Source organism: Acomys minous, assembly GCF_964271855.1.
Source record: "Acomys minous genome assembly, chromosome: 3".
Lineage (NCBI taxonomy): Eukaryota > Metazoa > Chordata > Mammalia > Rodentia > Muridae > Acomys > Acomys minous.
The window spans coordinates 145,127,322-145,271,500 of record NC_140485.1 but is presented as its reverse complement, the minus strand read 5'-3'; the positions used below and the strand labels follow the sequence as shown (position 1 = coordinate 145,271,500).

At 42.4% G+C, this 144,179-nt stretch overlaps 2 protein-coding genes, 1 long non-coding RNA gene and 1 pseudogene across 6 annotated transcripts in view; 1 reads left to right on the top strand and 3 right to left on the bottom strand.

Annotated features, from left to right (window-relative positions):
• The window catches only part of RGMB (repulsive guidance molecule BMP co-receptor b), a 25,749-nt gene extending 24,060 nt beyond the window's left edge, over positions 1-1,689 (top strand). For both annotated transcript variants that reach the window (XM_084774522.1, XM_084774523.1), the window contains one exon: positions 1-1,689. This exon is cut by the window's left edge and continues 1,449 nt beyond it. The gene's annotated coding sequence lies outside the window, so the exon portion shown is untranslated.
• Positions 1,690-27,138: 25,449 nt separating this feature from the next.
• On the bottom strand, positions 27,139-33,814 carry LOC311595256 (U6 snRNA-associated Sm-like protein LSm1; annotated as a pseudogene). Its single transcript, XR_014783614.1, has 3 exons — positions 33,792-33,814; positions 28,784-28,870; positions 27,139-28,089 (listed from the first exon to the last, which is right to left on the bottom strand). The product of XR_014783614.1 is annotated as a U6 snRNA-associated Sm-like protein LSm1 (transcript).
• A 3,757-nt stretch (positions 33,815-37,571) lies between these two features.
• CHD1 (chromodomain helicase DNA binding protein 1) lies at positions 37,572-136,829 on the bottom strand. Of its 2 annotated transcripts, none has more exons than XM_084777807.1 (36): positions 136,642-136,829; positions 105,520-105,717; positions 86,152-86,350; positions 85,265-85,354; positions 84,214-84,275; positions 81,439-81,588; positions 81,028-81,296; positions 80,193-80,418; positions 79,624-79,724; positions 78,551-78,729; positions 77,131-77,258; positions 75,418-75,634; positions 73,943-74,032; positions 72,296-72,486; positions 71,150-71,338; positions 68,516-68,678; positions 67,412-67,564; positions 65,620-65,691; positions 64,888-65,037; positions 63,273-63,421; positions 62,888-62,984; positions 62,707-62,802; positions 60,081-60,257; positions 57,107-57,267; positions 55,362-55,403; positions 54,347-54,477; positions 53,728-53,866; positions 53,430-53,580; positions 52,453-52,575; positions 51,504-51,632; positions 50,552-50,692; positions 46,597-46,775; positions 42,627-42,723; positions 41,735-41,792; positions 40,512-40,722; positions 37,572-39,071 (listed from the first exon to the last, which is right to left on the bottom strand). In XM_084777807.1, exons 2-36 carry the CDS (start codon positions 105,570-105,572, stop codon positions 38,744-38,746), a joined length of 5,091 nt encoding a protein of 1,696 aa, XP_084633933.1. In that variant the 5' UTR covers positions 105,573-105,717; positions 136,642-136,829; the 3' UTR covers positions 37,572-38,743. The 2 variants fall into 2 exon arrangements, with proteins under 2 accessions (XP_084633933.1, XP_084633934.1); XM_084777808.1 differs by lacking the exon at positions 136,642-136,829 and adding an exon at positions 107,395-107,705 and having other exon boundaries at positions 86,152-86,329.
• Positions 82,920-84,207, bottom strand: LOC311595257. Its single transcript, XR_014778380.1, has 2 exons — positions 83,277-84,207; positions 82,920-83,070 (listed from the first exon to the last, which is right to left on the bottom strand). It is a non-coding gene; the product is annotated as an uncharacterized lncRNA (long non-coding RNA).
• Positions 136,830-144,179: the final 7,350 nt, after the last annotated feature.

Genomic DNA, 144,179 nt, shown 5'->3' with positions numbered 1-144,179 from the left:
GTCATTTATCCCTATTTAAATTGTAGTTTTCCCCCCTCCTTTAACTGGTTAAGCAAAACAAAATCATTAGCTTAACAGAGGTCATGCCTTGCCCCTCCCTTTTTGTAGTTTGTAAAAATCACATTCTTACCTGTCTCCTCCTTGGCTGCTCAGAAACAGTGCTCCCTGGCTCTGCCCCAGCATCTCCTCAAACTCCCAGGATTCCAAATGTTGGTTCTTAATGGGTCTCTGATACTGAGGTCCAGGAGTAGGGCCTAAAGAACAGAAGGTCGTCCTTGGTTTATGTTAGCACGCATTTGCCCATGGATGCATTGGGCATCGTGCTGCCCAAGTAGTGTCTGTCTTTTCAGCTCTTTGCCATCTTAACACCTGTAGTTGAACATTAGGCAGTTGTACCTGTCTCTTAGTGAAATTCCCATAAAGTAAGATCTTGCCTCTTCCATCCCATTGCTGGGACCAACGATAAGAGAAACATAACAAAGGCAGTGAGACTAGCAAAGTTAACTCCTAAATAGGTAGTTGTGTACTGTTTATATAAATGTGAGTGTTTGGTTCCAAGAAGTGATACAATTTGTTTTAATATTTAAGGTTTATGTTAATGCAAGCAAAAGATACAAACCTTAAATACTGTAGTTATTTAGGCTAATAATAATAGGACATTTACCATGTCCTATTGGCCAGTGGCACCGACAGACTCAGGCTGGCAGCGGGAAGTGTACGGTATTGTTTTGTGAAGTTGTATTTCTTAGAGAACTGATTATGAAAAGGAGGGGTTGTGTGTTTATCTAGGGTGGCAAACTCACCTTGGGACAATTATGAAGGCACCCTACTTCTTAAAGGTTGAACTCCAGAGAGGTGGAATCCAGCCCTGTAAAAGAGTGTACTTTTAATAATGCTGGATTAGGACTGACCAATCCTGAGCTCTGAAGCATGGCCACTTTGTTCACCTACAGAGCCATGTGCCCAGTGCAGGAGCTACCAATAGCTAGTAACTTGCAACTGAGTAGAATGGGCGAAAAGTGTTGAGCACTTAACAACCACTATTTTTGTACAAATAGTATGAAAGTAAAAACAATAGAAGTTGCTTCAGCGTCTGACTTTATAATGTGTGTTGATAACCACCTTTATCCTTCTAAGGAGCCAAAACCACCATGTCTACTCACAGTTTGGAGAAGGAAGTTTGCTTGTTTAGCTGTACCAGTTAGCTGGCCAAGGGTGTCCGTGAGTGTCCTGCAGCAGTCTGGGTAGAATATAGTAATAGTGTGAGGGGTGGTCCTCCCTCATAAGCAGTGTCCTATATGTCCTTTACAGGCCCCCACAGATAACTTAGAAAAGGGCTGGGTTTTCTTTGGGGTTTCTAAGGAAATTCTGACTTCTTAGCCAGAAGAATTTCAGACCATACCGGGATATGAATAGGCTATAACTCTGCGCAGGTCTCCCGGGAGAGCTTAAAACTTGGGGCAAAACACTTGATTCTCTCAGATCTCTACATGGCTCTTTTAGAAAAAGACTCAAAAAAACACTTGCCCTCTTCACTGTGCGTGGAAACCCCCACACTGTGCCGAGTCTTTGCAGAAAAACCTGTAGATGTAGTTCATAGGTAATTGAGTAAGTATCTGTGTAAAAACAGTGAGTGTGCAGTATGTAAATACTTTAAGTTATGCCAGAAAAATAAAGTTATAGACCATGCTGTTTTGTTTGTTCTGTGATAATAGTGACACCTACTGGGAAAGCTGAGAAACCTCTGCAGAAGAAAAGGAGCAAGGAATTCAATCCTAATAGTTCTTGACAAGATATACTACAATTTGCTCAACCACCACCCCCGTTCATTTGACTGCTACTGTAGTTTTTCCTTTATAACCTTTAAGCAATTACAAATAAAGCAGTGCCTGTGACACTGGCACTACTCCTGGAGATTTGTCTTTAATGAGTAGCTTTGCCCCTTAAGGACACGGCACTCTGATCTCTTGCAGGCCGCCTGGAGTGCAGCAACTTGCCTTGATAGAAAGATGTAGGAGGTAGGATTTTTGTTTTGTCTTTGAAGACTTACAAGCCCTCATTTCCTGGGTATTTTAAAAGGAGGTGTGTAGAAGAGTTTGGAAAAGAATGGCTTGGGAAAGCAATTGCTGTTGCCAGCTGGGATGTAAATGGGGTAGGGGGGGCTCATAATTCTTAAATAGCTCAGTGTGTGTAGTAGTTCACAGCACATAAATGGGGAATTTTATGTCAGATGTGAGCTACAGAAATCCAAGGTACAGTTCTAGTACTGAGTGGCTACACGTCTAGCAAAGGAGTCTACACATTCACATTCAACATCAGACCTCTAGCTTTCCAGAGACCAAAGCTAGAGAAACTCTAAATAGAGACTTTGATTTTCTTAAACAGCAAGTGAACTTGAGTTTTCTTAAACTCAAAACCTAAGAACCTTTTTAGTTGCTCGATTTATTTCATTTTTTAAAAAATACATACTGGTAAAACAGCCTTGGTTCGCTACAGATACCCTGTATTCCCAAATATCTTTCTGTGTGAATCAAGGAACACTTCCCACCCCCGCAAGAAGGTAAAAACTAGTTCAAAATTCTGTTTCTCAGAAGAGATCCAAGATGGCAGCGCCAATCACACTCTGCTTCTGATCAGCAGGGCAACCAGGACTGCACAGCAAGCTAAAGACCAAACAGATCTACAAAACACCAGTGCTGCTGATTCCCAGGTGAAAGGGATCCACACTGTGGAGCATGGGTGTGTCCGACCCCTGGCCACCCAGATAACCCACAGAAAAATCCCGAGGGACAACCCACATTAACCGCTATCTCGAGAAAGACTGAGACATCTGGGCAGCGTAGGGCTCTCACCGCCCAACTGCTGCTTACCTGATCTAAGACACAGAGCAGACAGGCAGAGCTGAGTCCCGGCACTGGCCACAGTCCACATTAGCTGCCATCCCAAGAAAGAGTACAGGGCAACCAAGCACCCTTAGGCTCTGATTTCAGCTCCCTGCTCCCCTGCCCCTAAGCTGCTGAAGGGCGTAGTTCAGCTGGGTCACAGAGCAGATAGGCAGAGCCCTGCCATTTCAAAAAGGCCTGTGGAGCATCCAAGCAGCTTTAGGCTCCCATAGTCTTCTAGCCACTTACCAGCCTGGACCATCAGTGACACAGAGCAGACAAGGCAGAGCTGAATCCAGGCACCAGCCACAATCCGCATTAGCTGCCATCCTGTGAGCAGCTTCTGGCCTGGGCCTGTCTCTGCCAGCCCACCTTAAGCATGCTGCTCTGACTCAGCTAGGACACAGAGCAGACAGGCTGAGCAGAGACCCGTGCAGGCCACACTCCACATTAGCTGGCATTCCATGAGCAGCTTTGGCCTGTGATCTCTCACCTCCAGCCAGCAGCTTACTGTCCTAGCTCAACTAGGACACAGAGCAGATAAGCAGAGCCATGTCATCTCAAGGTCTGTGGAACACCCCAGCAGCTTTGGGCTCTGGTTCCCAGCCCACCCCAGCTGCTGACCAGCCTGGTCCATCTGGGATACGGAGCAGATAGGCATCTCAAAAAGAACTGTAGTGCACATGAGCAGCTTTGGGCTTGGAAACCTATCAGCCCACACCTCTCCTGCCTGACCCAAGTAGGATACAGTCAGGGAACCCAGCTGAGCTGAGCTGGGTAGAGGCTCTAACACCCACTGTCCAACAACCTGAGGAGGCCTCTGGGGAGCCCTAGCAAACAACCTTGGGCTTGGAGCTCTCTTTACTTGCTCCCAACCTGCCCGACCCACATGGAACACAGACAGTGACCTGATTGGAGGAACCTCTAGGCCTGCTAACACCAGAAGACAGCCAGATGTCTCGAGGCCAATGCAAGAAGAGTAGCAACAAAACTCAGACCACATAACACCAGTGGAAACCAGTGATCCCACCACACCAAACCCTGGAGATGTGAACACCCACAAAGTACAAGGAGAAGACTTTAAGTCTGAGGTGATGAAAATAGTAGAAGCCTTGAAAGAGGAAAATAAATCATACAAAGACACACAGGAAAATACTTTAAACAGATGAAGGAATTGAATAAATCCTATAAAGAATTACAGGAAAATTCAATCAAACAGGAGAAAAAGAGGAACGAGACTATTCAAGACGTAAAGAGGGAATTAGAAGGAACAAATAAAACATAAACTGAGGCAAACACTAGGCTACTGCACCCAGCAAAACTTTCAATTACCATAGATGGAGAAAACAACAGATTCCATGACAAAACCAAGTTTAATCAGTACCTCACCACAAATCCAGCCCCACAGAAGGTACTAGAAGGAAACCTCCAACTCAAGGAGGCTAACTATAACCAGGAAAACACAGGAAATAAATAGTTCCACATCCACAAATCCAAAAGAAAAGAAAAACACACACTACCACCACCAACATCAAAATAAAAGGAACTAACAGAAACTTGTCATTAATGTCTCTTAACATCAATGGCCTCAACTCCCCAGTAAAAAGACACAGGCTGACAGAATGGGTGTGAAAACAGGACCCATCACTCTGCTGCATACAAGAAACACACCTCAGCAACAAAGACAGACACTGTCTCAGAGTAAAGGGCTGGAAAACTGTATTCAAAGCAAATGAACCAAAAAAGCAAGCTGGAGTAGCCATTCTAGTGTCTAATAAAATGGTCTGGAGAGATGGCTCATCAGTTAGGAGCACTGGCTGCTCTTCCAGAGGTCTTGAGTTCAGTTCCCAGCACCCATGTGGCAGCTCACAACTGTCTGTAACTCCAGTTCCAGCGAAGCTGACACCCTTTCACAGACGTACATGTGGGCAAACACCAATGCAAATAAAATAAGTTATTTTTAAAAAACAATAAAATAAAATAGAGTTTCAACAAAAACTAATCAAAAAAGATGGGAAAGGTCACTTCATCCTCATCAAAGGAAAAATACACCAAAATTATATCTCAATTCTGAACACTTATGCCCCAAATGCAGGAGCACCCACACTCATAAAAGAAAAATTACTAAAGCTTAAATCACACATTGAACCTGACACATTAATAGTGAGAGACTTCAACACCCTTCTCTCTCCAATAGACAAATCATCAAGACAGAAACTAAGAAACAAGGAAACTAAGACATCATGAAACAAATGGACCTAACTGATCTCTACAGAACATTTCACCCAAACACAAAAGAATACACCTTCTTTTCAGCACCTCATGGAACCTTCTCCAAAACTGACCACATACTTGGTCACAAAGCAAACCTCAACAGATACAAGAAAATTGAAATAATCCCTTGCATCTTATCAGGCCACCATGAATTAAAACTAGAACTCAACAACAAAACAACCAACCAAAAGCCTACAAACTCATGGAAGCTGAACAATCTCCTACTCAATGACATCTGGGTAAGGGACAAAATAAAAAGAGAAACTAAATAATTCCTAAAATTTAATGAAACTAAAGGCACAACATACCCAAAACGTATGGGACACAATGAAAGCAGTGCTAACAGAAAAGTTCATAACACTAAGCGCCTTTATAAAGAACCTGGAGAGATCACATACCACATACTAGCTACTTAACAGCACACCTGAAAGCTCTAGAACAAAAAGAAGCAGACACACCCAAGAGGAGTAGACTGCTGGTAATCATCAAACTCAGGGCAGAAATCAATAAATAGGAAACAAAGAAAACAATATAAAGAATTAACAAAACCAAGAGCTGGTTCTTTGAGAAAATCAACAAGATTGACAAACCTTTAGCCAAACTAACTAAAAGACAGAGGGAGAGTATTCAAATCAACAAAATCAGAAATGAAAAAGTAGACATAATGACAGACACTTGAAGAAATCCAAAGAATCATCAGGTCTTACTTCAAAAGCCTATATGCCACAAAATTTGAAAACCTAAATGAAATGGACAATTTTCTTGATAGCTACCAACTACCAAAACTGAATCCAAATCAGGTAAACAAACTGAATAGTCCTATCATACCAAAGGAAATAGAGGCAGTCATCAAAATCTCCCAACAACAACAAATAAAAGCCCAGGACCAGCTGGATTGAGCACAGAATTCCACCAGACCTTCAGAGAAGAGCTAATAGCAATTCTCTTCAAACTATTCTGCAAAATAGAATCACAAGGAATATTACCAAACTCATTCTATGAGTCTACAGTCACCTTCATACCTAAACTCAACAAAGAAAGGGAATTTCAGACCAATTTCTTTTATGAACATTGATGCAAAAATACTCAATAAAATACTTGCAAACCGAATTCAAGAACACATCAAAACTATCACTCACCATGACAAAGGTGGCTTCATTCTAGGCAGGCAAGGGTAGTTCAAAATATGGAAATCCATCAATGTAATTCATCATATCAACAAACTGAAAGAAAAAAAAACCACACGATCATCTCCTTAGATGCTGAAAAGCATTTGACAAAATCTAACATCCATTCATGTTAAAAGTCCTGGAGAGAGCAGGGATACAAGGCACATACCTAAGCATAATAAAGGCAATATACAGCAAGCCTACAGCCAACATCAAGCTAAAAGGAAACTTAAATCAATTCCACTGAATTGAGGGACAAAACAAGGCTGCCCACTCTCTTTGCATTTCTTCAATGCAGTACTTGAAGTCTTAAGGTAGAGCAATAACACAACTAAAGGAGATCAAGGGGATACAAATTGGAAAGGAGGAAAGCAAATTATCAGTATTCGTGGATGATATGATAGTATATGTAAGTGACTCCCAAAATTCTAAAAAGGAACTCCTACAGATGATAAACACCTTCAGCAAAGTAGCTGGATATAAAATCAACTCAAAAAAATCAGTAGCCCTCCTTTATACAAATAACAAACAGGCTGAGAAAGAAGTTAGGGAAACTACACCTTTCACAATAGCCACAAACAATATAAAGTATCTTGGTGTAACTCTAACCAATAAAGTGAAAGGCATGTATGAAAAAAAAACTTCAAATGTCTGAAGAAAGAATTAGAAGAAGATTTCAGAAGATGGAAAGATCTCCCATGCTCATGGATCAGGAGCCATCGTACCAAAAGCAATCTACAGATTCAAGGCAATTCCCATCAAAATACCCACACAATTCTTTACTGACCTTGAAAGATCAATTCTCAACTTCATATGGAAAAACAAAAAACCCAGAACAGCTAAAAACATTCCTGAAAAATAAAAGATCTTCTGGAAGAATCTCCATATCTGATCTAAAGCTGTACTATAGAGCAACAGTAATAAAAACAGCATGGTACTGGCATAGAAATAGGCTGGCTGATCAATGGAATCGAATATAAAAACCAGAAAAAAAAAAAAAAAACCACACACTTATGGAGACTTGACTTTTGACAAAGAAGCCAAATCCATACAATGGGGGAAAAAAAGACAGCATCTTCAACAAATGGTGCTGGTCTAACTGGATGTCTACATGAAGGAAAATGCAAATAGATCAATATCTATCACCCTGCACAAAACTGAAGTCCAAATGGATTAAAGACCTCAACATAAAACCAGACACACTAAATCTGTTAGAAAAGAAAGTGGGGAAGAGTCTTATTGCCGCAGGAGACAAATTCCTGAACACCAACAGCTCAGGCCTTAATATCAACCATTAATAAATGGGACCTTATGAAACTGAAAAGCTTCTGCAAGGCAAACGAGACTGTCAACAGAACAAAATGACAGCCTACAGACTGGGAAAATATCTTCACCAACCCGACATTGGACAAAGGGCTAATATCAAAAATATATAAAGAACTCAAGAGATTAAACACCACCAAACTATATAACCCAATTAAAAGTGGGGTATAGAGCTAGACAGAGAATTCTCAACAGAGGAATATTGAATGGCTGAGACACACTTAAAGAAATGCTCAACGTCCTTAGACATCATGGAAATGCAAATCAAAATGACTCTGAGATTCCATTTTACATCTATCCGAATGGCTAAGATCAAAAACTCAGGTGACTGTGGAATACTACTCAGCTATTAAAAACAAGGAAGTCCCAAAATTTGTTGACAAATGGATAGGACTAGAAATGATCATACTGGGTGAGTTAACCCAGAAGCAGAAAGACTCACATGGTATGTATGCACTTATAATTGGACACGAGCCCAAAAGGCACGTCCCACGAAAGTCTTCACTTACTAGGAGACTAGGATAGATGTGAGGACATCCTACTGGGACTCTTGGTAAGAGAAATATAGGAGATGGGGACATAGAAGGATCCAGAGGGTCCTAGAAACCTCCAAAAAGAACATCATGACGGGTGGATCAGGGCCCAGGGGGCTCTGCTCAAACTATTACACTAACCACAGACAATACAAGTAGTAAACATCAAACCCCTACTCTGATCTAGCTAATGAACAGGACATTCTCCACAGTTGTGTGGAGAACAGGGACTGACTCTGACATGAACTCTGATGCCCCATATTTAACCACTTCCCCTTGGTGGGGAGGCCTGATGGGGCCTTGATGAGACTTGATAGCCTATGACCATATAGTGCGGGAAGAGGTCCCCTCGGTCATAGACCTAGGAGAGGGGAATAAGGTAAAAGAATGAGGGAGAGAGGAATACAAGTGATGGGAGAACAATTGAGTTGTAATCTGAATCAATTAAATAAAATTAAATATTAAAAAAAAAACTCAGGTGACAGCACATGCTGGGAAGGATGTGGAGAAAGAGGAACACTCCTTCATTGTTAGTGGGAGTGCAAACTTGTACAACCACTTTGGAAATCAATCTGGTGCTTTCTCAGGAAATTAGGAATAATTCTACCTCAAGACCCAGCCATACCACTCCTGGGCATATACCTGAAAGATGCTCCACCATACAACAAGGACATTTGGTCAAATATGTTCCATAGCAGCTTTATTCATAATAACTAGAATCTGGAAACAATCTAGATGTCCCTCAACTGAAGAATGGGTAAAGAAACTTTGGTACATTTATACAATAGAATACTATTCAGCTATTAAAAACAAGGAAATCTTGAAATTTGCAGGCAAATGGGTGGAACTAGAAATGACCATCCTGAGTGAGGTAACCCAGACTCAGAAAGACACGCATGGTATATACTCACTTATAAGCGGATATTAACCAAATAACACCAGATAACTACACTACAGTACAGAGACTGATACATCAACCACGGACCAGATGTGGTAGCACAGTCTCCTTGTGGGTCTCACAATGTGGAGAGTAGGGACTACTTCAGCCATGGACTTTGCCAGCGAACTTTGATCACTTCTCCTTGGCAGGGCAGCCTTGCTAGGTTACAGAGGAAGAGGTTACAGGTAGTACAGATGAGACTTGATAGGCTGAGGTCAGATGTTAGGGAAGGAGGGCTCTTCTTTCTGAGGACTAAGGAAGGAAGAGGGGATGACGGAGAGAGGGAGGATCAGGAGGGATGAGGAAGGGGGACACAATCGGGATGTGAGGAATTTAAACTGCAGAACACTCAGGTAACTTATAGTGTTAATCCCACTATATGGGAACAGCTCTGAGACTGGCTGAGACACGAATGTCTAAATGCTTCTTGTTGGCTGCAGAACCATTAGATGCCACTCTTTATATGGCATGAATGAAGATTTGCAGATGTCTTTTTTTTTTTTCTTGCTCATACAAAGAGCAGAGAACCAGCCTTAATTGTTCTGTGCATCATGCACACCTTATACACTTATAACCTTGGGACTGTATAATGCTTGGGAGAAATTATATGTTTTCAGAACAAAAGAACTGGACACTGACATTGGATCAGACCTGACGGGATTCATTCCTCTCAGCATGCTGGACACTGACATCCTGCATCTTTCGTGTTCCAGCACCAGTGCTTCAGTGGCTGTTCTTCATCCAAACAGGACAGCTCCCAGCAGACCTTCAAAGACAGCTTCCAATCCCAATTGGTCCACCATATCAGACTGTCCCACACACTCTATTTAAGCCTGGAATTTCTCAACATTTAGAAACTGGACCACAGATGATAATCCTAGCTTGTTTAACCATTTCCCCAATTTTATTTGGGCCCAAACAAAAGTATTATTTGTCCCAAATCAGTTGGAAGAACCCTTAAGAGAATGATGCCCCATTTCCTTTAAGGGGGGTCAGGTAGGTTTTTGGTTGCTTTCTTGGGCTATAGAGGGTTGTTTTCGATGGGAATTGGTTATAGGTTATTATTGGTCTTACTTAGAGAGAAAGCAAGGTTGCACTCAGGGATGTCTCTCTTTTCCTTTATCTTCCATTCTTAGGTTTGGAGATAGGGGTTGAAAAGAAAGAAGGGGGAATACAGAAATATATAGGGAAGATAGAACAAAAGGTAGATTAGTGAATCTACTCCTCAACTTAATACCTTAATTGTGACTCACAAGGTTATTTTTAATTCACTGGTATAGAATTTTGTATATAGATGCAAAATAAGTTTAATTTTAGAATCAGTGGTCTATAATTCAAATGTAAGATTATTCTTCACACACATTATATATATATATATATATATATATATATATATATATATATATATATATTTCTACTCCAATATGTGGTATTGTACCCATATAACTCAATTATAATACAAGGTTTACTTCCAATACTTAGAAAGTGCTATTGCAGGCTGTTTAGGATAAGAAAGTTATGTAAGTTGGTTAATTGTTAGTTGATCAAATCATGGTCATATCAATTACTAGTCTATTTTTATCACAAGATTGTACATCTTAGGTGTAACAGATAGATATCATTCTATAAAAAGCTAAGGTAAAATAGTGACATAAGGTCTTCAAAAACCTCAGAGACCTACATAATATGGCATTTTAAAATGTTTTTATTATTTTTAAAGATTCATTGACAATGAGACAAGTTAACTCCTGGCAGCACCCAGCCTACCTCAAAGAAGATGATGATCATCAAAGACCCTCCTTATAGAAATGGCTTCAAATGTGGCAAACAAGCCACTGGGCAAAATATCCTTGTTTCTACCACAGACAGAATTCTGCCTAAAAAAGGGCAAGCTTGGAAGCAGGCAGAGTCAACAGCCAAACTCTGCCAAGACAGGGTAAGCAAGTCCTCAATAGTTCCTGCCTCACAAATATGTCTGTCAGATATATTGGACCAGAAGGCTGAAGATGATGCTCCAAAGTTATAGAGAGTTTTGGGTGACTCTTCAGGTAGCAAACTGTCTCTGTCATCTTCTCATTTGGGAAGCTGCTAACCTGCACCCCCTGTATACTCAGGTAATTAATTTTATTACTTCTCAAGTCTCTCATGGGGTTGAAGACCAGATAGTTTAGTTTTACAATTAATCTTAGTTGTTCAGGGATTAAGATGGTTTTAGGTCTAGTTAGATGTTTTAAGCTGATAATGATGAGATATGATATTGATTTACATTCAGAATTTTAGATGCACCAACATAGGAAAGATTATTTTCTTCAAGGCTGCCAAATACAAATAGCCAAAACACTAAGAATGTAACATTTATATAATTCCTGATTGTTTCATGATTCTTCTTGCTGTAGGTAGTTCACTATATCTATGTGTATAATAATATAAATGTATATGTAAAAAACAAAAATATTTAATTTAAAAAATTTTAAGATATACAAAACTGTAAAAAAAATATTCTATTTCTACTTCCATTTTCTGTATGTCTTCTAAAGGGAAGTCAATTCAATTTTTTTAAAATTCACTCCCAGAGAACCTCTAGTAAGAAATTCTACACTGTCCACTAGATAACATAGTGGCCGCAACCAGGGCCAGAAGGACACACTGCACACAGCCAGATCTCACTTTACTTTCATTGGAATGATGTCAAATTAACTGAGCAAGTTGGTTCTGTTAACTAGAACTTATTGAGGTAGTTCTACCAAACTCCCATCAGAAGAAAACACAAGTAGGGCAGGGTTTCCTAATTGAAGGTTCTTTCTTTATGTTTGTGATCTGTCTCTTCATCCCTGATTGATTTTTTTTTATAAGTGATATATTTATGGTCTAATTTTTTAGTTCAAAAATGAAAACACCTCAAATATTTTTAAAAAAATGGATTCTGTAACCAGATCAGATAGATCAGACTAAATCACAAATGAATTTGAGAAGTGCAAATGCACCTGCCATAAAGAAGCAGTCTTCACAACTAGGACTGTTTCAAGGTCTGAGAGGAAGGCCAGGCGTGGTGGCACACGCCTTTAATCCCAGCACTCAGGAGGCAGAGGCAGGTGGATCACTGTGAGTTCGAGGCCAACTTGGTCTACAAAGGGAGTCCAGGACAGCCAAGGCTACACAGAGAAACCCTATCTTGAAAATATAAATTAATTAATTTTAAAAAAAGCCGTGAGACGATAGTCAAGTGTTTGCCACATGATGCTGAGGACCCAGACTCAGACCCAGATGTAGTAAGTAGCACAGGCTGGTGGTTCCAGGTCTGGGCACATAAAGCCAGGATGAGCTCTGAACTGAGCTGGTGAGCTCCGTGTTTAGTGAAAGATGCTATCTCAAAAATTAAGCAAGCAGGCCACAGAGAGTGACACCCATTGCTGACCTCTGGCCATTATGTGCATGTACACACACATCAACAGAACACTGCAAACACCACACACCAAAAAGAAACTGATGGTATGAGTAAAAATGCCACCGCCCTGTCCCCATAGGCTTATATGTTTGTGTCCTTGGTCCTCACCTGGTGGAACTGCTTAGAGAGCATTGTGTCCCTGGGTGGGTGTGTCCCTGGGTGGGTGTGTCCCTGGGTGGGTGTGTCCCTGGGTGGGTGTGTCCCTGGGAGTGGGCTTTGAGGTTTAAAAAGCCATTCTCATTCTCTTGCTCTCTCTGCCTCTTGCATGTGATGTTTCAGCTACTGCTCCAGCACCATGTCTGTCTGTCGTCTGTCCATCACCATACACCCTGACACGTTGCCCATGGAGCCGTAAGCGAGGCCCCAATAACCTCTATAAGTTGCCTTCTTTGTAGTGTCTTTTCACAGCAGTAAAACGTAACTCAGAGGTCTAGGAACGTTTCAGCCAACAGTGTAACACCCATGTAGGGAAATTTTGCTGTTAGCGTCTCATTGTTTACCAGTGTTGTGGAGAATGACGGGAGAAGTGCGGATTGACTTGCTCTGAGTTCAAGAAAGACCAAGCCTGTACCTTGTGAACATCACATTCTTCCTTTCTTGGCAGGGATGGGGAGGACACTGAAATAAGTTGGGATCCTACAAATACACGATCATTAGCTCCAGCCGAATTGGAAAGTTATGGAGTTCAGAGAAGATGTCAAAGGGTGCCTAAGAAAGAGGGAACAGCAGCAACAGGTAGGAGACGTTTACAGATCAAAACTGGGTGCTTGGAGCTGCAGGGCCGTTAAGGGGTCCTTGTAATAGTCTACTCAGGAGGCAGCGTGTCACCGTGGTCAAGATTACGGGCTGGGGGGCTGTTGAGTTTTAAGCTTACATCTACTCCCTTTACTCACTGTGCCTCATTATGCATTCTAAATCATATCTAGACTTCTGTTTTCTCATCTTTCTATTAAGGATTCTAACATCACACCTCAAACATTCCCTGTGAGAAGTAAATCTACTACTTAATCTAAATTTCTTAGCACAGCGCTTGACTGGTTACCAGTCCATACCCTGCTTAAAACTGCACCTGAGGTGGATTGTGCGTATGTCCACCTTGGGGAACAGGCAGGCCCCTGGCTGATCCATAGAACTAGATTTAGTTTTAAGTCCCCATGAAGATTCAAGAACTTAGGATTGGGCCAAAGCTCTGGAGAAAGTTTGGACATCCTGAAAGGAGACAATTACATCACAGCTTCCAGGAAAGCACCTGAAGTCAAGCCAAAAGCAGGCACACCAAGGACCTTCTGCCCCGCCTCACTGCAGCTGCACCCAGAGTGTCATCACCAATCTGCTGAGGCTCTCACTAAAACAGGAACACTATCTTTTGAGCAACCATTCGCCCTGGATTGGTCTTTGGGGATCAGGAATGGTCTGAAGACACGGAGAGCCCTGGTGAACTCATTGCTAAAGAGATAGTAGCCCGTGCGTTTGTACAATTCAGCAAACCAGAGTCGCAGTGGAGAAGCTTGTAAAGACTTCCTCGAGTGTTTTCCTTAGACTGGGTGGTGATAGATAGAGTTACTTGGTGTCTCACACACAAAGCAAAGCTAATCCTTAGGTCTAGACCCTTCTAATTGTACAAACTAGGCCAACGATAATATTTTCATCTTCTCAGAGAAGAAACAGAAAAGGTCATCTGTAGAAGGCTATGAGATGCAGGCTGGCCTGACCAAGCAAAATCCTTTCCCTCTGATGTTAATGTCTCTTCCAGAAGCTGAAGAGATAGCTTGGCACTTAAGAGTGCTTCTTGTTTTTCTAAGGATCCAGGCTCAGTTCCCAGCACGTATACTAGTCAGATACCACCTGTCTATAAGTGTAGCCCCAGGGGATCTGACGCCCTCATCTGTCCTCCGTGGGCATCCACACATACATGACATAGCCTCGTACAGACAAACGCATACACACTTTTTTAAAAGTAAATCTTTAAAATAATATGTTTTTTAGCCAGATGGAGATGGTACATGCCTTTAATCCCAGCACTCAGGAGGCATAGGCAAGTAGACTTTTGTGAGTTCAAAGCCAGCCTGGTCTACAGAGCAAGTTTCAGGACAGCCTGGGCTACACAGAGAAACCCTATCTCAAAAAAAAATATTTTTTTTTCAAATGTGAGCGGTGAGAGTGGAGAAGTTATGAGAACTTGCGTGCACACACATTCAATGAAAACACAACAAATAAAAAATGTTAAAAAGACTAAAAAGCTCATTAAAGGGAAGATGGTATATAAAAGGTGTCTGGATAGAGAGGTAACGGAGGCATAACTGAAGAAACCTATAAACAATGAATATTCTGAATTTAAAATTCCAAGGTGCACGGACTGCTCGAGGTTTCCAAGATCAGAGTTGTGACAGAACCACTTGTTGGGCTGGAGAGATGGCTCAGAGGTTAAGGGCTGCTCTTCCAGAAGTCCTGAGTTCAATCCCCAGCATCCGCATGGTGGGTCACAATCATCTGTAATGTGCTGTGATGCCCTCTTCTGGCCTGGAGGTGTACATGCAGGCAGAGCACCGTATACATAATAAAGAAATCTTTTTAAAAAAACAAAAAAACAAAAGCAAGAACACTTAATCCGCTGAAATGTTTTCTTTTAAAACTGATTATATATCTCCTAGGCACCAGGGAGTCTGACAACGAGCCAAGATTGTTTGGTTTCAGTAAGTCTGGCATGAACTATTGTCTCCAGCCTCGGGGTGGACAGGAGAAACTTATTGCTCTGTTGTAGAAGGTACCTCATGCAATCTAAGGGCAAGAAGGCAAAAGCTGAAAGACAGGAAATCGAGCCTGGGAGCTGCTAGGGTGTCACTCCTGCTAAGGCTCTGCAAGTCCTTTCTTCTCCCACTCACAGCTGATTTTCCGTCTCGTGGATCCCCTTTGTAGAACAAGGTTCAGTGTAAGCCGCATAAAACAGCGCAACACACACAGAGACATCTCCCAGCTTTCAGATGAAATTTTCAAGGATTTTTTGCCATAGAAAAGCAAGCATTCTTCCTACAGTCTTGTCCATCAGAGACGTTTTGGTTATTATTTGTAACGTGAGCTACTCTGCTGGTGGAGTGTTTGCCTACAGTGCACAAAGCTGCCCCAGCAGGATATAATAAAAGAACATCATCGTCATCATCCTGTTTTACAAATCAGTGGTGCCAAAAATGAAAGACTAAATACGTAAGTACAACCTGGTCAGTCTGCGCAGTGAAACTCTGTGTGTTTTCAGGGCTGGCCACTCAGTAATTCATAAGCAACTGCTGTGCTTTTCCACAGGGGAGACTAATTCTGCGGCTGTCAGCCATCCTTAGTTGCCTCTAGGGTTTTGTGTAGGGTTGGTACTTCCCAGGCTTTCCCACCCCACACCCCTACCCATGTCAGCATGCTATGTGTCATCACTGTTCATCTCATGTTTATGCCATCACACTGGTGAGCCTTATGATGTAGCTTCTGACATTCCTGGGAGACATGATTTTACAGGAAACTCACTGACCCTCTGGCTCTTACAATCACTATGCCCTCCTCTGCAATGATCCCCTGAGCCAGATTTGGAGGCAGTGAAAGGAAAAGGAGAGGGGATGGTGTGATTATATTGCAATCTAAAAAAAAAAGAAAGAAAGAAAAAAAATAGTTAAAATAAAACTAAGTCAGGTGTGGTGGTGCACAGCTGTAATCCCAAGCACTTAGGGAGGCAGAGGCAGGTGAATCTCTTAGAGTTCAAGGCCAGCCTCGTCTACAAAGTGAGTCCAGGACAACAAATGCTTCACAGAGAAATCCTGTCTCAAACAAACAAACAACCCTAAAGACTAGCTAGACTGTTTTGTGTGTAACACCAGTATAGAAGCGTTATTATATTCAAAATAATACTAAAGCCTTATGTGGGTCAGGGTTATTAATCACTTCAAAAACACCTGCTGGAACTTTTTTCAAGAACATCAGAATCGTGCCCATTGGCAATAACAGGGGAGATTACTAATTCAATTCATACATCAGCTAACTATAGCTAAGTAAGGATTTCACCGACTAAGAAAATAGGTATAGGGTATAATATGGAGGGAAGTTACATATTTAACAGTGACTGAATACTGGGGTCCAATGCTGAAAGCCCCTAATTCCTTACCTAGAAGAGCTTATAGCAGGAAAAATTAATATTATTTCAGTTCTCGGTGCCCAATTTTGAAATGTTTTAAACTGAAATATTTTATATACCAAGTGTAATTCATCTTTATAATACATAGCAACAATTTCAATAAAGCAAAGCACTTACGTTCATGGTCTGTACACTGGATGGCCTCAGCCGACTGCTTGTTCCGGGGGTGAATTCGTGCAGAGGTAGGGTGTCAGTGACTGCAAGCCTCGGTTGAGCTAGACATCCAAGATAGTCCATTCAGAAGGCTCACAATCATGGAAGCTCCCTCTGGAAGATCAGCCGGGGCTGTGAGATTGAGTGCCCTCTCGTATTAGTGAGGGTTTTGTTGATAGGATAAAACTCCAGACTAAAAGCAACTTGGGGAAGAAACGCTTGTAACTCTTACTGAAATCGCAGTTCGTCATTGAGAGTAGTCAGCGCAGCAAAGCCAAGGCAGGAACATGGAGGTAAAACCGAAGCAGAGGCCATGGCCGGGCGCTGCTTACTAGCCTGCTCTCTCTGATTTGCTCTGACTGTGGGCCCAGGGGTGGCACTGCCCTCAGTGGGCTGGGCCCTCCTACATCGATCATTAATCAGGAAAATGGCCTACACTCTTGCCTACAGGCCAATCTAGAGTAGATATTTTCTCAACTGAAGTTTCCTCTTCCAAAATGACTTCAGCTTGCATCAAGTTGACAAAAGGTTTTCCTGTGTGACTTTGGTTTTTCATAGCATGTTGGCGCTGGAGATAGCATGGCAAAAGTAATCATAGGACAGGAACAGCTTCTTAATGACCGTGGAAAATACAAGCACGGTTAACGAGCACGCCGGAAGATCAGAGTGTTTTCATTCCCACTATCTCCTTCTGGCTCATCCAAATTCAAGGGAATGCACAGTAAACGTCACCTCTTGAGAGGAGGGGAGATGTGTATCAAGGCCAGACTGCAGTAAGTTGCACAGGATTACAGATATTTTGGGATGTCTTCAAAAATGCCATGTGCTGCAGGCATAAAAGTCATTGATTCATGCTGTATTTTATCTCATATTATTTTAACCTAGTACCAAACTTTTAGATGCGCTAGCTCACCATAAATCTAACAAGACGGCCCCGTCTATGATTTCTTACTGTAAATAAGGGAATATCTCAGTTGAAAAAAGGGCGTCCCTTGGGCTGGAGAAATGGTTCAGTGGTTAAAAGTACTGTCTGCTCTTTCAAAGGACCTTGGTTCAATTCCCAGTATCCACATGGCAGTCACAACTGTCTGTAACTCCAAGATCTGACACCCTCACACCAATGCACATAAATTAAAATTTAAATAAATATTTTTTAAAGGGCCTCCTACAAATAGCAATATAAGTATATACTCTGGCTTAACATTTGCCCATGACATACCCACACTCTCTGTATCACAGAAAGCAACTGTGTAATATTCTAGACTAGATAACAAGTACAAATCCCTTCAAACGCTCACCTCAGGACAGCCTTTCAACTCAACCTAACAAAAACTAACCTGTAAAGACCATTTGTTTGATACTGTTTCAGGCTACTTAGGAGTATACAAGACTGACATCCTGTCTTCCTGGAATTAACAACAGAAAAAAAAATGTATCTTCTAGAGTATATGTTCAGAAAAAATGTGTCAGCTCTCAGAGACAGCTGATGTGTCTCTCATCATTGAGTGGGTGACTCCATTTCTTCAAATAACTACCTAAATAAGTCGCACAGGGTACAGAACTAGACTTGTGTGGGATGGATTTTTAACTTTCATCCATTCAAAAACAGTTTTAAGTATCTCTTGCTTAGCATTCAACAGAGGGAAGGGAGCAAGTGCGCCCTGTGAGAACACTCCTGATCACGGCCATGCCAAGGACATCCACACCTCAGACCCATGGGTACGGCAAGGCAGGCCTGCCCTTGATCCTAGTGTGGATGGTGACTGTATGCAGGGAGTGCGAACCACAGCTCCCTCCTCCCAGAGACTGCAGCCTGAGTCTGCTCCCCTACAGAGAGCCGCCACTAAGATGAGCAAACCCACCACCTCCTTCAACCATATAGAACAAATGGATTGAGTGTCCAGGCTGTGTCTCCATCAGAGTGTGTTCTCCACCTGATGCCAGATTTTTTGACCATAGGCTTTTCATTTCTCTTGCCCTGTTGCCCATCAGGTCTTCCCCACAGCTACACAGGACCTCACTGTTGAGGAATCTAACACTCACCTCAGGACATTATATCATTTCCATTCAACAAAAACTAATGTGTGAAGACCATTTGTCCAAAGAAACAACAGGTTTTTTTTGGGTTTTTGTTTTTTGGGTTTTTTTGGTTTTTTGTTTTGTTTGGTTGGTTTTTTTTTTTTTTTTTTTTTTTTTTTCTATTTTATCCCTGAGTACTCCACATTCAAAACATAAGCAAGAGTAGTCTGGAGAGACAGTTCAATGATTTCAAAACTTTTGAGCCCTTAGAGAGACTTTGGGTTCAGTTCCCAGCACCCACATGGTGGCTCCCAATCATCTGTAACTACAGTTCCAGGAGATTCAGGCCCCTCCCCTGGCCTCCACGGACACCATGCATGGTGCACATACATATATGCGGGCAAACGCTCATGTACATAAAATAGAAATATATATATTGGTTTTTCAAGACAAGGCCTCTTTGTGTAGCCTTGACTGTCCTGGACTCACTTTGAGGACCAGGCTGGTCTTGAACTCACATCAATCCATCTGCCTCTGCCTCCCAAGTGCTGGGATCGAAGGTGTGCACCACCACCACCCAACTGAAATAAATATATTTTAACTTGTTTTCAAAAAAGGAGGATGAATGCATTTTGTAACTGACATGATCTAGCGTTAGGAAACCGTTAGCCCACTGCGGGGGGAGCGGGGGGAAGGCTTGGAATGTTAAACGATTTCCCCAATGTTTTGAAACACCTGTGTGTATTTTAGTCTTGTTCAAAAGAACATGCAATGAAGTAGGGACCTCGAACAGCCTCGATGGCAGTAAAAGGCTCTCACACAAGATAAGAAGACAGCACACCAGAAGCTCCTCCTACCTTGCTGTTTGGGTCAGTAGAGAGAAGCATGTCCTGTAATTCTCGTCACATAAGCCAAGTTCCAACCCCTTTCCCTAGCTGTTGGCCCCAGTGTGACTCTTGCTGCTTCTTCTCAGTATAGGCGAGCTACTTCCAAGCTTTCTGAATGGCATGATTACAAAAACTGTCCCTGAACACTGGGTCATTAGAGGACACTGGGATCAACTGTGAGCACGTGCTGTACGTGGGCCAAACGCTCTTGTGTCTCAATGAGCTTGGTTGCTTCTTTGGGATAGTTCCCAACTCAATTTAAACAACTTGTTTTATCACCAGGATAAATTGGAGAAGCCAATGGGTGACGCAGGAGTTGCGCACCTTGAAGCTTCTCCCAGCCCCACAAAGATATGATGCATTTAGATCTTTGAGGTGAAATTAATAGGGACCACAAGCAATAGAGATGTGGAAAGAAAATTTAAGACCTAAGATAAACCATGTGTTTTTCAGAAGAATAGATGAGTCTGTGTTCAGAACATTGTATGTCATTCACAACTTGACACTGCTATCAACAAGCTGGGCTGCTGGCGAACAATTGCCAATAAAGTAGAATTTTCCTTCTGATCTGCCTCTACCCAATAGGTATATTTTAAAAGCACTTAGGACCAAACCCAGGGCACCATGCACACCAGGCAAGTGTCCCCCCATTGGACTGAACCCCCTTAGCGCTTGCAGGTTAACACTTCTTAAACCGATTCACACTCGCTCACTTGCGAGTATTAGTTCCCTTCCCCAGCTCACAAGAGCTAACCTTGCCCTAAACAACTACACGGGTCTCTGTTGCCCTCGCCCACATCCACTGCCATGCCCCACCTAGCTGTCCCCAGGTATTTAAAACCATTTAGGCTACACAGGGAAACTACTGAACGAAAACTGAGGCAGCGTGCCAAGTTTCAGAGAAGGAGGAAGTGGTAACTGCTCTCTTAACTCCACCCATGGAGTATGAGAGTGATAAGAAGAAATGTGGGCCAGAACTCCTGCTGCAGGCAGGGATGCGGTGCTTCCGGCAGGGATCCGGGACACTCTAGCCCTGGGTCGTCAGTGCCGCCATCTCCCACCTCTGAATGACCATCTCTACAACCTGGTTGAGCTGGCCTTCCTCATCTGCCACTCTCAAAGAGCTGGTTTGTCATGTAAAACAAGACAGGCTCCCTAGCAGTGCTTCTGAGGTCTCTTTCTCAGGAGACGCTGTGCAAGGCCACTCTCCCTCTGACATATAACACAGCACAGTATTGTGTAATGCATCTCAAGAGCAGTTACCAGATGGCTTTAGCTACCTCAAATGCACCTGAAAGCAGGAAATGGTCGGTTATTTAAACCACTAAAGAAATCTTTCGTGTGTGTGTGTGTGTGTGTGTGTGTGTGTGTGTGTGTGTGTGTTCATATTTGTGTCAGTATACACATCTGCATGTGGAGGCCAGGTGTTGTACTCTGCTGCCATGTAGCTTGCTTTTGTTGGTGTGTGTTCCTGTGAGTTGCTGTGCACGTGTGCATGAAGAGTGTGCATTCAGACATGTAGTTGTACATGTGCAGGCCAGAGACCAACGCCTTCCTCAGTCACTCTGCATCTTACATTTTTTTTTTCAGACAGTCTCAGCAATCCATGGAGATTTGCTATCCGCTTAGCTCTGGGGGTCTGCCTGTATCACTTTACTCCATGCCCAGGTGCCCAGGTGCCCAGGTGCCCAGGTGCCCAGATGCCCAGGTTTTTGTGTAGGTGTTGCCCATCAATTAAATAAATTGAATCCTTACCATGTGGCTACACGCTCCACTCTCATCCTCTACCTTTTGTTTTTCACTTAAGATAGCTAAGGCCTGAAAGATAAGCTGTCTAGTCAGTCCTAATGGCAACCTCCAGGTTACTTTTAGTCTAAGGCAGGCAGTAAAGACACAGAGCTGCTGAGTGACGCTCTCGCGCTCCGCAGGTGGGCCCGCGTGGCTCTGTTCTCTCTCAATGGGCTGTTTATCATGTGATAGAATAAGGTGATAAGACACAGCCCCAAAATAACATTGCCTGGATTTATTGTGTGAATCAGTAGAAATAATAGATACTAGAGCCTGAGGGTTCATTTTCTCATGTTACTATGAGGACTAATCACCAGTTATTGGTGTCATGAATCTACCTCTCCTGTGTTGCCTTGTGTTATAAAGCTCAAAGCCAAGGTAATGACCCGCTGCACTAACATGAAAGAATCCAGGACATTTTCTTCTTGCATTTTACTTTCATGCTTTTTATCTAGTTTTCCCCACCTGTTCTGAATTTATATTTGAGATGTTAAAATATTAGCTATTAGATTGTTTTTGTCTATTTATGATGTTATAGCAAAATTCCTGACCCTGCGTAATTTACAAAGAAAAGTAGCAGAGCTGGAGAGATGGCTCAGAGGTTAAGAACGTTCCTGCTTTTCCAGAGGTCCTGAGTTCAATTCCCAGCAACCACAGGGTGGCTCACGACCATCTATACTGAGATCTGGTGCCCTCTTCTGGAGGGCAGGGGCACATGCAGGTGAAACACTATATATACAATAAATAAATAAATCTTTTACGAAAAGGAAAGTAGCTTATGTAGCTCACAGTTCTGGAAGCTAGATGTCCAACGAAAGGCATCTGATAAATCTTGTCTTCTGGGAAGAACTTCATGCTGTTCCGGGCGTGATCGGAAAATGAAAGCGTGAGCAGGGGCATGTGCAGGCACTCACAACAGGCCTAAAGGAACAATTCTGCTCAAGTCTCGCTTAGAGCGTCAGTGAGCTTGTTGGGGTTACTTACAGCACAGCTGAGGAACTGCTTATACAGGAGCACACTAAAATCCCACTGCAGCACAGATGTGGACTCACAGAGGCCGCTCAGCTCCCCGCCAGCTCTACCAGTCCCAGCCAGTCTCCTCACTAAAGCTAATGCTTCTTTAACCCTAGGGAGGAGCCTTGTCAATCTAGCTCTGTCCTTTCCCAAGACATGAGTTCTTTATACTTAATTTCCATCCCCTCCTGAGTCTTAAAGAGATGTCCCCTTCGGGAAGGAATGTTTCCATTAGATTAAAAACCAGCTATAGGACAGACAGACAGACAGACAGACAGACAGACAGACAGACAGCACCAGACTCTGTATTGGTGCTACAGGTGTGTTCCACCACATCCACTAATTCAAATGGTTTTAAAGTACTTTTCTGGTTTTGGAGGAGTTTAAGATACTTTGTGTTATAGTGAAAAACACCTGGGTAATTAATTGTGGGGAGGCCCTGCAAGCTCTGCTGCTGGAGAAATGAACCATCAGGAGAGGCAAGAAAGAACTCTAGTTCAGCACAACTTAGTTTACTAGCAGGGATGATAGGACAAAAAGTAGATTATTGAATCTGCTCCTCAACTTGAGGCCTTAATTGTTACTACTCACAAATAGGGTTAGTTTTGATTCATTGATATAGAATTTTGTATATTGATGCAAAATAAGTTTAGTTTGGATACATTAAAATAAAATTCAAATTTAATATTATCTTCACACATTATATTTCTACTCTAATATGAGGTATTGTAAATATACAACTCAATTCATACATGATTGCTATTGTAGGCTGTTTAGGATAATTAAGTAATACAAACCAATAGTTGATTACTTCATAGTCACGTCAAGTATAAGAATATACATGCAAGGTTTAACCAATAATTCCATAGATGTTTGTGGTAAAATAGATAAAGTCTTCAAAAACCTCAGAGACTGACAGAATATGGCATTTAAAAATATTTTTATTATTTTAAGGATTCTTTGACAATAAGACAGGTTAACTCCTGGCAGTACCCAGCCTAACACAAAAGATGATAGACATTACAAAACCTCCTTGTGGAGATGGCTTTGAGTGTGGCAAAACAGTCACAGGACAAAATTATCCTCGTTTCTCCCACAGACAGAATTCTGCCTAAAAATGGGCAAGCTTGGATACAGGCTGAGTCAACAGCCAGACTCTGCCAAGACAGGGTAAGCAAGTTCTCAATGGTTCTGCCTCACAAATATGTCTGTCAGATATGCTGGGCCAGAAGGCTGAAGATGATGCTCCAAAGTTATAGAGTTCTGGGTGTCTGTTCAGGCAGTAAACTGTCTCTCAATTTTTCATTTTGGAAGCTACTAACTTACACTTCCCTTTTACTTAAGTAATTAAATTTATTCCTTCTCAAGTCTCTGATGGGGTTAAAGACCAAATAGTTAATTTTAAAATTAAGCTTAGTTGTTTAAAAATTTAAAAGATACTTCTAAGTCTAGATAGATACTTTTAGGGTAATAGATTTGAGCTTTAATAGATGTTGATTTAGGTTCAAAACTTTAGATTTACTAAGATAGAATAGATACTATTTTCTATAAGGTTGCCAAATACATTTTGATTAAAAATAATACATGTAAGTCTTACCTATTGGTTTTTATAATTTTTCACAATTGTGCTTACTGTATATAAAAATGCCCTTTTTTATTTAAACAAAAAAGGGGAGATGTTGGGATAATCTGATGTATTTTGATTTTAATTACTGCTTCCTGCCTGACCCACCTTTTGCCTAATAAAAAGCCATCCCAACTGGGCAGGACAAAGGAGCTAGGTGGGGCTTGGAGAGAGAGAGGAATTCTGGGAAGAAGAAAGACTGCCATGAGGAGAAAAGAAAAAGACCTAAAGTGAGGAGGGGAAGGCCGCCATGGGTTAGCTGGAGGAGAAGCACATGGCCGGCGGCATGGATGGAGAATCCGGCCCAGATGAAGAACATTAATAAGTATTTGGGGTTATGGATGTGAGGTAGCTTGATAGAAGTTATTGGAAGCAGATGGCATGGAATTAAGGCAGGGATCCCACGCCTGCCCCGCTATGGGAGGCAATTTAGAGGATTGATATCTGCCCTGCCCCAGGTTAACTAAGGCTATCTTAAACTATAACAAGTGTCTGTGTCTTAACTGATTGCTAGCTGGGCCTACAGGTAATACAGATAAATTTTAAAAACCATAAGAGTCTGACTCTTAAGCAGTTTACCTTTGACATATTTAAGCAAAGCACAACTTAAGGGAAGAAGTTTCCTCGTGACAATTATCACAGTAAAGCCGAGAGCCCAACTGCACCTAAGCTCCTTTGTGTCTTTTGCAAAGTACCTGTGACCTCTTCCACAAGCTTGGGTTCTATTGACTGGGAAACAACACTCAGGGTAAGGGTGAAGCAAGCTTTACCGAGGAGCTAAAGATCACCAGGCTATTAGGCAATGCCCACTCCACACTTCTGAAGAAAACAGGTTTGCACATCCCTTCTGTTGAAGAGGAAAGCCTGCGTGCACACATTCCTGCTTTCTCTAAAGCTTATCTGAGAGCACGAGGGCTTCGTGCCCTCTACAGTCAGTCACTACTATGATATCACACTTGATAGCTGCTTCAGGCTTGTCATCTGAGGCATGCTTGTCACATCTTCCCTGGTTGTCTGTAGTCCTGACCGTGGACCAGCATCATACAGCTTTTTACCTTGTATGACATACTGAAGTCACAGCAGGTCACAGAGCTGAGACTGGCACAGGCAGAACAAGTTCTTGACTTCTCGAAACTCCCAAAGTGCCAGGGGCCAGCACAGAAAAGCATTCTGCAATTGTTTCAAGAATTCTCAGATGCTGAGACTCACAGCCAAACATTGGGTGACACATAGGGAGTTTTTGGGAAAGTGGGGGATGGGGAGGAGAAAAGGACCTGGAGGGGACAGGTGCTCCACAAGACCAGCAGAGCCAAGTAACCAGGGCCCAGAGGGGCTTGTGGAGACTGAAGCACCAACCAAGGACCATGCCTGGCCCCCTACACAGGTGTAGCCAGTGGGCAGCTCAGGCTTCATGTGGGTCCTGTAGTAAGGTGGGGACTGTCCCTGACATGGACTCTGTTGCCTGCTTTTTGATCACGTCCCTGTGGTAGGACTGCCATGCCAGACCACAGGGAAAGAGGATGCATGCTCAGCCCTGGTGCAACTTGAAGGGCTGGGGGGGTGGGAAGGGGGGTCCCCTTTGCTGAGGAATAGGGGAGGGAGCAGGGAGAGTGGAACAGGGAGGAGAGGAGGAAGGAAGCTATGACCAGAATGTAAAGCGAATTAATTAATTAATTAATTAATTAATGAAAAAGAATTTAGCACAACATGCTGGAAATCATTTCTTAAATTAATGAAAACCATAGAACCGTTGGGTTAACTTCTGGAGTAAACTTGAGCAAGTTACCTGGTGTGTAAAACCTGACGCCCTTTCCCTCCTGGAGCTTGACTTTGAAAGTTCAGAGGCCTCATGAGACGCCATCAACTCAAGCAAAGCTAATCTCACTGCAAAGTGCAAACTGTCCAGGAACTGACTAGTCAAGTCACTTTAAAGAGACTCAAATGTGGACAACAAAAGCAGAAAGCTAATTTTTATGAGAGTGAAAGAAATCCATGTTGCCCAAATCCTATTTAAGTAACAAGTCAGAGGGGAAGATGCTGCCACCTACCCCTATGAGGAGGTTTGGGCAGCAAGCGAAGGTGACCGGTGAGAAGTGACTGACTTGGCAGTTCCTCAGCAAGCAGGCGTGGAAGGCCTGGAGAAGTCTGGCAATGACATTAAGATACTGAATATAAAGCAATATGACTCTGCATCTCTACTTGGAAACAGATAGATAAACAAAAACCTGATACAGCAACAATAGCCCTATGGATACTACAGTAGATGAGAGCAGTGAAAAAAATAATAAATGTACTCCCAATTGCCCAACAATGAGGCTCACGGACTGTCAGTAACACCCACCATGTTTATGGAGCTTTTCGTAAGTCTCTGAGTGTCCTAAACATGAACAGGAAAGCAAGATTTGCCAGCAAATCAAAATACCACCCTGTAAATGGGGTGAGTGCGCCACCTCACTCCAGACCTTCACCTGAGAGAATGCGAAAAGAGAAATGCTGACATCAAACCTATTTCCTGGCCAGGAAGCTGGATTTCGATCCTAAGAACAAATAACAAGCTCTTGTAAAATAAAAACATTTAATGTTGGAATTCAGTGACTCACTGGAAAATTGAAAAACTGGCCAAAGAAATCTCCAAGAGCAAAGAGCAAAGTGATAGACAACAGGAAGAAAGTTTTGTCCCTGTTTTTCATCTAAAGCAGCTAGTCTGGCTTTGGATATGTACTTAGCAACTAACAGAAACTAAGCTTAAGTAGCACAGGAGGAAGAGAGCTAAGGAATGTCAAAAAAAAAAAAAAAAGGAAAATTGAAGTCAATTCACTGGACACAAAAAAGCTGTAGTTCATTGTTGAATTCATTTTTAAATTAATTTTTATTTTTATTTTATTTATGTGTATAGGTGTCTTCCTTGAATTTTTTTTATGTGAATGACAGTTCTGAGGTTCATTCTTTATTTACAAGTCAATGAAGAAAGAAGTGTAAACTCTGAGATAAGAAAAGCAATATAAAGACATGATTCTTGGCTCCACAGTGGCTTGTGAGGGAAGGTCATGTCACTGTTTCTTTAAACAATAAAGCTGGGCACAGTGGCACACACCTGCAATCCTACACGTTAGAGGTCAGCCTGGTCTACAGAGTGAGTTCTAGGTGAGCAATGGCTATGTAATAAGACCGCTTGAAAAAGCAAAGCAAAGCAAAATACATAATGAATGGTTTTGTTAAAAAAAAAAAATCCCATGGTTTCTTCACATTGGCATATATGTAAGACCACCTTTCAATTCTGCGCTCTGGTCAGGTATGTGAGGTGAGCAGCAGTCTCTCAGCAAGAAACTCAGTACTCATCCAGGGTATCTGCCCGAGGAATGGAGAGGCCCCAATCTTTTAGGGCCTGCACCTTCAGCTTCTCTGCCTCCAGTCTGCCCTGCTGCTCTACTCTCTGTTCTTCTAGGATCTCTTCAATAGACACTTGCTGGAGGGGCGTGTCACTCTCCTTTTCCAAGTCTGTTTCTCCTAGTAGGACCACATTTTCTCCTCTGACCACAAAAATTCTTCGAGGAATACCACCGTACTTTTTGTCCACATGAACGCGCTCCACAGTCTGATGAAGCACTAAATTAGCAAACTGATCAATGGTTCTTTAAAAACCTGTAAGTGTCCTTCCATCTCGAAGTAGGACCAAATGCTTTTTGTCGATGTCCTCAATGAGGCTTGCGGTGCCCAGCATATAGTTCATTTTGACCTCTTGCAAGGCAGCAAAGGACAGCGCGACGGGTCGCCCGTCGGAGGGACGCAGACGGGAACACGCGGCTCACCTGCACCTCAATCCTCTTCCTTGAAACTTTGTCTGCATACCATGTTCATACATGACGCCTTCATTTAAGTGAACAAATAATTTTTAAAAGTTTGTTTCATCAAATAGAAGGGTGAGGCTTGACTGGACAGAAGGACAAGCACCACACAGATGGGGCACATGTTCCTGCACTTTGCCACACAAAGTTTAAAGACAGGTGAAGGCTATCAATGGTATCTATGATATGTAGATTTCTTTCAGCATGTGGAAACGGTGTTATTTATTTTAAAATGCCAACATTTAAAATACACCAGAATTTATGTTTTATTATAATTCTGTATCTCAAAAATTGTTTTATAGAATTTTAGGATGTCTGAAATGAAATATTTTGCAAACACCACTCCAAGGTTGATAGATGGCTGCAAATTTAATTTATAGACTCATGCTGCCCCCTGGTGGTTAAAATGGTCAGCTGACCACTTGGTGCATAGCATTTGGGGGACATTTTCATTTCTTTTTGTGGCATTAGATAAATAGAAAACTTTGTAAAGTCTGGATACACAGAAGAAATGTTCAGAAAATCAGTGTTTGCAACTAACTGAGTGCACCGTGATAACAGCGTGTCTGCCCTCTGCTCTAATCAACAGTCCTGTTGTTATCTTTACTGGGTCATTTCAATAGTAAAACACTTCTTCACTTCCAAATATTTGCTTCTGCTTCTTTTAAAATAACTCCCCCATTAAAAACAATTGTTTGAGCTTGCCTTGAACATACCTCATCGTCCAAACAGCTCGGTCTTCAGGCATAGCGGCACCATACCGGGTCTCCACACTTTTAGAACTGTGAGCCTGCTTCTCTGCCCTGCAGGGTTGATTTTTTGGAGAAGTTGCTGTAACCACATTTTGTATTTTCTCACTGAATTCACACCTGGGTTGCATTTTTCTTTCCTCTTCGCTGAAACTTTCCTGTTAGGCTCTACAATTAGTTCACTTATAACAAATTCAGTGAAACCTTCCCTGCGCACCTTGGTAGCTTTGGATAGCTGATCATTTAATTTAAAAAAGATATTATGTAAAAATGGTCTCCTAGAAAAGACTTAATGGCTTAAAAAAAATCATTCAAAATAACTCCCGAACAAAAGGACTTTTTAGAAAACTCATATGCACTCTCACAAAATACTGGGGACACTGATTCACCCTGTCTGTTTTCTGCCTCTTATCTGTCCCTTTGAGGATTGCCAGCGGGTAACGACCAGGGTTGGGGAAGCGGGGATCAACAGCTCCCATGAGAAAAAACCCAGCCCACCCAGCGTGCAGCATCCATCGCGTCCCCGCTAGCTGTGTCCGTCCTCTGTGGTGGCAAAACCTTGCGCATTGTCTAGTCTGTTCAAGAACCAACCTACATGTTGTGTGGAAGGCATCTTCTTAGGTGTACCATATTTCCTAACTGCCCTGACATACAACAAGTATATTACAAATACACAGTCACAAGAAAGGCATTCACTATTTTATAATTTTTGCATAGACCAAATAAAAAGACCCAGTCAAATAAACAAACCTATAATTTAACTTAAAAATGTAAACAAAATAGTTTTCAAATAAATTGATATAAAGATGATAACACAGGAAAATGGTTTGTGGCCTATGTATGCAGAAGAGACTTAATTAAAATCTAATGTTTTACCCATAAGAAAAAAAAAGGAGGGGGGACCGTTCACTACCATTAAAATTTCTGTTCAGACTCCAAGATGAATGTGCACACGGTCTCTGAAGTCCGGGTCAGAGACTGCGGACCAAGTGAGTGATCTCACTGCTGACCCCAGAACATGCCAATGGCTGTGTTCATGGAGGAGAGCACACATCTGGTGAGATGGCACGCACAGATGCAGGCCCTCATGGATGGCTCCCGGGTCCAAGAGGCACACACAGTCCTAGGCTCCTGGCCCAGGTGCCTTCTGTCTCAAGTTCCAGAAACACATGGCTCTAGCATCCAGACCCCAGCCTCCTCCCCCCTCCCCCAGGACAGCTCACAGATAACCAGGGGCTGGATCCCAGCCTTCGGTTCTACCTGCCCCCCAGTGGAGACTGGCTAAACAGTAAGAGCCCAGCACACTGGGAATACCAGGAGCGCAGTGTCTGCGGGACTACAAGACGCCTAACTGCAGATGCCAAACTGCCAGCATCCTTTTGTGTTTCCCAGGAGAGAGGAGAGGACCCTAGCTGCCAGACACAAGCTGTACCACCCTCAGACCTCCCAGCTACTCCCAACAGCCTGAGGATGACACCGGATTGCAGAGAAAAAGCCAATCTGACCCACAGTCCTACAGTCCGTAACTCTGCTAGCTTTGAGGAGACTTGCAGGACCTCAAGGTCACACAGGTTAGAAACCCACGCCCCAACACCCTACCTGTAGGTCCAGCTGGGACGGAACCAGCAGAAAAGAGCTGTAGGCTATTTAAGGGGAACCAGCCCATGACCTAGCCCCCCACCCTGCATGCCTGAGAAGTCCAGCAGGCTCCAGGAATAACCAGCCGATGGCAAAAGGCCAGCCTAAGGACACAGTCAGCAAAACCCAGGACAATGGCAACAAGCTCTGTTCATCCTAACACCGCTGAACCACAGGAAAAGAACCTTAAATCTATGCTTATGAAGGTGGTAGACACCCATACTTGCAACTTCACAGCTCACCGAACAGCTTTAGAAAAAAAAGCTAACACACCCAAGAGGGGTAGACCGTGGGAAATAATCAAACTCAGGGCTGAAACCAGTAAATTAGAAACAAAGAGAACAAACAATACAGAGAATCAATGAAACCAAGAGCTGGTTCTTTGAGAAAATCACAAGATACACAAACCCTTAGACAAAAATAACTAAAAAGGCAGAAAGACAGCATCAAAATCAGAAGTGAAAAGGGGGACAAAACAGACACTGAGGAAATCCAAAGAATCGTACAAAAGCCTGTACTCCACAAAATTGGAAAATATGAATGAAATGGACAATTTTCCCTCATAGATTCCACTTACCAAAGTTAAACCAATATCAGGTAAACAAGTTAAATTGTCCTAAAACTTCTAAGGAAATAGAAGCAGTCATTAAAAGTCGGCCATCAAAAAAAATAATAAATAAAATAAAATAAAGCCAAATAAATGGTTTCAGCACAGAATTCTACCAAACTTTCAAAGAAGAGCTAAACCCAATACTCCTTAAACTATTCCACAAAATAGAAACAGAAGGTCATGCCAAACTCATTCTATGAGACCACAGTCATCCTGATACCTAAACCACACAAAGGCTCAACAAAGAAAGAGGATCCCAGAGCAATTGCCTTTACGAACATTGATGTAAAAATACTCAACAGAACACTTGCAAACCAAATCCAAGAACACATCAAAGTAGGATTCATCCAGGCATCTAGCAATGGTTCAATATACAAAACTCCATCAATGTAATCTACCATATGAACACACTGAAAGGAAAAAAAAGCACGTCATCTAACCAGGGCCCAGAGGGGTGGGGCAGACTGAAGCACCATCAAAGACCATGCACAGACTGGACCTAGGCCCCCTACACAGATGTAGCTGATGGGCAGCTCATGTGGGTCCCCCGAAAAGGGGAGCGGGAGCTGTCTCCGACATGTACTCCGATGTTTGTTTTTTGACCACTCTACCCTAGAGGATGCACTCAGTCCTAATGCAACCTGTCGAGCCGGGATGGGTGGAGCTCCCCTTTTCTGAGGAATAGGGGAGAGGAGGGGCAGGGAGGGAAGGCAGGACTATGATGGGAGGAGGGAGGGGGCTATGATCGGGGAGTAAAGTGAATAAATAATTATTTTTTTTTAAAGGAATTTCTGTTCTGGAGCAAGTCCCCAGTACCCACATGGTGGCTCACGGCCATCAATAACTCATTTCAGGGGGATCCCGTGCCTTGCTCTGACCCCCATGGGCACCATACGTAGTACAGAGACACACATCAAGATTGTAGTCATTTGAATAGGGATGGCCCCATTGGCTCATGTTTGAATAATTTGCATAATGGTTCACTTGTTAGTGAAACTGTTTGGAAAGGATTAGAAGGTTCCTTGTTGGAGGAGGTTGAGTCACCAAAAACAAACTTTGAAGTTTAAAAAGACTCCATTCCCAGTGTGCTCTCTGTCTCCTGCCTGTGGATCAAGATGTGAGCTCTCAGCCACTGCTCTAGCACACACCTGCCTGCCTCCTTGCTGCCATTCTCCCCATCATTGTAGACCAGGCTGACCTTGAACTCACAGAGATCTACCTGCCTCTGCCTCTCAAGCGCTGGCATTACAGGCATGTGCTACCAAAACCCCTGGTCATGGACCCTTAAACCCTCTGACACTGAGCCTTGGTCATGGTGTCTTTGTGAGACTAGAAAAATAACTAGGGCACAAACGCTCAACACACGAAAAGAAAAATGAATAAATCTACAACAAAAATGTGTGACTCGGAAGGGCTGATGAGCTCTCTGCTCACCATGTCCTTTGGCACAGGATCTCTCGCTGAACTGAAGGCTCACTGCTGGGTGTGTGAGAGTGGCTTACAAGCTGTGGTCCAGCTAGTCCAACAATGGCTGCCTACCAACGGAAGGTTCAAGAGTCCAGAAGTCCTTCGCTCCAAGAGGCTGTATGTCTCGGCTGGTCTCAGGCTATGCCCGAATCCTGAGGGAGCGGGCTCTAACGCCAGTGAAGAGATGAACTTGCCAGCAATCGCGACAGCAAGCAAAGGGCCAAAGCCTTCTTCCTCCATGTCCTTTGTCTAGGCTGCCACCAGAAGATGTGGCCCAGACTAAAGGGGCATATTCCCACCTCAAAAGATCTGGATTAAAAGTGGGACGTCCCACGTCAAATGATTGAGGTAAGACCCAGCCACTTGGGTCTTAGATAATTCCAGGTGTGGTCAAGTTGACAACCAATGACAGCCAGCATAACGGGTCATGTCCCAGGATATACGTGCATGGCCAATAGATTCTCGGTTCTAAATAAAGTAGCTAAATAAACCAATTAGAAAAGAATACTGTTTTCAACAATGATGCTCGGAAACTCCAATCTGTATGGGGGACTGATAACTAGCAAGTTGCAGTTCTTCTATAAAAACCAGGCTGTAGGAGCCGGAGTGATGGCTCAGTGGTTAGAGCACTGGCTGCTCTTCTGGAGAACCTGGGTTAGATTCACAATGCCCACATGGCAGTTCTCTGCACAACTGTCTGCAACTCCATTTCCAGAGAATCCAACACTGTCTTCTGGCCTACAGAGGCAACAGGCAGGCAATGGTGCACAGTCATACACACGAAGGCAGAGCACTCACACACACAACATAAATAAACCCAAAAAGGTTTACTTAAAAATTGGATTCATGAGCTGGGCGCAGTGGCACATGCCTGTAATCCCAACGCCCAGGGAGGCAGAGGCAGGTGAATCTCAGCCTGGTCTACAAAGTGAGTCCAAGATAGCCAGGGCTACACAGAGAAACCCTGTTTCAAAACAACAACAACAGAAGAATGGATCCATGGTGGAACAATTACTCACCAAGTCCACACTTATACTGCACTATAGCATTTTACTATATGTAGCACTATCAGAGCTCACCAAGTCCACATTTATAATGTACTGTATGCATTTTATTATACATAGAGTTTCTGGATGAAGCTGACAAAGAAAAAGAACAATTCATTTTAAAGTTTTGCTTCTTAGAACATGGACAATTTACAAAAGAATGCCCCTCTCATTAAAAAAAAAAAAGGAGAAAACTAGAGAAATATATACATACATGCTCATGACAGCAGAGATCACCGAGCAGTGAATCCCAAAGAGTGTCAAAACTCTTTAAGTGGAGCTGGAATACACAAACTGTATACTCAAGTTATGGCACGAAGAGTGCACAGAGCAGACAATCAGACACATCACAGCGATTACTTACGGCTCAGCGTGAATGGGAGCTCTCCTGCACACACACTGGTCTTTCAGGAAACTGTCCACTGGAAAGCCAGTGATAATATTTGGGTACCCAAACGGTATGAATGAATTCCCAGCTTCTGATGAATCAACATCACCAGAAGATTCCAGAACATCAGAAAGCCCTTGACTGGTCATTTCTCTGAGAGAAAGCAAGTACTGTGAGATCAACACAATAAAGGAAAACAGTGTGGCAGAGCCAATGGGCCCCCGTGACAGTCACTTAAACAGCTGCAGATGCGTCACAAATTAGTACATGGGGTTAGGACAGGCAGTGGTGGCACGGGCCTTTCACGCCAGCACTTGGAAGGAAGAATGAGACGGATCTACACTTGAGTTCCAAGCAGGCAAGGGCTACATAGTAAGACCCTGCCCAACCCTAGCTACACCTCAAAAGAAAAAGAGGAAGAGAAAGAAAATTCATGGGTAGCAAAGTCATAAAAGAAAGTATTTTATGAAATCTTAAAAATTACAATTATGTAAGGTATTAAACATCTAAAAATACATATAAGAATTGTGTAACACAGCAATGAAAAAAAACATAAAATAATGGAGAGCTATATTAACGACTTGGAAGTCTCCATACTGTGAGCGACTATCCCCAATGTGACCTCAACTAACACCCCAGAAAGCTGCTTATCAAGTGTGAAAGCAAAGAAATTCGAAAACTTGTAATCATTCTGAAAAAGCACACAGGACTAACACTTGCAAACTTGGGAGCTTCCTGCCAACAGTAGTGAAAATATCGTGTGCTGCTGCTGTAAGTGCATAACTACAGACGGGCAGTGCAAAAGAGAGAGCTCAGCGACAGACTGGCACGTGCATGGTGCCTGTTCTCAGAAAGAGTGAAAAACGAAATTCAGTGTTCAGCAAACTGGAAAAATCTGGTGAAACAGCTTGTACTATTTTTGTAATAAATTCATTGAAAATCTAACGGTTACCTGGTTCTGTTTTGCATGTGTAAAATAACATTCTAAATGCTTGGTAGTTTGTGTTTTTCACTTCCTTAACTTAGACCATAACGTGCACAGAACACCGTGTATATACTAAAATTATATGCTTATTTCCTGCATGGTACCAATATACTTATTTGGCCTCATTTTAGGTCAGCAAAAATTAAAACCCACATTTAAAGAAAATTTAAGCAGAGTAGATGACAGAATGTAAAATATTTCATTTGGTAGTTTGTTCCTTCTTCTTTGCTGACACAGGATGAGCAATGGCCTTCTGCATAAATGCCACAGCAGAGGGTGTACCCTGGAGAATTTATGTCTCTACTTACGCTTAGTTTAAAAAGCAAACATTAAGTTTTTACAAAAATTATTCACTGGAGAAAGCATAATTTCAATGGAACCTATAACTGAACATTTAACCCAAAAGGTATCTCCAGATAAAGGCATGCTGTTATGAATCAGCACCATGGCAAGGCATAAAGATTTGTTTGTCCTGAATTTTAATATGTTTGATAAATGTATCTATTAGTGTTTTATATACAGATTCAAAAACATCTAAAACTTATTTGCTACAAAATAACCACTAAGAATTTTAACCAAGGTTCCTTCGTACTAAGATGAAGCTGGTAAATTCTAACAACTCCCAACACCATGACTGGGTGTTTTCCTAAGCTCCAGCCCGACCCCTGTAAAGCTGTTATATATAACTACAACAGTTACTTATCATCCAAAGATAATTTTCTAGCAGTTTTCTAGTTTTTTTTAGTGCAGATAAAACGACCTAAACATGAACTGAGCAACAACAGATATGCCAAAGTTGACAGGGAAAAGGCCACCAGGCCTCAACTCCACACAGAGAGCTGGAGACAACGGAAAAGTGCTGGGGGTGGGAGAGGTCGTCTTCCCCAGGGAGGGACAGGACTGTGCAGTGCCAAACGGCCAGCCCTGAAAACATACAAACAAGGAACATCACACAGACTGACCAGGTTATATGTAGGAATACTGATACACACACACACACACACACACACACACCACATCCTAACAACAATAAAAATGAGGCCATGCCATGAATGTGACAGCAATAACACACTGGGGGTGTGATGTAATTATATTGTAACCTCGAAAACAATTCAATAAAACTGAAAAAGAATCACGCCACTTCAGTGCGACAGCTTTTCTCAAGGCTGGCCTGTGCTGCATGTAGTTAAGTTTCACATATAGAGAAAACTGTCACAAAACAAAAAGCACAGAAGGCTGGTGAATATCCCTCAATAATCTCACCAGAGTCTACTCAGCTTTTCATTGTAAGCTGCAAAACTAGGTAACTGAGATGACCACAGAGTTAACAGGCCACGTTATACAAACTGCAGTGGTTCTGCAGCACTGTGGAACTGCTGAGGCTCTTCTGTCTCGCTGGTCTCACGCCCTAAACACAGAGGGTTTTCTTTATAAGCAGACAAGCCATTGCTTTTAATAAGAATCTTTTATTGTTTATTATTAAAATGGAAGGTTAGTTGGTACAATGCTATGCATAATCTCTCATCTTTAAAAAAAATTAAAACAAATGGATAAAAATAGAATAGCAGAATGAGCACGTAAAAGACAAAAAAAATCAGCATTTTCATCACGCCCCTGTCAGACCTGTGCACTGATGCTGCTGCCTCATCACGCCCCTGTCAGACCTGTGCACTGATGCTGCTGCCTCATCACGCCCCTGTCAGACCTGGGTACTGATGCTACCCAGAGCATCCTAGTAACTTTATGGCTTGCTCCTTTACTATGTAATTGTTACTTTTTACAAATAATTAACAGACTCAATAAATGTTACAGTTTTAGAAGTTTCTTCATTCAACTCAGCTAGTTAACTCAATTCCTCAATTAAATGTCAAACTTTTTTAAAAAAGAAATTAAGAGCCCATTCTCCAAAAATGCATTATTTTTCTACAAAAGCTGTACAACCAGCTTTTAAGCAAATGACTTAACTGCAAAAGCATGTACTTCCAACCCTGAGCTATTTGCTGTGTTAATATCAGGATTTATGGGAAATGTTCTTTGGGAATAAAATGATCATTTACATTAAATGTGGACAAAAGTGAAAATATAAAAAATTGTGTGCCAGCACTGAATTCTACCATCATTTTCATTTTTAATTATAACTAGATGTTTAAAAGTTGAGTTATTTCCCAACATATATCAAAGACAAAAACATATTGTTTGCTTCAGGCCAAACATAAAACTGCTTTTTTAAAAAGTCTGTTTTGAACACAGCATAAATTTTATATTTAACCATATAAAAGGAAAATATGAAAATACAAATCTAGATTACCCCACAGCTAGGGGGACATGTCCAGAAGCAAAGATTCTAACTGGTTACATAACATACATCCAAAATTCCCACTGAATATAAGGAGGAAAAATTGTCAACAAGTAAGGCATCCTAGAAGAATGACGTCTATATGACCTGTTTTACTTCACAGAAAGACTCAGAGTCATCAAAACAGATATAGTTTAGTACTACATATTATCAATTTTCAATTGTTTATGAAAATACCTTTTTTCTGGCAGCTGTTACTTAAAACAAAAAGGAATAAATGCTTGAGGGAACAAGAATGCAGCATAAAACTACAGGAGCCCACATATCCTTTTTCTTAAAATTTAATTTGTCATATATAAGGTTTTTATGTACAATCAGTGTGCACTGTAACAGTTTATATCAAAAAGTCGGTCAATTCATCTAAAATCTTAACCTGGCTGCATAGCGCATTTGACATTATTGCCCGTGGAAAGGGGGAACGAGTGGGTTTACAATAACTTTTGGCCAGTTTGGACTCTGAAAGTGTTCGTACACCCACCCCTTTAAACCAAATGCATCTGAAAAAGTCCCCAGAGCATCAAGTTTATATTTCACATATTACCCTCCCCATTTCTTTTGCAAAACTACAAACACAATATTGACTTTCAAAAGGAGTGGCAAAACAGGTATCTAATAAAAATATTCAATATGAAAAGGACTAAAAGAAATAAGTGGCCCCTTTCCCCATTTTTACATTCTAAACAATGATTCCATCAAGACAAATCATTAAAAAGTGTTATTACACTGATTTTTTTTTTTTTTAATAAGAAGGCCTGAGTTGGTAGGGAAAGGAACAGTCAAAAAAAGCCTGAGAAGGGCTGGGAAGGAGCTCATTTAATACATTTACAATAATTTACAGCCATCTTCTTTTGTAAAAAGGCATAATAATAATCACAAACAGGAAATTCCCGGCTATATTACAGACATAAGTACAGGGTTTAAATATTCAAGCTTGTGATGGGAAGCGGCAAGGTGGTCGCAGTGTTCAATGTAAACAAGTAGCTTTGGAAAGTGAACAAAGTCCTTGAGTGTTTTTCCTTAATTAAGAAAAGAACTCTCTTTCATTCCTTCCTGAAACATGATCACAGGTCAGAGCAAAGTTCATATACAAACATAATTTAAATGAAGTCAGTCTAAAATCACTGACATATAAACAGTTTCATTCAGCCTATATGGGGAGGGCAGTGTTTGAGGTCCCTGTTATAGTAAACATTTTCCATTTCTTTAAAAAAGAAAAAAAAAGTACTACAGTATTTGCAGTACAGTGCAGCATAATCGTTAAATATAAAAATATTTTCTCTTCTGTTGGGATAATAGACCTTGCGTCCTGGAAAGAAGTAACAATACTGCTACTGAGAGAAGAGTTGTTTGTCTTTCAAGTCATGTAAGGCAATCACTGTGTTGGTTTATGATCTATGGCTAAAATAAACGTCCAGAAAGACCAAGTATCAGCTTCTGTTATGTTTTCCGACTACTCCAGGTGTGCTCAGGTGTGCTTCTGTGTTCAGCTGAATGCTCAAATGGAGACCTTGAGCCATACGGAGACCTCTGATCTAAAGGTGACCTCGGGCCACTGGCGGCAGCTCTGTGGTCCATCTGCCAATCTGAGAGATACCTATAATCCCTGGAAGATTTATGATGCGTGTATTCGGAACTTGAGCGGTGGTCTGAGTGCAGTCGGTGGTCCGAATGGCACCTGTCCTTTAAGCTTCCTTCCAAACTTGACCTGTGCTCTCGACTTCTGTGGTCATCCAGTTTTCTGTGTTTCTCTCTGTCACTATAGTATCTAATGAAAAAGAAACTTAGCCTTTTAGTCAAATTAGTAAGTTAAAAGTTCCCAAATAAAACCATACAGAAAATCATAAATACTTTAAAGCGTATCCTAACCATGCAAAAGCTCACGGAACTTCATGGAAACATCTCAGCTCTCCACAAAGCAGCTGCCGTCATTAGCCCTCTCCGTGCACAAGACTGACGAGAACCACACAGGGCACCGGAAGCTCTTTAAGGTCACTTAGAAATCCTTACCGGTGCACCTGATGTCTGAGCCCAGCTGACAGCCACCGAACCCTTAAGAACCTCTAGGAACTCAAAATACTACAATGTAGTTTGAAAATTATATAAAAGAAACTTTTTAATAGTTTGTTGATGTCTAACATTTTCCCATTCAACTAGTTATGTAATAAGCCAACACACGTATCAAGAAATTTACCCTACAAACAATGTGGCAGCTGAACCAGCAATGTCTAATATATTTGCCTTTTCAAATAAAATGCTCCTGTTGACCAAAGAGTCTTATCACAAACACTTTTTCCAGAAGTTTGTGAAATTACTGGTATAAACAGTTACAGACAGGGCTTTTCTTCTTATTATAAGTCTCTAATAGAAAGTCTTTCTATAATTAGTGTACTTACGGTGATGGCTGTGAGCACAACTGAGTCACAGAGTTACTTGGGACTTCTATAATTCAAGTGTGTGATCCTGGGATGCTCTCCAGAACGGGGACACACACACACACACACACACACACACACACACACACACACCACCACCACCACCACCACCACCACCACCACCACCACCACCACCACACATTTCTCTCTGACCCTTACTTTTTTTTTTTTAAGACTTATTATTTATTATTATGTATACAGAGCTCTGCCTGCATGTACACCTGCAGGCCAGAGGAGGGTATCAGATCACATTATAGATGGTTGTGAGCCACCATGTGGTTGCTGGGAATTGAACTCATGACTGCTGGGAAAACAGTCAGTGCTCTTAACTGCTGAGCCATCTCTCCAGCCTTGACCCTTACTTTTATTTTTCAGTTTTCTGAGTTTAATTTCAGCAATGGTCATAAGTTAGTATAGTATAAACTATAAAGGAATGAAAATGTATTTTGCAGTTATGTCTTCCCTCACAAGGATTTCAATATCCAAAGTAGAATTCTCTCCGTAAAAACCTTGTACTTGCACCAACAAACTGCACTATTTAAATTTACAAAACCTTCACCTCTCATTGCATATTCTGACGCCAAATTAATGCTTCAAAAACCATTTTAAAGAAAAAGTTATATAAACAGTAACATGGAAAGTGTTACCAATTTTTTTTGTTTATAAGCAAAATAACACTTGATGTTGTCTCATGAAAACAGACTAGGTTTATCTCTAGTGCAGCGAAGGAAGTTACACAGAAGCAGAAGGTCAGCTGCTGCTGCCCAGCCTACCTGCTGTCCGGCTTGTAATGCCCACGCTCACGGTGGTCTTTGCCGTTGCTGAACGAGGAGTAGGGCCTTTTCCTGGACTCGCTCTTTTTATAGGAGTCTCCCTGATGGCGGTCTCTGTGGTGGTCATGGTGCTGAGACAAGTGTCGGTCCGAAGAGCAGCTGTCCCTGCTGCTCTCATCATGGTTGGCGTTCTCCTTCGCCCTTTCCACATCTACAGACAAACAAATAAACTTAATGGATTCCAAAATGTGTTACAAACACTTAAAAGTAAGCAACAATAACTCCGGCCAAAAGAAAATCAATTCGCAGATGTAGGTACCTAAAGCATTTAAAGGTGTTTTTCTATTTTAAAAATTTATTTATTGTTATGTATACAGTGCTCTTGCCTGCATGTGCACGTGCACACCGGAAGAGGGCCCCAGACCTCACTACAGATGGTTATGAGCCACCATTGGTTTCTGGAAGAGCAGACAGTACTCTTAAGCCTCTGGGCCATCTCTCCAGCCCCTAAAAGTGGTTTATAAACACAGAACTAAAGCTTTTAAGAGTTTTCAAGGGGGCTGGAGAGATGGCTCAGTGGTTAAGAGCGCCACCTGCTCTTCCAGAGGTCCTGAGTTCAATTCCCAGCAACCACATGGTGGCTCACAACCATCTATAAATGTAATCTGATACCCTCTTCTACAGATAAAGCACTCATATGCAATAAATAAAATAAATAAATCTTAAAAAAAAAGTTTTCAAGTTGGGTATAGCTACCAACCCTCATCATAGCCTCTTTAGAGCAAATGGAGACCATCACAGAAAACCCAACTGGGCACACTGAGGACTCAGCCCCAGTGGGGACATCGACATCACAGCTCCTCATCATGGCTGAGAGGCCACTGCCGAAAAGCAGATAGAGGAGCCAGAACACTAGCAAGTCTGTGGTGAAACATGTCTCCTACAGATCACTGCCGAAACACGGCCACAGCAATGGCCACAGCAATGGACGTAGCGACAGCGGAGGGGAAGTACAGAGGGCCCCGCCCCAGACAGAGAACTACAGGCAACCAATGACTGCTCAAAGGAGAATGCATAGCCTCCCCCCGGGGAGGAGCCCCGTACTGTTGTCAGCGCAGAATGGCCAGCCCTGAAACTACATACAAACCACAAAAACAGAAGAAGCAGGTTCTATTTATAGATGAGAGACAGACAGACAGAGACAGACAGCAAGTTTTCCGTACCTGGATTCCTAATCACAGGAGTCGCAGTAGTAACGTTACTATTCTGGTCACTGTTTTGCTGAAATCAGATGCACACATATTAGACACATTTAAGTAGCCTAAAAAAAACTCTTATAAAATAGTGTTAAGGGGCTGGGTTGCATATCCATAAGAAAATCCTAATGATGAATAAGGTCTTCAAATACCACATAAACCTAAATATAAAATGTACAGGTCTTTTTAAGCAAAGCCATGTTTTTTGAGACTGATTCAGTAATCATTCAGTAGTTTTATTGAGGAGTCCTCCAACGCAGTTTATCTGAAATTTTCTCATGGCTAGATTAAAATTAGACATTATTGACAATGCCACAGAGAGGGGCTGCTTCTCTGTCCTGTAGAGAGGGTTTCACGCTGTCCTGTGTGCGTCTGCCTGTCACAGCTGCCACCTCTCGGAGCCAGGATTGAATCTCCTGCTCTCTTGCCCAATAACTGGATGTTATGCTTTGGATTTTGTTTATATTAGGCACAGGGCTCTAACGGTGTTTGGTTTAATATGCTCATTACTTCTACATTTACTAACTGAATTCTCCACTTATTACTGGATAATAAAGACTATGCATGGCAGACGTGCTGCTGGGCGGCTCAGGCGTCAGCAATGGGAGCACAGCTGTCTCTGACACAGACTTTGTTCCCAGCTTTTTGATCACTTCCGCTGGCAGGCCACAGGGGAAGAGGACACCTCAGTCCTGGTGCAACTTGATGAACTGGGGGGCTCCCTTTTCTAAGGAAAAGGTGGGGAGGGGAAGGTGCGGCTGGAAAAGGAGGGGCGACAACCAGGATGTAGAGAGGGGGGAAGTGTGGGTACGGTCTTAATAATATAGCTTAAAAGAATAAAATATTATATACCAATTACCTGAGATTCTTGTCGTTTTTTAATAGCATGCTTATATAATTTATGTAATTTTCTTGCATCAAACTCAGTAAACTTAGATACAAAAATCCACAGGTTTCTAGAAGAAAAAAAAGGCAAATAAATCTGGTAATAAATATTTAGCTTTATCACAGACCTTCTTATAATCCTCTTTATGCACTAAACATAGTTATGGCCTTCTATGGAACAAAGTCTATGCCAAAGAAATTAATTAGGCTCAACAGGTAGAGGCGCTTGCTGCCAAGTCTAACAGCCTGAATTTGAACCTAGGAGCTACATGGTGGAGAAAACTTCTTCATACTTGTGTGTGCATGCATATGCGTGGCAGTAGGGAAAGGGGCAGGGGTGTATGAATTTTTTAAGTAATAAGAGAAACTAATCTTCATGTTTCCTTTTCAAAGTTTCACACACATATAAATCTCCAAACACATAAATGGTTTTATTTCTCTTTCAAATCCCTTCATTTTAATCTTGGAATGAAATCTTGTGTTTCACCCTAATGTGAAATGTACCAAAACTAGGGAAGCAACCAAAGATTCCCTCTGTAATGCAGACATGTGTGCAACATTAGATACACTCACAGCTGAGTAAAAAAAGAACAACAGCAGATAACAAATGAAGTTGTGAAAAATGGTCCTAAAAAACACATTACGAAAATTATCAATTTTTAATGGTAATGAATTGGCCACAAAAATAATATGAACAGGGCCACCACAGTACATCAAGGGTCTAAGGTTTTTTCCCATCCAAAGGCAGACATCAATATAGTAGTTATAGTTGTTACTTCATAATATACATATACGCAGAGTCATACTCTACACATTAAATACAGCTCCAAATTATCAAATGTCCTTCCAAAAGTAAAACATGATAAGTTAGTATCTTAAAATATAATTTGAAGGCAAACTTGGTTGAAATAACAAATTGAATGACACCCAAAATCTACAGAAACACAAAATTCACCTACCTTTTAAATTAATTTATAGCCTAGCTTTAATATACATACATTCTACCATAACAACAATACAAGGCAGGGTATTAGCAAATTGCCTTTTTGTTAATTAAATTCTTCTATAAAATACATTTGCTTTAGAAAACTCGAGCTAGAAATCAAATCTGGGTCCTGATTACACATCACTTGGACAACTTCTCACGTTGGCACAACTCCAGCTCTGCGAGTCAGGGCTGCGTCAGAGCTCACAGGAAGCAAGGAACAAGCAGCTCCTACAATGCTGAAAAGTGGCATTTCCTGCTGCCAGTGCCTCTTCTTCCCACACACGGCTTCCCTTTCCCTAGTAACAAAACCTGAAGCATGTGCGTGTGTCAGTCACAGAGAGTGGGTGTGCCTCTCCATAACCCTAAAGACCTAGTACTAATTATAAGGCTACAAGAACTGATATCTAGTGTACAGTGAGAAGCAGCCCTCAGGAGTTCTCCCAAATGGCAAACCATTCTTGCCAAAAAAGCAGTATTTACAAGTATTGCCAAACTTTCAAATCTGTACCCTAAGAAAAGAGAAAACGTAATGGAACTCTTTAAAATAGCTAAATTAGCTTTAAGAATAGTTTATTGCACTGTCTTCACTTTTCTAGTTTTTATCAAAGGCAACAACACATGTGTCTGAAACATCTGGAAACCACTGAAAGCAAAATAAACTTAGATCCTGACTTCGGAAAGATGGAGAAGCCTAATACACATTATTAGCCATTACTGCTTTACAGTCCATGGTTCTGTGCCTTTGGGGCTACTATAAATTGATGAAGTTTAAAAAAAAAAAGAAAAGAAGAGAAAAGAAAGAAAGAGAAAGAAAGGGGGAAGGAGGGAGGGAAAGGGTGCAGAGAGAGAGAGAGAGAGAGAGAGAGAGAGAGAGACCCCTTAGGAAGGGCTAATTCTATTTATACTAAGGAAAAGCATTGAATTCTAATATTTTAGTGCTTCACAGAGCCTATGGTTTCTCTTTCTGAAGTTTTATTTACCAAGAGTCTGAAAATATTAAATTGAAAATTCCAGAAATAAACAGCCTCTACATTTTTAAATTGCATGTCACAGCATCATTGCATGAGGAAATCGTACTCTCCAACATAACCCGAAGACTAACTACCCTGTCAGTACACCGGAAACGACCTTCTGTCTTCCTGCAGCACACCAGTGCTGCACACACTGCCTTTACGCTGCTTGTTTTGTGGCTGTCCTGAATCAGACTGACTCTGCTTAAGTTCAGGCAACCTTATTTTAATGATCTCTCAATTTAAAGTTGATAATTTGGAAATACCAAAGAGGCGCTTTAAGTCATTTCATTTATATGAAAGATGTGAACATTTCTAATTTAATAAAGAAAAAAATCATATGATAAAATTGGAGTTGCAGTGAGATGAATGTGTGTTTCTGTGGAATTGTAAAAGAAAAAAAAGTACTAGTTTTGTTGTTGACACCTCAAACTAAGTTTACAGCCACAGCGTGTGGTATAGAGGGTCTATAGAGTAGAAAGGGAGCCAGGCAAGGCAGTGCAAATCAGGATTCAAAAACATGCTCGGTAAGGAAGGAAGACAGGAAGTGTGAAATCAGACAAGGTTATGTAAGGAGTTCAAATTCAGCCTTGGCTACAGAGAGAAACACTGTCACAAGAAGAAAAAAATAAAAAATAAACAGAGGTAGAAGAAAGGGGGGGGGGCTTTTCATCATTTACTGAGCCCAATTTACTAAGTAAAGGTTGTTTGTTGCAGGCATGCACGCGTAAGGACGTGATGGTGTGTCTCCCAGCACTCAGCACAGCTGTGGTGTCAGGCATCCCCGGAGACAGCGGCCCCATCGAGAAGCGGATGACTCCATCTGCTGCATCCTCCCATGAGAGCCAGACATTGTGAACACAGAAAGAACGTCAGGCTTGTTTCTCATGCTTGTAACATAACAAGAGGATACAGCAGTTGAAAAGTGAGCCAAGTGACCGTGCAAAGCCTAACCCAGCCCTAACCCATGGACACCAAGGTGGAGGCTGAACAGCACGGCAGATCCTGTGGTCCCTCCACGCCTGCAGGGGCGCGGGTTCTGGCTAGTATCTCTGTCCACACACAGCTTTCACTTCTCTAAATGCGACGGCTCAATTCTTACTTAAACACAAATGCTTTATTTAACCTCCTAGCTTCTTTTTACAAGTGGGTCCTCCATGAACGTGAGAAGACAAGGGGACAAGAACAGGGAACTTCAATCACCGTCACCTTACACAAATGGCATTGGCTGTGGCCAGCTGCGCAGCTGAACTGATCATAGAGAAACACAGCCACCAGGTTAGCAAGCCAGCACCACTGAAAGGTGCCTGTTTTCTTTCTTCCTAACTTGGATGACTGAACACATCCCTGTCCGATAACCTTTAAAGTGGCTGTCCTGTAAAACAAACAGCTTATCAGATTTTTAATTGTAAAACTGTTTCTCCTAGTCCTAAAAAAAAAAAAAAAAGCTTGCACTTTACACTGTCAATAAGTTTGCAACATAAATATTAGATGCTGATTTAATTTTGTGAATGTAAACACATTTTAAAGTAGAATGTAATCTGGATTTTAGTGAAACTACTTTTCACTATTTTCTAAAAGCAGAGATGCTTTTAGAAGCATAATACTCATGATCAACAACAACAACAAAAAACTATAAAAGAAAAAACTGAGGTGCTGGAGAGACGGCTCAGAAGTTAAGAGTTCTAGCAGGGCGGGTTCAGTGCCTAGAACCGCAATCCGGCGGCCCGCAGTGGCCCGCAATTCCAGTCCAAGGAGACAGAAAACCCTCTTCCAGCTTCATAGATAACTGAATACACAGAGACAAATAAAAGTAAATCCATTCACAGTTTACTTCTCTAAGCACTGTTTTTCACCTCATGTTTAGAAGCAGAAAAAGAAAGCAGGAAACAGAGTTAACATTTAAAACTGTGAATTCAGCACCTCCTCAAAGGTGGGACACTTACTTTCTCCACTGCTTGATGTGCTCAGGGTTGGAATATTCCTTCAGACACTCTGTGATGTGGTCTCCAATCTTGATTAAACACTGCCTGGTGTGCTCCAGCTGCTCTCGTTCTGAAAGGCCTTTCTCAGGCCGGTCAAGTTGTTTCAAAGCTGCTTTCACCGGCCTCATTCGTTCTTTACACTTGAAAATGAAATTGTAATTTTAAAAAAGAAACATTTAAAAAAGAAAAAGAAAATGGCAGAAATATATGTGTTTAAAAGCCAACATAAAAAAATAATAAAATAAAATAAAAATAAAAGCCAACATAAACTCATGATATTTACATAAATGAACCAGGCATTGCCTCATTTCAAAATAAGTAACTGTATATCACCTCACACACGGGCATCACCTCACACGTGCGCATCACCTCACACGTGCGCATCACCTCACACGTGCGCATCACCTCACACACGGGCATCACCTCACACGTGCGCATCACCTCACACGTGCGCATCACCTCACACGTGCGCATCACCTCACACGTGCGCATCACTACTTTTCCCCTTTGACTTGTCTTCAGGCCTCCCATTACCACCCGACGTCAGCTTCCGTGGTGCTGAAATGACCACTCCAAGTAGTCTTCAACACTAATGACTACAAGTACAACAACAGTACATTCCAGGCTGTGTGCACTATGACAGACACAAACTGTTAGAAAAGAGCTCCACATAATTAGCTCACTAGCAAAGAGCAAAAAAAAAAAAAGGCAAAAAACTGACTCTGCTACTTTTCTGGAAGACTAAGGAATAGGGAGTGACCAGGCAGCAGAAACCAGCTTTCTTAATCAATACCTTACACAATTATAAAATGGCATCTAATTTTCTGACTCAGTTTTACTGAAGTAATACTAAAAAGCGAAGAACTTTAGATAAATTTATAAGAATGATTGTTAAAAGCAAGTTCAAGTTTATACTGATAGGAAAATTGGTTTAGTTCAATGAACATACAGATAAGTCAGTGTCAGACAATATATTTATTTGATCCAATGCTATTTGGTTAAAAGAAAAAGTCTTTCTACTCCTACTCCAAAGGCTATCATAAATTGTCTTGTTTGGCTGTAGGTTTGTTTGTGAGTAATTCATGCTTTACTGCCCATTTATGCAAGTTGGTAGTAAGTTCTCCATTCTTTGTCAGGAATAATTTAATTTTTAATTTTTTTTTTTTAGTTTTTCGAGACAGGGTTTCTCTGTGTAGCCTTGGCTGTCCTGGACTCGCTCTGTAGACCAGGCTGGCCTCGAACTCACACGATCCACCTGCCTCTGTCTTCCGAGTGCTGGGATTAAAGGCGTGTGCCGCCGCCACCCGGCTAGGAATAACTTAAAATCAAATCTATGAATTATCTTTTTCTTCAACTGAATGTTGAGGTACCATAAATACAGTCCTGCTACATGAGACGAGGCAGGAGAATCAGGGGCTGAGGTCCATCCTGAGCCACAGGAGTGTGCATGGCACACACCAAGCCAGACAAGAGAGGACTCTGCACACTGGGAGGTAGCTCAGCGGGTAAGGCACATGTCTAGAAGGCAAGAGGGGCTGGGCTACCCTGCAGCCTGAGAGTGTAACACCATGTAGTAGCCTGATCCAGCCTGGGGAAGCTACAGCAGAACCAACCCTCAAAAGCTGCCTGCCTCTGGCTTCCATGTGCATATATGCCCTGCTGCAGGTATGTCCACTGACACACGGCACACACACACACACACACTAAATAAACAACCTAAACAACAGACAACTGTATAAAGTATATACGTGTTGTTTTCTTAGGTTTTTAATAAGAAGTAAACAAAATAGACAGTTACTTTATAGAACCAAGACTCCATGACAACGATGATGGAGAGAAGAGCGGACAGTTTATCCACCTGGAACCCCAGGGGAAGAGACAGTTGTGAAGACACTTAAAGAGCTTGTGTTGACAGTTTTAGACCAAAACAAATGACGCTGTGTGGGAGAAGGGCAGGTGATGAGAATTAACCAGACACTAAGCCTTTTTCAAGTTCGAGAGGAATTTTTAATCCTGAGAAGATAGAACTTTGAGGATGCTGTGTACAGAAGCGACACATGTGACTTTACCTTCCTGGTCAGTCTACCTGCGGTGGGTGCCGTGTGAGTGCGAGCATCCATACAGAAAGAGCACGGGTTAGGATGGAGAACACAAGGCAGGCAGAGCCTCTAAGGACACACAGGACATAGGTAGCTCTGACATATCACGCAGTGTCTATGGCGTCCTGAAGCTCAGAATGTCCGCCTCAAGAACATATCCCAGCGGTGACGAGCTCCCTACGAGAACGCGCCTCTCACACAGGGTCTATCTCCTTCATCCCTCTCCAGAAGAGGAGAGGAGGAAACACAAGGAAAAGCACCTGGTGCAGAGCCCCAGGTCACAGGCTATGGTTGTGAATGCCCAGGATGCTATGAATCACCACGGTCTTTAGGCATGCGCACACGGTCATCTTGTGTGCTGACTGCTCCACTATCCTCTGTCAGCCCACAGGAGAAAAAGCAAGGCCGACAGAAGGGTGCGCCTGCAGGAGGAAGCAGCACTGACAGCACCTGATTCAACATGAGGGTGAACCACCCCAATAAACACATTTTGGAGATATATGTGTGTAATATATGCTTAAAGTTATTCCGTTCTTTTTCTCTAGGATGTACAAAAAATAAACAAATGCATGCACTGGGCACAGTAGGAAACATTCTATTTTAACAATTAATTTAAAATCAGAAGGCTAAGAGGACACATGAGGAAGAAAAGCAAGCTAAAGGTATCATCTGCCTTTACTCAGTAGAGAAGCACAGGGAGGGGGCGGGGGGCAGAACTTCAAGGAAACATTTGATGTTTCATCTTAAATCAGAGCACATCACCTCTCCCACTCTCATCCAAGGCAGAATAAACCAAAGGATTAAGATAGATAGATGATTGATAGATAGATAGACAGACAGGCAGACAGACAGACAAGACAAGGACGTTAGACTAAGGTCTAGTCACAAACAAAAAGGTCATCCTGAAAAAGCAGAAGAGGAATCTCAGGTCATAAGATGCCATGTAAGGAAAGAGGAAGCAACAAAAGTAGTAGCAAGCATTCTGTTTAAAATAGCATGAAAAAACTGAGTGAGCCTGCATTAGAGCACACCTCAGAATCAGATATGAATCCGTGTTGTTACAGTCCCACTGAAGTCCAAGAAGAAAAGAAAAGAGGGGCAACGCCTGCGCTGGGGACCAGGACACAGGGTGAAGCAGTTTCACACAGCAGGTTCTGTGGTGAAAATGTCTCTTGCAAGCAGTGACAAAAACTGATTAAGACTAAATTCAAGACTAATAACAGCCGGGCAGTGGTGGCGCACGCCTTTAATCCTAGCACTCGGGAGGCAGAGGCTGGTGGATCGCTGTGAGTTTGAGGCCAGCCTGGTCTATATACAAAGTGAGTCCAGGACAGCCCAGGCTAACACAGAGAGACCCTGCCTCGAAAAACAAAACAAAACAGAAGACTGAAAACCAGGGACTCAAACAAGCTTGTGGTTCCAAGAGTCCAACACCCCAGTTCCAGCACCCCTGACGAGGAGTCACAGGGCAAAGGCGCAGGTGTGTACACAGAAAACTACCTGTCTACTTACACTCTCTCCTTCCTTTGCAGCCTGTAACAATTTAGTAACAATCTTAGTTTAAGCTTAGGAGGTTTCCCGCCCTCCTGCTGTGCTGCTGAGGCTTCTCTACTGACTAATCTCGCTCTCCTCTGCAAGTGGACTTGCAAGTCTTCACTCCTCCACAGAATGGCTGAGCGTAGTAAAGCACTCTGCACATCAGCCCTCAGATACTCTAGTACTGGATCAGGAACTAAAAAGTTCTAAGTCCTAAATATAAAAGCTGCCTGACTTTTAAGCCCGTCTACTTCAGTCTCAGTAGAAACCCTGGTACTTACAATACTGAATGTCCTCTGGTCCAGCTCCTCGGCCTCCTCAGCAATGGGCACCGGCTCTCCACTTGCAGTGATATGAACAGGAGCATCTGACACCATGGACTTTTTGGATCGGTCTTTACTTTCAGGCTTGGATTCATTCATCTGGAAAGAGAAGACACGAAGCCCACGCCTGAAGACGGCATAACTGGCTTCCAGGGCAATGGCGTGTTTCCTCCCGCGGGGCTTACTCTCAGGGCAATGGCGTGTTTCCTCCCACAGGGCTTACTCTCAGGGACAGCCCACCTACTGCTTCACCTGGAGATCTCTGACTACTGAACACGCCCACTTTTACTATTGCTAGGTTTTTAAAATAAAATTTCCTTGCTACTTTGAGAATTAATGCCTCCTTTATAATGTTATCTTGTAAGTAAACCACTAAAAAATAGTGCTCAAATCAATTCCTCCCCTCCACTACATGCCACAGCGCTCCTGAGGAACTCAGCTCCTGAAGCGAGTGTGGCTGAGCGTGACGTGAACAGGCGCATGCTCCACTTTCTAGGTTTCACGCTTGATTTGCCTATCTTTTCTTTTAGATCTTTTTCTTTCTGCATAGTTTCTTTTATTGTTTTCTTTGAATTAGTTTCCTATCCCCCTTATCTCTTTAGTTTATCTTCAACTAAATCTTCATGCATATATGTAGGTGCTGAAAGATACAACTCAGAAGCCTTTTAATAATGATACATGTAATATCTACCTTCTTCTAAAGTGAGCCAGTCTCATTCAAATTCATAATAAAATTAAAAGAAATGGCTCATTTAGATGGCAAGGATTTAAAAGGATGGAGCTCATATACCTAGCCATTACACAGTTATGACTTATAAATAAGTCTACATTATAAACCACAAAAGAAAACCAGGAAAATTCCATTTTCTAAACTTCAACACTAAGGTTGGTGCTCCAAAAGTGTACGCACTTTATCATCCTCCTCGTCAGATTTCTCTGAAGGCAGCGGGGATGAGTCGCTCTTTATTTCTTCTTTTACTTTTATGGACTTCATTGCTTTATTCTTTTTAGTTCTTGTTTTTCTCCTCTTTGATCCTCCCTAAAAGTAAATATATGTATTTAATCAATATCACTGGTTTCCAGTTTTAAAACATCAAATAATAACCCAACATTTATACGCATATATTCCAAGTCTGCTGGCAATGAGCTTTACTGTTTAGACTCAATGTAGGAAACACAATTTATTTCATCAAATACATCAAAAGTACAAACCACTGTAATTATTCCTTCAAAGAATGAAACAGAAGTGAAACCATCACTCTTAGATTCTATCACCTGCAACTAAATTCAGTGGTACCAACCTAGAAATGTTTAAAGCCACAGGCAGCTGCTGCCATCATGGCTACAGGCAAACTTGTGACGGTTTAGAAAGGCCAGGGAGTGAGGCACGTCACTCTCCGGCCTCAAGAGACAGCTCAGTGGCTAAGCGCACTGGCTGCTCTTATGAAGGACAGAGCCCACATGGTGGCTTACCACCACATACTGTCTCAAGTTCCAGGAACCTCATGTCCTTTTCTGGACTGCATGGCCACCAGGGAACGTACATGGTACACAGACACACATACAAAAAAAAAATTCATATGTATACAATAAAAATAAATTTTTACAAAGTCTTTTTTTGTGTCTTTTTAAAAATCTTTTGAAGTGTCTCACAAAGTCCACAACCCTGACTTAACACTGCCCATTAAACTTTACACCTTGACTAAGAAAATATACAGGCCTGACCACTCTCTACTGTCATAAACAAGCAAAACAAAATTAAAGAACAGCACAGTTCTTACATTAACTATAGATTATCCAGCCCAGTCAAATAACTCTAAAGAGAGTGAATTGTTCCTGAATGTCAAATGTTAACTTACTGCACCAGAGAGTCTCTGAGCCTCTTTTTTTGCAAGGTCTCTGCTGAGTAATTTGATGAGGTAGTCTGCACGTGTCTGTAACTGCTTGGCTTGTGGTTTTTTATCAGGATCATCTGGAAGGATCTGAGAGGGAAATGCATTTTTCAGGCTGTCCTTCATAAATACCATGGAAAATACAACTTCCTAATAAACATGCATGTAGCTCCTACATTCAAGTCCCTGATGCTCCTTGTGCTGTGGGGAGAACAGGGCACAATGGGCCACAAGAGTACAACAGCTGGGGAGTAACAACAGCTCTTACATCCGTACCATAAAGAGTTAACTTCCTTGGAAGCAAATTCATTATTGTTTTTGTTGTTATTTACTTGTTTGTTTATTAGATGCAGGGTCTCTATGTGTAGCCTTGGCTGTTCTGGAACTCCTTCTGTAGACCAGGCTGGTCTCAAACTCAGGGACCACCTGCCTCTGACTCCTGAGTGCTGGGTTTAAAGGCGTGGGCCACCATGCCCCGGCAGTCTTCTCTTCTTTATTGAGAACCAGTCTTACTACTGAGCCTTGGCTGGTCTCAAACTTGTGGCAACTCTTTTGTCTCTGAGTACTAGAATTACCAGTGTTTGTCACTGTGTCTGTTTCTTGGGAATGAATTCTATTTAAGTAATCTCTCAATTTAGTCAGTTGTAACAGCAAACAGTTGTGGGGGTGGCCGGGGGGCAGCAATCACAAGCCCTAAACCAGCCTGAGCCAAGAGCTGGTGAGGCATGCGTCAAAGCACAGAGACACACAGCCTCAAAACACATACATACCCCGAACAAACAACAAAGGAGACAAAACCACTCATGCTACAAACAGTCTGAGGTGCAACCTGAGCACTGTAGAGGAAGAGACGGTAACTTGCAGTGATCCACCTGCCTCTGCCACTACGTCCTGCTCTCACAGCCAATATGAACAGTGAACAGCGTAAGGAAACAGTTAAGTACCTTGTGTGTCAAACTCAGGTCCGGGTCCATCTTGATCATTTCCCAGCTGCCGTAGCCGTACTCATAGATGCCAACTAGCAAATTGGAGTCGTCCTCTTTGCCCCAGTCTACGTCAAAGTGAGCAGCCTTTGTGTGACAAGGGATTGTATACCTAGATTAAAGGCAGGAATTACTTCAAGATACTAATGATCTAAAATGTACACTTCGTAATATTTAAATAACTAAAACTTTTTATTCAAAAACGTAGCATGTTCATAACAAAATGTCTGGCACCAGTATGATACAGTGAGCGACTCACCGCTTCCTTTCTTCTGGGTCTGATGGAATGGATTTATGCAAAGGTACCAATTCGTCTTCATGGGCAATGACTAGCTTTGCATTCACCTGTACTCCTGATATTCGAAACGTTGGCCCCTTCACTTTTCCGAGTCTGCCACCTTTTTAGAGACAAAAGTATAGAAAAATATACATCTATAAATAACTATGGGAAATTGTAGAAAACAGCGTATATTATTAATCATGTTTTTATTTTTATTTCACCATACATATTACTAGCTAAACCAGCAGATGTGAATTCCCAACAAGTCCCTCTGTGATTGCTCTGGTAAGTGCAGGAGGCAGACTGACGCCAGCAGCCTCCAGACAAGACCGTCACCATGAACTCCTCAGTGCATCAGATTACTAAATCTCCTGCAGCTATTCATCCTCAGCTAGGTAAGTGAGAAAAGAAGCATAATAAGATAGCTACACATGCCCCAGAATGATGCCATCTGGACGCATTAAATTCTCTTCATCCCGTCATGTCCGCAAAAGACAGCAGGGCACACAGGGACACCTCGACCTCGCGCTGCCTCCAGCTGCACCTCATTACACAGCGGCTCCTCAGAGGGACAAGCAGGCTGACTGAAGGTACTCACCCGCTCGCTCTGGTCCTGAAGAACTGTCTTTTAAAGCTTTAACACAACCATTATGCACCAATTCTCCCAGTCGTCTGAGGTCCGTCTCTGACTTATCGACCAGCTCAGCGTCTCGAGCAATCGCATCTAACCTACAATAAAACAATTCAACCTCCAGCTTAATATAGTAAGTGAAATGATACAATTGTTCCTAAAAACTTCGCTTCGTTTATTTCAAAATCAAAGTATCACTCTTGTCTATCTTGTAGATTCTAGATTTTTCTGACTGGTACAGAAGACAGAACATTAGGACACCTCATCAGAGGTTCAATGCGTTCACACTCCTGAGCATCATCCATGGTGAAGAGCTCACTACAGCACAAATAGTAAAGACTACATACAGCAACCATGAAAAACCTGTTCAGATCTGACTGAAAAGGGAGTGAGGAAACTTAACTACAATTATAAATTAAAAGGCCCTGAAGTCTGTATTATCATGGAACTAATAAAGAATAACATTTAAGGCTATATCCATCATCTAGAATAGTCATGTAAATATCGCTGTATTTTATGCAATCTAGCACGAAATAAAATAAGTTGTATCTGTATGTTGTGAATTTTTATAAGAAATGAATAAATTAACTTGTCTTGTCTTTACTGTTCTACATTCATTGAGTTACTACTACAGAAGACAAAAAGGTCGCCAGTCAGGTTAGTAATTTAGCCCCTCTGTATGTAGACAGATAAATCTGTACTCTTTCTTAAGTAGTTAATGGGAAAAAAAAAGATAAAGACTGAAAAATATATTACAGTTGGCAAAACACAATTTATGGTGTGTTTTCTTGACATTTATTTAAGGATAAGAAAATTCTAGAGACTCAAATCATATAAACACATTTTTGATAATCAACCTGGACTTTGGTTACTGCCAATTTTTTAAATTCAATCACCTAGCTAAGCTGGATGGTAACTAAGAGTGCAAACATGACAACACATCACATGTCCCACAACTGTAGAGAACAACAAATGTATTTACCTCTCCAGGGGGCCACCAAATTTCTTATAGCTCTTGATAAACCTAACAGAAAATAAATTCTTGGTTCAAATGTGTTTTACACCAATATGCTCATATATACATATATACATATATGTATTTTAATATACACCCATGTATATATGTGTATATATAGTTTATATTTAAGTGCACTGAGGCCACAGCGCAGTGGTACAGAGCCAGCTAAGAATGCACAGGTCATGGATTTGAGTCCCATTACTGTAAAAACAGAAACAATAATCACAGACACAGACAGACTCTCTTCTTCTCTCTCTCTCTCTCTCTCTCTCTCTCTCTCTCTCTCTCTCACACACACACACACACACACACACACACACACACACACACACACAACTCTGCATTCATAATGCATATAAAAATAAGAAAATACTTGGGGAGTCAGGCATGGTGGTGCAAGTCTACAATTACAGCACTTGGGAGGTAGAGACAAGGGATCAGGAGATCAAGGGCAGCCTGAGCTACATGAGAACCTGTGTTTAAAAAAATAAAAACCAAATCAAACAAGCAAACAGAAAAAACAAACAAACCAACAAACAACCTTAATTTAAGGTATTTTTCTCTGCTTTAATAAAAGAAGAAACTAAGCTTTGAATTGTTATACCAAATGCAATTATCACCCAAAGAAGAAGCTAAGATACCAATATAAATAAAACAATAGAAGCTAATTTTTATTTTAGAAATTACTTTATTATTTTCATAAGACAAAAAAGAAAGAAAGAAAAGAAAAAGGTTCAAAGCTACCTCAAGAAGAGGGATTGTTTCCAAAATGACTGTCAACCCTGAGCCTCCCTCGTCACACTAAGGCTGACCAACATTGACGCCAATGGTTTCATTCAGATGACTATTATACCAGCAATAGGAACAAAAACTTTATGTCACAACAAAGCAACTTAAATGGTTGATGGATGATGGAAAATGCCCAGAAAGTAGATGGAATGCGTCTTCAACTAAAGACAGAAAGTCCAGCAAATCAGATGGTCATAAAAGTTGGCTTAGTGAAAACTAAAAATGCATTTAGTTTCCTTGTAGGAACAATGAGGAGGAACTCTGTCAGGTCTATGATTTAAAGGAAAAGAGTTAAAAATACCTTGAAAGAAACAAACTTCTAAAACATAAAAAAATTCACAAGCTTTAATCAAACATTAGAGGTGAAATGCTGCCCAAGCTAAGCTGCTCGCTCCACAAGTGCGCCCCGGGAGAGGCGGGCTCGTCCTCACAGCCAGTCTGACTCCCACTCGTACCTTTCTTGTGTGGTGCTGAGGGTGCCAGGATCTTACACAGCCCAAGCCCCAGCTCTACTGCTCAGGCCCGTCCCAGCCCTAGGAATGCATGCCTACTTTCAAACAGCAATCACCTCAACATTACACAAGAAAAATACAGAGCTAAATTAATTGCCTGAAAATGAGTAATGCTGGGAAACACAATGTAATATGAGCTGTGCAAAAATGTAGTTTTATTGTTCAAAAAGGTGGTCATTATGAAGACAGTAAGAGGAAACAATCTTACTATACAAGTGGTGTAACAATAAATAACATGCAAACATTACATGTTACACCTTTTTCCCAATGTTATAATCAATAGATAGGCAGAACTCCCCAATTCCTATACAAATACCCATTTTTACCGTCTCAAACCACTCAATCTAGTTATATTTAGTCTCATGCTCTAAAACCAGCAAGTTAAACAAATGGTCTGTGTCCTCTTACCGCCTAATCTCTGCATCACTAAATCCTTTAATATTCTCCCGAGGGATGGTGCGTGGCCGCCCACGTTTCTTCGGCCGTTTCCGCTCTGAGACGGAGTCACTATCAGACCCTGAGTATCTTCTGCTCCGGCTGCGCCGCCCTTCACTCCCATTGAAACTTATCTGAAAAACAAAACCAAACACAAAGACAAACAGGGTGAACGACCATAAAAACTTTAAAAACATATGCAAAACATTGCAAAGCGAAAAACAATAATCAATTAGAAAGTGATACAACGTGCAATGACAAAGGGCTACTGGGTTTAGTATTTGAGGCACTTACAAATCAACAAGAAAACAACCTGCTTTCTGTAAACATGTGATAATGGCTATTAACTGGCAACCAGTTTAGTAGCATAAACTATATATGAGATCAACTATACTTAAGAAAAATGAAAAGTACTTTTTTTTTTTTTAAAGACAAGGTTTCTCTGTGTAGCCCTGGCTGTCCTAGAACTCACTTTGTAGACCAAGCTGACCTTGAACTCACAGAGATCATGCTCCTGCCTCTGCCCCCCGGGTGCCAGGATTACAGAGTCGCCACTGGCCAGCATGTAATTTCTTTTAAAGCCCATCAACTTGATAAACATTGAACAAGCAATGATGATCACTATCTGCAATGCTAAAAAGCTGGACAAGGGTGTGTCTGCTGCTTGTTTAAAACAACAGGCCATTTGGGAAGATCCCACCGGAAGCATGAGAGCCATCATTCTGCTGGCAACTGTCCAGCAAGCTTCTTCACATAAAGAAACATAAAGGACCCACAGGCCGGGTGCTGAGAAGCAACTCAACTCCGTTTGTACAATTAACATTGTCCAAGAAAAGAAAACAAGTTCCAAATCTATATGAATTCAAGCTAATGTGGTGACACATTGCTAGGTGTATCTGGGGAGAGAAATTCTTTTGCCTTGTTACTATTTTGCTCTGAAATATCATTCCCTGTTGCTTTTCTAATAAGCTGATCAGATGTTTTCAAGGGGGAAAAGAGCCACATCACACATGGATTTGTAACTGTTGTTGTTGTTTGTTTGTTTGTTTGTTTTCCAAAACGAGGTTTCTCTGTGCAGCCTTGGCTGTCCTGAACTCACTCTGTAGACCAGGCTGGCCTCGAACTCACAGAGATCGGCCTGCCTCTGCCTCCCGAGTGCTGGGATTACAGGTGTGCACCACCACACTAGCTAACATTTTATTTTTAATAATGTACCAAACTATTCAGGAGTCTCTGGGGTTCTCCCAAAGCATGTGCTGAAGGCTAAATAAGTCACAAATTCCTGCTTGTTTTAACTTATCTAACCCTTTCAAAAGAACTAATGCCTTGCTACACTTCCTACGCACTTTGAGCCAGGAATGGTGGAACACACCTGTAATCTCAGCACTCGGGGAGGCAGAGGCAGGCAGACTGATGTGAGTCCAGGACAGCCAAAGCTACACAGGGAAACCTTGTCTTGAAAAACCAAGTAAGATAACATAAAATTTACTTTGGAGTCAGCAGAAGTAAGCACAAACATTAAATACCACATATAGGAGCCTTCAGGCTCCACCTCTTCCTGCTGGGTCAACTTGGTAGAAACCAGGTGTCCAGCCTGACTGAAAACCTAATTTACAAAACTAAAGCTTTTAAATGTGTGTCACAACTAAAATCACAAAACAACAGACACCTAAATCAAAGTAAAGTATTTTAAGAAGACACTGGAACCCTGGTACATTTGTGAGGACACAGGTGGTGGACAGAGGGCTGTGCAAGCAGATGTGAGAACTCAGACTGCAGTTAACAAACATGAGAACACAGGACACCTGGAAGCAAGACCTACAGGGACCTCCCGCCCCCTCCCAAAAACCTGCGCTGGGTGTGTGATAAAGACCAGCAGGGCGAATGACTTGGAAAAACTGACCTCCAGAGTGCAAGCCTAAGAGAAGGTGGAAGTCAGCTCCTCAGGATGGGCAGCAAGCCTAACAGACCCTTCTCTCTCACTGACTGGAGGGCACAGGAGAAGACCTCGCAGAAAAAGAAAAATTCTTTTTTCCCTTGGGTGAATGGCAAAGGACAGAAATAAGTTTCTCACTCGTTCAAAATGTATTAAGGTGCCAAAAAATTCAGTAATCAAGACATCTTAAAACATAATATTCCAATGAAAGGAGAAAAGAAATCTAGTGTTGGAAGGTTTTCTAAAAATCATACTGGGAAAAATCTCCCAATTATATTATGAATCAAAGAAGCCAAATTGAGAGACAACAGTATTGTATAACAAAGGAAAATAACAACAGATAATACAATTTTGAAGATTCAAAAAGGGCTGTATTTAAAAGAAAATTAGAGCACTACATGGTAACAGAAAAAAAAAATCTTAATTTAGTGTTTAAACTCACACCTTAAGAAAGCAAAAAGAACAAATTAAATCAAAATCAAAAGAAATGATAAAGAACAAAAACAAAATTAAAAATAGAAATGAGTGAAACAAAAAGCTCATTCATTGAAAAATAAATAAATCTAATTATTCTCTCTACTTAGAATAATCAAGAAAAATATTACCAATATTAGAAATAAAAAGGCATGCATCACTAAGATAAGCCATAAAGATATAGGGAATGTTATTAAGTTCATGCCTATAATTTCAACAATAGAGAATAAGAGCAAAACCTCAGAAGAAACCATCAAACTCACTCAAAAAAGAAACATACCCTGAACAGTTACCTATAAAAGAAATGGAAGCAGCTAACCCTTCTAACAACAAAAGCCACAGCCCAAGATGTTTCCCTGACAATGATCCGGTCAGAAAAGCCCCCAGATCTGCAGAAACCCACCAGATTAGGAGGAAATACTTTCCTACTCATGGTATAAGGCAAACTATCAAAGACATTAAGAGAAACAAAATTACAGACCCTCACTGTTTATGACAAACACCAAGGGCGCGTCGCGGCAGCCCTGCGTGAGTCACCTGCTTTGCGCAGTTCCTCATGCGTGGCAGCAGGTAAATCTCCTCCAGCTCCTTCTGTCGCTCCTCCTCTTCCAAGCGCCTTCTTTGATCTTCCGGAATGATTTCCTCCCAGTTCTTTGAATTTCTTTCAGGTTCCAATTCAATATCGTCTTCATCCATATTCGAAAAGTTGGCAACCTGATAAATTCCAGAACTTTAACAGAGCAAGTATAGTAGGCAATATTTAACCCTAAGTCACAAACACTCTGTTAAAGGAGAAGTCGCGTGCCTAAGGACCCGCATGCTGTCCCTGGTGCTGACAACTTGTATGCCCATGTCAACCTTTAACGTCACGTGTCTGAGCCCAGCTTCAGAAAGCCCTCCCCCACCATCTCAACAAACCAAACAAGAGCCTAAACATTTCAAGACCAGGACTATGCACTAAACTGTGAAACTGCTAATTGTCTAGTTACTTCTTCATTAGAGCAAAGTGCACCAAACCAGCTGACCTCCACAATTCCTGCTGCCAGCAACAACTGTCTGTCCTGTTGCTCAGTGTTATTAGCTCAGGGCGACAGGTAGTTAACAGAGCAGCAATGGAGAAGCGAATCCTAGACCACTCTATGATCGAGCAAGTGGATTCCTAAGACCTTTGGTAAATACCTAGGTTCTAGACCTGCATCCCTTCCTTGTCGTTTCTAAAGGAATGGACAGAAACTAACTTTTATGAGGATAATTTAATACACCTAAAGTTCAAAGAAGATGATATCAGCCAACACTCATTAAAGCTGTCACCAATACTAACAGGGAACACTCATGACTGAGTGAAGACAAGAAAACATATGCCTACTGTTTGTCCCTAAAGACAGAGAGGCTGAGGGTGTTTACTCTTAGAATTTACAAGTGCTCGGGCATGCCAGTGCACATCTGTAACTAAAGTATTCACAAAGCTGTGTCTGGAAAATAAGTTCAAGGCAAACATGCTTTCCATAAATCCTTACATCAAAAAAACAAAACAAATAAAAAAAAGAAATTAAACAAATAAGTAGCCTTAACTGTGGGGACCCGTGCAAAATTCTTCCGTGTCAGAAATCCTGTGCTTAGGCTATATGCTATGACCTTTACCTCACCAGGAGGTCTTGTGTTCTAGGCCATCCTTGGACTATTTACCTTTGAAAGAAATAGAGAAGTCTCAACTTGGGACCACCCAGAGCATCTAGGAAGTTCTTAACAAGGAACTACTCAGAGAACTAGGAAGTTCTACAGAGAGCGTTTTAGGCTATTGCATTCTTGCCCGGGGGCTAGGGTGAGTGAGTTAAGAATAGACCCTATTGACCTTGCCCTATATATGTTCCTGCTAGTTGGCAATAAAGTGAATCTTGATCAGAAATGTCCTGACTTGATTAGTTATTTCTCTCGTCTCTGTATCCTACTTTCAATCCCCACTCCCTCTTTAAGGTGAACCCTGATTTCGATTTTTCCCGCGGGCTGGAACCCGATACTTAATAGGCAGCTAGACATGTAAGAGTGCCCTTCCCTGGTGTATACATAATCTGCATTTTCTCCCTAGGTATTAGTGAGTTGTGGGTTTTTGTTTTTTTCTTTTCTTCTCTCTCCCAAACAAGTAGTTAATCAAATCCAAGAGCATTGTAATTATAAGGAAATCATTTTGCTAGATCAACCCCAGAGTGACAATTTTCAAAGATATTTCATTTGTCTTCTACTTTATCGCCCCCCTCCCCCGCCCTGCCCCCAAGCCCGTCCTGTATCCTCCAGAGCTGATTTCTAAGTCCTTGATACTCAGCTTTTCTCATTAGTATCTGCTGAATGAACAAACGGCCAGTTGCCCTACCAACTTCAGCTTACAGACTGGAAGAGGAACCTGCTTCTTGTCTTTTTTTGAGAATTTGAGCCTTTAAGGCCTGAGCCGTTTCTCTAGCTCAGAAATCTGCTTCTTTAAAAAACAAAAACAAAACAAACACTGCTCAGGTTCCTCCCTGAAGTCGGCAGTCTATGCTGTGCCACCCTCAGCAAACCAGGGTCTACAAAGTGAGACCAGGACAATCAAGGCTACACAGAGAAACCCTGTCTCAAAAACCCAAACAAAACAAAATCCAAGTTGTGAAGGAGACCACGTGCGAGGCACTTGAGTTGTAGTAGTTGGGAATGTGTAGGCTCAATTTTTTTAACCGATATATTTTATTATTGTAAACTTATTAGTCAAGCATATGTCATTTATAACCTGACTAACCAAAACAATAGGAAAAGAGGATTAAGAAACACAATAATAAAACCGTAACGATATCAGTTCTGAGGAACAATTTTCCTGGCGTAATCAGCAGGATTTCTTGTGCTGGAACCTGGAGCACAAGATCAGCTCAAAGTCCTCAGTCATGGAAATCTGAATAAAGAGCACATTCATCCTGTGTTATCCTAAATAAGTAGTCGCATAATTCTGACTGCGGGTCAGGAACCCGTTCAACCCAAATTTAATTATCCATAAACATTTCGGTCTTATCAGGGGCTCATGGTTTGACTGAGCACAAACTTTTGTACAATACAGAAAATTTTAACATAAATACTATCTTGTTAGTTATGTTTAACCCAACCCCTCACCAATCTGCAGTTCTGAGGAGAAGAGGCCTACCTTGAACTGGGAGAGCAGCTCGTCCCCCACAGTCAGGGGCCCTGCCTCGTTCTCGTGCGTCTCCGCTCTCTTCAAGATCTCGTCTATGTCCATTTCCTACAGGAGAAGAGTGGTTTATTTCGGGTCTGCTTGGCTCTCGCTGTCTAGCAGGCAGCAGATACTCTGCCACAGCGTTGCTCACCTGGGGCTCCTGCTCTTCCCCCTCAGCCTCCTTAAAAAGCTCCTCAGCACCGAATTTCAGAATGGCCGACAGCTCCTCTTTGTTAAAGGGAGTAGAGCTGAAAACAGGAGAAACAAAGGTCAGTCTTAACTGCAATATTCTCAGAGCATATTCAGTATCGTCACCTTGGTAAGAGAAGAGGAAGTCACACGGGTAAAGTTTTAATCTACTTATTTTAAAACTAAGAAACTTGAGATACATAAATTAAGAGACTTCCTCTGGATTATCTGTCTGCAGTGGTAAAGCCCGGTGTCTATGTGTGTGCCTCCAGCACAAATCACTAAGACAGCACGCTGCCACCTACTTACAGTGATGTGACCAGGAAACATGGCTTGGGGTGACCCACCTTGAGGGGGCGGAGCCCGTGTGCAGCACCGTCTTCCCTGTGGTGTCCATCCTCTGGATCACAAGATGATCTAAAACCATTTTCTTTTTGGCCCTTTCAAGAATGTCTTCTTCAACCGAGCCTTTTGTAACGAGGCGATATATATTAACCTGTAAGAGCGAGCAGAGAGGCGGCTGCAGTAAGGAGGCCTCTGCTAACTACTGAGTGCTCACACGCTGTGCACAGATCAGCTCATCCTCCCAAGACTACATTGTCAAATATAAAACAAAAATGTAAAAATCAGTTAACAACAGGTCATGGCGATCCACAGTCACAGTGGAAGTTGGATCCAGGCTGTGCCTCCTGACCCCTCGCCACACTGGCTTGGGCGACCAACCTTACTTAGCTCCCACAAAAACATAGTTAAGTGACCTGACCTTCCTGTGATCGCTGTTGTCTCAAACTCCACCCCAGCTGGAAGCTGCTGGTGGAAGGCTTGCTCATGCTAGCTGCCTGCCTGGTTGCTCGGCCCACACCTTCCGCAGGAAGTCTGTCAATCCAGGCAGTTCTTTAGGCCTTGGCCACCTTAGCCTCGTGAGAGCTGCTGCCCTGCTCAGCACTTTCCCTGAGTCCTACTGTTCTTCTTATGTTTCTTAGGGAATTTTATTCTCTTATTTTTGTGTTTAAAAAAAATTAACAACAAATGATCCTTACACTGTATGTGTGTGTTTGTGTGCATGTGTGTGTGTGTGTGCACTTTTCCTGAATACATATCTGCACACCACTCTCATGCTTAGTGTGCACAGAGGCCAGAACAATACCCTCTGAACTAGGGAGTCTCTGTGTGGGTCCCAAGTCTTCTGGAAGAGCAGCCAGTGCTCTTAACCACTGAACCATCTCTCTACCTGTAGAAATCATTTATTTTTAAATCATAATTTATCTTGAAAAACAAAACAAAACAAAACCTGCAACCATCTGACTGTACAGTTTCTTTTGACCCTCATGTTGTAAGTGCATTATGTTATACTACATAATAATACAACTGTTTGATCTACTTCCTGAAAGAAGCTCCACTGTGAACAAAACTTAAACTGACGAAAGCTGAGACTTAGCTAAAATCACCCTGAGTCACTAGGTCAAAGAAACACCCTTGTTTTGTTTAAACAGCAGCAGATGGTTGTACAAAACCTGCAAATGGAGCTGGAGAGATGGCTGAGCTGTTAAGAGCACTGCCTGCTCTTCCAAAGGACCCGGGTTCAATTCCCAGCACCCACATGGCAGCTCACAACTGTCTGTATCTCCAAGATCTGACACCTTCACACCAATGCACATAAATTAAAATTAATTAAAAATGTTTTTTAAAAAAACCTGCAAATGGGGCTGGCGCCTGTGTGTGGAGACCCCTGCACACAGCAACCCCTCCCACCCCCGAACTGTCAACAGCTAATAAGCAAGCCAACAAACGAAGTTTGTGTGCTGACTAGGCAGCATTTCTACTTACAACCTCAGTGGCACTCAGTCCTAGCAGCTCTGAAACTCCGGGTCTCAGTGACTTTCCCATCATCTTAGTCAAGTTTAGACAGTAGTTTTTAAAAAGAACAATACTCTAAAACAGTCAAGTGACAAATTGAAATACCTGCTTCTTCTGCCCAATGCGATGAGCTCTTGCCTGAGCCTGAAGGTCATTTTGTGGGTTCCAATCAGAATCAAATATAACAACAGTGTCAGCAGAGGCCAAGTTAATGCCTAAACCCCCAGCTCGAGTAGACAGCAGAAAGCAGAAATCCTGCAAGGAGTTTTAAATATGCAAATTTTACATCTTTTAAAGCTGTGACCAACATCAAACCCAGTCGTTTTACAACTTATTTTCTGAATTTAAAGTGTTTCACTCGTGACACTATTAAATTGAAAGGTAACACTAAAGATTCTTTGTGCCTGGGGGGGGGAAGGGGGTACAACACATGCCTACCACCACAAGGCCCAGAACTTGATCCCCAACAAGGTAAACAACGACAGTAACTAATGTATAAACCTTTATGAGAATCAGTCAACAACATTTCAAAACATAAAGCCATGTAGTAATAAAAACACAAAATTCAACATAGTGCTTACTTCAGATAATGATAAAATAGGAGGGTTGGAATAGGAGAATAATTTTTTTTCTTCAAAAATCCAAGTCCCACAACCAATTCTGATGATACTGGGTTCATTTACATTGAAATCAGTAACTGTAATACACTGAAGCACTGACAGGCAAGCCTAAAAGCTAATGAAAGCAGACTAACACGAATTCTTTTAAAAACAAAAGATAATGACTGAACAAAATAAAATAATTAAAAGAAAATGTCTAATTTAAAAGCATTCATACCTCTGAGCCCTCAGCATTGAAATGATCTAAAGCTTGCTTCCTCAGCTCCCCTTTTATTGATCCATCCAATCTCTAGAATTAAAAATACAAATAAAAATACTTTACAAATCACATTAATATGTTAAACAACTAAAATCATTACGTCTAGTGTGGTTACTGGGTAGCAGCTTAGAAACTCCTAAGAACAAGGAAATTGTAATTACAGAGTCCCAACTCAGGGCCTCTGAGCCAGGAGTCCCAGGACAGGAGTCCCGCAAACACCATCTAGCTGATAACTCTGAGGACCGCTCAGGTTGGAAAGCCAGCCTGCAGGAGTGGCTTCTTGGGGTGTGACTTAGGTGAGGGAGTCACCTTTTCTCCCACCTGCTCCTTTCCCAATCAAGGAGACCCACTGAGAACAGCGTCTGACAGCCAGTCAAGTGCAGAAACATCTGGCTAATGGATGAGGCTTCTGGTTCAAGCCCTGGCATGGGGGACGGGCTGCTCCCTAAGAACTGACTGGCTATACACCTAGAGCTAACTCGCTACTCCAACCCATCCACGCTTTTTTGTTTTTACAACACTGAAGAGTGAACAGAAGCCTCACAGGTGGGGTGAGCACTTCACCTGAGCTATATCTGCAGCCAGTGAGCTATGCTTTTAAGTGACACCCTAAAGTATTGTTTTGGGAAGCAATATGCCAAGCTCTGCTTTGTTGGCATATAAATTTTTAACAGCTGATAAGATTTAATAACCATTTTTGGTACTAATCATCAATTGGTAAGTTATAAGAAAGAATTTTTTAACCCAAAAAATTAGCACGTTAAATTTATTCATAACAAAAGCTACGATTAGTTTTAGACCATTATCATTTTCAGTGCTGTCAGAAGAAAAAGCTAACAACTGGCAGAAATGTAAATCATTATTCAGAGATAATGACTGCTTAAGGAATGGGAAGTCCAAAGCAATTTTGCTTAAAATCAAGATGAATAACCAACTACCCACAGCACTTCTGTAAACCAGCAATGAGCAGACAACAGAAAATTCGACATTATCTTCAACAGTAAAGACAAAATACACAGAAAAACATTTTAGGTTTCCAGTAGTGTGGTTCCATGGTGGTGCACTTTCCCACTAAGTACAAGGGACTGACTTTGACCTCAGTATCACAAAAAAAACCAAACACAGGAGAAAGCGTGTTTGTGGCTTTTGATAAGCTTTACTTACTTAGTTTAGCCCATAAGCCAAAACCAATCACACGGAAACCAGGCTTAGCTGTGTTTCAAGTTTCAAGCTGAGGAGAGGCCAAGTAAAATAGGCTTGTATCTGGTTTGTTTACTTGATTGCCTACTTGTTTGTTTTGAGACAGAGTCTACGCAGTACTCGCTGGCCTTGAACTCAAGAGATCTGCCTTCCTGTCTCCCCACTGCTGGGATTAAGGGCGTGCACTAAGCTGCCTGCCAAGCCCTATTGGCTTCACTCAGCAACTTAACCGAAAGCACAGATCAGCCCCGCCAGCCTGCTGTATGCTCAGGACAGCTCCTCCTTCCTCAGACTTTTTTATAATTCACAAGCTTTCCCTTTGGACCTAGAAACACTGCCTTAGTCCAACATTTAACAATACACATCATAGAAAGCAGAACTAAAATAAAATTTAGAGAATAAAATGAAACTCTTAGGAAACAGTGACAAACATAATTCTCTAAGCAGGTATGTTTAAGAGAAATATAATTTATATGCAAAATAATGTCAAAGTAATTCTATAAAACAAGCCTAGGGCTATGATGAAGCCTAAAGCCCGCGCAGCGCCCACCTGGAAGGGGAACTGCCGGTACTTCAGGTACTCCGCGAGGATGTCCAGCATGCGCACCATCTGAGAGAAGATGAGCACTCGGTTGCCGCGCTCTCTCAGGCGAAGTAACAGCTTGTCTAGAAGGATTAATTTTCCGCTGCTACGGATTAAGTGCTAAAGAAACAATAAATTAAAACCATTACAATGTGATACGTTACAGTGTGATACGTTACAATGTGATAAGTACAATGTGATAAGTACAATGTGATACGTTACAATGTGATAAGTACAATGTGATAAGTACAATGTGATAAGTACAATGTGATACGTTACAATGTGATAAGTACAATGTGATAAGTACAATGTGATAAGTACAATGTGATACGTTACAATGTGATAAGTACAATGTGATAAGTACAATGTGATAAGTACAATGTGATACGTTACAATGTGATAAGTACAATGCTCCACTGGATGCTGCAGCTGATCCAGTTGTTTCCAATGCTCAAGAAAGAATTACTTTGGCTTTCAAAACTTTCTAGGACTTTTCCCATTTTACTCTGTTACATAAACTAAAGCCACCATGGCCATGCAGCACTAGACTCTTAGTTTTATAGCAGGAAAATGATGCTTTATCACTCCATCTGCCAGCTCTATACTACTTCTCCCAAGTTTTAGCCAAAACAAACACACATTTTTAAAAAAGGGAAAAAACCCAGCGGTTAAACAATACTTTTAAGAGCAAGCAAACATACTCTTTCTTCAAAGCACTGCTGTGGCTCAGTCCCAAGCCTGTCCTCACGCAACCTTCCCCAGTAACAGAGGGTAGGGTCTGCAGAAGAAGCCCTTCATCGGACACCCTACAGACCCAGCCACACCACAGCACACTAACAGACTCCTGTCTGATAAGTCACTACAACCCACTGACTTGGAAGGCTATGTCTACAAATTACTTTTAAACACCTCATAAATATAAAAAGTAACGGAAGACCATTATTTAAATGGAAACATTAACCAAAGAGAAACTCTCATGAATATATTAAATCACTGTGCCATTTTAAGCTAAATTGAAATATGTATTCTTAGAATTCTGCTTTACCAAAAGTAACAGTTTAAAAGTCTTACTTGTAAGGCCTCCTGCTTGTTATAGAATTCATTATTATCTGGTGGTTTAATGAGGTAGCAATGGTTACAACATTTCTTTAGCTCCATCATAATGTTCAAAAAGCCTGAGGTACTGCCCTTGGAACCTTTGCTGAGGGCTTTGTAATTCCTAGTTAAAATCCATCTTCAAAAACAAAAGTCATACAAACAATAGTCAGTAGATCACCAAGACAAGTTCTGAAAGCTGTAAAACAACATTATACCAAATCTTAGTTCCACCATATCATCTAAGCTCATGGTCAGACACAGGATGTCCTGAACCTTGTAAGACTTAAAAATATACATACATGCTTGATCCATCAACCACATACAGAGGCTTTATGTAGTATAAAACGCACGTTCATTCTTGAGGTTTGTGGAACAGTGGTCCACTGTATTACTCTTCTTACAAATTTCAATCCATCAGACAAAATATTGGAACTACATCTCTTCCATTGAGTCTCACAAGGATGCCTGGTTTTGGTCATACTGTCCTGTCTAAATTGCAATTATGTAATATACATGCATCTTAGGAAAAAACCACTTCGACCCACATACAATTCTGCTCTCCAAAACCGTCTTTAATTACCTTTTATTAACTTCCTTTCTTATAAATTTACCTTATGAAGAGATCTTAAAACGCTACAGTGTCTAGGTATTCTTTCATTGCCTTTCTTTTCTATTGGTTACCCAGCATTTGCCTGACCTGACTAAGACGAAAACAGGAGTCCAAGTCCAGTGCCTGGTTCTGAAGGAGGCAATAAGGCTCAAGGCTTACTTTACTCTCTTCAGACTTCTCCTGTGTGTTTCTGGAGAAGACGTTCTCTTTCTACTAGTTCAAAGCTAATCAGTCAGGGCTGTCTCCACCACCCCATGGGAAGCACATAGGAAACTACCATTAAAAACCCCATAAGGTTATCGTGTGTCATCAGCCCTGGGGGACTACAGGGCTTACTTATATCTTCTTTCCCCTTTAACTGTTGCAAATTCTTTTCCATTTTTAAATTTTTCCAATTTTTCCCATATAACAAAATACTTAATAAGATTATTTCTTTTCCATTATAAAACATTCTCTCCGTAAAAAAAAAAAAAAAAAAACCAAGATCTAAACAAGTACTTGATCTACAAGAAATAAAGGGAATATTCTAAAATATTCCAGAAGAATACACTATGAAAAATCGACATTGTGTAAATACTTATTCAGAAAACTAATTCCTTATGAAAGGAATTTTAAGGGGTGGTGGGAAACTCCAAGTGAGGCACTTAGTTTCCACAGAGAGATCATCCTCATTTCTGATGTAAGCAAAATGTGAAGTTTGAGGCAACACAGAAAGGCTTGAGCAAACATTGATATCATAAAAATGTTAAAATTTTAAAGTATGGCAATAGTATTTTTAAAAATTATTATAGATATATATAAAAATATGGATGAGAAAAAACTACCTCTGAATGTATGAAAAGAACACAGAAAAAAAAAGAAGAAACCACAGTGCTAATAAACTCAAACTTAAGTCAGAGGTACTTGGGATGGAGATATATATATATATTCTTTTTTTTTTTTTAAGGCAAGGTCATGTTTGCTGGGAACTTACTAGTGCCCTAGGTGGATTTGCAATCTTAACCCCTGACAACCTCCTGGTGCTGAGATCACAGCACGCCCCGCAACTCCATCAATAAATCCACACGTCCGTCTACTAATAGATTTTCACCATAAAATTTAACTGTTTAAGATTCCAAATACAAGTACAATGTATTTCTTTACACAAGTAAATAAATGAACAGATGCTAGGGCACATTTTTGTTTTTATCCTTTGAAACGTCACTATATAAATTTGACAAAGAACTTACACAAAATATAACTTGTTCATGCTCTTCAAAGGAAAGAAAGAGGAGACATAAAATTGTATCTAAGGTTTTTTTTTTTTTTTAGCAATTACCGGATACATCAGGCATGTTGAAAGGTAAAAAGTATGAAGCCTGGGCTGGAGAGATGGCTCAGAGGTTAAGAGCACTGACTACTCTTCTAGAGGTCCTGAGTTCCATTCCCAGCAACCACATGGTGGCTCACAACCATCTATAATGTGATCTGGTGCCCTCTTCTGGCACACAGAATGCATGGTTGCAGAATACTGTACATATACTAAATAAATCTTTTTTAAAAAGCATGAAGCCTAGGGAACACATAATGATGTGTTTAAAATGTGGTTTGGGCTTGGGGACTGGAGAGACGGCTTGGTGTTTAAGAGCACTTACTGGCCTTGCAGAAGACCTCAGATCAGTTCCCAGCACCCACACAGAAGTTCACAAACATCTCTAACTGTGGCTGCAGTGGATCCTATGCGGCCTTCTGACCTCTGTAGGCACCAGGCATGAACACAGTACATAATACATAGACACATACACAGGCACATGCATATATACAAGCAGTGGCTCATATACATAAAAGTAAACTTTTTAAGACAATGTTTTAATCTTGGACCCAGTATTAAAGCTCCCTGCTAATCAGCCACAGAGTAAACTTATTCTAAAATTGAATTAGACCTTGTATGTGAGGAGGTAGGGCACCATAAAGACAAGGACAGTTAACTCCGAATGAAGTGTTCTATATCAGCTTACTTGTAATATTGTTTCTGTAAAGCACTCATTTCCATTCTTAAAATCTGCTCAACTTTTGCAGGAAGAGATTTTTCTACATCTTTCTTAACTCTGCGCAACAGAAACGGCTCAAGCTCCTTGTGGAGGCTTGCGTAGCCATACTCTCTGCCTTTGCCATGTTCTTCCTCAAAATCTTCCCATGAAGAAAACCTTTTAAGAAATTTAAGGAACAATTACTGAAAATAAACAAAATTATATATAAGAGCTAAAATTGATCGCCTCTAAAAGTCTGTTACCTAAGAAGTCCCTCCCAGACCTAGACACACACACACACAAGCGTGCACGCACACACAAAGATGTACAAACACAGATGTCTGTGTGTGGGTATGCAGTGTCTTTATGCACGCTGACTCCACCTGAGCTAGAGGGGCAGCATGGCCGGCTTCCCACCCTCATCTCCCATAACTGTACCAAAAAGACGAAATAGGAGTAAGTTGTAACGATTATTCTTGAATTAAATTCTTTAAGGACACAAATAATCGTTACTAAAATACTTCTCAAAATACCATATAAAGTTAAAGACATGTTGAAACAAGAATGTATAATTATTTAACTTTAAAGTCTAGTTTTCACTTACAAAATCTGATTATCAGCACTCTGTGGGTATTGTAACTGCTATTATTAAATATAAGGAATATTAAATTATTCTAGCTTTCGAGGCAAGGTATATTTTGTACATTTTCCAAATGTACAAAATCAATTAGGAGATGGCACAGCACAGAGTTCACAGTATTTGCTTGCTCTACAGAGGCCCTGGGTTCATTGCCAGAGGCCACATGGCAGCTCACTCCAGTTCTATTAACTGTGCTTCTGGGAAGCCACTGCCCTCTTGTGGCTTCTCCCGGCATTGCATGTTCATGGTGCTCATACATTGATGCAGGCAAATCACTCATACACATAGATTTTTAAATGTATATACTGAAGTCTACGTATAAGTATTTAAAACCTCAAATGTACAAATCCGGAATAGTATTTCACCCATTTTTTCATTTTTAATGATTGGTGACCCAATGTCATTCAAATCATGAACCTGATTTCCTAAATTTCCCTTGCTGAATCTAAGCATATGAAGCTATAATCATAGCTGTACACCCCAGGCTGTCTTACTTTTCTGGCATAATGAAATGTAGCAGTGACCAGAGCTCCTTCAGGGAGTTCTGTAGAGGAGTTCCAGTGATAAGCAGGCGGTGATTGGATTTAAAGTCAATCAAAGTTTTATACAGAAGGGAATCATCATTTTTTAATCGATGCGCTTCATCAACACCTATAAATGCCCAATTTAGACCACCAAGGAATGCCTTAAATGAACAGAAGAACAGTTAATACATTGAGAGAAATAAGAATTCAGATTTAACTTTTTCATTTGACTTGAATTCACTATTGCTAAAATGAGGTAAGCTAAAATTATTATTATTATTATTATTATTATTATTATTATTATTATTATTATATAAATTATATACATTAAAACTACTATTTTAATCTCAGTACTTGGGAGACAGGGACAGGCAGATCTTAGCTATGTAACACAGAGAAACACTGAACTGAACCAAAATAAACAAACAATTTTACAACTGAACTGAAATCCTCAAATCATGTAACTTATGCAAAATAAAATGTCTTCAATGACTAATTTAACCACTAGAAAATGGAGACTACCAGTCTATGCTGGCTTCTACAATAATCATAAATGAAGGAAGTGGGCACCACCTCTGCAAAGTTTCACACAAGATTTCCAGCTTAAGCCCAACGAAGGTTCCTATGAATGTCAACTTGAAACAGTGCCGTGCTCCAAGTGTAAGTGTAATTAGTCATATGACTTCCACAAACTGTGGGTTTCTAACACATAACTTTAGGTCTCCTGAGACTTGAAATACAGACAGGCCTGATTCTGCTATTGAGCTGTGTGGCGCTAGGCAAGTTCATGGTGCTCTCAAAGAGACCTGACTTGGCAATAAAGTAGATACAGCAAACAAAGCATGTGAGAGAATTACAAGAGACAACAGCTGCACAGCATTGGGTGAGCTGCACTAACACTGCTCGGCACTGTGGGCCTTAATGGTCAAGGTCACACCTCAGTCCAGTCATCTGAGAGAGTAAGTCTCAGGTCAACAGTGCGCAGGATAAGCCTGGCCGATCTTGACTGCTAACTACCGCAGGAAGGCTCAAGCCACCGCAGATGGCACTGTCCCAGAGAGGACAGGGACCCTGGCCGGGTATGCATGCTGACTCAGCAAGTGGCCTTCCCCATGCTTTACACCAAGGGCCTCTGCGTGCGCTCCTACGCTGACTTCCTTCAGGATGACTTCGATGGCCTCAGTCAAGTAAGTCTTCCCGTCCCTCCCTGAGTTGCTTTTGGTCAGTGTTTTATCACAGCAACAGAAGCAGAAATGAAACTAAGACAGGCCTCTTCCTCTACTTCTTAAATGTTAGACATAACAGACACTAATAGCTTCCATTTAAGTAAGAATTAGTAAAAAAAAAAAAAAATTTAAATATAGGAAAGAAAAATATTTTAGACTTCACAGACCAATATACTATGTTACATCATTTCAATACAACCCTTTAAGGGACGCCTCTAAAGTCTTTTTAAAGTACAAATTTCATTCTCAGCTCAAGGGCCATTGAAAAAATAAGAAGCAAAAAACAAACAACAAAGTCCAAGGCTACAGTTTAAATATCTTTCCTTCTGATCACAGCACTCAACAGAGTAAAACTGACAGTGAACAGAAAACACTCACAAGGAATACGTACCTTATCCTTCAACAGAATCTCGTAGGTTGTTAAAAGTATATTAAATTTTAACCGTTTGGTCTGGGGATGCATCCATTCATGAGTTCTTATCTATTATGAGATTTCAAGGACAAATTTAAGAGAAGCACTAAGCAAACTATATTTCTACTTAAATACCTGAAATGAACTAAAAGCCATTCAAATACACACACACAAAAAAAAAGATGTAATAAAAGTTAAAAACAACAACCTGGTAAGCTGAACTAAAACATTTTATGAAATCTAATTTTTATTACATTCTTCTCACTGAGGAAAAGATCTCATATTTGGTAAACAAACAAGTCACTCAGTAACATTCACAGGTGAAATATGGCTTTGCCTCCCACCACTACAAGGATAACACACGAGTACACTGAACAAGTGGGGCAACCAGTGAAAACAGCAAAACCTGAGAACATGTGAATGTTCATTTTGTTGTGCAAACAAATCTCATGAACACTTAAATTTTTCCAAAAGAAAAAATACAGTTCATATGTATTCATGATTGGTGCATGTGTGCTTATGTATGTGTGGATGTGTGTATAGATGTCTGTGTGTGTGTGTGTATGTGTGTGTGTAGATGTGTGCTTCTGTGTGTGTAGATGTCTGCTTATGTATGTGTGGATGTGTGTATGGATGTCTCTGTGTGTGTGTGTGTATATATATAGATGTGTGTGTATATGTGTGCTTATGTATGTGTGGATGTGTGTATGGATGTCTCTGTGTGTGTGTGTGTGTGTGTGTGTGTGTGTGTGTGTGTGTATGTAAATGTGTGTGTATATGTGTGCTTATGTATGTGTGGATATGTGTGTGTGCGCATGTGTGTGTAGATGTCTGCTTATGTATGTGTGGATGTGTGTATGGATGTGTATGTGTGTATATATATATAGATATGTGTGTATATGTGTGCTTATGTATGTGTGGATGTGTGTGTGTCACATAAGATGCTGAGACAAGAGGATATTGAGTTCAAAGGCAGCCTGGGCCTCAAAAGGTGTGTGTGTGTGTGTGTGTGTGTGTGTGTGTGTGTGTGTGTATGTGTGTGTATGTGTGTGTGTACGCACATGGGAGTGCACATGCATGTTTATATAAAGAACACATATATAAACATATATATAAATCCAACTATACCTGAACCAAATATAATTTTTAGAATTTATAATTTATTGATTTATTTTCCTGTGCTTATGTATATGTGTAGAGGTCAGAGGACAAATTAAGAAGTCAGTTTTCTCCTTTACCACGTGGCTGTCAGGCTAGCGACAATCCCTCAGCCACGGAGCCATCCTACCAGCCCCACAGCCTGATTTTCATTATAACCAATTAAGCATGTGTTAGGCATTTATTTGTGGCAAGTTACATGCTAGAATTAGAGAGTATGGAGACAAAAAAGATAAAACACTTATCCTCACACATAAATTTGTCTAGCCTTCTAATTTTGTGGAAAAACAACTTACCATGTTTCTGCTGTTGATGTCACCTAAGTAGACCACAGCATTCATCTGAGCCGCCCATGTTTGAATCTCCCTTTGCCAGGACGTCAGGGTGGAGAGTGGAACAACTAGCAGAAAAGGCCCATATAACTGATGCTCATGAAACAAATAGTTCAGAAATGAGATCGTCTGTATTGTTTTTCCAAGGCCCATTTCATCAGCAAGTATGCAACTATTTCCTCTATAGAGTTAGAAAACAAAAATCCATGTTTGTAATAAAGGTGTAAATTCACAAAGAACTATTTTCACATCATGTGCTCCCATTTATGTGACCTTATATAAAATGAAACTAAGAGGTATTTTATGCAGTACACTATTTCTATCAGCAACATACAATAAATACAAAACAATCAGTTACATTATAGGAAATTAATAATAAGTAACATTTAATGCCAGATTTTGTTTTAATACTTAGTATCATTATTCTTTGTTAATTACAAAGACAATAATTTATCTACCAGCAATAAATAGACTATAGATGTTAGTAAGTTAAAAAAAAACAAAAAACAAAAACAAAACAAAACAAAAAACTAGGAAAAACAAAGCAGGAAAAGTATGGCTCAACTGCCACACAGAGAAATCCTGTCTCAAGAAAACAACCAAAAAAAAAAAAAAAAAAAAAAAAAAAAAAAGGAGTTGTGGGCTCAAGAAAAGGGAAAGAGTAGAGGATTAAGTGGTTGTTAGAAAAGCTAGGGACGCCGGGCGCATCGGCGCCTGCACTCGCAGCACGTAGGAAGGCAGGGGCAGGCGGATCTCTGCGAGTCCAGAGTCAAGGCTGCACAGAGAAGCCCTGTCTTGAAAAACAAACCAAAAGCAAAGCAAAACAAAGCTGGGAACGGAGAATACCTCAGAAGTGTGGATGACAACATACACAGTTTTCCGGTTGAGTAAAAACATTTAAGAATTGGCAATCATCAAATACGTTAAGCTCAGCTTTGTTAACAGTGAACATGCCCAAAATTGTGTATTTATAAAATCTGTCCTCACTCCTATAGCTTCTCTGGTGCCACCATTAACTCGACATGTCCCCGTCACCGCCGCACTGTGATAACAGCAAGGGGACTGGCTACCATAGCACACAGCACCTCCCCCTTTCTGTGCAGAGACCACCTACAGTGTTGGCCTCTGAGACATCCTTGGCTACAGAGCAGGTTTGAGGCCAGGGGGGCCATGTGAGACCCTCTCTGAAAAACCAACTGGGGAAAAAAAAAAAGAGCCCAAAAGCACATCGTTGAATAGACAGAGAAAGTGACTTATCCAGTCAGGACAACGTACTGGTTGACCAGAGATGACTTCCAACCTCTGACCTCTGTGACCAATCTTTAGTTAAGAGACTGGAATGTATCTGTGAGTCTGAGTCTCACTATCAAGAAGAAAGCACTAACCCCCCCTAAATCCTAAAGATGTGAAAATATCCTTAAAACTCTCAAAATACTTCCCACTGCCAATTACAATTCTCATCACGGCCACTGGCTCCGCTTAAGACTTGAAGAGAAATGTGCCATGCTCGGGTGGTGCAGAGTTCCTCTGCAGCCTGCTGCAGACCCCACGCCTCAGGAGACACTCTCTCATCTGTGGAATCTCTGACACCTCCAGGTGGTTATCAGAGGAAACTGACTCCTGGAGAAAGGAGACAGCCTCGTTCTCTCAAAGGCAGCTAACACAGAGTACACTTACTTGCACCAGGAGTGTGCCAGCCAGTTCAAACCATTCAGCTGGTAGTCTCTCAGTTCTAACCCCTCATGTCCTCCAATATAGGATGGTTGCTTCTTCAAAGCTACAAATCTTGGTCTTTGTTTCAATACCTTTGGTCAGAATAAATATTAATATGCAGCATTACTGATATAAGAAATCATGCAAAAAGACATATGGCCTTTATAACCATAATCATTAATATTTCAAATTATTAATTTCAGAGGTTCAAAATGTGTAAGAAGCCAAGCACTATGGTATACACACCCATCTCCTGCCACTTAATACATGAGATTAAAAAAGACTTCTAAAAACCCTGAATCCTGAGGAGCCCTCGCTCAAGGCCAACATGGGCAAGATGACAGAGTCCCAGCTCAGACGCGCCACAGGGGACGGAGCCCTCCTGAGCTCCTGTGTGATGTTCCCTAGCTGTGTGTGTGACACGGTGGGGACAGAGCCCTCCTGAGCTCCTGTGTGATGTCCCCTAGCTGTGTGTGTGACACGGTGGGGACAGAGCCCTCCTGAGCTCCTGTGTGATGTCCCCTAGCTTCTATAGATGCTGGCACTCAAATACAACAAAATGTATTTGTATCTGATATGTCATTTGTACATGGCTGTTTTCTATGACGCTAGCAAGACTGCAGAGTAAAATGTTTCATGTGTGAACAACAAAGACCTCACTGAGGAAGTTCAGTTCCCATATTTCAAAATGGAATGTCAAATCCATTCCCAACCCGTTCCAACCATGAACTAGAGATATTTGTAAGACTTCTATTTCATATGATTTTCAAAATACCACTATGAATTTAATTCAATCCTATAATAAAGTAGCATCTACACTTTAAAACCACCACTAATATTTCAGGTAAACTATGTAAATTTCTAAAGTTTTAGGGAATAGAGTCTAAACTCTCATGTCCTGATCCTGCTCTTACTTTCAGCAACATATCTGCGACTTTTAAACCAAGCACATATTTTCAATTTCCAAGGAAATCTTCTCAATTCAGTCTCCACACATCATCATTATTACCACCAATTTATCATATTTTAAAAATAGTGCCATGAGGGCTGGAGAGATGGCTTGGCGGTTAAGAGCACTGCCTGCTCTTCCAAAGGTCCTGAGTTCGAATCCCAGCAACTACATGGTGGCTCACAGCCATAATGTTATCTGATGCCCTTGTCTGGCCTGCGAGGGATACAAGCAGGCAGAGCACTGTATACATGAAAAATAAATAAATGTTAAAAAAGAAAAAAAAAAGTAGTGCCATGAGAGAACTCTCAGTTCCTTAAAGGCATAGCCAAGTAAGTATTCTTTCAGCCTGCATGACCCAGGATCCACCTCTCAGTATAGGCTTGTAACACTTTAACACACACGTTTGTATTAATCAAAAATGTCAGTACTCACTTTGCAATCTTTAAAAGGAGTAGTTTTTGACTGATTCCTGCTAAAATACTCATCAATGCATGTCTGGAACTTGTTGGAAATGAGAGCGCCGTCCTCCCAGCTGCACTCTGAGTACGGAAGGCCCTGCCATTTGCAGTAATAGTCAGGCAGGCCAGCTGCTGACTTCTGATTGGAATGGGCTGTGAGATCAATCAGGTATTAATTTTAATTTATATTTACTTATACCAGAGGCATACTCAGTAAAGGCTATATGAGAGAATTAGTCATCTACATTACAATATTTTATTTTAAGCCGGGCGGTGGTGGCGCATGCCTTTAATACCAGCACTTGGGAGGCAGAGGCAGGCGGATCGCTGTGAGTTCAAGGCCAGCCTGGCCTACAAAGCGAGTCCAGAATAGTCAAGGCTACACAGAGAAACCCTGTCTTGAAAAACCAAAAAAAATTTAAAAATTTTTTATTTTAGTAAAAGCAGCTACTATATTTTGTGTGTAAAAGGTACACTTATGTTTGCTTATATGATTTCAAGCACAAATTTTAAAAATCTGGAGCCAGGCATGGTAGTGCACGCCTTTAATCCCAGCACTCAGGAGGCAGAGGCAGGAGGATCACTGTGAGTTTGAGGCCAGCCTGGTTTACAAAGGGAGTTCAGGACAGCCAAGGCTACACAGAGAAACCATGGCTCAGAAAACACACACACACACACACACACACACACACACACACACACACACACAAAACAAAAACAAAAAACAAAAAAAATCTGAAGGCAGCCAGGCATGGTGGAACATGTCTATAATCCCAGAGCTCCTGAGGTAGAGACTGGCCAATCTCTGTGAGTTCAAGGCCAGCCTGGTCTACAGGTGTCCAGGATAGCCAGGGCTACACAGAGAAACCCTGTCTCGAAAAGCAAAAAGTCTGAAGACAGGCTTGAGAGTACACACTTGTAACCCCAGCTGCTCTGGAAGCTCAGCTGTGAGGCGTCGGAGCTTAAGACCGTCCTGGGCAACATAACGGGATCCCATCTCAAAAACAGCAGACAGACAACAGTTTGTCACATGTATTTAATACTAACCAATTATGCGCTCCACTATCTGATACTGTTTGTGTAGATCGTCTGTAAGTTCTTGCTGGCAATTATAATATTCCACATCTTCTGGAGAAGCATTTTTCAACCTGAAAAATTTTAAGGCAACACAGACTTCAGATTTTCTCTAAATAACTTAATCTCACTGTTAGACAAGCTCCCACTGTACCCTTTAATGGTATGAACTAAATCTCAACAATGCACAAACAGAAAAATATCACTAGTAATTTTTTTTTTCTCTTTGGCAAGGCTAGAGCCTGAAACCTGCACGTTACAGGCGAGAGCTCTATCACCCTAAACAACATCGGTAAAATTTAATTTCACAAATTTTTGAGAGTACAACACAATCTGTGTGATTCTTATCAAAGACAAGTTCAGACCTGACTATCCCTAACACTCCGCCCTGAGGTGAAGATAGACTAGAAACAGTTTGGGTTGCCATCACTCTAAACAGTTATGCATTTCTTTTTGTTTGTTTGTTTGTTTGTTTTTGGTTATGCATTTCTTAAGCCAAAACACTAACTCAGCTATAAAAGTTTTTTAAAAGGAATTTTTACCATCGTTTTGTTTCTTGATCTTTTTTCTTGTAATTATCCAGTTTTTTCATCCCTCTGACATTCTGCTGCTTCAGTGTCTCCTCTGTCTCCCACGTGTTGTGGATGTGTGACCACCCTTTCCACTTAATTAAATACTGTATGTCTCCTGGCTCTTTGTTCTTTTCAAATCCTGCATTTGGGTCACCATCTGCTTCAACAGCGTAAATGGTTGTAGTAGCACCAGTCGCTAGAGACAAAAGAAAAATTCCATGTACTTCTGTTACAGGGCTACTCTCTTCAAAAGTCAAAGTTTCAAGAATATGTGTACAAAGTCATTCATTAAATAAGGAAGCTATTAAAATACAAAAATAAATTATGGGAAATTCTATCACATGTACATAGAAGACACTCAAAATTTTAGAACTGAAAAATTACCCAATTCAATCCCTCTCCTGAGTTAAGTGAGATGGCTCAGCAGGCCCTGACTGCCTGAGTCCTAGTCCAGGACTCAGTGATGGCAGGGACCATAGCACATACTTACACATACACACGGCCACACACTACAGAAATGTAAATATTTTAATTAATTAAGGAAAGCAAATTTTTCAAACCACAGTGAGATATTGAACAACACCCCCATTAATAGCTTGTAGCCCATCCAGAAAACAAGGACATGCACTCGGGACTTTTTCAGAGACATGTGAGCCAAGAACGTATATTTTGACAGCAAATAAGCAAAATAGAAAAAAATTCACTTTCTTTGCTTTCAAAACTGGAAAGCATTTAAGAAATACTGCCATTTATGCTGGTAAATGTTTGAATAAGCAAAGAAAACAGTGCTCTTTTGTAACCTTACCTCCTTTCCGCCCAACTCTGCAGTCCATGAACCTCTCTATTGTCTCAAACTCCTCGTCCTCCGGCTGAGGCACGTCCTCTCCACACACTTCCAGGAGGTCATCAGAGTCCGTCTTCATTTCCTCATCTTCCTTGTAGCTCACATTGACCGTGGCTTGGCGGCGAGAGCTCCGTTTATCATTATCGTAATCTTCATCATCTTCATCTTCAGATGAGTCAATCTGTCTCTTTTTTTGTCCAAGAATTTTTTTCCCATTTTTTGATTTAGATCTGGAGAAGAGAAGGGGGGGGAAGTATTTTACAGACACACTAGCATTTAAAATTTTTTTTTTTAATTTAAGAAACTATACAAAAAACAAAACCTTCTTTTAATGGTAGTTTGTAGCATCAAACCACAAAATACCATACTCACCTACTTTGAGGTTTTCTGCTTTTGACTTTGTTTTTTGGCTCATAATCCGATTCTGTCTCATCAGAGCTACTTTTATCTCTCTCTTCTTCAGATTCCGAGTCTGAACCAGACTGAGATGGAGATCCTGACCCAGACATTTGCCAATCTTCACTGTATATAAAGCATTTTTATTTAGATATTAACAATAAGTAATTTATATTACTAATAAAATGCAATTATGACCAAAGCTAATTAAATTCTATTCCACTGAGTACAAAGGAGAGTGTTGCTTTGGGCCACACTGAGGAATATTAGATGCCAGCTGAGTCACATGACAACTGCTTTGCAAAGTTTCTCTTATAACTCCAGAGTTTTACTGATCACTTAATTAACTCTCAAATGAAAGAATATTATGTTAACAAATGGTTATAGGATTACTGTTCTAAACAACAGAAGAGATTCTCACCCCTCTCACCTTAATTTCTAAAAACCTTTCTTTTGGTGCAGGAGGAGCGGGCTCAGCATGCTGGAGGTCAGAGGTCAAGGTGACCCGGCCATGCTGTGCTGCCCTCGCCAGCTGCACCCGACTCAAGGTTGTTGCCACCTGCTGTGTCTTGTTCTGTCTGCACATGGGGTGCAGGGGAAGAGTCCCCAAGTACACATGAATGACAACTGAGCGCCTGCATGTCTGGATGAACGACCCTCCCCTGGGAGAGTCTTAAAAAGAACAAACCACTGTGTGTGGGCTGGGAAGGTGCTGGCGACGCATCCCTCTGGGTTGTAAGGTGCTGTACACCCTCTGCATTCCTGGTGCACAGAGCTCAGAGAGGACGTCAGACGCCCTGGACCTGCGATAGCAGACACTTGTGAGCCACCATGTGGTGAGTGTCGGGAACCAAGCCATTGCTCTCTGGAGGCGCAGCCGGTGTTCTTAATAACTGAGGCCTCTATCCAACCCTTAACTGGTTTTTAAGGTATAATACATGTTCTCTAGGGGGAAAAAAGCTTAATTATAGAAAAATGTGAAACGGAAACTACAGTGCGGCCAACCGAGTCAATTCAACCAATATTCAATGAAAAATGACCGTTATCGTCCCTGCACTAACCTACTAGTTTCTTTCCAATCAATAGGGACAGAAAAATATTGGGTCTGTGTGTTGATACTATGCAATTATTATATTGGGCTGTCATACTTAACTTGAGTATCCCTAATATGAAAATCTAAAGTCCTGAGAGTTTTGAAAAGTTTCCAATCTGGAATTTTGGGAGTTTGGAGTTTTGGGGTTGGGTACCAAAGAGGTATAATACATACAAATCTTCCTAAATTTGCTAAATTCTAAAACCTGAAACACTTCTGGCTGCAAGCACAGCTTGACATGCGCTACACCAATTGAGACTATGGTAAAGTTAACACAACAAACACATAAAGTCAGATTATGAGAAAAACACAGTAGAAGCAAATTACTTCACCCTGGGGTCTTTTTAAAGCACTGACACTGAAGTGGCATTATGTATTTTATTCTTCCAAATAAAAATTTTAATGTAATTTTTATACTCAATCAAGTCTACACATCAGCCTAAAGTACTCATTTTTTATTCACTTATGTCCAGGCTAATTGAGAATTTAACAGCTCAATAAACTATTTAAGGGCACTGCAGAGATGGCTCAGAGGTTAAGGGGACCGACTGCTCTTCCAAAGGTACTGAGTTCAATTCCCAGCAACCACATGGTGGCTCACAACCATCTATAATGTGATCTGGTGCCCTCTTCTGGCCTGCAGGGGCATATGCAGGCAGAGCACTGTATAGATAATAATAAATATATCAAAAATGAAAAATAAATCAACTATTTAAGTAACTAAGAAGACCTCAGACTTCGAAATACAACCGAGTTTTCACAGAAAACTAGAAAACAGGGCAGCTCAGTTATCAGTGCTTTTCTGGAATGTGTGCAGCCTTAAGCTTCACCCAGCGTCTCACACACACACACACAGTGTGCAAAGCTAGAAAACAGACCTGAAAGGCTTCGGCACAATGCAACACAACACACAAAGAAATATGCAGCGTGACACAGTGAGATGTAGTGTGAAACTAACTTGTCCAAATCCCCCTGGGTAACAAGTGTGCCCGGTGAGAGACAGGCAACACCAAAGACATAGAAACTCAATTTTCAGAAACTAAAACACATGAATCTTACTACTATAAACATACAAAGCCTGTGAAAAAAAACAATAAATCCAAATACACAGAACAAAGTAAGTATACCAAGCACTCAAGACAAATAGAAAAATAAGACAAAATATTATAATGAAAAACCAAACCAGTGGAGATGGCTCTAATGTGAGAAAGTGTTCTGACTGCATTCTGGGTCAGATTTTGGCACTTTGAGTTTGTTTGTTTGTTTGCTTGTTTTTCACTTTGAGGCTCTACGTGACTCCTACAGAGGTGAACACCATGTGTGGATGGACTGTGTGGGTAATTACCACAACAGCCAAGTCACTCAATCATCCTGCAACTTACATGCTTTTCTCTCATTATAAAAACTTGGAAAGAAGTATACATTTGGAAAGCAGTACTTTGATATCATTTAAAGTCAATCTTATATCTACAAATACACATAAAAGAACTGGCATAAAAGAGGCCTCAGCTGCTTACAGAAAGACAAATGTTATGCTAGTGGTTTAAATTAACTTCAAACACCAAGAACTGAGAAAATGTAAAACTCCCTTTGGAAAGGGAATGTACAAAGCCACCATATTTCCACAGCATCAAACATCAGCTGAGTAAGACACATACTCGTTGTGCTTCCTCTTGACCTCACGGGAGGAGTCGTCCGAGTCGTCACTGCTGGAGGAATCCTACAGAGAAACACGGCAGGTCAGTCGCTCACCATCTAAGTCTCACGGGACCAGCTAAGTGTCACTCGCTGTGACATTAATGTTCATTTTCCAACAATACTTTTTTTGTTCCGTGCTGCTTTATTAGCTTAAAGTAATTAAAAGCATCCTTGTTATAAATTAAAACAGTAAATTTGACTGAGTATGACAACATCAGCATTTTTAAAGTCTTCAGCCCTAGCACCCTAAAGATCATTAATTACTGTTGCAGATTACAGCTTCAAGAAAATTTAGACGTGACGTTTTTCTCTTAAACGCGTCTGTAGAAACATATCCAGGAATTCTTGTCAGCACACAAAAATACTGTCTATTCCTTTAAAGTCTATTCTCTTAATAGAGTATTTCAATAAAAGAAACATGGTGTATAGACACAATAAAACACTATTCCACCACATAAAATAAGAAAACTCTGTCGTTGGCAGCCAACACAAATGGAAGAGTGTGTTCACCTACGTGAAGTAAGTCAGGCACACAGACAGAGACAGCACGCGTGGTCACATGTTGACTTCAGGAGGGCTGCTGGGTACAGGGTGCAGCTGGATGAGCCGAACCCGGTTAGGAATGGCTACAGCTTATGACAACTGGTTATTCTGACATATCAAGGTATCATAGGTTGGTCTCAAGTCTATCTGGCCAGTGTAAGCTCTAATTCACCATCTTCGGCCTCTGGAGAGCTGGTACAGCAGGCGGGCACCACCATAGCTAGCTACTTTATTCCTTTTTGGCTATGATGAGCAAATAAATGTACATAAAGGTTCTATTATTTTTTTATTAACCTCTAAAAGTAGGAATACTGGTGTATATGCGTATGCGTGTGCGTGTGCGTGTGCCTGTGCCTGTGCGTGTGCGTGTGCGTGTGCGTGTGCGTGTGCGTGTGCGTGTGCGTGTGTGTGTGTGTGTTTCTGCATACCAAGATTCCTGATACCGCATGTAATGATAGCACGTCTCACCTCTTCGGACCCGCTGTTGGATGAAGCCGGATGCTGCTGCTGGGGCTGCTTCTTAAGCATCGCAGAAATACTGGGGTTCGATTTCCAAAACTGTACAAAAACAAACCAGGAAGAAATGAAATGTGGCAAAAACTGTAGTTTCAACATTTATATCCCTCCAAGTAACTTATTTTCTTCACTTATCTTATAAATGCAGTGTCCCTGCAATACAACAGAATCCACCATGCTCTTGGCACTATGTGGTGTGCTCACCTATTTTCTCAGGTGTTAGGTGAAGATAAAGCCAGAGTCAAATAGGAACATGTCACTCTGCAAACAGTTTTTGCTCATGGAACTTGACTTTTTTTTGAGGGTGTGGGAGGCTCCATAAACAAGGCTGCACATGACTTGTGTTCTGGCTCAAGCACCTCAGCTGCAGGGACTGGCACTGAGTAATGCAGCATACACTGCCATGAAGTATGGATGGGCTTTAGTGACGGACACAATGCTGTCAAGTCCGCCTGATGCTGGCAATAAAGAACCCTCGCAGACCTCAACAGCGGGTCCTGAGAGCCTAACAGGATGACCACAAGCACCTTTACTTTTATCTAAGAAATTTCTATCACCTGGTGTTTGTGGTGCTACGGACGAAATCCAGAGTCTCGCGCATGCCCAGTTCTAAGAGCCAACTTCTGTCTTAAAGAGACAAACAGACTTTATTTCTGTATACAGGTATTTATAGCCATTTGCTTCTTCTTTAAGGCAGCTAGTTTTATGGCTACAGCTTCTGAATCAGGAAAAATAAGTCTTTCTTTCTCCTAAAAACTCTTAATACAAGTAATGTGAACTGCTTAAGTTTTTCCAAAGTAATTTAAAAAACAAATAAATCCCACGTTGCACTGGATTACCTCAGCTCCATCAACTTTTGGTGGTTTTGATTGAACTTTGTTCTCTCCGGATGTGTCTGACTCAGACTCCGACTGACTTCCTGAGTCAGAGCCAGAGTCAGAGTCGCTACTCCCAGTCTGGCTGCTGCTTCCATCGCTGCTGCTGCCAGAACTGGAGCCGGAATCGTCTTCTGACTGACTACAATTTGAAAATAAAAAACTTGAGGCAAAATTCAACAGGATTTAATTTATCAGGAGAAACTGGAGTTAAATATTTCAATGATCTGTGGCCAAATACAAAGGGGAATGTTCATTTATAGGAATGGACATACATACTTTTTGTTTTGTTTATTTGTTTGTGTTTGAGACAGGGCTTCTCTGTGTGGTCCTGCATGGAAGCCACTCTGTAGGACCAGGCTGACAGGGAACTCAGAGATCCGCCTGCTGCTGCCTCCCAAGTCCTGCGACTGGAGGTGTGCGCCGCCCCCACCCAGTAGACACACATATTATAGTCTCCCCCAGAGATAACGTGCAAGGCCTACCAAGTGTGGGACCCTGGGCTAGAAACTGGGAAGACACAATGTTTAAGTGATTCAAAAGCCCTTTAAGAGGCTAGCTCTAACAGTTTAAGCTAGGAGCTGTGTGAAGAAATTAACATGTTAGGAAGTCCTCCTACAGTGAGTAGAAAATAAGCCAATTTCTGGTTTCTCCTTGTTTTCAAGATTATTATTATTTATATATTTCAAGATTATAGTGTGCAGTGTGCAAGCCAGCAATGCCAGCACTTGGAGGACCAAGGCAAAAGGCTTAGCTCCTACTTTCTGTAATTTTCAAAAGCACCACCAGGTGGCAAAATTTACTGACAGGTTACACTACAAGCTAGTAACCCCACCCCCACCCCCAACCCCCCACCCCAAGACAGGTTCTCTCTAGCCTTGGCTGTTCTGGACTCACTTTGTAGACCAGGCTGGCCTCGAACTCACAGTGATCCGCCCGCCTCTGCTTCCCCAGTGCTGGGATTAAAGGCGTGCGCCACCACGCCCGGTTTAGTAAGCTAGTCTTTCTCCAGAAAGAGGATGAATAGATTTGTAAAATAGAGTAATAAAGTTTCCAGAAAGGGCCTTTATTCTAAAATTTAAATACATGTTAAAATTAACAGATATATGTTTTGAAAATGTAGAATTTTGTCTCATATCAACACAAAGCAAAACTTTGCCTCTAGTGAGATTGATTCATGGTGTCAACACTGTTTCTACCAATATTGCTCTTTTTTCTCCCCATTCCCACCCTTCCTACCATTATCTCCTTCCCCTAAATATACAGTTCTGAGCCTCCCAGATATTATAAGTGTCTTTTAATAAAAAGGGAAAGTACCTATTTTAAGTGAACCCCTTGAGACAAACTGTAGCAATGCCATTGGCGAAGACATTGTCTTCCAGACCATTTTATTTCTCTATTAACTCAGCAGGTAAAAAAAAATCATTAATTCAATAAACTTTACTGAGAGCCACTCAGATATCAGGCCTGAGGAGAGTGAAATGACATAAAATCTTTACCATCAAAACAACTTCCACCCTGAGGTAGGGTGGGGCTGACAAGCAGCTTCCTGTGCTGTGTTTATACCAGCCGATCTCGATACGACCAGGTTTGGTAAGGTAATCAGGAGCACGGCAGAAAGTACTGTCAAATTTATTCTTTACATGAAAAAACTTAAGAAGGTGGAAGGTCTTGGATCGTTACTTTTGAGGGTGCTTGTTTTCACTAAAGCACCTCGCATAAACTTGCTTGCCAAGCATGCACAAGCCCTGAGTTCCATCCCAGTCACAGAGCTGGGAGTGGTGAAGCGAGCCAGTCAACACTCAGGGGTGAAGGAGGCGAAGGGGCAGCAGCTCAGTGTCCTCCTTGGTGACAACCTGAGACCTGAGGCAGTCTCCAAGAGGAAAGAGTGCCTGCTGCCGGTGACGGCCGCCGAGGCTCAGCCGCAGAGCCTGCTCCTGCTAGGTTGACAGTGTTTAGTATTACACAGTGTTTAACTTTGGTGTTTAAGTCCAAAGTACTTTACTGAGTCGTTCTTTAGTGGGATAAAGAATATGCCACGATGGAGAAGAAGGAAAAGTTTTAGCAGAAGTGAACTCTAGTGTCTGAGCGCATAGTAGTCCATAGTAACAATAACACACTTATGTTTCCAACGATTCAACATTGTGATGAATATTTCATGGTATAAATGTTTACCCAAATTTTTTGTTTGTTTTTCTTTTTTTGTTTGTTTGTTTTGCAAGACAGGGCTTTTCTGTGTGGCCTTGGCTGTCCTGGACTCACTTTGTAGACCAGGCTGGCCTGGAGCTCACAGAGATCCACCTGCCTCTGCCTCCCAAGTGCTAGGATTAAAGGTGTGCGCCACCACGGCCGGCTCCAACTTTCTTTCTGATAGGGCAAAAAGTACTGTATTGGGCTCACTTTATGTACTTCCTGCATCAAGCTACAAACAGTTATTTCATCAAAAATTAAGTAGAACGCAAGCATGAGGTAAACCTATCACTCTGAACTTGTCCTTCTGTGTGTTTAGCAGAATGAACTACAATGCACATATTTTTAGAGAAACACATTAATTTATGCTAGCACTTTTAATTCACAATTACAGGGTTCTTAGCGCCTCCAGTTTTATGTTTGCATCATTTTGGTTTAGTTTCTCAGTGCCAAATGACACTAATAATTTACTTGTTTTACCTTAGGGGCAAATATATACACATGCACATATACACATATGCACATGCACATATACACATGCACATATACATATATACACATGCACACATACACATGCACACATACACATATACACATGCACACATACACACATACCCATGCACACATACACATATACACATGCACACATACATATATACACATGCACACATACACATATACACATGCACACATACACATATACACATGCACACATACACATATACACATGCACACATACACATATACACATGCACACATACACATATACACATGCACACATACACATATACACATGCACACATACACATATACACATGCACACATACACATATACACATATACACATGCACATATACAAATCAGCTATCATTAGTTTCTATCTTCAAAATTGATCATCCCTATATTTAAAATATGCCCGTAAAGTAAACTAATTTCTGTGTGACAACAACTTCATATAATCAGAATCATTTCTTTATTTTTAAAGACTTATTTTAATTGTTTTTATTTCATATTGCATTATTACTAACTTAGGTCTAATAGTTCAGAAATACAAAGTTATATCAGTTAATATTAAAATTTTAAAGTTTTCTAATTGCCATGCACCCAGACCTTGCCTCCCAAATACTATGGCACACTTAAATGACAACTCTAAGGAATAGAAGATTCTAGTGTGGTGACACACCAAGTAATAACTAAGCCTAACAATCCTGATGTGCTAAATTTAAACGAGGGGAGAAAGGCACAGAGAAAGGAAAGGACAGGAGAGCTGGTGTGGGCAGGCTCACATTGGTCTAATCTGAATTAAGTGTCAAAACAGCAGCACAGAAAGGTCACTGCCAGTGAATAAAATATAGGAGTTCCTAATGATGAGAGATTCAAGCACAGCAGGAAGGCTGGACATGGCCAGAGTGGTAGTTTTAGAAAAACCATTTTACAGTCACCACAGAAAGCACTAGCACAGACGAGAGCCATCAGTGGCTGCGAAGTATAGAAGGGTTTGATAAGTAAAGTATTTTCATTGCTTTAGACTTGTGTTTTTGGGGGCAGAGGAGTTTGGTGGCTGTTTTGGTTGTTTATTTGTGACAGGGTTACTCTGAGTAACAGTCCCAGCTGTCCTTGAACTCAATTTGTAAACCAGGTTGGCCTTAAACTCAGAGGTCTATGCCTATGCCTCCCAAGTGCTGGAATTAAAGGCGTGCGCCACCACCGCCCAGCAGCTCTACTTGAACAAAAGTGATCTACCTGTCTGCTCAGCCTCTGCTTCCCAAATGCTCACAATAAAATATGTACTAACGCAGACGGCAGTGGTGGTGCACACCGCTAACCCCAGCACTTGGAAGTCAGGGGAAGGTGATCTCTGTGAGTTTGAGGCCAGACTGGTCTACAGAGCAGACAAGTTCCAGGACAGCCAGGGCTACAAAAAACAAAAATAAAAATAAAACAAAATGTACTACCATTATCTGGCAATATTTATGTAACTTTAAAGCATCTCTCCACACGGGCTGGCCTGGCAGCCAGTGGTTAAGAGCACACTCACACGTTCCAGAGGACCTGAGCAGTTCCCACCACAGCCGGCATCCATCCCGACTCTGGCTCCAAGGGATCCAATGACCTATTCTGGCCTGTGGGGGCATCTGAAACTTGTGTGTAATAAAAAGTAACAATAGCAATGAGACAGCCAGTCTCACAAGGACAGGCATCATACATTTTTTCCCTCATATGTATAATCTTACTAGGGAAAATATGGCATGATAGTAAAAAGGGAACAGTAGAGCTACAAGGAGAAAAGGACTGGGTAGCTAAGGAGGGCAAGGAAAGCAGCAAGCGCACGTGCACACATGTCTTAGTCAGTGCTTCTCAGCTTGTGGATCGTGACCCCCATGGGGCTCAAAGGGCCCTCCCAGGATTACTAAGACCACTGCGGGTCACCACAACAGGGGGAGCGTACTGAACGGCTGCAGCACTAAGCTTGAGAACACTGGTCTAAATCAAGCCTTACTTTTACAGTAAGTACAAGCTACAATAATAATTGTCTGTTTCAAGGCAGCAGCCCTAACAGGAGCAGGTGAGTATGAGCTTCTCCTAAGACAGATCATTTGAAGGATGCAGAACTGGGATTTAATTATAAATACATATCAGACAAACACAAACTGAAATAGATACCGTATAAAATGACTGGTGTATAGTCCTCAAAGACAACTTAGTAGAAGACAGAGCTGTTCCAGATTAAAAGAGCTAAAAGAGAAACAACACCCAATTGTAGTAAGTTCCCTTAGTGTGGGTATCAATGAAAGCCTGTGATGGCCAATCAAAATGAAAAGAAAACGGGAATTTCCTTAGAAAGGGTATACACTAAGATAAATATACACTAAGATAAATGTGTAGATACACTAAGATAAATGTGTAGCTACACTAAGATAAATGCGTAAGAGGCACCAATTTTAGCAACGTATTTTCAAATTATCCAGACAGACAGACCACAGCACAAAGTCCCTGGAGCTAAGCATAAAGAAGAGCACAGCAGAAATGAGACTGCGCAGTGGCAAACTAGAAGATGGTTCCTGTTTGGGTCTCTTCCTTCCAAGTCTGTAGGGGAAGCCACTCTACAAACTAGGACAGAGGTTTATCCACAAATAAAAATATTCCATAACTCAGCTCTACCACCCCTAGGCTCCACTCCTCAGAAATATCTGTAGGCTCACATTGTTGCTGTGCTGCATTCACAATAGCAAGGAATGAAAGTGCCCTAGATTTAATCAGCTCACAGAATGATATCTGCAGGAAAATGGATAAAACTGGAAATTATATTGTGAAGTAACAGACTCAAAAAGACAAATGCCACATCTTTTTAATTTTTATATGTGCAAATGTATGTGAGTGGGTACAGATTGTGAACCCAGAAAGGGGCTATAAGGAAAGGGAGAGTAGGTCTTCAGACACGGGGAAGGAGTGAGAGTGCATGTGACATGAAAACACAGTGGGGATTATAGGGGTGAGGCGGAGGCGAGGTGTAGTCAACAATTATGAAAATGTGATAATGATAAGATTTGTGTAAAAAGTAGTATGATTTTTTTTTTTTTAGAAATAAAGGCCAAAGTAAATCTTAAATGAATAAATAATTTTTAAAGTATGTAGCCAAAGCAAAAAAGAGAAATATGCTCATCTGTAGTAACTTAGGAACCAGCTCTCTTGTGGCATTCCCTAAGGTGTTCAATGGCCAGTGAGCTCAACCTGAGAGCTTTGCAGGATAGGAGCATCCTGATAATAAAAGCACTACAATCATTTTAATTTCTCAAAGAATTCTGTGCATCTATACTCCATTCATAACTAAAATGTTATGAATCTGTATCTATAAACTACCTGTCGGAAATGTTTTTCAAATTCTAACCTGCATCGCGATGGCCACTGTACCCAGTTCTAAACCGTGGGTGCCTGGGATCCCTCTTATGCCTTCTAAGCGCCTGTCAAAGATTGGCACGGTTAGAGCCACAGCTTCTTCTTGAAGTTAGTAAAGGCTCATGTTTACGGCCCAGTTCACCAGCCTAAACTTTGAACTCTGTGGCTCCCTACCCACTTAATCTAAAACCATTCTCTCTCTGCTTTGCAATTTAAACATTGTCTTCCTTTAGCCCTGAATCCACATGCTCCGATGCAGCCGTGGTGCGAGCGTTTACCCTCCCTGCAAGACACCGAGCAACACTACCCTACGGCCCAGAGTTCTTCCTCCACTCAGTCGCCTTTTCAACTTGTGCTTTTCCACTCAGCAATCCACACACAGCCAGAGTACGCCAACACACCAGTACAGTGTTGCCTTAGCAAATACATTTCTATTTTCTAGCATGCTACCTGCTAGAAGATTCAAGACGCTTTGAGAATTAATACACTGCTAAACCCACATCCTCTTTCCTTCCATTCTAACATCTGCGAACAGTCTTTCTCTTCTCCAGTTTTCTTTGTCTCTACATTACTTTGTCTTATTCTTCCTCAAAGTCATTTAATTAAAACTGTAACTTTTTTGGAATAATGGAAAATCCTGCCACCCTGAGTCCATCTCCCACATGCTCACACTGTCTACAGGTGACGCTGCTCCTGTGGGTGACACGGACACTCTTCTGCCTCAGGAACCAACTCTCCAAACATCTAACACCAGGAAAGCATCTGCTGTTCTCTGTTGGCCTGAGGGTCTTTTGTCACACTTCTCTTCCAGTAAGGAAATTTAAGACATGACACCCTACAGCTTAAAAATATTCTCACTTGTTTTATTTTCCCTGAAGGCCCACATAAGAAATTCTCACAGACCCTTTCACAGGAGACAATCCTTCCTGTTTCTTTCTGTTTTTTTAAGACAGGGTTTCTCTGTGTAGTCTTGCCGTCCTGATTCACTTTGTAGACAGGCTGGCCTCGAACTCATGGCGATCCACTTGCCTCTGCCTCCTGTGTCCTGGGATAAAAGGTGTGTGCCACCATACCTGGCTCCTTCCTGTTTCTTTAAGAAGAAAATTACTTTCTTCAATTCTTGCTTCAGCCAAATTTGAGTTCTAAACCCAATCCCAATCTTTGCTAAGGTTCCGTGGCCTTCAAATGTCCTACGGGCTGCAGGTTAGCTCGGGGCAGTCTTCCCTCTGCTCTGGCTTTGCACTCCCCTGTTCTGTGGCACATCTACGTTCACCTATACAACTTTTTTTTTAGCCTATTTTATTTTCACATATTTAAGAGAAGGGAGCACAGCCCACCTTAGTTCACTACACGACAGAGATAACCCGCCTTTCTATGTCCTTTCCATTCAAAGCAGTCCTTTGAAATTAAAAACATGCGCATCATTGTTAAGGGCACTGACTGTTCTTCTAAAGGTCCTGAGTTCAATTCCCAGCAACCACATGGTGGCTCATAACCATGTATAATGTGATCTGCTGTCCTCTTCTGGTGTGCAGGGACACATGAGGCATAATACTGTATAAATAATAAATAAATAGAGAGACACTGAGAAACAAACACAATTTTTTAAAAAATGAATGACTTCTAAGAAAAATGGTAGCAACAACAGCTATTAGATTCCTAACCAACAGAAAAAATAATCATAAGAAACTTTGGAATAGATCTAAGATGAAAAAAAACAAAAACAAAAACAAAAAAAACCAAAAAACCAAACACAAAAAAGATTAGAGTGGGTGAGAGGGGCAAAGAAGAATGAAAAGAGCAAAAGCAGCAGCAGCAAAGAAAAATGACCACTTACACATACGTGAGCACTGAACTAGACCACCTGTGTCACAGCCTTAATTCAGTGGTATTTTATTTTAATTTAAAATAACCAGTATGTTAGCCAGGTGTGGCAGCACACGCCTGTGATCCCAGCACTCAGGGAGGCAGAGGCAGGAAGATCTCTGTGAGTTTTCAGTTACCCTGGTCTACAAAGCGAGTCCAAGACAGCCAAGGCTATACATAGAAACCCTGTCTCAAAAAAAAAAAAGAAAGAAAAGAAACTGCTTATAATCTATAGAAACAACTGTACTAATTTTCTCTCTTGCTTCCAGCCTTGTAGTACTACTTAAATCTCAAAGTCATGAAAAAAAAAAAAAAAAGGAAGAGGCGGGCTAAGGAAGGAAGGGGAGGAGGGAGAGGGCTAAGGACCGGGCTCCCCTGTGTCTTCAGCTGGCCGTGAGATGGGCAGAAAGAAGCGATGTGTAGTTCCTGCATCTTCTCCTCTCTTCCCCACACTTCCTGCTGGAAGGGAAGGACCAGCACTGGATAATTAGAGTGCTTATGTTACGGACAATGAACTGTCCCACTAGCCAGGTCAAGGGTGAGAACACGTACCCCTGCTGTGGGAACACAAATCATCAGAGTAGCACGCACCCACCTGACAGTGAAAAGATTTGCATTTGGGACCCTGCGCTGGGGAGGGGGTCTCTATGTCTCTAATACACTTGGCTGTTTATTCAATGCACAAACCTTTTTAAAGGATGCTAGGTTTCTGTACAATTAATAATTTGATTTCACCTGCTTTCCACTTTAACAATTACTGAGCAGGAACAAAAACCTTGTGTAGTCTAACAAAACAGCTAAAATGCCTGAGGGGTAAACTAGAGGGGGCGGGGAGGGGGCAGGGAGGGGGCAAAAGCAGGGGAAGCAGAATGGAAAGTGAGATACGAGGTCTTTGGGAGGCCAGAGATAGCAGGTCTCAGTGAATCTGAGGTCGTCCTGTCCACACAGCAAGTTCCAAGACAGCCAAGGGGGCTATGGAGAGAGGCAGTCTCAGAGGAAACAGAAGTCCAGCACAGGCGCCTAACGCTATGCTTGTCCCTGTCTGAAAACGCTTCCTCTTCACAGAAGAACTGGTAGAACTGAAACTCCACAAGCGCATCACCTCTTTTCTGCAGCCATTCCCACTGCCCTAGATGCAAGTCACTGCTCCAGTCCAGGCATCCACAGTACTTTGCATGAGTTAGTCATAACACCATTACAACATTAAAATAATGTTCAGACAAATAAATGCAGCCTAAGTAGATGCTGGGTTCATTAACTCGGGACCCTTATGGCAGAGGGAGGTAACAAATTATTCCAAAGCACAAAAAAAAAACCCCAAAAACAACAACAACAACAAAAAAAAAACCCTTGTGAGCAACAGGATTTCAGTGTGACTCTAAAACCCAGGTCATGCCATTTCTGTTAGGGTCTAACCATCAAAGAAAAACTTTTTTTTTTAATCATTCAAAACTACCAAAGACAAAATAAATTACAGTATGATTCTGTCCACCTGAAGCCCCAAACTGAAGAAACAAAAATAAAGCTGCAGAAATGGATGCCATAAAGGGTACTTTTTAGCATGACTAAGTTGAAAGATAACTGGGTTAGTCATGCTGAGCTTGAGACTGGGGCACTGGGGTTCTCAACCTTCCCAGTGCTGCGACCCTTTAATACAGCTCCTGGGGTTGTGGCACCCCACACCATAAAATTATTTTCATTGCAGCTTCATACCTGTAATTTTGCTACTGTTATGAATCGTAATGTAAATATCTGTGTTTTCCAATGGTCTTCAGCGACCCCTGTAAAAGGGTTGTTCAGCCACAGAAGAGTCAAGACCCAGGCTGAGAGCCACTGCTTTGGACTATCAAGGGGTGAAAAATAAGGAATATATACACATATGATTAAGTTACTGATAACCATTTCATAAAATACATATGAAATCACAGTATCAGTAGGATAAATGGTTAATTCTATCATTTATAAGTAGGTAGCTTCTTCCCCCTCACCAGTGAGAATGACTGCACTGCACTGACTGACTTAAAAGTCATCAGGCAGGAAGGCAGAGTAGAGGCAGACTGCAGAGCACGCTGCGCTGCAGCAGGTGAGGGGTGGTGCAGGCAGAGACACTGCAACGGTGGCTCACGCGACTGTTGTCATTACCTCAGTAGATGCCCCAATTACCCATGGGAGTTGAGTCAACAAAACTGTCATGTTTTAAAAACATTAACATGCTGTAAATTCCTCTAATGCTGCCACAAGAGGCAACGTTCCCACCAGGTGTCCCGGCGCTCATCCTAAAGCCAGCAGCCAAGAGGCAGAGGAGGGTCTCTAATGAGTTCCAGGCCAGCCAAGGTGACATGGTCAGATCCTGTCTCAAAAGACAACCAAACCAACCAAGCAAAACAAAAACAATTCTCTATACTGTATAGTTTTAAACAAAATTGTTTACAGTTTGGTATGTCGTCAGGATGCATATGCCCATGAGAGAAGGCCAAACATAAGCATAAATTACATCTACCGAGAGTCACTTACACTTCAGTGCAGTACACAACTAAATGACTGCACATCTGGTTAATCCTCTGGTATCAAGTACATGCTCAGGCTAGGATTAAAAGCTATTTACAGTGCCAACACTCATTTATACAGCTGGTTATTTAATAAACATTTGAGGTTTCCTCTTTTTTGTTGTTGCTTTTATTTTTTGTTTGTTTGTTTGTTTTTCAAAGCAAGGTTTCTCTGTGTGTAGCCCTGGCTGTCCTGGACTCATTTTGTAGACCTGGCTGACCTGGAACTCACAGTAATCCATCTGCCTCTGCCTCCTGAGTGCCGGGATTAAAGGCATGCTTTACCACATCCGGCAAGTGATTTCCTCTTATTAATGTATTTCAGGATTCAGTTATTTATAACTGTGAGGGGTGAAAACTCTAGGGGCTGGAGAGATGGCTCAGAGGTTAAGAGCACCTGCTGCTTTTGCAAAGGGCCTAGATTTGGGTCTCAGCACCACATGGCAGCTCACTAACATGTGAAAGCCCAAGTCAAGGGGCTCTGGTACCCTCTCCTGGCCTCCATGGACACCAGGCATGTACACACTACACTTGGGTACATGCAGGCAAAACACTCACAAAGTAAAACATACACATCTTTTAAAAAACCAAACTACTGCCAGGCACGGTAGCACCGCATGCCTTTAATCCCTACGCTTGCTCGGGAGGCAGAGGCAGGTGGATCTGTGAGTCCAGGACAGCCAGGGCCACACAGAAAAACCAAAAGATAAAAAATAAACCTACTCTGTACACTACTGTGGATGCTACGCCAGCAGATGGTAATCACAGTTACCTCAACCACAAAAGCACAGCCATCACTGTCAGTAAAGGAATTAAGACTGTCCTGCTCTCATGACTTTGCATTAAACTTCTGCCTAAGGCTCCCCACCTTTTGTGTAAAATTAACTTGCTCTCTGCTCTTTTTCATGAGGTAGGGAGAGCACTGGTAGACTTGAGCTAAGCAAGACTATACCAAAGACCTATCTCTAGCTATTATGCCTTCTGACAAAATCTGTTAAAATATACCTCATAAAATGTACAGCAAGAAGGTATTCTTAATATACACAAAAATGTAAGCTTACAGAGGTTTTAGATAGTCCCTTTTTAAAAAAAAAAAAGAAAAATGAAAAATCTTTCATTGCAGGGAAAACTGTTTCTGAAAGTGGCACTGTGGGACTGAGAGGAGGGTTAGGGTCACCAAGGGGTCGAGGAGACCAAACCTCCCTGTTCTTTCTCCTGTGTAGACACTGAGCAGCAATGTCTTTTCATTTCAACAGCCGCTTACATCTTACCTAATCTGCCCACACTTGCATGTAGCTTAGCACAGAGTTAAGTCAGCTTCTGACTAAGCAGTCACATGACCACAGATAACAGCATCCATGGCTTTGGTTATGGAGAGCAATTCTCACTTAAGTTATAGGCAGCTCCAGCACAATAGATTCTTTCCCTAAAACTAGCGGATCTGACAAGTCCATTTGTATGTCTGCATCTTTCTTTTTCTCTTCATCTACTATACTTTCTTTTTTCTTTCCTTCATTCCCCCCATTCCAACTAAATAAGCATCACAAGGACTCAGTCTCAAGGTAAAGACTGCAGAGCTACAACGTCCAATATACTTTGTTAGGCAACAGCTCTGCTTCCCCCAGGGACAGGTCTTCATCTCTTCAGTAATGGCATCACTCCTTCGTTCTTTGAAAACTACATCAATTATACCAAGGTAATAAAAGTTCAGTGGAAATCTTCCACATAGCTCATTGCTTCACTCTACAATTTACCAAACTGTCTTTTGTCCCTTCACCTGCATGAATACATGGCCCATGCGCACCTGCTTAATTACATACACAAACAAGCATTACCTCTAAACTAAATCTAAAATTAATTTATTATCTTAAAGCATGCTGCAATTCCATGTGAACAGCTTTATATATGTATGAATTTCAATACGAATACAACTATCCTGAAACCTCATTAAAATGAAAATTATGGTGCAGGAAATCTAACATACATAAGAAAACTTTCAAGTTAAGCCCTGTGTTCTGTACAGCACTGGGCTACAGAAAATGGTTCTTGGCATTTGCCAAAACTCAGAACTTATACAGTTTGTTTTCATTAACAAGTATGATGGATTTCAAATGTAATGAGATTAACAAATGAATCTAACTTTATTATAAATTTGAAAACATTTAAGAGGAAAATGAGCTAGTAAGTAACTTTGGAAAGCACGGGTTGAGTGGAGACTGCAAGACCAAATAGAGGCGAACACTGTGGGATTAAAGTCTAAAATTCTGAACCCGCTTTGCATATACTCAGGGTTTAATACATATGAACACATGAATATCCTAAACCAGGTTTCTCTGTTGGATGTTGAGAGCAAGAGTGAAGGTAGGCTGAACCTTGTGGAGCCGGCCAGGTGGTGATGCCCAAGCCGTTAAGGCAGAGGCAGGTAGACCTCTGTGAGTCACTTACGGATTCGAGTTCAAGGCCAGACTGGTCTACAGAGGGACTTTATGCACACAGACTTCCTCGCTCCATCTGCTGAGAGGGCCTCAATCTAAACCGAAGTTTGCTGCTCGGGCTCGTCCCCAGAGCTGCTCTGTCATCTTCCCAGCACCTCACCTTATTGTTTTGAGTCAGGGCCTCTCGCTGAGACTAGAACTCACCCACCAGGCAGCTGGTCCTCTGTCTCCAAGTCCCAGTGCTGGGATTGGGATTGCAGCTGAGTAGCTCCAGCTGGCTCTCTATGTGGAGTCTAGGATCCAAACTCACAAGCACATGTTGTGTAGCAAGCAAGCATTTACGCATTGAGTCAGCTCCTACGCCATTGGTGGCTTTAAAACAGTTCCAGGAGATGGCTGCTGCTCTTGTTGAGGACCAAATTCAGTACCTAGTGCCCATGTGGAATAGCTCACAACTGTCTGTATACAAATGTGGTCTACAAACACACACAAATAAAATTTTAAAATATTTCAAAACTGTTTATAAACCTTATTTCCCTACACAGAAAGCAGAATTCTAACACAGTAGATAACAAAGTTTTACGGGAATGTTTTGAAATGTCCTGTGACACACAATATCCTAGATGCACCTTGCTTGGTTCAGTCAGAAAATCAACAATTATACTGTTTGCCACTGTAACTGTTTCTAACAGACTAAATTTACCTCCTTCTGTCATTATTCATGGCTGCTCCTCAGGAATTCACAGAAAATAGAACCTTATGTAGTAATACACCAATAACAAAAACTTCAGGAGTAAGTGGCTAAATTACCTTAGGTAGACAGGTTCATTTTATTACACAAATAAGTACCTATGAAATGATCCAGGATGAAACCTAACTCTACATTGCCGGAAGGCTCCAGGAGAATGAGTTACAACTGAGTTCTAACATTTCTCTTTCTGTACTTTTTAAAACTTTCCCACTTAAAAGAAGAAAAAAAAACTGGGTGTGGTAGTGCACACCTTTAATCCCAACACTTGGGAGACAGAGGCAGATGGATCGCTGTGACTTCGAAGCCAGCCTGGTCTACAAAGTGAGTCCAGGACAGCCAAGGCTACACAGAGAGACCCTGTCTCAAAAAAAAAAAAAAAGAAAGAAAGAAAGAAAGATAGATAGTTAGATAGACAGATAATCAGTCACTTCCAGGCAGTGAGAAACCTTCAATCCCAGAACTCCCCTCAAATCTCACCACTTGGGGGTAGAGCTCCCAACAGCTGCAGGACAGCCTCATTATACAGCAAGTTCAAAGCCAGCCTGGGATAGAATGGGATTTTGTCACATACACCAAATAAAAAATTTTTAATAGAAAAGTTTTAAAAAAAAACTAATATTTCCAAAAGAAACACTTATTTTTCAATATAGAACCACAACAGGCATGACGCAGCTAAGCACAGAGGCAAGCAGGCCACTTCCGTTTATCGCTGCCTGCACACACCTTCCTTTACATACAGAAGAGTGCTGCACTACAAAATCATACACATTGTCTTAAACTCACCAGCTAAAAGGAACACTAATTATAGTAACCTATATTTACCACAATCCCAGGAAACTCTGAAATGTAACCTGGTTAGTTCTGCTCGGAAAATGACCTATTGCTAAAGCTGCAGCATACAGCATACTGCGATTTCCAACAGCGACGTTGCCTTCAGAAGTGTGTGCCAGATAGGAGAAAAAGCAAAGACAAAGGCAGTGGACTGAGCAAAGATGTGGATTAAGAGAAGTGAAAGGTAGGAGTTCCCCTTTCCTGCAACTAATGACATCACTGAAGATGTCACAGCCAGATTTTTTGTTTGTTGTTGTTTTTTGTTTTTTTGAGACAACGTTTCTGTGTGTATCCTAGACTCACTTTGTAGACCAGGCTGGCCTTGAACTCCCAGAGGTCTGGCTTATAGGCTGTCACAGCAGATCGCACTGGCTGAGTCACGTCTGTACCACTCCCGAGGCTTCTGCTGTCGTGAATATGTTTCTTAGCATTACTTCACAAACTTCCTGAATCGAGTCTTTAAAAAGTGATCGTAACAAAGACTAAGCCACACCATTCTTTTTACAATGCCCTTTTCTTAAAGCATTCAAATGTAATGTAATTTTTCCAGACAGTATTTCTCTATGTAGGCCAGGCTGGCCTCGAACTCACAGAGATCCACCTGACTCTGCCTCCCAAGTACTGGTATCAAGGGCGTGCGCCACCACTGCCTGGCTAAAACCACTGATTTTTATGTGTGTAAGGTATGTGCATACTTATATAATCCTCGACGTGAGGTGGCTGAGGCAGAAACCCAGCCCAGCCTTCACAGGAGCCACAAGCCACGGCCTGAAAAGTCTCAATTCTAGGCAATCCTGGGCTACATGATAATCTAAGATAGAGTAGGCTACAAAACAAAATCCTATTTCAGAAACAGACAACAAAAGACAAACTTTCACAAATGGTGTACCAAGCAACATTCCCCTGGTTACCAACAGGAAGCAAAGGCAGGACGGTGCAAGCGGAAGCCAACCTGGGTGACACGGCAGGGAGACCTGGAGTCAGGGATGGAGCTAGGTGCTGGAGCGCTTACCTAACTAGCATGAAGCACTAGGTTAGATCCCAGCACTAGGAAAAGGGAGCAGAGACCTGCAACCTGGGCTTGGTATACGTCTCCTCAATGCCCTGCCTGTCTCTGTAATGCTAGGAACCAAATCCAGACTGCACTCTGTGTAAGTTATCTACCACTGAGATGCATTCTCTGACAAAACTTTATCATTTTCTAGAAGAAATTTTATTTTGGTAAATCCTACTCATAAACTGAAGAAGAGACGGGCGTGGTGATGCACGCCTTTAATCCCAGCACTGGGAAGGCAGAGGCTGGCAGATCTCTGTGAGTTCGAGGCCAGTTGGACTACAAATCTGTCTAGGACAGCCAAGGCTACACAGCGAAACCCTGCCTCGAAAAACCAAAATCAAAAAACAAAAAAACAAATAAACTAAAGAAGATTTTATTTGGTATAATTATATATACCAAGTAGATATAATATTATATATAATGTAACAATTAAAAAGAAAGTATACTTCACACTGATCAGGTCCTCATTCAGCAGCCTTCTACTCTAACCTATTTTCTCTTTCTCTACTCAACACGACTAAATATTGAGATCCTAAAAGCTTCTTCAAGCACAAACAAATTCAAGTATTTTCTATGAAACATGGGAGTTTTGTTAGTACAGCACACAAGGCCCCTCCATATATGTGTATATGTATATAAAGTTTACACACATAGTTAACGTATGTGCATTAGGGAAGAGAGATGGTTCAGCAGTTAAGAGTACTGGCTGCTCTTCCAGAGCTTGGGGCGTGGGGCTCTGACTACCCTTTTACAGGTGTCACATATCAGATATCCTGATATTTATGTTACAATCCATAACAGTAACAAAATTACAGTTATGAAGTAGAAACAAAATAATTTCATAGTTGGGAGTTGGCATGTCATGAACTGTATTAAATGGTTGTCTTCAGCACCAGAAAGGTTGAGAATCAGTGATTTAAAGACTAAAATATCAAATTAGTAAGCCACACAACCAACATACTGAAAGTTGAACCTAAAAAGCATCTATTAGCTGTCCAAAAAATAAGCGAAATATGATCACGTATTTTAAACATTTGTCTTAAACCCGTGACTGGACAAAGCTCAGCAGAGGCTGAGTTTAACTTGTGAGGCTTGGTCTTCATGTCCTGGATACAAAGTAACGAGTGAATGTAATCTTTTAAAATGCTCCAGTGGGGTTTGAAGGACCTGAGCCCACAACCCAACTCCCTACAGGTGGGACCAGCGCCTGAAACCTCCCAGGATTATGTTAGAGAGCATAGCTTCAGTAACATAAGACTTTGTGTTGGGCTGGAGAGATGGCTCAGTGGTTAAGAGCGCCGCCTGCTCTTCCAGAAGTCCTGAGTTCAACTTCCAGCAACCACACGGTGGCTCACAACCACCTATGATGTCATCTGATGCCCTCTTCTGCAGATAAAGCACTCATATACACTAAATAAAACTTTTTTTAAAAAAAAACTTACTCTAGAAATACAAATACATGAGGATTTTACTTTTATTTTTTTAATGTATTTTATTTACTTTTTTATCAACCCAGGCTGGCCTAAAAATCACTATAAAGAGCAGGGAGGCCTTCAGTGCAGAGATCTGACTCTGCCTCCTGAGTGCTAGGGTCATAAAGATGTGCCATGAAAAATATTATCTTCATACAATTTATTCTGATGCAGCTTTTCCCTCTACTAACTCCTCCCAGATCTTCCCCAGAAAAGGAAGGAAAAAGCCTCCAAAAAAACAAAAATCAAGAACTACAATATACAAGACAAAGACAAATAAAATACATAAACAAAGCAAAACACACACACACAAAACAAAACAAAACAACAACAAAAAACCCTACCAGAGATAACTTTGTGTTGGCCAACCACTTCTGAGCTTGAGGCCTACCCAGAAATAGTTAATATAGCACGTGAGACTCCATTGAAGAACAGTAGCTTTTCCTTTGCCACCATGTATCAATTGCAGACAGCTTCTAGGTTAGGGAAGGAGCCAGTGTCCACTTCCCTCTCAGCCATAACCCCACATTTCTACACTAGAAAGTTTCAAAACTACCAGACATAGCCCAGCCAAAGGGTCTGTTTCTCAAGAATTCTTTATCAATAGTTAGAGGCTGCTCTGTAAAGAAGAAATCAGCCCCTTCGCCTCCACATTTCTTTTTCTGTAAAAAGCTAAATCCAACCCAAAAATACCAAATGGCAACTTGGTTTCAGAAGCTTCCACAAAATAAAAAGGAAACTCTGTAGCAAACATACTTTATATTTCTTGGTCAACACAATCAAATTTGCTTAACTTTTACAATATATACTAACTTCAAAGGTGGATGGTTTTTTTCATTTTTCTAATATTAACATTTTCAGTTGTGAGAGCTTCTTGGTTTTTGGTAAGAAACCCTATCTGAGTCTCCTCCGCAGCTAAGGAGGCACAATTCCTCCTCTCTGTACAGCCTTACAATGAAAGCACTGGGGCAAAGGGTAGGAAGGATCAATGACAAAGGGTAAGAGAAAATAGACAACAAAACAGCAAGAGGAAGGTCAAAGGAAAGAGAAAACAACCCCTCCTGGTCATGACAAATTTCAAAGTAAAGTCAGACCCCTCAGCAGTGATGCTCCTCAGAAGCACCAGAGTCCCATGGGAGAATTGCTGACTCTAAAAATTACTCGGAACTATGCTTTACACTCACTTAAAATAAGTATTAATTGTGAAAGAATATAGCTTTCTAATCCTGGTCCTCCGCCTCCCTTCCTGGGAATATAGGTACGTACCCAATGCCCAGTTCGTAAAGAAATCTTAGTAATTTCGAAGTCTCCCCCCCCCCCACGTACACTATCAAATTGACTTAATTACTCCTCCTAGCTTTAGTTATGGCAGGTTAACAGGTAATGTCCTAACCAGGGCCAAGCACCCCACTTCCTGTTCTCTGGGCAGCCTGGTCCCTCTGATTGCTGGTATCTGTCTACTCACTAACCATATCTTTGGTCCTGGTCCCCATGTTTCCTGGTGTCTGTGTACTTACTAACTATTGCTTTGGTCCTAATGAATGAAAGCTTAAACAATGTAACTCTTCCATTCACTTACTACAATGTATCTACAAAGATGTGAATAAAAACTAAGGTGTTAAGGCCAGCAGTGGTGGTGCAAGTCTTTAATCCCAGCAGGCGAATGAACCTCTGTGAGTTCGAGGCCAGCCTGGTCTACAAAGAGAGTCCAGGACAGCCAAGGATACACAGAAAAACCCTGTCTCAAAGGGAAAAAAAACAAAAACAAAAACTGAGGTGTAAATACCCTCTACCCTGGCACTAGGGAGCCCAAAACCAGGTAGATCCGAGCTAATCCACAGCTAACCTGGTCTACATAGTGAGAATCAGGCTAGCTAGGGTGACATCATGAGGCTGTCTCAAAACAGACATACACAAAATAAAAAAACCACACACAAATCCTCTAACTTCAATTCCACTGATTCTATAAACCCTACTATATGTATCTTTACACCTCCGCCGCCACCCCCCCACCCCCCCACCCCCGTGTTTTTTGAGGCAGACACTCCTAATACATTTATTTGGACAGTTCATTAATGGTCAAGTCAATTGTAACGCCTCTTTACAGTTTTAGCTTCAAGTAACTCAAAACAACATAAACCTTCAATCGATTATTTAAATCAGAGTCTTCTATCGTTGCTCCCTATCTTACACACACACACACACACACACACACACACACACACACACTCGCACACGCTCGCACACACTTTCAGCTCTCAGGCAGCTATTTAAAGTGCTTGCTTACCTTGAGTCTCCGCTGCCATTCCTAACACTTTCTTCATCACTGTGTCCATTCATTGTAAATATCAAGAAGTTTTAAATATAACACAAGTCTCGGGTTAATAAACGATGACTATAAATGCTGACTTCCTCAGATATCAAAATTTCAAAGATGAATTTTCTTCAACATTCACGGATTTCCTGGGGGCCCTCTTTGAGTCACCTGGGGAAAATATATTAGCAGTTAAGAATATTTGCTATAGGGAAAAGATGTAGCTAGGCCATTAACTAGAGGTGGCAAGGAAGACGTAGGAGCCTTTTACTTACAAGAATGTACATTCTTAATTACTTACTAAAATTTAGCTAATGCTATTTTGGCAGAAAGAATCTAAAGATATGCAGGGCAACAAAGTTTTCCAGACTAATTGCTACTGTGTAGCATTATTTATGTAGATTACTAAAACCAAGTGGTACCATGTAACATACATACACGTAGGGAGTGGAAAACGCTACTTGGTAACTTCAACAAATAAAGTGAATTTAATGAAGCCCTAATTCCTATGGACCAAGAACTTCATGTTCCAGTAAGGAAAGTTTTTAATTTAAATGTTCATATTGAGAAAACTGTAGTAAAAAGTATCATGATCTTAGCAAAAATGCGAACGTCAGAATAGGTGATTTTTATAAGGTAAATCAATGATAGAGTGAAAGAAAAAAATCATTTTATCCAGTGTGATACTTAGAGATGCCTCGAAAAACAATACAAAGAATATACATTGTATCTTATTTCCAAGGCATGCGATGGGGGGGGCGGGGGGATGCCAACACACTGTATATCCATCCACCTCTCAAGATTTTCACCAGAGGACTAGAGTCACCTACAAGCCAACCACGAATAAACAAAGGAGATCTCTGGCAGGGGAGGGAGAGGAAGAAGCGGGGGAAGAAGACGTCAGATCCTTCCCCAGCCAGAAAGTACCAAGACACACACACACACACACACACACACGGAGCAAGCAGAGTTGTCTTCCGACTCCGGCAGAGACCTAACTCTCTGGCCATATCCCCGCACTACAGAACAGAGGGGACAAGCAGGCTGCTGCCACCTCCGCGGGGGCCCCACTCTCCAGGACCTGGAGCAGGATCTCGAACCTGCAGAGCTCAAGCTCCATACCTCTGAGAGGACAAGGTGATCTAGAAGCCAGGAGCACCCAACAGTAATCCTTGACGTTAACTATTAATTCCAGCCTCCGGGGAAAGCGTGCCCCAAGTCCTCCAAGCCTCCTTCTCTCCGGAAAAGTCTGCGCGCTAAGAAAAGTTCACTTCGCCTGGGCGCTCTTTCCCTTTCACCTTCCTCTCGCCCCTCAAGATGGCTTTCCCCGTCCGCTGGACTTCCTTTCCAGCCTCGCCTCCTTTTCTCCGCCTCACCGTCCTGCCCTAAGTTCTGCTCCGAGGGGCCCCCCCGCCCCGGGGGACTCAGGGCGCTCCCGCGCCTCAACAATGAGAAGCCCCCCGAAGTCGCCCGGGTTTGCAGCAGCCTCCCTCCCGGCCGGCCGGGCGGTTGCCCGGGCTCCGGCTAAGTTTGCCGGGCGAGCGGGCGGGCGAGCGGCGCTGCGCGGGGGCCACCGCGCCTCCTTCTCCCCGCAGCCGGGCGCCGCGGCCTCCTTCCCGCCTCCCCGATCCCGCAGCCCGCCGCGCGCCCTCCCGGGCTCGCCCGGTGGCGGTGGCCGCCGCCGGCCCCCTCCCCCTCGCGCTCCCACGTGCTGGTCCCCGCCGCGCGCCGGGCAGCGCCGCCAGGCCGCCGAGGATGCGCCGGGCCGCTCTCCCACGCCCCCGGCGCCGCGCCGGGCCGGGCCTCGCGGGCCTCCCCGGGCCTCCCCCGGGCCTCCCCGTCCCTTACCGGCGGGCGCGGGGCAGAGGGGGTGGCGCGGGCAGGCGCCTCGGGCGGAGGATGCCCCCACGCGGGGGGGGACCCGCGATCCTGGACTCCCAGGCCGCGGGACCCGCGCCGCGGACGGCGGAGGGGGAGGGGAGGCTGCGGGCGGAGACGCGCGGGGGGCTGCGAGCCGGTGTCCCGCCCCGCCGATCAGTTCATCTCCGGGCGCCGAGGCCGGAGCGGGAAGTACCGAGGGCGCCTCCTCAGTCCGCGCTCCCGCCCCGCCGCTTATCGGCCGCCGGCCGCCGCCATGACGCCGAGACCGCGAGCGAGCGAACGAGCGCAACCGTCTCCGCCGCGCGGCGCCGCCGAGGTCGCCGTCGCCTCCGCCTCCCGAGCGACGTCACCGCCTCGGCTCACTCCCCTTCCCGGCGCGCGGCGGCGGTAGCGGTGGCGGCGGCGCGCACGCCCGGCCTTTCCGCGAATGCGCGAGCGCGGGGCGGGGCTGCGGGGCGCGCCCGGGAGGTGGAGGGGGTGGGGTGGTGGTGGTGGTGAAGCTGCCCGGTGCTGGCGAGGGTCGGCCAGGGCACGGGGTGTGGCAGGGGCTCCCAATCCACGCTACCGGTGGCGATGGGGGGTGGGGGGGAGGGCTCCCGGAGAAGGGCGCTCCTGTCACTGAGCCACCGGTGCGCAGGGATCGGGGCAGAGGCCGGGGACTGCCTGCGGTGGATGTCGGCAGCGCGCACCGAGTGTCCCAGAGTTGGGCAGGAGCTGCTGCGTCACTCGGGCGGCCTGGGAACCCAGCTATTGGGCAACCGTGTCGCCTCCCGTTGGGTTCCTCGCCCCGGCGACCTGCGGCTAAGTCTCCTCCCGGGCGGGGCACTTATGAGCGAGGGAAAATAAGAGTTCTGGCTGTTGACGTCCCGTGACGCTACTTGATTCGTGTGTGGGTAGCCCATGCCTAGTTCATAAAAGAACTTTTACAACACTGCCGGCTAGGGCCCTCCCTGGAGGGCGGGTGGAAGGGTGCCGTGCAGAACTGGGCACAAGAAAGGCCACTGGCGGGGCGTTGGTAACTGTCTGGATCCAGGGTGCTGCAACTGAGTTGACAGTTTCTGTCATTACTGTATCCGCGGGCCTCAGTATGTCGGAAGCAGGATCTCTTCAAGCATGGTGATGTAGCAATCTATGTACGGTTTTGTAAATTTTGTTTTTATTATACTTTTTTGGTTTTGAAAGAGCATTTTATTATGTAGCCCAGGGTGGCCTCAGGGTGATCTTTCCAAGTGTTGGGGTTACAGGCATGCGCCACCACACCAAAGCTGACTGTTTTTCCAAGTATTTGGAACATTTTTTGTTGTTGTTTACTGGTTTTTAAATCAAAATTCTTTCTGATTTCATTTTTCCGGTCTGCAAATTTTATAGAGGTTTGGTTTTGTTTTGATTTGTTTTAAGACAGTATACAACCCAGGCTGGTCTTCCACTTCTCCATCTACCTGCCTCAGCCACCGGAGTGGTGTTTGTGGGATTACCGGTGTCCCCACCATGTGGAACTAATTTTGAAATTTTTCTAACTTATTTGAAATTACATTTGCTGTAGAGGCCCTCCTTCAAAGTCAAATGAGTTTGATTGTCATATTCTCCAAATGGTTCTTAAGCTATCTGGAAATTGTCTAATAAAAATTTTAACGTTGAAGCTTTACGTTTTGAATAAAATCATAATATACTTCATTGCTCTGTAAAATTCTTCGAATGACTTAAGAATATAGAGAAATACAATGTGTAAAAACATTGCAACAATCTTGCCTATTCGAGTCTTAAAGGCAAAAGTACATTTTGGATACTTGTTAGCTGTGTGATTACAGTCCCAGTTTCAGGGTTTTCCAGGAAACAATCTCTTTACATTTTCTTTCTTGTTAGTGACTATGTGTGCGACACAGCACACGTCTGGAAGTTAGAGACAACGTGCAGGCATTGCTTCTCACCTTCCACCGTGTAAATGCAAGAGATAGAACTTGTATCAAGACTCGGTGGCAGGCGTCTTTACCCACTGAACTATTTATAAGTAAATAGCAGAAATTCCAGAAAATTAGCATCAATCATAAAAGGGTTCGTTTTGTTTATTTTTCTGCTGTTAAATTTCCGTTTGTAGCGGGTGTGGTGGCACACGCCTTTAATACCGGCACTCAGGAGGCAGAGGCAGGCGGATCACTGAGTTCGAGGCCAGCCTAGTCTACAAAGCAAGTCCAGAATAGCTAAGGCTACACAGAGAAACTTTTTCTCAAAAAAAAGAACAAAAACAAAAACAAAACAAAATTCTGTTTGTAATACTTAACAGTCATTTGGGAGAGGATGGCATCTACAGAGTAACACATGATTGTGTGAATCCTCAATTCTGATACCTTCTCCTAGTGGTGACTGCCAGTGGGTGTTTGCAATGGTTCCTCTTCATTGTCAACCTGATTGGATTGAGAATTATGGAGGAGATATGTAAACAACTGGATGTATTAAAGAGGTCGTTTCCAAAGGAAAAATAGATTAAGGTGCCCACCTTCTGCTTGCATCCTAGTGGGATGCTGTGGAAGTGTGTGGTGAGGCCTCCGTGGAGAAGGGACACATTGGGCCTGTGCTTTGGAAGAATATACCTTGGCTCTGGCCCCAAAACAATTAGCCAAAGAAATCTTCCTATAAATTGGCTTTCTTGGGGATCTGATCATAGTGACATGAAAATGACCCCACACACTGTCTTGAGTAGCTACACTAAGAAACACTTTCAGAAGAGTAAAACATGTCCCAGATAGAAAAGCTAATTCATTCTCTTCTAACCTTGTGAATGCCGATGTAGGAATAAACACATTCTTTCCCCTACTCAATACAGAGATGGTCTGACTTAAGACAGTTTCCGTTGCTATTTTTTTTATTTTTTTGGTTATGTGAAATTGACACACATTCTGTAGGAACAATTTTTTAGTTTTGAATTTTTTTCTGGGCTAAAGAAATGCCCTATAAGGCACAGTGCTTACCCGTAGACCCTCATCCAACTTGAGGTCATAAGGTAGACAACTCACCCTCAAGCAGCACTATTACTGAGTTTTTTCATTCTGTAGGTCACATGTGCTATATGCACTTTTCACTTAAGGAATATTCAATTTTAACCTGTGACAGCAACCCAAGTGCCTTGCCAAACAGGAAGAATTTTCCAAATGTCATGTGTAAATTTACAAAGTTCTTTGATAGGCTTGTGAAATTTTAAGTCATAGTAAATGTGACACAGTTCCACTTTTCTTTCTTTTTTTTTTTTTTTTAAAGATTTATTTATTTATTATGTATACCATGTTTGGCCTGCACACCAGAAGAGGGCACCAGATCTCATTATAGATGGTTGTGAGCCACCATGTGGTTGCTGGGAATTGAACTCAGGACCTCTGGAAGAGCAGTCAGCGCTCTTAACCTCTCAGCCATCTCTCCAGCCCCAGTTCCACTTTTCTAATCATAATTTTATAAGCGTGACTGTTTCCAGCATTAGGCAGAACAGTTTCCTCAGAACAGATGCCCAGCACTGCATCCCACCTCTCCCAACCTCCGTGGTGTTTGGAGAACCTCCCACTTCATTCTGACACCCATCTCAGCTCAGCCATCTTGATTATTATATTTGGGGATTTTGACTGATAAGTTATTTTCTCTTGTGTATTCTTACATTCATTTGCTTTGTGTGTGTAGGTCAGAGAACAACTCAAAAGAGTCAGTCCCTTTCTTTCATCTTTTGGGTCCAGATCAAATTCATGTCATCAGACTTGGCAAAAACTGCCCTTACTAGTTGCTAACTAATAAATCCTTTTCTAAGACATGGATGCCTGTAGGAAACAGAGCCTCCCTAGAGTAACTAGCATGGCTTTGATTCCCGAACATGATGCCCCTGAGAGTTGGAACTACCAGCTTGCATGATTCTACCTTTTTAAATGTTAAATCCTTAATGCCAATAAAATTTCAAATGGAAAGTCCTTAAAGATGATTCTAAGAAGCCAATGGGTATAAAATCTCATAGGCATTGGAAAAATATAAAAGAATAACTTCTTTCAAAATTAAATGTATATATATATTTCAAGAAAAAGATTCTTAAATAGCTAACCTCAGATTACCTCACCAGTGTTGCCATGCCTTCCTTGTCCAAGTACCAACCATTTCATGTAAGATATTTTGTATTTTTCCTTCTTACTCCCTACTAATGTTCTACTAATAGTTTAGGAGCCTATTTCTTCTTTATATCTTTCCAAACCTCAGCATAAGTTTTAGGTTCCATTTTTATAATATATACATATATTTGCACATATGACTACACAAGTACATTATGTGAATGCACTTCTGTAGTAACATATGCAAAACATATAACTTGTGTAATTATATATGCAAACACATGTGTATTTCCACACACCTTATCAATGCCTGCTACCAGTCCTTGTAGGCATTTGATACTATATACACATTTCTTCGGGTCATTGGAATGTTGTTTTTATTGTACAAGGTTACAGTACACCTGTCTTACAGACCTGTCTGTGACTTAAGTAAATAGCCAAGACTGCTGGAATTGTACAGACAACCCATAGACCTGTCCACTTTCTTGTCCTCCTTTTATGACATAGAATGGGTGTTCTTTCAGTGCCGTAGATCACTGCATTGTCACATAGTATTTGCTCTGTGTCTTCACTGGGGTTTTATTGCTGTGAAAAGACACCTTGACCTCAGCAACTCATATAAAGGAATTTATAACTCTTATTAAGGAATTTGCATTTAATTGGGCCTGGCTTACAGTTCAGAGGTTGAGTCAGTTATTGTCATGGGCGAAGCACAGCAGCACACAGGGAGACAGACGTGGTGCTGGGGAAGCTGAGAGTTCTACATCTTGATCCAAAGGCAGCCAAGGGAAAACTGGATTCCACACTGAGCACAGCCTGAGCACATGAGACCTCAAAGCCCACCACCACAATGACGCACACACCCCCGCATGGCCATACCTCCTAATAGTGTCAATCCCCATGGGCCAAGCATTCAAACACTTGAGTCTATGGGGGCCCTACCTGTTCAAGCCACCACAGCTAGTGACTCTAAATTTAGTCAAATTGACAGGGAAGATTGACCATCACAGTAAGGGACCATAGAAAAATACATTGTGCTGAGAGACTGAACAGCAACTGAGAGGGTCAAAGCAGACAAGGCTATTCAGGGACCAAGTAGATTGTGCACAAAAATAGGAAACCATTAAAGGGATTTTATCTTGGTGGTAACTAAGCAGGATTGATAAACTGAAAGTTGTACTGTAGATAAAAATACCAAAGATTAGGATGTGCAGAGTAGTTAAAATATAGAGGAATTTTAATTCAGAACATGGCTGCTCTGACAAGAGATCACATCCAAAGACCTTCTAGGTCAGTGTAATCTGACTGGAATACAGACAAATCTTTTTTAACCATCACACTTTTTTTGTTTGTTTTTTGAGACAGAGTTTCTCTGTGTAGCCTTGGCTGTCCTGGACTTACTTTGTAGACCAGGCTGGCCTTGAACTCACAGTGCTCCCCCTACCTCTGCCTCCCGGAGTGCTGGGACTAAAGGCGTGTATCACTACTGCCTGACCACACACATCTTTAATACAGGAGACAGAGTCAAACAGATCTGAGTTCAAGGCCAGCCTGGTATACAGCATGTGTCAGATAGAGAAAAGCTTAGGTCCAGGCGTTGTGGGTGACGCCTTTAATCCCAAACAATGAAGGTAAAGTTACTTTGTAGAAGGAAGCACTGGAAGAGTTTTAGGGAGAGGTTGAAAAGGAAGACAAGCTTAGACACAAGTGAAGACAGAAGGAGAAGGATCCAGAGGGTTAGAAAAGATTGCTGGACTTAGGTGGAGGCCAGCCAAGCAGAGCAATTCAGAGGCCAGGAGAAAAACCAGATTGTATAAGTCAGCTGGGAGAGAAGTTTAAGGCAGAACAGCTGAGCTGAACCAGCCAGTCCAGAACTCAGTAAGAACAAGAAAGGGTAAACTTATTCAGCAGTACGTCTCAGAGGCGGAAGACATTCTAGGCCTAGGTCAGATTATTCGGAGACTAGAAGCTTCCAGGACTAGGCCTAGGTTAGCAGACAGAGACAATGACTTTCCGAGATGACAGTTGAGACAGGCAGATAAAAGTTCTTTTTACAATAAAATACTCCAAAATTAGTCAGAGGCTTTTGCAGATAAAAGAAACCAGAGAGGACATGTTGGCCGAAGGAAGTGGGAGAGCGGGGGAGTGAGTGAGTCGGAGGAACCATAGAATACACTCCCTGGGGTTGGACTGAGCATTCGGAGGAAGAGTGTGTGTGTGTATGTGTGTGTGCACGTGTGTGCGTTTACAGCTGAATGGTGGCAGCATACACTTGAATGTCAGTGTATGAGGAAGTAGACGAGGAGTTTGGGAGACCATTGATCTGGTATTTACTGAAGTTCTGATGCCTTCGAATCATCTAAGCAACTTCTGAGGAGAAGTATGGACCCGGGAACAAGCCCTAGGCTCACCGCTCCGGGTTATAGTCTATTACCTCGGGGACGTCACAGCATTGGGGGGCCTGAGGGAGCTGGCCGTGTCCCTTCTAAAATAGAAAGCTGGCAAGTATAAGGGAAGACTACACTCTCGGGTACACATGAGACTGACGTTGGAACAGCTGAGGTGCTGGGCAGAGGAAGCCAAGCTGGAGGAGCTGCGGTTCCCAGAGGGCTGTGCTCTTCCAGACAAGTGACCAAGTGCTTCAAGGAAGGAGTGGCAAACAAATAATGGCAAATGCCATTGTGAAGTCATGTGAAACAGACCTGGGAAATGTCCATTGAATTTGGTGACGTGATGGTCATCAGTTGCCATAGCGAGAACTGTTTTGGTTGGGCAATATGGCCATAAGCTGGATGGAAATGGAATGTGGAAAATGATAAATAAATGGAATGGATCTAAACTTCTCACAGGATTTGACTTTTAATTGGGAAGGAATATGTCTTTTTCTGTTATTTTAAATATGTGTATGTGTCTGCATGTAGGCAGACGCGCATGCCTGCAGGTACTCATGAGCTGCAGTCATAGGCAGCTACAAGCCATCTGACAGGCTGGGAACTGAAAACATTTAGCCACTGAGCCATCCCTAAAGCCTGAAATGTTTCTTTTTTATCTTTGAGAATTTTGATTATTTACTTTGATAAAAGACTTAAGTTGTTCCAAAAACAGAAATACACACACACACACACACACACACACACACACACACACACACACACACACACACACAGCAGGGGTAGAAGGATACAGACACAGTCTTTCTGTGTAGCCTAAGCTTGGTAGCATCACATAGGCAGTCCTGCTACTATAGCCTGAGGCCTGAGAGAGCTGGTATACCTGCCACAAAACTCCCCGTTCCCTCTCTCCCTGCCTGTGAGGATGAACTTCAATTGTCAACCTGACACAACCTAGAAAAAGGCCTCACTGGATGTTGGTCTCCATTGGTTGGCCTACAGTCACGGGGCAGGAGACAGGGCTGTCTTCAGTGAGTTGATGTGGGGTGACTCATCCCACTGTGAGTGGCACATTCCCACAGGAGGTCCTGAACATGCAGAAGTGGAGAAGTCCAGCCAAGCACAAACATGGAAGCAAGCGAACATGCATGTATGCACTCTCCCTCTGTTCTTGACTGTGTGACCATAGCCAGTCCCTCAGTCTCCGGCCACTGCAACTTCCCAGAAGTGATGGATTGTAATCAGGAGTGTGGGGTGAAATAAGTGCTTTATCCTCTCAGTTGCTTACTGTCCACATGTTACCACAGCAACTGAAATGAAAGCCCTTCTTTTTGGAAATTTTATTTTTGGGTTTTCAAGACACTGTTTCTCTGTGTAGCTTTGGCTGTCCTGGAACTCACTCTGTATAGACCAGACTGGCCTCGATCTTATAGAGATCCGCCTGCCTCTACCTCCCAAGTTCTGAGATTAAAGGTGTGTGCCACCACCACCACCTGGCATTATTTTTATGTCTATTGTGTATGTGTGTGTCTGTCTGTGTGTGGGAATATGCATGTGAGTAAAGCTGCTCATGGAGACCTGCAGGCCCAAAGACATCAGACCTGGAATTACAGGCAGCTGTGAGCAGTCAGACATGGATGCTGAGACACAAAGTCAGGTCTTTTTGAGGAGCAGAATGAACCTTTAACCATGGACTTCTCACTCCAGGCCTCTTTCTTTCCTTTTAATAATTTTGTGTTTTTACCGTATAGCCCAGGCTGGCCTAAAACTCATAATCTTGTGCCCCAGCCTACGGAGTGCTGGAATTACAAATGTACACAACCATTCCTTCTTCTGGCAGATAATAATCTTTTGAGATAAAGTTGAATATATGAAAAAAGAGTTAGGTATAAGAATTGGTTGCACTGTCACATGGTAGCGCAAGCCTTTAATCCCAGCACTCTGGAGGCAGAGGCAGGTGGATTGGGTCTCTGTGAGTCTAGGACAGCCAGGGCTACACAGAGAAACCCTGTCTCAAAAAACCGAAATAGAAAAAAAAAAAAAGAAAAGATTCAAAAATATTCATCACTAAAGAAGGTAAATATATGAATTTTAAGTATGATTTATGCAAGTATGTTTCCTATATTTTTAGACTAAGGAAATGAACAAAAACTAACATTTTAATAATAGCAACATGGCTGTTCTGGCAAGCAATCACATCCAAAACATTTCTCAGTCTATGTGATAGGGCTGAAATGACATACCTTTGATCCTTCTGGCTGAAATACAAACACTCCTTTAGCACACACCTTTAATTACAAACAGTGAAGGTAAAATTAGTTTATAGAAGGAAGCAGCCGTGTTGGAAAGGGTTGTCTAACTGAGGAGCAGACAAAATGATGAATCAGAGAAAGATTTGTCAGATTGAGTCAGAGATAAGATAAGCCCAACTCATGTGAGAAGAGGACAGGAAAGAGCGGCTACTTAAGAGCAGTAGGTGGAGAGAAAAAAGAGGGTTTGGTTTTTTTTTTCCTCTTAACCAAGACAGTTTTACAGAGACAGGCTGCAGAGAGAGCAAGCTAGAAACAGGTGAAGATAGAATGAGCCAGAGAATGAAAAGGAGCCAGAATATTATAACATATTGCCAGAATTAGTTTGAGGCCAGGCAGGACAATTCAGTTGGAAGCCAAGAGGAGCTACTTTGAACCAGTCAGATTTGGAGAGGAGTTTTGGCCAGAACAGCTGAGTTGATCCAGCCAGTGAGAGTTCAGAAAGAGCTAGAAAGGCTTTGGAATGACTCTTGTCCCTTCATCTGAGGAAATAAAAGCAGCAATTACATTTATGTTTACAGGATATGGCTGGCAGGCTCATCTGAAAAAGTCTCAGGCATTTGAATACGTGGTCCCCGGTTGGGGCCTGTTGGGGAAGGCTTATGAGGAGGAATGACCCTGTAGGAGGTGTGCCCCTGGGGCTGGACTCAAAAGTTTTTTGGGTTTGTTGTTGTTGTTTTGTTTATTTATTACATATTACATATACAGTGTTCAGCCTGCATGTACGCCTGCACTCCAGAAGAGGGCATCAGACCACATTATAGATGGCTGTGAGCCACCATATGGTTGCTGGGAATTGAACTCAGGACCTCTGGAAGAGCAGACAATGCTCTTAACCTCTGAGCCACCTCTCCATCCCCAAGAGATACATTCTTAAGGTTTCTAGATGGAAGTGTATTAATTAGAGTTCTCTAGAGAAAGGGAACTGAGAGAGAGAGAGAGAGAGAGAGAGAGAGAGAGAGAGAGAGAGAGAGAGAGTGTGTGTACATATATATATATATATGTATGTATATTTTAGAGGCGCTTACAAGCTGTGGTCTGGCTAGTCCAACACTGGCTGTCTCCTGACAGAAAGTCCAAGAATCCAGTGGTTACTTGGTCTGTGATGCTGTGCGTCTCAGCTGTTCTTCCGGAAGGAGGGCTCCAATACCAGGGAAGGAACGAACTTGCCAGCGACAGTTAGGGCAAGCAGGCAAAAAGCAAAAGCTTCCTTCTTCCCTGTCCTTTATATAGGCTGCCACCTGAAGGTGTGGCCCAGATTTAGGGCGGGTCTTTCCACTTTAAATGATTTAAAATAAATAAATCCCTGACAGGGGTGCCCTCCCATGTGGTCAGGTTAACCAAGGACAGCCATCTCATAGAGCAGATTGCCAGATCTGCTGCAAATCTGACCAATTTGACAGTTGCCAGCTTTCCTTTGTGCCCATCCCCTGTGGCCTGAGAATGTAAGGACAGGATGTAAGGACAGAAAATGAGCAAGCGCTTGAGGTAGAAAGAGTCCCCCAAGGTGCAGCTGACGGAAGGTACACTAGTTCCTCAGGCCCCTCCAGAGCATCTTCCACTGCCCACCCCTGAGTCTGACACACACACACACACACACACACACACACACACACACACACACACACACACAGAGGAATCAATATATATGTATATATTGATTCCTTCACTGTCTACCAGCAGCCACCAGCCCCAGAAAGGCCCATTGTGTATAAAGATATCACTAAGGGTCAAGCAGCCATGCCTACTTATCCCCTTATTTGACTTGAGGCTGAACCGGAGAAGAATGCGGAAGGACAGGGGCCCAGCTGTTGCTAAGAAACTAAAGTCCAGATGAACTGACATCTCACAGTGAAACCTGATCCATTGTGGTCTTAGGCTTTAGCTGAACACAAAAGGAATCTTCCTAAGAGAAAACGGGCAGGCAGTCACCACAGCAGAGCGCTTGTGCGCCTCAAAAAGCCCGGAGTCTGCAGACCATGAACTATCTATACTCCTCACGCATAGCCCATCCATCCTCCAATATGGAAGATTCTTCCTTTCCCAAGTTCAGCATCTGCAATGTCTGCGCTCCGGACTAACCGTGAAAGACCCTGCAATGGGATTTCAAATTAAGCCGTCTTATGGAACTTTTATTCTCCCGGCTCAGTTGTCTGGGAGGCTTACCGTCTCCTTCTGCTAACCTAGGCCCAGTACTGGAAGCTTCTAGCCTCCACACAATCTAACTTAGGCCTGGAATGTTTTCAGCCTCTGAGACTTACTGCTTAATAAGCTCACCCTTGCTTGTTCTCACTGAGCTCTGGGCTGGCAGGTTCAGCTCAGCTGACTTATTCAATCTGCCTTCTCTCTGGGTCCAGAATTGTTCTGCTTGGCCTCAAAATAACTCAGCAATCTGCTCTATCTTGTGGCTCGGTCAGTCTTCACATGAGCTCTCTCTCTGCAACTTGTTTCTCTGTTATTGTCCTGGTAAAAACCTCCTCTCTCTGTAAAACTGCCTCTTAATTAGCTTCCCGTTCCTCTCTCTTTTCATGAGAGTTGGACGTGTCCTATTCTGTCAGATCTTCTCTGATTTGTCATGTTTCTGCCACTCAATTAGACATCACCTTCAAACTTTAGTGCTTCCTGTTACAAACTAACTTTACCATTGTTTGGTATTAAAGGTGTGTATCACTACACCTAGATCTACGTTTTTCTTTACCTGATACTTGTTCTATACCAGGCTGGCCTTGAACTCAGATCTGTTTGTCTCTGTCTCCTGGGTTAAAGGCGTGTTTGTATTCCAGCCAGATTACACAAACCTAGAAGATCTTTGGATTTGGTCTCTTGCCAGAGCAGCTATGTTCCAAATTAACATTCTTCCACAGTCTTAGTTACTTTTCTCTTGGTGTGCTAAGACACCATACCAAGTCAACTTCCAAAAGAAAAATTCTATTGGGACTCTGAGTTCTAGAGGACAAGAAAGGCCTTCAGGGAAGAGCACTTGGCAGCACGCAGAGAGGCGTGGTGCAGGGGCAGAGGCGGAGAGAGTACAGTTTCTCTGTGTAGCCTTGGCTGTCCTGGACTCGCTTTGTAGACCAGGCTGGCTTTGAACTTACAGCAATCTGCCTGCCTCAGCCTCCCAGAGCACTGGGATTAAAGGAGTGTGCCACCATGCCCAGCAAGATTACATCCTTAACCAGAAGAATAAGGCAGAAAGAGAGGTAACAGGGAATGGTGTGGACTTTTGAAACCTCAAAGCCACCCCCAATGACACATTTCATCAGATAAAGCCACACCTTTAATCAATCCTTCCCAAACAGGCCCACCAATTGGGGACCAAGCATTTAAATATATGAAGCTATTTGGGCTACTCTGATTCAAACCACCGCACACATATAGCCAGATTTTCTAATAACTGGTTAGCAATGGTTCAGTTAGCTCACGCCTTTGAAGCTTCAAGCAACCTGTTCGCACATATCACATTTCTGATAGACATTCTAATGCTAATTACTGGCCCTCAAGATCTGGGTGGCTGCCAGAGAAGCACAGTCTAACATGGAAACTTTGCTCTACCTAATTTAAAGTTGGTTAATTAAAAAAAAAAAAAAAAAGAATGCTGAAGTGGGCTGGAGAGATGGCTTGAGTTGATTTTCCAACCACATGGTGGCTCACAACCACCCATGCTGAGATCTGGCGCCCTCTTCTGGCCTGCAGGTGTGCATGCAGCTGAAACACTGCATATATAACAAATAAATAAATCTTGTTTTTAAAAGTGCTGAAGCTTGGGCTTTGGCAGAAAGGAGGGAGGTGGATTTGAGGTTCCAGGCCTGGGGTCAAGGGTACCACAGGCAAAGAGAGTGGAAAGGGGTGGGGGTGGGGCGACAGGACCGAAGATGGACTAAGAGGACGTGGCCTGATGAAGGAGACCCAGCCCAGGTTGGACCGATTTATTGGCAAGTAACTCGGGTTATGTAGCTGAGAGATGGCTAAATAGCTCAGAGGGTTGAAATCTGCCCAAATCCAGTGCTTTGAGCATGTAAACAAATCATAGTCTTAGTGTGTGGTTATTTGTAAAACTGCTGGCTGAGGAACAACTAAGACTTTACTAATACATAGATGAACATTTATTTATAAAGTTCTTCACACAAGCATACGTTCTTGTTGAGCTGGTTTTAAAAACACAGCACCAGTCACAAAGGATGAGCCATCTGACAGGCAGGAAAAAAACTCTGTGCTGATTGTCAAAGAAGAAAAGATAAATAAATAAATAAATAAATAAATAAATAAATAAATGCAACAAAACAGCTGGGCAGTGGTGGTGCGGCCTGCCATACCAGCACAAGGGAGGCAGTGTTGAGGCCAGCCTGATCTACACAGAGAAACCTTGTCTAATTTTTGGTGTTTTGAGACAGGGTTTCTCTGTGTAGCCTTGGCTGTCTTAGACCCACAGAGATCCACCTACCTCTGCCTCCCAGAGTGCTAGGATTAAAAAAAAAATTAGGGGGCTGGAGAGATGGCCTAGAAGTTGACAGCACTGCCTGCTCTTCCAGAGGTCATGAGTTCAATTTCCAGCAACCACATGTTGGCTCACAACCATCTATAACAAGATTTGTATACATAATAAACAAATATTTTTTAAAAAATCAGAGTGTGAGCCCCCTCCTCTGATTTCCAATGTTTCTGTAAATTCACATTTCTTTTAGCCTCACTAGAGAACCAATTGAACAATATGTAGCTCAGAGATGGTGAAAGCCCAGGAACCGCAAAGAAAGGGCGTCTGAGCTGCAGGGGAAGCCAGCCTTAAGCCGACTGTAAATTCTGTGCTTTGAGTTGTGAAAATCAGCGTGGTTCCCAGTACAGAATCAAGAAGATCTGTAGGATGCCTGGTCCTTTATGGAAAAGTCTAACAGCCGTTGCTGTTGAAGGGTCACATCTCTGTGTTAGCATTGTCTGTGTCCACTGTAGCTCTAGGATAGATAAGGTCACTGTGTGGCTAGTGCTCCTGCTCACCCTGTGACTCAGCCCAGTCAAGTTTGCAGTTTGAAACTAGCTCCTGGCTCCATCTCCTACATATATCCTACAAATTGACTACAGAGATTAGCAAATGCTGCCACTTGGGACTATTTCTTTCCTTTTTTTTTTTTTTTTTTTTTTTTTTTTTTTTTTTTGAGAGCTGGTTGTTAAAACATTTACACAATGGGTGGTAAATTTGGCTGCAGCATACATTTAGATTAGGTCCTTTACACAAATGTATGTATTGAAGTCCTAATCCCCAGTTCCTCATAATTGGGTAATCAGAGCCCTTGAAAAGGTAACTGACTTGAAATGAGGTCATTATGGCAGATTCTAACACAATATGAACTGTTGTCCTTTTGTGAATTGAACCCTGGTCACTGGTGCACAGGGAAGGCCCCCAGGATGAACCATCTAGGGTTAAGGACAAAGCCTAAAGTAAACCACAGCCTAATGACACCTTGATATTAGACTTCTAGCCTGTAGAAATAAGCAGAGTCAGTGTCACTTTTCTAAGCCAGCCAGTCTGTGATACATTGTCAGAGCAGCCCTAATAGATAGTTACTGTTAGTGACCCAAGAAGGTCAAAATTGCCCCAGAAGTTTGATCTACCGAGTGTCCACACAGCCCAACCTAGTTGCATATTGTTAACACTTACATCACATACTCTTGAGTGCCAAGCAAGACTTGGGAATTCCTTAAAGACCAGTTTCCCTAGAAAACAAGCCAAGTTGTAGGACAGAGGTATGTATCAGGCCACACAACTTTTTTTCCTCTCCTTTTCTATACCTGACTTGGCCTCACTGCTACAAAGAAAAAGCAAGGTAACAAGTTGAAGGGTACTGATGGGAACTTTCTACGGATTTCTAAGTGAGCCAGTGAGGTGACACCCTAAGCTCCCCAAGTTGTGTTCAGTACTTTTAAAAATATTTATTTAGAAGCAAGTAGTATGACTCTGTTACTCCTTGTCTAGTGTGATCTCTGGTCTTTAAAGTTCTTTGTGGTTTGGTGTAGACTATTTCTTAACAAGAAAAAGAACTGGTCAGAAGCGGATTTATACCATATAAGAATGGAATAATTGCCAGGTGTGGTGGCACATGCCTGTAATCCCAGCACTCGGGAGGCAGAGGCAGACAGATCACTGTGAGTTTGAGGCCAACCTGGTCCACAAAGTGAGTTCAGGACAGCCAAGGCTACACAGAGAAACCTTGTCTCAAAAAACCAAAAGAAAAAAAAAAAGAATGGAATAATCAGAGCTGGAGCGATGGCTCAGTGGTTAAGAGCACTCACTGCTCTTCCGAAGGTCCTGAGTTCAATTCCCAGCACCCACATGGCAGCTCACAACTGTCTGATGCGTTTTCTGGTGCGTAAATGTAATGTAGACAAAGTATCCATATTCATTAAATAAATAAATCTTTAAAAAAAGAAGAATGAAATAATCTTGTGGGTCGTGGTGGTGTATGCCTGTAATCCCAGCACTCTGGAGGCAGAGGTGGTGGGGGTGGGGGATCTCTGAGTTCAAGGACAGCCTGGTCTGCAGGAGTGAGTTCCAGGACAGTAAGTGTTACATAGGGAAACCCAGTCCTAAAAAACAAAACTAAAAGAAAATAATAGAAGAATCCTGAGTCCTAGGGAGGATAATTTGATCACTAGAGTGAAGAAAAGCATGCGTAAGGATGTGAACCCATTCATCTGATTTGACGCTCAGCTGGTCATGAGTCTCTCTGGCCTTTGGTCCCCTGGTCTGCAAAGTAGTGGCAGAAGAGACAGGCGATGGAGTCCCTCACAACCCAGGTTCACCTAGGCAACCATGGCAGAGACAGACATCTCAGTTCACAAGTAGGCAAGGCTGTAACAAGGAGGAAGCCACCCTGACTCAGTGATCCTCGTGTCTTAAGCTTGGGAAACATAGTTCATTTTTCTTTCTTTCTTTTTGTTTTTTGGATTTTTGAGACAGAGTTTCTCTGTGTAGCCTTGGTGTCCTGGATTTGCTTTGTAGACCAGGCTGGCCTCAAAGTCATACTTTAGGAGTGCTGGGATTAAAGGCATGCGCCACCACACCCGGCTGGGAAACATGTTTCATTTGTTCCCACGGTTACATTAATCTATGACCAGGAAGAGATGACCTCAACCTTGTCTTGCCTAACTGGAGTAAATAACAAATGTCCACAGTTGTGTTTGGAAACTCTGATATTAAGAGTCTGATTTTAAGAATCTGAATTGAGCCAGGTGTGGTGGTGCACGCCTTTAATCCCAGCACTCAGGAGGCAGAAGCAGGAGGATCTCTGGGAGTTGAAAGCCAGCCTGGTCTACAAAGCGACTCCAAGGCGATGCCAAGGCTACACAGAGAAACCCTGTCTTGAAAAAAACAAAACAAAAGACTCTGAATTGTAATGTATGAATCAAGCAGATATCTGGCACACAGTATGCATCAGTAGCTGCCCCTTCTGGATATGCTAAATAATAATAATAATAATAATAATAATAATAATAATAATAATAATAATAATAATTCCTGTAAAACAATTAACTTGTCCAGGATAGCCAGGGCTATTACACAGAAAAACCCTGTATTGAAAAAAAAATCAAATAAACAAACAATAAATTTGTTATATGTGAATTAAGATTTAATTATTTGTTTTTTAAATTTTATTTATTTAATTACTTCATAGCCTAAACCTAGCCCCTCCCCCTTCTCCTCTTAGTCCCACCCTCAAGCCCCCCCATTCCTCCCTCTCTTCCTTTTCAGAGTAGGGGAGGCCCCCAAGGGACACCAATCCACCCAGGCACCTCCAGTCACAGCAGGACTAAGTGCATCTTCTCCCACTGAGGGCAAACAAGACAGCCCAGCTACAGGAAAGGGAACCAAAGGCAGGAAACAGAGTCAGAGACAGCCCTTACTCCCACTGTTAGGGGACACGTATGTTGACTAAGATGCACATCTGATACACACGTGTAGGGGGTCTAGGTCCAATCCATGTAAGCTCTTTGGTTGGTGGTCCAATCTACATAAGCCCACATAGGTTAGTTTACTCTTCTTGTGGTGTCCTTAACCCCTCTGGCTCCCTCAAACATTCTACCTACTCTTCCACAAAACTCCCCAAGCTCAGCCTATTGTTTGGCTGTGGGTCTCTACATCTGTTTCCATCAGCTGCTGGGTGAAGCCTCTCAGAAGACCGTTATGCTGGGCTCCTGCCTGTGAGCACAGCAGAGTATCATTATTACTGTCACGGGTTGGCTCTCTCCATAGGGTGGGTCTCAAGATGAGAGAGCTGAAGTACAGGGAGGGAGGAAGCTGTTTTTGGTAGAGGGGGTGGGGAGGATAACATGGGTGGGATCAGGTGTGAGGAGAGCTGGGGTTGTCAGTGGGGGCTGGGGGTGGGAGGGGGAGGGCTTGGAGAGAGAACAGAAGTCGTGGGGAAGCATCTTTAGGACAGGGAGGCCCCTGGGAATCTATGGGGTGACCCTAACTGAGACTCCTAACAGCCAGGGTCATGAACTGGTCAACTCCTGTAGCCCAGTGGGCTTTCAATGGAGGGAGGGAAACACCAACGCACCCATGAAACCTTTGACTCTGATTTGTCTTGCCTACACGATGTGTAGGGATAAAGATGGAGCAGTTCTGAAACGGGGTTTCTCTGTGCAGCCCTGGCTGCCCTGGACTTGCTCTGAAAACCAGGTTGGCCCAAACTCAGAGCGATCTGCCTGCCTCTGCCTCCCAGTTCTGGGATTAAAAGTGTGCACCACCACTGCCCGGCAGGCAATTTAATTTTTAAATGAATGAATAGATGAATTAATTAAACAGTTGGAATTTGAGGGTAAAAGGAAATTTATGTTGCCATTTTAAACTTCTGATTTCTGATACACTAAACAAACTACAATAACAGCAACAACATTTTTTTAAAAGAAAAAAAATTAATCAGATATCTGTTAATATAACCCTTTGCCAGGAGACATTAGGGTTACAGTAGCATACTTTGATGTTTTGTTTTGTTTTGCTGTTGTTGTTTCTTGTTGGGGGAGTTTTTGTTGTTGGTGGTAGTGGTGTTATGTTTTCTATATGTCTATGAGTGGGTGTGAGGGTGTGTGTGTGTACGCCTGTGTATGTCTGTGTCTGTGTGTGTGCGTGCATGTCTCTGTGTATGTCTCTGTGTGTCTGTGTGTCTGTCTGTATGTCTCTGTGTGTATGTCTGTCTGTCTATGTGCCTGTCTGTATGTTTCTGTGTGTGTGTGTCTACATGTCTGTCTGTGTGTCTGTGTATGTGTGTCTATCTGTATGTCTGTGTGTGTGCCTGTTTGTGTGTCTATCTGTGTGTATGTATGTATGTATGTATTCTATGTATGCGTCATGCTGAGGATAGGCCCTGGAGCTGGCACATGCTAGGCAAGCACTCAGCCACTAAACTGCTTCCCCAAACTTTTTTGAGACAAACTTTTGCTGCATTGCTGGGGCTGACCCCAAACTTGTGATTCTCCTGCCTCAACTTCCTCAGTAACTGGGATTAGAGATTATGCCAGTAGGGCCTCATACCATACATTCTTAAATTTAAAAATTCTGACAAACATGCTGTACCACAAACTTCTTCTTAGAGATTTTCATAGGCAAAATGAAAAATAGATCAATTCTTTCCCTAAATCTTTGCAACATTTTAAAATGTTTTCATGCTTTGTAAAATGTTTATACTTATTGCTATAAATTCATGAAATGCCTTATATAATTTTCTTAAGTTATTTTCCTGCTGCAGTGAGAGCCAGGGGTTTTCTCATTACCTGAAACATTCTTAAATGTTTGATCAAATGTAAATGAATATCACATTTAAATATACTTTTATTCTGAGTAAGCAATTACGTATTAGGGTAATCTTATAAATTAGTTTTTTGTAATGTCTTTGTCAATATAGTTAATGGAAATGGGCAATCAGAGACAGCCTTTCCAAACTTTTTGTATCACACTTTTCAGAGCCAAAGTCTTACAAATCAGTTTTTAAAATATTGCAGTAATATACAATATACATACATAGTGTTGATGTAATTTACACTCACCACTGATAAGTCATTCACTCCTCTGCTGTGTTGGTTAGACATAAAGGTTCCTTAGTTTGTCTGTCTCTCTCTCTCTGTCTCTCTCTTTCTGAAACAGGGTTTCTCTATGCATCCCTGGCTGTCCTGGAGCTTGCTCTGGAGACCAGGCTGGCCTCAAACTCATAGAGATTCACCTGCCTCTGCCTCCCGAGTGCTGGGATTAAAGGGGTACGCCAGGGCAATCTTCTAATATTTTACATAAGCCTTTCAAAGGCCTATTTGAGACAACCTAGCAATGTATTTTCTAGAAAGTATAAAATTCTGGTTTACCTTGAGCTATAGCATCAAGCTTGACAGTTTTCTAAAAATCATAACTTATAGAAGAGTTTAATGACATCTATTTGCCTGCTGAGATTATTTTATCAAGAACATCGATGAACTTGGAAATTTCCTGACCCCCCCCCCCAAAGAAACTCTTTGGTACTATTTAAATATTTTGAATAATATAATGTAATTCCTACTCTAAAGTTGTAAAGTAAGGAATGTAAAAACTAGATGCATGTTGACTTGTGTCACTTTTCTCGGCCTGGGGTTTTTTTTTCCCCACCAGACTCCTGGGTGCAGAACTCAGTGTTCACTAGGTGTTTGCCTGCAGCAGCTTACGCATATCTACGAATGCAATGGGAGAGAAAGAGAAATTTGAAGGAGTTCATCAGTGCTGTCTGTGCTGTCGTGGAAGAAAGAGCAAGGTGAGATAACAAGCTAATTTCCTATTTTATTCCATGATCTTTGTATTTTCCCTAAGCTTTGGATTCCTGTGTCCTTCCTTCTCTCCCCATACTCCTAACTTTATAGCAGTATTTTTGAGTCACTTTAGTCAAATAAATGGATCACCTTATAAAAAATTCTGAAATCCTTGAGATCTGGATAAGATTTTTCAAACACTATTTTTGTGTTTAGGGCTGGAGAGATGGCTCAGAGGTTAAGAGCACTGGCTGCTCTTCCTGAGGTCCTAAATTCAATTTCCCAGCAACCACGTGGTGGCTCACAGCCATGTAGAATGAGGTCTGGTGCCCTCTGCTGGTGTACCATTGTACATGCGGATACAACACTGTATACATAATAAATATTTAAAAAAACAAAAAAAAACAAAAACAAAAAACTCCTTACCTTCTCCAAAACCACTCTCCATATAAAAACAACTCTGTGCCAGAATCAGGCAAAGTGGATCATCGTAACATTGTTGTTTTCTCTTTTATCCTGATAATCGTTTGTTATTACTCTTTGAGACAAGGTCTCTCTATGTAGTCTTGCCTGTTCTGGAACACAACACGCAACCATGTAATCTCTAACTCAGAGATCCTTCTGCCTCTGCCTTCTGAGTGCTGGGACTAAAGGCCTGGTCACCACAGCCAGCTCTAGCCCATCCAAGACCTAATCAGAATGTATCTAAAAGCCGACACCCTCCATCTTATTCGAGTTCCCTTAGATACATTTAAAAACACAGCAGTTTTGTTTGTTTGTTGGATGGTTTGTTTTAAAGATATTCTGGGTAATAAGGGCACAAGAGTAGGTGGAAAGCCCTGTCCTGCTGGCGGAGATGCGGCTGTTTAACTCCAGACTGTAAGGAAGTAAGGGGGTGGGGGTGCTAACCACAATGTTTACCATACCCACCTGGCTGACCTAGTTTGCTAAAGAAAAACTTTAAGAGAGTAACTGCCTTCCTGTGCGTGCCAGTGTTGTTCATCTGCTTGCTGCTGTGGCTGCAGCCTCTTCACCAGCGGCTGGAGCCAGTGAGGAGAGCTGCCTCCGTGGCTTAAAACAACCGAAACTCTGTGTGGATGCTGACATTCAAAATGGTTATGGCTGATCGGATATTTCACAATTTATGCTGACAGCTTTAATTCCTCTTTGCAGCCCTCTCACCCCCAGGGCCGAGGTTTACCCCACACAGGCCGGCAGAGGATTGTTGCACAAAAGAAGCTACACCAAAAAGGACACTGACTAGCTCTGAGGAGCTGACTTTCTTGACCTCCGTAAGCAGATAATTGTCTTGCAAACCTAGAGAGTAAAAAGGTTTCACCCAACTCTTTTTGCCTTACACTTAACATATCAAAAGCTAGGCCCGCTAGCCACCGAGCTCTCTAACAAATGCCCAGTTCAGACAAATTCATAATAGTCACTATATGTAAGTTATAGCTGAAAGGGAAGTTCCACACACAAGAATATTTTTATTATTTGAAAGGAACTTTGACACATTTTTATCATTTGTTTCAAATATACTATTCATGGTATACTGAACTGTGGGTTTTGGTTTTTTTTGTTTTTTTGTTTTTTGGTTTTTTTTTTTTTTAGCCTTTAGCTTTTCAAAGGAGAGAGTTCAATGAGGCAGAAAGAAGTTAATTGTGCTGCTTGAAAATGGGAAGGGTGGGGGTGGGGCTTAGAGAGGTTGAACTGATCAGAGAGTAAAGTATCTTACATTAAGAGATAGGGCTTATACTGATATCATAAAAAGCTGAAAGCTGAAGCGACAGAGTTAGGAGGAAAGTGTGGAGTCACCACGACACTGTGAGAACCAGATAGAAATGGGCTGTTCACAGGGCACTTATATCATGGTGAATCACAAGCGTAAAATGAGTCACAGCGAGTGGTGTGGGACAGCAAGCTGATGGCCCAGGCACTGACATCTTTCCTCCTGACAAAGAGGGTAAGGAAATGCAAAGGAGGGCACTGGCTACCAGTGCAGGAGCAATCTCGAGGCTCGAGCAAGTATCACCCAGAGGAAAAGCTGGAGCAATGCACTGTGGGTATGGAAGAGACAGCAGGAGCAACATTGTTCCCATTAAAAAAAAAACAAACAAACCCCCCCCCCCCCCCCCGCAGGGTTGGTGTAAAGATGGACAGCTTTCCCAGACAGCACTCCAGGACCCTAGTCACACCCAAACTAACTACTAAGGTTGTGTTCACAGATGACATCGTCTCACACCCCACAAAAAAATGCAAGGATTTCTCCTTCTTTGCTTCTCCAAATGTGAGGTACTGACGGTACAGACGGAAGCACCTCACTGTCACTGCATTGAGTAGAGGGGTAACCACGTGGTCTGTCTTCTGTGTGTCTCCTGTGCTCTCCCAGGACTCCCCTAACCACACCACACATGCCCTTATTGACTTCTGCTGTAGTGTGTCACAAACCAGGACGTGTGAGAAGGTGGTGTAATGACACTCACATGCTTATCACCAGTAAGATGTTCCACTCTCCTGTAACCTACCTTACTACCACTTTTTTGTTTTGCTTTGGAATAATTTTAAAGTAAATCCTTGGTGTTAAGGTACCGCCTTCCATGCTGGGGGTTTAAGCGGCTTATTTATTTACTTGTTATATACCTTTCCTTACTAGAATTTGAATGCAACAAGAGCAGAGATGATGATGATGATGATTATTATTATTACCATTTCTAATCATAGCAACAGGTCATGGCAGGAGCTGAGCACAGTGGCACGCCTGTAATCCCAGCACTCGGGAGGCAGAGGCAGGTGGATTTCTGTGAATTCGAGGCCAGCCTGGTCTACAGAGTGAGTCCAGGACAGTCAAGGCTAGAGAAACCCTGTCTCAAAAAACAAAAACAAAAACAAAGAAACAAAAAGTCCTTGAATGGACACAGCTAGAGAGATGGCTTAGCAGTTAAGAGCACTTGCCCATCTTTCAGAGGACCTGGGTACCATCCTCTCTGACAAGCATCCTCTCTGACAAGCATCCTCTCTGACAAGCATCTGTAGCTCCTGTTGCAGGTTATTTAACACCCTCTCCTGGCTTCCAGGCACTCAGATGACTTACATATATACATGTGGGTGACACTCAAAAACACAAAATAAAAATAAACAAATCTTTTAAAAGGTCCTGGCATATAACATATGCTCGATATATTGAAAATATATGTAGGATCAAAATGTGAAATTTTTAGTTTCTTGCTAATAATTTGCACGTCTAAGGAAACAACCAACAATGCAGAAAAGGGAACTTAGAGAATTACAGAAGCCATGCATTTGGTAATGAGTTAGCTCTGAAAAACACAAAGAATTCCTGCAGTTTGGCTGAAGAGATGTCCCAGAGGTCCCGGTTCATTTCCCAGCAACCACATGGTGAATCACAACCATCTATCATATGACCTAATGCCCTCTCCTGTCATGCAGGCACACATGCAGGCAGAACACTGTATACATAATAAATAAATAAATCTTTAAAGTAATTCCTGCAATCAATGGCGAAAGAATATACAACACTTTCTTTCCATGGAAAAATGTCTAGTAATAGCAGCACTGGCATTGCTCTGGCTTCACAGCCTGGTTTTAGCAAAGACCTCCAGGGAATGAGAGGTGCAGTCATTAGGGATAAGGACTGGCTGGGGGTGGGGGTGGGGGGCTCCTGGAGACCAAAGACAGAAATAGTGCATTCTCATGTCCTTGGTGGAGATTTGTCTGTCCTCCCTGCTCACTTGGAAGTCTGAGATGACAGACTTCTTCCTCGAAGCACACCTCAGAGTGAGGTGTTAAAGATGTTGGTGCAGAAGCAGAGACACCAACCAGTGGACCAGGTCAAGGCATCTGGTGCCACTGGATACTGTGGTCATGTTATCTGGGTGTCAAGGGGGCTACTCTAAGGAGGTCGCCATAGCCACTGAGCGACCAACATCTTGGCTAAGCTCTGCCCAGTGCCTGCGCGGAGACATCAAGGGGGAAACATGATTATTGGAGCGCTATACCATTCCACGCAAGGTGTCAGGCTGGGAGGGACTGGCATCTCTCTCTCCTACTCCCCCAAAGCTGCTGCTATTGGTAGGTACTGATGACTTCTATGCCTCAGCCATGGGGGACTCCTCAGAAAAATTTAAACATTAGAACTGAAGAGGCCTTTGTTAAATAAGTCTGGCCGGTTCCCTGACAGGCTTCACTTTCTCTTTAGCTAGGAGCAACCCTGAGCCTCCATTCCTCAGAAATGAGCTCAGCAGTTACTGGAGATACCACAGAAAAAGGACAGCCAATCAGGGGCAGCCAGGACACCCCAGCCTAAGGAAGATAAGGTTGCTTAGCTACCAGTTTGAAGAGCCCCTAACTCCTGACCAGATTCACTAGCCTCAAGAACACCTACCAGTTTGGGCCGGTTTGAACCATTTCAGAGAGCCCCCTGCCCCTGCCCAGAGCCCTAACGAATCCCAGATGTAGTCGCACCCATGTTCCTGATCTGTGACAATAGAAGTAAAGATTAACTAATCCACCTTGGAGCTCCCTTTCATTACCTATTTAAAAAAAAAAACAAACCCTGTGTGCTCACCTCAGGGTCTTTCGCCATCTTGCTTTGTATATATATAGTTGAGGACCCCAGTGCACTGGATCTCTGTAAAATAAAGGCTCTTTGCTTTTGCATATGATGTCAGACTCCAGGTGGTCTTTGCGGGGTCTCATGATCTGGGCATGACAGAACTGCTCTATGTCCCTGCAGTGCGACTTTCTGGCTACTTATCCACAAGAGTGAAAATGATATTAGTACGCCTTCATTCACTTCAGTAGCTTTCGAAATAACTAAGACACGCTAAGAACCTAAGTGTGCATTGGCGAGTGAATAAATGTAGGTGATACTTTTTAAGACCTGTTTTATTTCGGGTTCCTTATGCCGCTCTTCCCTTCCAACCCCGAGACCCTTGGTAGGAGAGAAAGGAGGGACAGGGGACATAGTCCTCTTTAGAGCTGCCTAAGGTCGTGAGGTTCTTTGGAAAATACCAGTATCCGTTGTTAGGATACCCAGCAGCCTCCTCCTTTCTCCATCTGGTTCTCCAACCCCCTTCCTCTCTCTGCATTCTGGTATTTATACTCCCAGAGTCCTCAGAATCCCACTAACTCCAGCTGGCAAAGACCACTCCCCTCTCTGCTCACACAAGGCTGTTATCAGCTGGCATAGACTGCGCCCCACTCGAGGCAATTATTAGCTGTGGACAAACTAAAGCAGCCCAATACCCCACACATGGGATTAAAACAAAAACATGTTTACATAACATAACTGAGTTTTTAAAGATGCCAAAATGTTCACCACAAATACGCAAGGCAGATGCACTATGCACACACAGTGAATATTTCTCAGCCTTAGAAAAATTAAGAAATTATGCAGCACTACAACAATAAGGATGAGTTATGAAGACATTATACCAAGGGAGGCAAATCATACAATAACAAATAATTCATGATTCAATTTATGTCTCACCTAAACTGTAAATGCACTGGTTCTGAGGAGTAGATATGAAGTGTTAGTTAGGCAGGAGGATTCTTTTTGTTAGAACTGCTGTTCCAGGGCTGAAGAGATGGCTCAGAGGTTAAGAGCACTGACTGCTCTTCCAGGGGTCCTGAGTTCAATTCCCAGGAACCACTTGGTGGCTCACAACCATCTATAATGAGATATGGTGCCCTCCTCTGGCCTGCAGGTGTACATGCAGGCAGAGCACTGTATATTTAAAAACAAAAACAAAAAACTGCTGTTCAACACTGTAAGACTGTGCAAGGCTTTCACAGTCTTATTATCACAATGAAGTAAAAACAACAACAAAACCAAAACCTAGCCACGCCTGGTGTTTTTTGTTTTTGTTTTTGTTTTTGTTTTTCAGTTTTTCAAGACGGGGGTTTCCTTTCTCTGTCCTGGAATCACTCTGTAGACCAGGCTGGCCTTGAACTCACAGAGATCGGCCTGCCTCTGCCTCCCAGGTACTGGGATTAAAGGCGTGCACCAACACTGCCTGGTTCAGGCATGGTGTCTTACATTGGAATTCCAGTACTTGAAAGACAGAGACAGGGAGATTGGCACAAGTTAAAGGCCAATCTGGGCTATACACTGACACTGTTTAAAAAACAATAAATAATAAAATTAAACACCCTCTCCCAGGCTGTCTAGTGTGAGGGCTCAGTAAAACCGTCAAACTAGACTGCTTTATAAGTAGAAGAAAGAAAGGTTCATTGGGGGATCAAACTGTCAAGACTATGTCTCAGGGTGGGAGTGCAGAGAGAAGAGCAAAATTTTATGTTACCATGGTGACAGCCCTGGGCAACTAGGCATCACAAAGGTGTGAGCAATCAGCTGCTTCCTGGCAGGAGAAAGGCCTCCAGCGCTAGGCTGGTGGGGCCAGCTGTCAGTACCCAGCACAGAGATCTGAAAGTAAGTTTTACTGAAGCGGGAAGTACAGAAGTTGCTGCTGACCTCTAGGTAAAATGCCAGTCATCTGCAGTTACCCTAGGCTCGTCATTGTTGTCCTGGGGGGTAGGGGTTCATCTTTGGCCACCACATAAGAGAGCATCAGGCTCTGGCTGCCAGAAATGCAAAAAGATTTTTCTGTGTTGAAGGAACGCGGGTGACTGGCCTTCTTTGGCAAGGTAGAATGGGCAGTCAATCCTCCAGTGCAAAGTCTCAGTGGCTGGCATTGCGTAGGGCGCCCCTCTTTTGTTCAGTGAACAGTGTTGCCAACCTTGAAACAAGCTCCAGGTGCAGTCTGTTGGTGGGCCCTGCTTTTTTGCCGATGGCCTCAAAACAGCTCCCAGAACAGCTCCCAAAGACAAAGCGACTTGTGCGGAGTCCTGCCGCCCACTAAATAAAAGTTGTGCTAGTGCATCAAGCAGCTTTTCTCGTCCTACTGAGCTGCTTCATGCACCAGCGCTCCACTAACTTTTATTTAGTGGCTCCAGGAGCTGCACGGCAGAGAAGCAGGCTCCGCCAAGCCAACGGGAGACCGAGACAAAGCAGGTAGCTCTGAGGAGACACCACGGGCAAAGAGTATGTGTAAGTGGGGGAGAAAACACGAGGAGAGGTGGACTCTGAAAATTTGAAGTTGAAGCCAGGCGTTGGTGGCGCACGCCTTTAATCCCAGTACTTGGGAGGCAGAGGCAGGTGGATCGCTGTGAGTTCGAGGCCAGCCTGGTCTACAAAGCAAGTCCAGGACAGCCAAGGCTACACAGAGAGACCCTATCTCAAAAAACAAAAAAACAAAACAAAACAAAAAGAAAGAAAGAAAATTGGAGTTGAATATTGTGGACGGCAGGACTCCGCAGAGCCCGTACCCTAGGATGGTCAAAATCGGCAGTTTGGTCCCGATGGAGGTGGCACAAACGTAAGCGAAAGCGAGTGAAACCACCAAATTAGACCGCTCTGCGGATAAAAAGAAAGGTTTATTGTGGATCAAACTGCCAAGGCTGTGTGGGAGTGGGGTGGGTACAGGGCCAAGAGAAGAGGAAAACTGCAGAAAAGCAAGTGGATTGGGACTGGAGAAATGGTTCAGAGGTTAAGAGGACTGACAGCTCTTCCAGAAATCCTGAGTTCAATTCCCAGCAACCACATGGTGGCTCACAACCATCTATAATGTACTCTGATGTCTTCCTCTGGCCCGAGGATGTACATGCGGGCAGACCACTGTTTACATAGTAATACGTAATTTTTTAAAAAGCAAGCTGATCTTATGATAGTCATCAAAGTAGGCTCTTTGAGCTAAAACAGCTGTTCCAATTGGATTGACCAGGAATTAGATGCCCTTGGGGGCATCTTGGGGCAGGTTAAGGGAGGCTCCTGGTAAACACAGACCCATCTTCAGGCCGCCTTTTGTGCAGCAACAATCCTGTTTACCAGAACAACGTCCTTCCATTTAAGATGTCACCCTCACTGTCATTTTGGGGGCTGCTTTGGACCCAACACCTAGAAGGACACTAGAGTCGTATACCTGAGCCCCTGCGACTCATAATTTCCATCTCCATGTTAGCTCATCTGTAATCCAGCATTACAGAACATTTCCTCAGCCAAATGTGTCCTGGGAGTTTATATGTCCTCTACATGTAATACAAACCCAGTATGTAACCCCTGGAACACAGTCTGCAGGCCTGTATCACTGTGTGCGCAGTACCATAGCAAAAGTTCATTATGACGCTTGGTTTGTAAGAACAAGTTGACTTAGCTCACCACGCTGGAGTTCTGTGAGCATGGCATCTGTTTCTTGTTGGTTTTGGTGAAACCTCCCTTGTAGTGAGAACTCTGGGGGAGGAAATCTTATGGCAAGACAGGAAGTGATGGAGCCAGAAGAGGAAACTCTTGCTATGTTTTTTTTTTTTAAACAATGCTTTGTCTCAAGAGAATTCTTATAACTGGATTAACTGCCAAGTAGCGCCTCATCCACTAAGTAAAGAGCACACAGGAAGCTCTGTCACACAGGGTGGCTTGTGGACTGCATGCAAACAGATGGCTTTCCACACTTTGTAATTTGTACCTGACTTGGGGGAAAGGTGAAGTATTCTGAGGTTCTGCAGGGTAGTTCACTGAGTGGACCAAGCTTTTTCTGTATTACCCTGCTCACTTGCACATCTCTTTCCTTCTCTGTGCCAAACATGGCTGATGTCTTGTTCCACATCTAGGACCTAGGGCTTCAGGAGAAGCCAGAATACAGTAAAAGCAGTCCTGGTACCCAGCTCAGCCTCTGATCCCAAGTTGTCCCTGAATGCATGTCTTCTGTTCCTTAGACCACTCATAGAAACACACAGAGCCCAGACTGTCAGGAGAGGCCTAACTCAGATAGGCCACTTTTCTGTCTCAAATCCAAGCCTTTAAGTCATCTAATGTACAGAGCGCCCAGTGGTTTGCAGCGCACGCTCTTTACTGGCCTCGCGCTGACCTTCCTGTATTTGATTCCTAATTCTTAGAGACCCCTATTTATCCTCTCACTTTTTTAAAGCAAAGATTTTCTAATCAGTGTTATGAAGATGATTAGAAAATATTGACAATGTGGATGACATTAAAACACATTCATCTGATCATCAAAAAATACAATTAAAAGAGTAGAAAGCAAGTCATATATAAGAAAAAAGCCACTTAAAAGTGAAGCACACAGCAGGGTGTGGTGGAGCACGCCTGTAATCCCAGTACTCAGGGAGGCAGAGGCAGAGGCAGGCAGATCTCTGAGAGTTAAAGGCTAGCCTGGTCTACAAAGTGAGTCCAGGACAGTCAGAGCTATTACACAGAAAAACCCTGCCTCAAGAAAGTTTAAAAAGAAGAAAAGTAGAGCACACTTCAAAGAAGTCTGGCAAATTAGGAATGAAAGGCCATAACAGAAACATTGACAAGACTAAATAAAGACCTCATAAAATATCAATTGATCAATCCACAAATGAAAAGGTACTTGTTACCACTAGTCAACAAGGAAAACTTAAAACTATAAGGAATTAACATTACGCAGTAATAAGAACAGTTAGGTGACTCAGCATAAGGGTTAGGGTTGGAGGCCACATCTTTCTAGTGAGTTCAGGTTAGCCAGAGCTACACGGTGACAGTGACATCCTGTCTTAGAAAAATAAAAATAATGTTGATTATACATACATATATAGATGTATATGGAATTCATTGCAATGACTTACGGGCCACAGTCCAACTAATCCACCAATGGTCAGCTGTGAATGGAAAGTCGAAGAATCTAGCAGTTTCTCAGTCCCAAGAGGCTGGTCATCTCAGCTGGTCAGCTGCATCTGCTGTAATCCGGAGGAAGAAGGCTCCAAAGGATGTGCTGGCAAAGTGGAGGCAGGCAAGCAAAGAACTAGTGAGCCCTTCCCCCCCTCCGCTGTCCTTATATAGGCCTCCAGCAGAGGACACAGCCCGGATTAAAGGTGTGCCTCAAGACTTAGATTAAAGGCACATGTTAATCTGTCTTCCAGCCTCTCAGGCATGCTGACTTCCGGCCTCAAGACCCAGATCACAGGTGTGCCTGCGTTTCCTTCTGTAGCTTATTTGGGATATAGTCAAGTTCACAATGGAGAGTAGCCATCACAACTTTCAACAATTCTATGCTTTTTTGGTAGAAATGTATGTGACAACTTTGCCGAAATGGCATTATATAAAAAAATTACATTATTTCAGTCATGTAAACACATCAAACCTGTGTAGGTAGGCTGCAGTATTATTTACTATAACTGCACAAAGATAACTCTAATGGCCCTGTCTGCCAGAGCCACCTGGGTCACAGCTGTCCCCCACCCCCCACCCAGCCGTTCCCGTCTTCCAGCCCACAGCTCTGCCTGCCTCCCTGAGGAGGCCTGCTGGGGCCCAGGTATTGAATTAATGTTTTTGGTTTGGTTTGGTTTTTGTTTTTTTCGAGACAGTGTTTCTCTGTCCTAAAATTCACTCTGTAGACCAGGCTGGCCTTGAACTCACAGAGATCAGCTTGCCTCTCCCTTCCCTCCCAAGTGCTGGGATCATAGGCGTGGCCACTACGCCCAGTGTTGTTTTTTGGTTTTTTGTTTTATTGTTTGGTTTTGGTTTTCTTGGTTTTAATTATACACCAGCTCTAGCTCCCAAATAATAAGATGGAGACCTGTTACATTTATCAACAGGCCTTAGAGGACCGTATCTAAGCTAATATTGATCTATTCTAACCCATTTATACTGTCCTGGCTACTTCCCAGCCATGTGCCCCATGCTACTTGCCACCTAGTTTTACCCAGGCTGCTCCTATGCATCTTTTCCTCATGACCTAGTAACCACCTTCCTCCTCCTCCTCCTCTTCCTCCTCCTCCTCCTCTTCGTCCTCTTCTTCTTCTTCTTCTTCTTCTTCTTCTTCTTCTTCTTCTTCTTCTTCTTCTCTCTTCTCCCCCTCTCCTCCTTTTCACCTGGGATCCCCAGACTGGGAATGGAAGTCCTGCCCTAACTCTATGCTCAGCTATTGGCTGTTCAGCTTTTTTATTAACCAATGGAAGATAACTGAGGAGTAATTTTTACGCAACATTGAGACAGGAGATTCCTCAATAGCAATGACAATATCAGAATCTGTTAGCATTTAGCTCACTGCCAGTTCAACAATTAACAGTCGAATATACAGTGACAGGAACACCCAGATTAGGCCCCTCCCACCAATCCTCTGCTTCTAGGCCCACCTGGGGCACAGCCTGCAGAAGCGAGCTGTGTCCTGTCCCCCAAACGCCATCATCTGGCCCACAGCTCTGCCTGCTGGGCCCCAGAAGCTTTAAAGTCAGGTCCTCCCTACCAGTCCCCTTCCTGCTGGTCCCCCCTCCCCCCCACCCCTTTCCCTGTGGCAGAGCCAGCAGCAGTGAGCTTCCCTCTGTCCTCTGAGCTCCATTTTCAGTCCCACAGTATTTATTGCCTGCCTCTCAGACAAGTCGTGCCAGCATCAGGAGCATCCAACCAACATCACAGACAAACAGATGCTAAAGACCAGAGCCAGGACACAACCAGAGCCAGGACAATATGGCACCACCAGAGCCCAGCTAATCTCCAACAAGAAGACCTGGATACCCTAACCCAGCTGAAGCACAAGAAAGTCTCTTTTGTTTATTTGTTTGTTGTTTTGTTCTTTGAGCCAGGGTCTCTCTGTGTAGCCTTGGCTGTCCTGGACGCTTTGTAGACCAGGCTGGCCTCGAACTCACAGCGATCTGCCTGCCTCTGCCTCCTGAGCACTGGGATTAAAGGTGTGCGCCACCACACCAGGCCAAGAAGCTTATCTTAAATCAAATTTTATGAAGATGATAGAGGCCTTTAAAGAGAAAATTAATAAATCCCTTAAAGAAGTACAGGAAAATACAATCTAACAAGTAGAGGAAATGAGTAAAACTGTTCAAGACCTGAAAATGAAAATAGAATCAATAAAGAAAATACCAACTGAGGGGATCCTGGAGATAGAAAAGCTAAGAAAGGAACAACAGATGTAAGCATCACCAGCAAAATACAGGAGATGGACGAGAACCTCAGGCATAGACCATACAATAGAGGAAATCAATGCATCAGTTAAAGAAAATGTTAAATCTAAAAAGTTCCTGACACAAAACATCCAAGAAATATGGGACACTATGAAAAGACCAAACCTAAGAACAATAGGAATAGAAGAAGGAGAATAATTCCAGCTCCAAGGCTCAGAAAATACCTTCCGCAAACTCACAGAAGTAAACATACCAAGGCTAAAGAAAGATACCTATAATATACATGAAGCTTACTGAACATCAACTGGATTGGACCAGAAAAAAAAATCCTCCCACCACATAATAGTCAAAACACTAAAGGTATAGAACAAAGAAAGAAAATTAAAAGGTGCAAGGGAAAAAAGCCAAGGAACATATAAAGGTAGACCTATCAGAATTACACCTAAGATCTCAACAAAGACTTTCAAAGGCAGAAAGGCCTGGGAAGATGTCTTGCAGACACTAAGAGGCCACAGATGCCAGGCCAGACTACTATACCCAGCAAAACTTTTAATCACCATAGGCAGAGAAAAGAAAAGTTTCATCACAAAACCAAAATTAAACAATATCTATGCACAAATCCAGCCCTATAGAAGATGCTAGAATGAAAACTCCAACCCAAGTAGGATAATTATACCCAAGAAAACACAAGAAACAAATAACTCAACACCAGCAAAGTAAAAGAAGGGAACACATACACAGAACCAACATCTCTCAACATCAATGGACTCAATTCTCCAATAAAAAGACACAGACTAACAGAACAGATAATGAAAACAGGACCCACAATTCTGCTGCATACAAGAAACACACCTCAGCAACAAAGATAGACATTACCTCAGAGTAAAGGGCTGGAAAAGGGTTTTCCAAGTATGTGGACCCAAGAAGCAAGCTGGAGTAGCCATTCTAATAGCCAATAAAATAGACTCTCAACCAAAATTGCTCAAGATGGGGAAGGACACTATATCCAACAAAGGAAAAATCTATCAAGATGACATCTCAACTCTGAATATCTATGCCCCAAATTCAAGGTACCCACATTCATTAAAAAAAAAAATGACTAAAGCTTACATCACATATTGAACCCCAAACACTAATAGTGGGAGACTTCAACACCCCACTTTGAACAATGGACAGGTTATCAAAACAAAAACTAATCAGAGAAATAATGAAACTAACAGATGTTATGAATTAGATGGACCTAACAGATATCTATAGAACATTTCACCCAAACACAAAAGAAAATACCTTCCTCGCAGTACCTCACTGAACCTTCTCCAAAATTGACCACATAGTTGGTCACAAAGCAAGCCTCAACAGATAGAAGAAGACCGAAATAATCTCTTGTATCTTATCAAACTACCACAGCTTAAAGCTGAACTTAAACAACAAAAGAAACAACAGAAAGCCTACAAACTCATAGAAACTGAACAACTCTCTACTCAGTGACCACTGGCTCAGGAAAAAAAATAAGAAAGAAAATTAAAACTGTCTAGAATTCAATGAAAATAAAGGCACAACAACCCCAAACTTAAGGGACACGATGAAAGCAGTGCTAAGAAGAATGTTCATAACACTGTCTTCATTATATATATATATATATATATATATATATATATATATATATATATATATATATATATATTGGAGAGATCTCATACTGGCAACTTAACAGCTCACCCGAAAGCTCTAAAACAAAAAGAAGCAGACACACCCAAGAGGAGTAGATGGCAGGAAATCATCAAACCCAGGGTTGAAATCAATAAATTAGAAACAAAGAGAAAATAAGAAAAATTGATGAAACCAAGAGCTGGTTCTTTAAGAAAATAAGATAGGACCCTTAGCCAAACTAACTAAAGGCAGAGGGAGGGTACCCAAATTAACAATCCCAGCACTCGGGAGGCAGTGGCGGGTGGGTTGCTGTGAGTTCGAGTCCAGCCTGGTCTACAAAGCGAGTCCAGGATAGCCAAGGCTACACAGAAAAACCCTGTCTCAAAAACCAACTCCCTGAAAAAAAGTATGTTTGATTTGCATTTTGTAGCATGCTCCTATCATATGAAAGGGAACACAGTACCTAATCGCCCTATAGGAACAGGGAGGGGAGAGCTGGCAGGGAGCTGGGTCAAGGGCCATATATCAAATGTGGTTAGGGACATCAATGTCTAAAGACACTCTCCAGATGGAGTCAGGCAGAGAGCCAGAGGCCCTGCTAGGGAGAGGGAGTCCTGCGCCTAGGCCCAGCTCGGAGTGGCTATCCTGACTGGAAGAACTGCAGCCTCAAAAACAACAGGGTCATTCCAACAGATACCACTTACCAACCTTAAATCAAGATCATGAAAATAATTTAAATAGACCTGTAACACCTAAGGAAATAGAAGCAGTCTTTAAAAGTGTCTCAACAACAACAACAACAACAACAAAAAGCAGAGGGCAAGGTGGCTTTAGTGTGGAATTCTATACAAACCTTCAAAGAAGAACTAATAACAATACTCCCCACACAATAGAAACAGAAAGAACATTGTCAGACTCATTCTATGAGGCCATAGTGACCCTGATACCTAAACCACACAAACCCTCAACAAAGAGAATTTCAGACCAGTTTCCATTAGGAACATTAATGCAAAAATACTCAATAAAATACTTGCACACCAGCCGCGAGTTCGAGGCCAGCCTGGTCTACAATGTGAGTCCAGGACAGCCAAGATTACACAGCGAAACCCTGTCTCAAAAAACCAGAAGAAGAAAAAAAAAAAAAAAAAAAAAAAAAGAACATCATGCAATTTGCAGGCAAATGGATGGAACTGGAAAATATCATCCTGAGTGAGGTAACCCAGACCTAGAAAGACACACATAGTGTGTACTCATAAGTCAATATTAGCCATAAAGTACAGGATAACTATGCTACAATCCACAGACCCAAAGAAGCTAAGTAACAAGGAGGGCCCACGGAGGATGCATGAATCTTGCTTAGAAGGGGAAATAGAACAGACGTCTGGAGGTGGCGTGACAGAGGCAACCAGGTGGGAGCCGGGTGGGGAGGGAAAAAGGGGTAGGGACCAGAGGTTAGGAGAAGGGGGCTATAAGGGAGAATGGAAATTTGTGGGGGAGGCATCCCTGGGACCAGCCAGTGACCCGGTATGGGGGAGTATCACTGGAATCTATGGGGGTAACCCTAGCTGAGACTCCTAGCATCAGGGAGTATGGAGCCTGGAGTGGTCACCTCAGGTAGCTAGGTGGGACTTCCAATGGAGGTAGGGGACACCAACCCACCCATAAAACCTTTGACCCAAAATTTGCCTTGCCTACAAGTGTAGGGATAGCCGGGTGCGGTGGCACATGCCTGTAATCCCAGCACTTGGGAGGCAGAGGCAGGCAGATTGCTGTGAGTTTGAGGACAGCCTGGTCTACAAAGCAAGACCAGGGCTACACAGAGAGACCCTGTCTTGGAAACAAGCAAATAAATAAACAAATAAATAAGTAAAAGAAGTGTAGGGATAAAGATGGAGCAGAGATTGAGGGAACAGCTAACCAATGACTGGCCCAACTTGAGACCCACCCCTTGGGAGACAGCCAACCCCTGACTCTATTAATGAGATTCTGCTCTGCTCACAGTCAGGAGCCTAGCATGGCTGTCTTCAGAAAGGCTTCATGCAGCAGCTGATGAAAGCAGATCAGAGACCCACAGCCAAACATCAGGCAGAGGCCAGGGAGGCAATATGCTTAGTCCTGCTGGGACTTGAGGTGCCAGGGTGGGTTGGTACCCATGGTGGGGGGGCTCTGAGGAGAAGGGGAGGGGGAGATGGAGGAAAGGTTTATAAGAAGGTGGACTGGGAGGAGGGGGGTGAGGGTGTCAAAGATTAGGATGTAAAGTGAACAAATGAATGAATGAATGAAAAAAGTCAAAAAAGGGGGGAAACTTCAAAATAGATCAATGTACATAGTTCTGTTCAGTTACAAAAGTGAACATTATAGCTACATATGTAACATCAGTAATATACCTACTTCGTGCCATTAATACATAGTTCTATTTATGATTCTGCCTATCTATCTATCTATCTATTTATCTCTCTATCTCTCTCTATCTATCTATGCAACTCTGGATAGCCTGGAACTCATTATGTTAACCTGTCTGGACTCAAACTCACAGAGATCCACCTATTAAAGGCAGCAACCACTTCCCTGGGCTCCATTAATGTATAATCCAGAGTGAAATACTTTAAAAGCTAAATTAATGGTCATAGCTGAGTAATAGAAAAGAGACATTTCAACTTTTTTCCCAGAATGTGTCTGGAAACACATGGACATGTCTAAGTGCTATTGGGTCCTTCTCTGCTTCAGAGACCTGCAGATCTCTCCTCTGTCTATAAAATCCACGACAGGAATGATAGCTAATCTAGACCACTCACATTTTCTTTTCTTTTTAAGATTTATTAGGCAACCAGGCGGTAGTGGCACATGCCTTTAATCCCAGCACTTGGGAGGCAGAGGCAGGTAGATCCCTGTGAGTTCAAGGCCAGCCTGGTCTATAATGTGAGTCCAGGGCAGTCAAGGCTACACAGAGAAACCCTGTCTCAAAAAATAACTAAAAAAAAAAAAAAAGATTTATTAGGATGGGTGTGGTGGCACACACCTTTAATTCCAGCACTTGGGAGACAGAGGCAGGCCGATCGCTGCAAGTTCAAGGCCAGCCTGGTCTACAAAGCAAGTTCAGGACAGCCAAGGCTACACAGAGAAACCTTGTCTTGGGAAAAAAATTATTTATTATGTATACAGTGTTCTGCCAGCACATACACATGCAGGCCAGAAGAGGGCACTAGATCTCATTATAGGTGGTTTGAGGCACTATGTGGTTTCTGGGAGTCAAAGTCACAACCTTTGGAAGAGCAGGCAGTGCTTTTCTGAGCCATCTCTGCAGTCCCACTCGTAAGCAAGCCTATATGTGTGGCTCCTCCCTCTGCTCAGGGTGGAATTTTCCCACTTTCTGTAGAAAAATCCTGTGTTCCTTGTTCAAAATAGAACAGGCACCTTCCAAGGCAAGAGGAAGAGGTTCAGGGCTTTATATTAGAGGTGTCTGGACTCTCAACTTCCCACTCTCAGACTTCCTGTGCTCGGTCATATCTAAGTTTTTAGCTCAAGTTTTTCTTCTATGAACTTATGATGCTGTTCAGCTCACAGGCTGCATTACATGGAGGTTGACATGGACATCAAAG

Excerpts from the sequence above, each read along its gene's own strand:
- CHD1 (XM_084777807.1), bottom strand. The coding sequence starts at position 105,572 with ATGAATGGACACAGTGATGAAGAAAGTGTTAGGAATGGCAGCGGAGAC. Across the intron at positions 67,565-68,515 it reads ACAAGCAGGAGGCCTTACAA|CACTTAATCCGTAGCAGCGG; the intron begins GTAAGACTTTTA and ends TTGTTTCTTTAG. Across the intron at positions 54,478-55,361 it reads TTTGGTGGCCCCCTGGAGAG|GTTAGATGCGATTGCTCGAG; the intron begins GTAAATACATTT and ends GTTTTATTGTAG.